Here is a 126,151-nt window from a genome sequence, read left to right as displayed (position 1 = left end):
TCCCTGTGTAATGAAAAGGTTATGCATTCCTAGAAATATTGAGGAGATTTGAGGATATGAGAGCAATCTTTTTAGATTGGTGAAATAATGTGGAATGTTGCAAAAGACCAGAGCTACAGGCTGACCCATGGTAACCTGGAGGTGTGTTTGCAGCTATGATAAGCTGCACAATCAACGGTCAATAGGTGAAGGCCAGTGATGCAAGTCTGGGGTTTGGTGGCTGCCATTTTGTGTGTTTCTGCATGTTCCAGAAATTAGGGAAAGGTTACAAAATTGTCCATGGGGTGCATTTTACGTCTGTTTATATATATATATATATATATATATATATATATATATATAAATGAAAATCATTAGATCGTCTTGAATTTGATGGCAGAAACAAGTTTCAAAATATTGTCCACTGTAAAGCATCCACTTTTCTTTTGACAGCAGTCCATAAACATTTGGGATCTGAGGAACGACCTGTTCTTTTCTGTTATAGAACTTTAGCTGATCAACAGTCCTGGTACCTTATTGCTGTATTTGATGTGATATGATATAGCTTTAACCTGCACTTGGATGACACGGTGAACTGTATTTCTGAGTTCATACAATGATTTCCATGACAGAATCATTTCTGTTTCAATGCAGTGCTGCGTGAGGACCTAAAGATTAGAGGGCTTCAACACTGATTTTCAGCAGTGTCTCTTATGCACTGAGATGTCTCCAGATTCTCTCTTGATAGTATTAGGTACTATAGATGATAGAATAGTTTGTCTGAGAGATTCTGCCTCTCTAAGGTGCTCTTTTTACATCCAATCATATGACTGACCAGTTGCTAAATAACCTAATTAGTTGCAACATGCTCCTCTGGCTGTTTCTTTGGAAAAATGCTGTTTTTTCTTTGGAAAAAAAACAGCATGGATCATATCTGTAGAAAACAAACATTACAGCCTGGATACCTTGGAAATGATGAGGAAACTTAGAGGTCTGATGACTTTCAATGCAACAATGTGATATCTCACGCTTCACAGGCCATAAAGCTGGATGCTACTGTTACTGTTACTATAACTTGCCTTTGAGCTGACCCCATAAAAAAAAAACCGTTTGTCAGTCCCATTGGTCTGTTTAAGACAGTTGACATTGTGATTTTCACGGTTTATCAGAACAGTGTTAGAAGACTCTGAAACTCTTGCTCAGTTAAATGACTCTGAAGGGCCTAGTTTACCAAAACGATCACAGACACAGAGTTAAGCACAGAAGTTGGGGGAGATTAGAATTATCACAATGAAATTGTTTTGACTTGATGAACTTGATGACTTACACCTCCATCTTGTGTAAACCTCCTCCTCACAGCAGCGCTTGGCACATGTAACTGCTGGACCCAGATACCTAAAATATTTATGGTGTCCTTGTCAGAATACATTTGTGCAGCTTCACAGAGCAAATCTCAGTAGAATGTGGGGGCAGCAAAGTCTGCAAGATGACTCAGCATAATAAACCTGTGTCCTCTCAGAAGAAATTCAGTGGAAGCAACGCACACTCGCGCAACACTGACTTCTGTGAAATTACAATAGAAAGAAAGACTAGATTCCATATGTCTTCATAATGTATGTCATTTCTACCCTCCAGGACATGTGGAAGATATGATAACATACAGCACGTTACGGTGGTTTTACTGTGGTGTTATTTAATAGATGTCAGTTAGTCACATAAATAAAAAATTTGTATGCACTTATTTTGTCTCAGCTCTTTGCAGCAGTTTTGCGGTGAGGAAAGCTGTCATTGAAATACATTGGGGGCTGATGCTTATGTCAGCTTATACTTATCATTCATCAGACAGGATGATATGTAAAAACAGACTTAGGAGTATGTTTGTATGTGCTTGAATCATGTGTTTATGATATAGAATCTTAAATAATAAGTGCCTTGAAGGTTATTTGAGCTGTGCTGGGAAAATTGTATTTTTGGACTTATAACTGCTTTAGAAAAACATTTTCTCATCAGTGTTATAGTTGTTAGGTTATATTTTCCAGTTGTTATTCCCTCTTTAAAAGGGAAAGGAAAAAAAAAGCTTAAAATAGCCTTCCTAATGCGTACGGCAATATCTAAATTGCTACCTTCTGTTGGATTATTTGCCAAGCCAAATCAGCAGAAAAGTGAAGAAATCAGCTAAACTGGTTGGCTGCACTCCATCGTTTGTAATTGCCAGGTCTGTGTCTAAGTCTCCAGACGCTGTGTTGAGGATATACGCTGAGCCAAGGGATATTCATTCACCTTTGCAGGTGGAGGGAATGTTGATAAGAGAAGGTCCAGAAGAGCTTTTACAAAGACAAAACTTTTATAAAGACAAAAGTATGAGGCAGCTGTAGCAGTAAGAAAGCTATGCTGATATTGGGGGTGACATCAGCTGTTATTCTAGCTTTGGGGTTTTTAAAACACACAAAAAAATATATATATTTGATAACCTTAGGGAAGATATATAGTAATGCCTCACTGCTGGAATGTACTGGATTAGTTCATGATTTTTTTGTAAGAACATCATTGATAATGTCACCTTTGTACAGGTTGGTTCAATGGGCTGTCTGTGCATGGAGGTCTTAAGACTCCTAGAGAGGTGAAATACGATGCAGGTCTTCAGCTTTGGCAACCAGTCATTTTTCTTCTTGACCACAAGCCAGTATTTGCTTCTTTCACCTTGTCAGGAATGCCATCCCCCATGGATGGAAAAAACAATGTGGTAATAATACCAGCACAAGAGCTGTTATGAAGAGATTACTTTCTGCTGATAAACTTAATCTGTGTCAACTGGACTGCTGGATATGGTTGCTGACAATTTCCAGCATAATGATCTGTGTACTCTTATATGTCTACATGGTTTTATATTTTGTGTCATTTCACAGAAGTACTCGCACACACTCACAATACACATATGAAGCCTGACTGACACATATGCATTAAAGCGATTTTTATAATCTAATCTAATTACTGACGTACCCAGGTAGTACTAATCTCTTTTCAGTCAGGGAATATGAATGGGTTTGCCTACCTACAGTGACGCAGAGAGGCTTTAGCCTGGATGTTCTTTCTTTATTGACATCAATGACTTATGCAGTGGTGCTCGCTCTAGTTTGCTGTCAAGGTTCCCAGAATACAAGAATCGGTCAGCCTTCCATCAGTTCCTTTTTTTTGTCTCATTTTAGGAATTTTGTATTAAATTTAAGCCATTCTTTGACTCTGTGAGGCAATTTGTGTTTTATTGTAATTATGTCCCACATTTTGTATGTAATAATTTTTGTTTTTATTTCAGTTTTTATTATGGCTTGTTATGAGCATCACTTTGGCCTTTGTCTGTGTCAGTTATGTCATTCTACATCTTTTCATTGTGACTCCAAATCTCTCTGTTGTTCTGTGCCTGTTTATGGTTTTTCATGTTCCTTTTTGGCCATTTCTGCAACATATTTGCTGTTTCACATTAGTTACGAGCAATTTGTGTTTTGTTTTATGTTCATGTTTATGCATTTGACAGATGCTTTTATCCAAAGCGACTTACAAATGAGAATATAACATTGAAGCTAACAATCAGCTACACAGAAGGAAAAACAAGTCAGGCTCTGTCAGAGGTGACAGTGTAGAAATAGAGTGCAGGCATAGTACAGGGCAAGTCTTTTTTTTAGGTCTTATAGCCAGTATTTCTCTTAACATTTTGAACCTTTGATTGAATTGTTTTTTTTTCTTTTTTTGGTAATTTAACATCTCAGAAAAAGTGCTTCCATAGTTCCATCTTTCTTTGCATCAACAACACATCAACAGAGCTGAACATTTACCCCAGCTTTAGATGATAGAACCCAACCATGAAATGAGAGATCTCTCATCAGCCACATCTATATTTGTTATTTGTTCAATTATGGGCATGTAATTTAAGTTACTACTATAACTTTCCTTATTGTCAACTAAACATCCTAATATGTAACCGGTATACCATTTATCCCTGATATAACCCAATTCTTTAGTGGTAGTCCTTATTATCTGAAATGCCTCTTGAAAACTGTAAGCCGTTTTTTTAATCAATCTAATTTAATCTGGAGTAATAAATGCCATTATCTGAGAGAAAATGTCTTAGAACCCCAAAGACTGAAGTATGGAAGTCCTAACTTGTTTTGACTCATGAAATTACCAGAGAAAGATACAGAAAATGAAGTATAAAACGTAAACACGTTCATATGTAATGTTGTCAACCCGTGTTTTTAACCCGCACACCATTTCTCTTTGACATATCACACTTTTTCTGTGGCTCAGTAATCAGTCCACGTGGATTAAATCTCCCTTATATAGACTTTCCTTCTGATACTCCACCCACAAGTTGCTCAACAGGAATCGAAGGACCGCCCTCCATCTATGACGTCTAGGCGGCGTGGCGCTCGCGCAGATTTTGGCGGGGGCGCGCTTCAGCTCCACCGAGACTTCGTCAGTGCTAGCCCAGACTAGACGGAGAGTGGACGTGCTTCCCCTAAAGAAACAGAACCGACGCCAACCGCACACACCACGAGCAGTGACTATAGTCGCGTTGCGTCTTTTCCTTAATCCGAACCGACCAACTCTGAATTCGCATTAAATATGTCTAATATCGTCTGTTGTCAAACGCCTCAGGTAAGACATTTTATCTTTCGAAGCGGAATTGATTGTGCTTGAGGGCTTTTTCGAGTTGTTGACCGTTAATGTGATATGAACATGTTAAATTACATACTTGCTCAAGTGGATCCCAGTGTGACTGTTGTTATGATATTTGTGTATTATTTACAGTCGATGGTTAATTTGAAGCTGCTGAAAATGTCGCGGAAAATGTGACTTAAACCGCCGCTTTCCGCATAATTGTCCAATGACACGAACGTTGAGCTAACGTTGGTGATTAAAATAGATCGTTATTATTGCCAATGATTAGGGATTCACACAAATCTTCAGATAGATCCATGATGTTTCAAGTTACTTAATTAAGTCGGTGTGTCTATCTCCTGGCTCCTCATCCTCATCTAAGCATCAGGTTGGCTAGCAAGAGAGCTAACACGCTTTAGCTTCCGACCCGCCTCTCCTCTGGTTGCACGTATAGCCCGTAAGAAAAATTATGTGTATTGCCTGCATTTGTAATCTGTGCCAAAGTCTAGTCAGCCTAATCGGATACTTTGAGGGGAGACTCCCAGTCCTGACCCAGTTTCTGGTGGCGGGCACAGACTATGACTTCTGGCTCGACGCCAGACATCACGGCTCTGTAATGCACTCAATCAGAGGAAGAGGCAGGGACATTTCTGTGCATCGCAACAAATGGAAGTACATGGGATATCATGCCCACTGGGGGATGGTAGGATTGTGTGGGTTGAATGAGTACATGCTGTTCTTTATTACCCCTTAATTTAGTGCTGTACTGTGTTAGTTACGGGTTGTGAGCAATCTTAGCACCTTGCTGAATGCTGTGCCAAATCGATCGTGGAGCAAAGGAAGTGGTTCAGACGATTCGTTGAAATTCAGATTTCCTGAGTGTAATATTTGCTATTTGAGAGTGTAAAGAATGTTTCTCAGCTGTGTTGCCTAATGCAGTAGCAGTATTTGACCTATTGTGCTGTTAATCCGACTCTGAAAATGGCAACCACGTGAAAAAATCCCGATTAATCATGAATTAAATATGAGGGGTGTTTCTTTAATCTTTTTTTTTTTATTACTATTATTGTCCGGAAGAGTCATCGATTTGAGTTCTCTATATAGATCGAAATCGTGCGTTGTTTTATTTAAAACGTGACATAACTGGAATAATATTTACAGTCGTCAATGAAACACCCATAATGTTTATGTGTGAGCGGTAAATTTCCACTCAGTTAGTGTGAAATGTTCAACAGAGCCTCTCTTCACCACTGGGGGGTGTTTAACAAGCATTGATTGTTCAGCATCAGGCCTGCACTTTTGTGCCTGTCTAATCAGATGGAATAATGGGGAAAGAAAATGCATTCATAGCTACCCTCTGTGACAAAGTTCTGAACAGTCTCACTTTTTCCATTTCAGGACATTGTTTTCTTTTTCTTTGTTCTGCGGCTGTCAGCCTCCATGCTGCCAGCTTGAGTTAGCCTGGCTGTTTCACTCTTGCTTGTCTGGTCAGCTGCATGACCGTAACTGATGTCCTCATGCTCGACCTTTTGGTCAGGGATCTTGGACTTGCATTATTAACCGTTCACCAGTTTAATCCACTGTCATTGTCTAATGTGAATAACACATGCTTCTTTTTTTTTTCCCTAAAATTTAGCCAGATGCCATTTTTAAATAGTCTTTTTTTTTTTTTGCCATTGATTGTGAAACATTGTTACCTTCAATAAAATAATTTAATTACAGCTGTGATTAAGTTGAAGCTGTTAAATAACATCTACAGAGTTGAGGGTGTGGTTTGCCTGCCAGGGCTTTAGATGTGGAATGAGGAGGGAAGGAGGCAGTGAGCTAGTGTGGTGGACCCAGCCATGTGGAGGAGTTGAGCATTTGAGCCTTCACAAGGAGTCTTTTACCAGATGTTGCGTAACAACTCAAAACTAGGTCAGTGTTCACTCCATCCACATGCAGACATGGTGAAGCCTCTCTGTGTGCCAAAGACATTTAGCTGTGCCGATGTGCTTGCAGTGTTGGCAAGGGTGACTTTTGTTGCACCATTCACGTTCGTATTGCTCATCGTCCTCTTTGTGTAAATTTTGTACTATTATTTCTTTTAAGCTTCGTGTTGTCATATATGCAAATGAAGAAAAAAATACTGCAGTCTGAAGCAAGGTAATCACATTACCTCCCCATTTTTTTCCTTCTCATGACTTACTAATATACTTTGGGCATAATGCCTTTTATGTTTAATTTTATTCATTTATTTATTCAGTTGGTTACTGGAAAATGGGAACAATTCACCTGTTTGCTCGGCGCTTTAGCACACATGGCTTGTGTTGGTTATATACTGAGAAGGCACATCACAGGGCCACAGAAAATGGCTATTACAGATATGTTTACCAGTATTACCATGGTACAGATCTTTCTGTATGCATGGCCTCGGCTTTTAAGGAATGTTTGTTTCAATTTCTTTCTGACACCAACTGTGAGTAGGATGCTATTATTAGGCCGTTTACTGGGAGCAGACCATTTGTCTGCTCTTAAGTCTGTCTAATCATGTTAGCAGATGATTTTAGTTCAAAGTCTATGTATGGACTGTACAGAGTGCAGCTCAACCTAGAAATCAAAGCTTCTGCACTATTAAAGGATAATTTTTCTCATATTTTTTGCTGTGTTTGAGAAAACGGTTCCTCTGGGGGGTAAATGCCTGCAGTGATCTGTTGAAGGGTTATTGTTGTGTTGAGGTTACTGCAAACAAATGAGAATTTTGCATGTTAAATCTTACACATTTAATCACTCGCTGATATGCGAGTGACAGCTGCTAACGTGACAACTACATCACACATTAAGCACTTTGGTAAATAAGAGCTTTTTTAATGACTTGAAATCACATGCAAGTTGCATGCTTGAATAAAGCTGGCTGCCCTGGAAAGCCTCATGACATGGTGGTGTGTGGATACTTTGGGGCAGCTGTTCTAGTCCATCTTATCCCAATGTTAGTTGGAAATAAATCTGTTGTGGGAGAATTTATGTACTCGCTGCATTCTGCAGATGGCATGGAGATAGTTAGCAAAAGGTTTGGTCCCTCGGCTTGGGGACATAATCAGACATTTATTTATTTCTTCTATATTGGAAGAAAACGGATGATGTGGAGAAGAATAAAACAAATGATGGCCAACCTTACGTCTTATGAAAAACCTTGTCATAAGCTTCTCCCTCGTGCTTTCCCCTACGTCAGACCCTGAATGAAATGGTTCCAATAGGAGGAGCCTTCTGTCGGAGGCTTGTCGCTTAAGGTTACATTTAAGAGGTCCACATCCGGAGAGAGTGTAGACGGAGCTGAAGACATGAAACGGATTAAACAACATTGTCTGGCCTTTTTGGATATAGCAGCATGTGTGGAGATTTAAAGAGCTAAATTGAGGGTGTCGTAAGGTAGGAGTGTCAAAGGAATGAGTTTAGCTTGTTGGGCTGGAATGGTGGCAGCATATTTGGTTGAAATTGCGTTTGGGAGCATTATGTTATGGCATGAAGGGACATATCTTTCCTTAATCAGATGCATTATATGAAGCAGTTTATTTTTTTTAAACTTTGTATTCAATGTGATAACATGGAAGCATTGCGAGCTGTGCTGTGTGGAAGAAACACTTGGTGGCACAGGAGGAGGGAGGGTAATTGTAACTGCCATCTTGTGTGTGAGGTTGCTTTATTTATACATGGCGCTGACTTGTGCTAACATTGCTCTGGTGCCAACCATGGACACCACCTTAAAAATTGTCAAGGGGAAAAAAAATAAAATTCTTGTCTTTTTCTCTCTCTTTCCCTCTCCACTCCACCCCCCCCACCCCCCAGGTTATAATGTATGACCAACAAAGAATAAGTACAGCTCTATAGCCAACGGGATCCCGAGGACTTGATTACAGTCGCTTTAAGCCTGATAGTTTGTCCGTGGGGCTGCTCTCCCTTCTGTTCACGTCTGCAGTCAGCTGGCATTTCTTCTCACAACTTCCCATCCCTCTCCTTGGGTGAAGAAGACTTGGTTCCACTGTGATCTCAGTCTCCTTTGCCTTTTTCCTACAATTTGCTCCTGTTCTACTCTCAGCCGTGTTGCTTCCCTGGATTTGAATTACTCTCTATTAGGTAAGGCTATGACTAATGCACAGGACTGATAATGCACATTACAAGCACTTAATCCTAATCCTCTTTCTGTAATAGCTGGTTTTATTCATTGATGACCAATGCTTCACAATCAAAAGCTTGCTCTACAGAGAGCAACAAACATGCATTTGTTATTACTTAACATTTCTTTCTTGTCTTCAATCAGGAATACCATTAAAACTAACCAAGATGATTCCAAATGGTTATTTGATCTTTGAGGATGAGAGTTTCCTGGATTCCACTGTGGCCAAAATGAATGCTCTGAGAAAGAGCGGTCAGTTCTGTGATGTTAGGCTGCAGGTATGGTTTATTCCACTTTCACTAGCAGATCATTGCACTTTTTCTATGAACCTGTTGAGCTGTCCTGTCAATCTTAACAGCTAAGTTGCAAGGTGTAAAGAAGTGAATAAGATGTGAAACATTTGGTGTAAACGTGAATCAGACTTTGATCACAAAGCACTGGTGTACAGCATGTCGGCTGTGTGTGTAAAACCTTCTTGGTAAAAAGAAAATTCACATCAATGTCACAATTTACTCTGTTGTTGGTTGTGATATAAGTGTAAGAATCTGTTACTACACTTTGTAAGATACAGGCCTAAAGGACTTTTAGAGCCAATCAGGAACTGAACTTTAAATGTATGTTGAGAACCTTAGTAGGTCAAGATTTAAATGTCTTCCCTACTTACCCTGGTGCACTGATTTGCTCTGACACATCTTGGCTTTCCTCTTCTACCTGTTTTTCCAGGTGTGTGGTCATGAGCTGATGGCTCACCGTGCTGTTCTGGCTTGTTGCAGTCCCTACCTGTTTGAGATCTTTAATAGTGATATTGAGACTCATGGAGTCTCACATGTCACTTTTGAGGACTTGGAGCCAGAAGCTGTGGAGATCTTGCTCAACTATGCCTATACAGCCCAGTCAGTAGCATCTTTTGGTCTTTTTCATCTTTGATCTTATCTCTGGTCAGCTGTTTTATAACGTGGTTGCCATCCTTTTTTTTAATTTTTGCATAACACAGGCTAAAAGCAGACAAGGAGCTGGTGAAGGATGTGTACTCTGCAGCCAAAAGGTTCAAGATGGAGCGAGTCAAACAGGTATGTATGAGTTTATCTCTCACATCTTACTCAGAAATCCTAGGTGCTCTTTAAATTCCTAAATCTAAAACTTTCTCACTCCTCAGATTTGTGGGGACTACCTGCTGTCTAAAATGGATTCCCAGAATGCCATCTCCTTTCGAAACTTTGCCAGCTCTATGGGAGATGCCAGACTTTTGGCCAAGGTGGACGCTTTCATCCAAGATCATCTACTTGAAGTATCTGAACAGGAAGACTTCCTCAAACTTCCCCGCCTCAAGGTAATAGCTGAAATTTGGACATGTGTTGTTATGCCTTTGAGGATCCATTTAGAATCCTAAAAAAATGACAGAAGGTTTGTGCCATTTTCCAATGGCCATGCTTGATATTCTAAATGTATGCACACATACAAATGGCATCATTTGCTAGAGATTGTCTGTTCTGGTTCCTCTTCACCTTGCATTAATACTTGTCTGTTGGCAGTCTTGGGTTGAATAACATACAGGATAATGGTTGTGGTTTTACCATTCATGATTAAAAATGCTTACAATATGAAGGTGTGCCTCTAAAAGATTTTCCTGACGGTTTAAGCCTATTGGGTGTGGGGACAGGGAACTTTAACTTAATCAGTAGTAAGGCCATGTGTAGGCTGGATATTGGACATTTTGCTTAAAAACTTGTTTGTGCAAATGAAGGAAACTGGGACATGTTTTAGAATATTTGCTGTATTGGTTTCTGTATTGTTTTTTTTTTTTCTATATCTCTGTCAATTTGATATCTTGAGGGTTTTTGACTCTAGGACAAACCAAGTAATTGCTTTGAAGGTTGGTCCAGTCCACTCCACAGATTTGAGCTACAATCTTGAGAATACCATGAGCTTTTACTGTTAATGATTTCTAATTGGATCAATGTGGAAAAAAAACAATGACTGGTATTTGGCCATCAGTTCAAAGAGCCAATGATATATAAAATGAGGTGGAAAAAGGAGGGGTGTGGTACTTATTCATGGAGGGCAGATGTAAAACATTACTCAGGTAGTTAGAGCAATTATTTTCCACTAAGCACTAAAGGTAATGGCATTCATTTGCTGTTACACATTCACTATAGTCCTGCTGTGCATTCATCTAACTCCCATTTTACCCTCTTCATGTGTGTACAGTTGGAAGTGATACTAGAAGAAAGTCTGACTCTGCCCAGCAATGGCAAGCTCTACTCCAAGGTTCTCAACTGGGTGCAGCGTAGCCTTTGGGAGAATGGAGACCAACTGGAACGGCTGATGGAGGAGGTCAGTATCAAAGCACACAGTAGTCTCAACTCAGACTGGTCTTCATTCTCACTTTGCCCTCCCCTTTCCTTTGACCCCTCCTGCTTTTGACATTAAGAAGTCATTAAGGGGGCTGAGGTAGAAATAGCATGCCAATGTCATGCTGCTATGTCAGGATTGCTCTTTGTTTTCCTCTGATTTGAGGTTTTGCAGTAAGAAACTGTATCCCTGATCCATACTTCAAATTAGAGGTGAGCCAAAAGGAGCTGCTGTCTGCTCTTGTTTGCTTGTTTTTGTTTTTTTTTTGTGGGGGGGTTGTTTCTATTGTTCTTTTTGAGTACGTGGTTGGTTTACATACAACCCCATCTGAATATTACAGGGCTCGTCTCATCTGAAAGTCAAACTCAAAAGGTCTGGCCCTTGATTCTGTTTTCTCACTGCCACTTTACTATCTGAACAGGTGGAAGTTTGTTGCTCCAGCACTAACAGGCACTCCTCCCCGTTGATTTATCTCTCCTGTAGGTTTATTAGCTGCAGCAGGAGACCAGACTGAGGAGCCAGGACTGAGCCACCAGGGTAAATGAGTCAGAGAAAAGAGGGAGGAGAGGAAAACTACTACCTCTCAGCAGCTTCTCTTTTTTCAGCCAAGCAGCACTGTGCCCCAATCTGTCCTCTCCACACAAACAGATGAATCTTTCTATTTACAAGAACAAATTACACACAAACCTTTAACAATCAATACATTAAACTGAAGGCCCCTCTTACTGTCCACTGACCCATTATTGAACCCTGAAAATTAGCCCTTGGACAGAAGAGCATTGCACACGAAGATGGGGATTTCCCCAGTACAAATATTTCTCAGGAGAGCAAATTGAGTTGAATAATTACTTTCAGCACCCTTTTTTTTTTCCTTTTTCCTTTTTTTTTTTTTTTTTTTAATCTAAAATCACACAGCTTTTTCTCCTCTGCTTTAAAAATCTGAAATGTGCCCCCAAGATGGGGCAGTTCAGTTACTTCAAGAAGTTTGCTCTTGGTATTATTTTGTCGGGCATCGAGAGTGGTTGTGGAACCATCTTAAAGCATTTGCTTGCAGATATAACATCACTACTGTTAGTCATCTGGATTTGCCAGTCTTCACAATGGCCAACCTCTTCAGCTAAAGGACCAGTTTCCAAGCAGCAAAGGTGGCAAGAAGGCCACTTGCGGCTCCTTCTCTTCATTGAAGAACTTTCCAGATGCAGCCTCTCAATTTTCACAAGTTCCCTCTTTTTATAGATGCAAATTAAGGAGACCCTGTGACAACACTCAGCAGCTTGAGCTCAGACACTTGATCCGCTCTGTGCAGTGGCAGCAACGTGTCTTTTTAAAGGAAGTATTCCATCCATCCGACTGAAGAGCCAGGTGTTCGTCCTTTCCCCCTATTCTTCTTCACAGTTCTGCCTCCGCCCTTCTTCTCCCTCCTCTTCCCCCCTTATGCTGGGGTTTTCAGTGTGTTGCCTTGGAGACAGCCACATGGGTGTGTTGTTCCTGTTTGTCTTGCAGGTGCAAACGCTCTACTACTCACCTGACCATAAGCTGGTGGATGGAGGGCTGGTGATTGAGGGGCACAGTGAGGTGTTTGGTGGCGAGGAAGACCACCTTCAGTTTGTGCAGGTACTCAACAGCTTGTGCCTGGCTTCACTATAAAGAAGTCTATCACAGTTTGCAAGTTTATTTTACAACCTTGTGCTCAGTCATTCATAGAAATGTAACAACCTGAGCCTGGCCTAAATATATATGGCTTATTTATTACTGAAGTTTAATCATTGTGAGTACTGACATGAGAGGATTAGCAAGTCATGAGCTATGATGCATGCCTCGGTTATGCTGTTGAGTGTATATTAAAACCACATTGATTATTAAGTCTGCCTCAACCAGTTGAGTGTGGATAGTAATGGGTGTTTCTGCCTTTATCCTCCATTTTGGGTTGTGACTTAAGTGCCAGTACGTGTGCTTGTACGGTCTGAGGGTGTAGTTTGCAGTGTAGAGTGTTGACTTTAAATTGGGTGAGTTTTCATCACTTACTCAGACAAGATGGATATAGTTAATCTGGCTGGATCAAAGTATAGATCTGAGACATAATTAGCTGGAGTTGGCTGCCAATAGGTCTGTGGTGCAAGCTTGGCTCCTGTAGCTGCGTTGTGCTCTTACAGAAGAAACCCGTACGTGAGAGCACCCAGAGACAGCTGAGCGGCAGCTCTTCAGGAAGCCTCTCACCCTCTAACCAAGCAGCAAATGCCCCAAAACCTACCGCCAGGAGAGAGTGGAAATACATCGCCTCTGAGAAGACCACAAGTGAGTGTGCATTTGTTTAGTTTCTGCACTTCTCAAAGAATTCCTTCTTTGGGGATGGAAATCGAATGGTTGCCATTGCACGGTAAAAATGGCAGGTAGATTATTTCAGGGCAACAATCTTTTAATCCCACCTCTAGACAACAACTATCTGTGCCTGGCTGTGCTGGATGGAGTGCTGTGTGTGATCTTCCTCCACGGTCGCAGCAGCCCCCAGACGTCCCCCTCTGCCACGCCATGCCTGATGAAGAGCCTCAGCTTTGAGGCCCAGCCTGAGGAGCTTGAAGAGCACCCACTGTCACCCATGCATTACGCTCGCTCCGGCCTGGGCACTGCAGCCCTGAATGGAAGACTCATCGCAGCAGGTTAGCATTAAAGAAGGTCAAAAAATGGTTAAAACATCCATCCAGAATTATCACTAAAAGGTATGCTAAAAATGGATCTATATGTGGTTATTTTGGAGAAATTTACTGTATTGTTGGTGCTTAGAATGTAGGCTTTAAATAAAAGATAACAAATGCAAGGTGTTTTCAAGATCTGAGCCTGTTCCACCTCTCTGATCCTGTAGGAGGCTACAACAGAGAAGAGTGTCTGAGGACTGTGGAGTGTTACGACCCTGAAGAGGACCGCTGGACCTTCATCGCACCCATGCGGACACCAAGGGCTCGATTCCAGATGGCAGTTCTTATGGTAGAGCCTACCATTCATCCTTATCTCAAATTTATTTACGCTATAGTAAAGGGACTTATCGGCTTGGAGTGTGCCTGCACATGTTAAAACGTGTCTCAATTGTCCAGAGCAAACAGTTAAACATGTATCTGCTCCCTGACCAAATAGTTGGCTTCCTTAAACCTCTTGACTTCTGTAGGCCTTTTTAGCGTGTGTAAGGCAGTGTGCCCGTTCAACTTGTAATTTTTATATATTTTTTATTGCTTGTCTGTTTCCACCTCTTACAGGGTCAGCTGTACGTGATTGGAGGTTCAAATGGACATTCTGATGAGCTTAGCTGCGGGGAGACATACGATCCACATTCTGATGAGTGGGCCCAAGTGCCAGAGCTCAGGACAAACCGCTGCAATGCAGGTCGGTACACTGTGCAAGGACTTATTGACTGATGCTTGAATTTAAATAGCAAAGTTAGGTAGTTTCTTTACTAAGTTATAGGTTTGTTGAACTCATTAATGTCGTCTCTGTCTAAAGGTGTCTGCTCCTTGAACAACAAACTTTATGTTGTGGGAGGGTCGGACCCCTGTGGGCAGAAGGGCCTGAAGAACTGTGACGCTTTTGACCCTGTGACCAAAACCTGGTCCAACTGTGCTTCTCTTAACATCAGTACGTGTCCACACTCTCTCTAACATGCAGTACATGTGTAAATCTGAGGTGTCACCCCTTTGAATAAGAGGAAAGTAACTAAAAAGGCGTGTTAATGAAGCAACTTTGTTTTCAGGGAGGCATCAAGCAGCAGTGTGTGAGTTGGATGGCTTCATGTACGTGATTGGAGGGGCTGAGTCGTGGAACTGCCTGAACACTGTGGAGCGCTACAACCCAGAGAACAACACCTGGACTCTGGTAGCCCCCATGAATGTGGCTCGCAGAGGAGCAGCTGTTGCTGTCCATGCAGGTAAGCCAGCCAACATCGCTCTGGTAAAAGACACTGGGGATGGTATGACTCATTAGCATGTTGCTTGTAGACAGAATTGTTATTGTGCGGGCTGCAGTGCGTCGCTGATGTCGGCGTCTCCCATTCTCCCCAGGCAAACTGTTTGTTGTTGGCGGCTTCGATGGCTCCCATGCTCTCCGCTGTGTGGAGGTGTACGACCCAGCCCGCAATGACTGGAGGATGCTGGGGAGCATGACATCGTCACGCAGCAACGCAGGCGTGGCTGTGCTAGGCGAAAACATCTACGCCGTGGGCGGCTTTGACGGAAACGAGTTTCTCAACACAATGGAGGTGTACAACCCTGAGAGGGACGAGTGGAACGACTACACCAAAGCCCCATCTCCCCTCTCTGACTGAAGAGGGGAGATGGGGAGATGGGAGGGACGGGGTTTTGGAGTTTCACAGTGCTTCACCTTTTTCCAAACTAACAGGCTTAGTGACGTAATCGTGTTTCGTGATCTTCTGTGTGTATGAATGGGTTTGTGTGGGTGGGGATGTTCAGGTGAGGGGTCTTCAGTGAAGACTGGCTTATTCTTGACAGGTGGGGAGGGGGGTGGGAGGGTTGTTGCCCAAAGCAACATGACGCCTTTGCATATTGCATACATTATTTTTCTTAATTTTTTTTTTTTTTTGTGCTGTATATATTTTGTTTCTTCCTCATTTCTTGTCATATGCCAACATTTACTACACATTTAGTGCTTTTCTTTTTCTCTTAGTAAAAAAAGTTAGTCACTCTGGGGGTTTTCAGCTGAACTTTCAACTATTAGCCACTTACAAGGTGGCCATATGGAGTGATGATGATTGAATTCTGTAACTTAAAGAAAATTTCTGTTGTGGATGTGTAATTTTGCTCACATTTAAAGGTCAATAGTTTGAAGCCTTACTCGAGAGTGCGAGTTGTATAACACTTGTCATGGCTTTTTTTTTTTTTTTTTTTTTTGTCATTCTAAACGAGCTGGATTGCTTTTTGACTCTTAAATGATGGCCTTTTTTATATTTTTTATACACTGCTGATTTACCAGTTTAAAGTAGTAGCAGCCGGCTTAAGTCAGTGAATCTAACCAGTGCCAGATTAAATTTTTTCATGCACACACACACCCACACACACAGCAGACACTCACAACCATGCTTCTGCTAGCAATTTTTGTTATTGTGATTCAACTAATTGATGTATGTAGAGATGCAGTTTACTGAAGATCCTTTTTCTCTTTTGTGTTTTAAAGTGTCAGGCATTGGCAGATTCTTCAGGAAGGAATGTTAGAGCAAGAAACTATCACATTTGTAACATTTCGTAATTAATAAATCATTTAAACCTGATTTTTGTCTTCGGCCTACTTTCTAAATACATGTCAAGGTTTGACACAGTAATGTTGGTGGGGGCAGGGCCTTGCTCATAGTGTTCCAATGGGTTGTATTGATGGGTTCTTCCAACTAAAAGTTACTGCAAGCCAAACCACATGGTGTAAATCTTGAATAAATTACCAGTAGCTGATTAAGTGAACCTAAATTTAGCATTCGCTGCCACCTCATCTGCCCCTGGCTCTGGTCCTGTAGTTAGGGGCAACCAAATTAAGCCTGTCTTTTTCTTCTGCTTAAGTGTCTTTTAGGGGAGATTATACTAAGCTGGTTAACAGACTTCAGCAGGAAGAGACAACGGCCACTCTGGGCTTTGGAAGTGTCGAAAGGTCCAGCTGGGTTGGCCACACTACATGACCTCAGACTCGTCTGGGCTGCTTGCCAGAGCTGGTTAAATCCCAACCCTGTGCTCATTCACAAGTTAGTCTGATAATCTGCTGACACACCTGACGGTTGCAAAAAATAAGTCTGCAAATGGGTTACGTGTAGCAGGAAGCAGAGTTTGAATACTTACAAGATGAGTGTGTATCCTGGTTATTCTGTGATCACACTTTATTCAGAATGACGGCCAACTGTACTATAATTTTACCCATTACAGTGAGGGGATTATATATTAGGACTTCCTCTGTATGCTTATACAACCAGAGAGCAAAGTTTGTCATTAGCCAGATACTTGATTATAAGATATGTGAAATAAGGAAAGATAGGAGCCAAAATAAGTCTTTATGATACAGATATGATTCAGTATCTTTACGATCGGTCAATAAAACTGAGTCTGTTGTGACGCTTAATAATTTATGACCCAAGAGCTGCATCTAGAACAAGTGGTCTTAATCCAAAAGTACAAATGAAATAAGAGCTTTCTCTGTACACGATCCAGCTCTGCAATATCAAGACAAAAGTTCAGATAATTCTCTGTCTGTCCTTTCCCCGTCTCCTCGGCACCTCTTCCTGTGTGATGTCTGGTGCTTCAGCCACTCTGTCATATTGGCAGCAGGTGTACTCTGAACCTGCCGGCCAGCATACCTGCACCTAATCCCCTTAATCATCACACTCACACATGCAGCCATACAAGGTCATGCAAAGGAAGTCAGGCACATAACACACTGTTTTACTCTCAATAATGCAAGCAAAAAGAAGAAAAAAAATCACTAAACCAAATTAAATCTAGTTGTGAAGGTTTTATTTCTTTTGATCACACACACAAAAGATATAACACGATAAAGGTTTCTGTTGCTGAATGCCTCAGTTTGCATAGAGAGCCTAGTGAGGGTCTGTTTTCAGGGAAGTTGAACAATCATTTCCACAACTTCACTGCCTGGCCAAAAAAAAAGGTCACCACCTGAAAGCAAATAATCTGGTGTTAAGAGAAGAAGCATGAGACATCACACACAGACTCTCCACTATGGAGTAAAACCCTAAACCCTGCTTGAGAAGACTTAATGCAGAGGTCCTATTCTTCCATTATCAATACAAGAGCTTGGCAAAAATGAATGCAACTGTGGATGGAAATTAAAGTTTTGACAATGCCTGATCTTTTCAAAATGATGCCATGGAGACTGTGTTCTGTAATCACAGCTAAATGTGGTCCAACAAAATATCAGAATGCGTGACTGCTGGCTTTCAGTTTGCCAACAGTGATTTCAGACATTAGATCATTACACATTCATTCGGTCCAGGAACAACACAAAATGTATATTTATAATTCTTTAAATTAAAACATAACATTTGACATATACAACAGGTGAAAAAAAAAACAGTTAATTTAACTTAATTTAAAGGAAATATAAAAACATGCAGTCTAGATTTGGCTAATTATTAAATGAATTCTTTTCTTCTTTTGAAGAATGAATGATAAAATATTGCTACTTAACTGTAATTACTGGCAGTAGATATGAGAACCAAGTGTAAAACAAATGAATGACTACTGAAACGGTACATGTTACATACTGAAAATGGACCAATGCTGAAAATACAGCTTAACAAACCTTCATGATGGAGAACATTTACAGACTTTACATTTACTTGGAGAACACAAAAAGTGGCAAACTGATCGAGAACAGACAAACTTAAAGTTTTAATTCGAGTAAAGGACTGCTTTGATCAGCTCTATGTGCTGAAAGTGATGTGTTGGTCTGTGGCCCGAACACAACGATCCAAGGCCTCTTTTAGCTCCATCAGCTGGCTCCCTCCAACTCTGAGCTTCTCCCTGGGAACAGAGTAAAAAGCATTTGGTAAACCTAAAACACAGAAATGGACAAAGACTGGAAAGGACAGATGAGGATGTGAAGATATGGAGAGGAGTGTTCGACAAGTGGACGGCTTATTTTTTTTAAAAGCCCCCTCTTTCTCTTTTTTGTTACATCCAATGATGTGAAACTACTCTAAAACCTTTGTGAAAATGTCTGTCAAGCAATAAAATGACTTATATATGAATGGACAAATGAACATGATCACAAATAAGGTTCATTCTCAATACTTTAGTAGTAATAATTAGTCATGGACATCACTAAAGAAGAGATCAGGTGACTGACGCAGTCACCACAGAATACTCTGTGGAGCACTCACCAATCAGCTTTGTGCACTTGTCTGATACTGCAACACTTCACCCAGTGCAATAAAAAATATTCAGATGTTTCTGTGTTCTGCCTCAGAAAGAACAAATCTGAAGACATCCATGTCCTTGCCATCACACTGACTCCACATGTCTTATTGGACTTCTTTCCTCTCGTCCCTGTGGTTCAGCCTGCTCTTAATTTCAGGCCTGGTCTGATGTTTTTGTTGTTGATGACTTTTGGCAGTCTAACCTGGCCTTTCTATGTCTGAGGCTCATGATTGACCAGCACTCACAAAGTATGCTCTTCATGAGCCATCTACCTCCTGAATAATAAGTTCATGAGCTTTAAACTCTTAATGTCCCCACTGTCTCAGATGTTTTGTCTGGCAGGTTTAGGTTGGCCTTTATGTTGAGGGTTCACAGCAACAGCAACAAAATCAAAATGTTGCCTTTGGAATTAACTGCAGACCTTTAACATGCTCTATGATAAGAGAAAAAAACCACAAATGCTCATTCTTCTGTGACAACTGTCCAAATACTTTTGGTCCTTTAAAAATAGATCAGCATAGCTGTAACTCTAAATCTTTCATCCAATTTGGATGTGAATACTCTCAAATAAAAGTTTAAAGCCTGCAAATTATAATAGACTATGTCTATTATATAACTGTGACTCAACTCAAATATGTTTAGGGTAAACGGTAAAAAAACAAACTATTTTGCTTAAAGTCATAGTCAACTATCACAATGAGCTTTGAGGTGAGCTACGCTTTACCACAATAATGTTGTGTTGAGTACAAAAGCTTGAAAATATTGTTCACACTGTGCTTTCACATTGTGTAAGTTTTTGTTTTCAGATTAAGTAACTTGCTGACCTATTTACTCTTTTAACAAGGTCCAGAACCTGCTGCTTGGTTCGGTTCCCTTTCTTTTTTTGGAGTCCTTTTGTGAACCCAACAACATTTAAACCTAAAATGTAACATACATCAGTAGAAATGTACAATTTGTCATTGTTCTATCTGGATGAATCACACTGTTCTGATAATGTCCAGCACAGAGTGTCCATGACAGACAAAAGAGCTTCTGTGTGCGCTGCTGCTTCCAGAAGCCCTGGACTTCAATGGCAACTGTTTATTCACATTTCTCCTGAGCGGAAACTACATTTTTCTGGCCACACCACCTCTCGCATCCTGGTAGTTACAAATGCTGAAGAAAAACACACAGTTACAGTCCTGGCAACAGCTACGTAGCAGCGTTGACACTGAAGGAGCTTGTTGCTTGTTTGTTTCCTCCTCTTCTTTGTTTCCATTGGAACATTGTGTAACAGCAGACATGCGGGAAGGAGAAGAATCTGCTGGCTGCTGGCCCTCCCTGTTTTCACCCTCCATCCATTCATCCACTTCCCCCTCTTCACACAGCATTGCATCTGTGTCTGTTTTTTAACCCATGGAAACGTCAGGTTGCGTTACCCGCTGTTAACTCTTGCCTCCTTTAGACAGCTCCCAGGATGTGTTAGTCTGTCGCAACTGGGCCGTTTTGCAATCGAGTACTTTCCATGGACAGCAGGACACTTAGGATCTGCCTGCTAGGGTCTATTGGGTTAAAGTGGTGAACTGTCCAGAGTCACTGACCCATACCGACCCTGTATAGATAAAGGAGGGTGCTGTGTTGCATCTGTGAGTTATGTAACAGCCGACATGTGTTTAACAGGTAATTAATTAATGTACCCAGGAGACAGTACTGACTGCACTGAACTGAAAGGGGATGTCATAAGAGATTATAATTCTAAAGCAGCCAATCGTATCTTATCATTGTCGGAACAAAGAGTCTCCAGCTGCATTCTTTATCTACACAGCGCTGCTATGGTCACACATTATAATCAAGGAATTCAATTTTTATGAAAAAGTTAAATGTCTCACTTTCAATATTATATTGTAAACAACTGATTGGTTTATAAGATTTGCAAATAATTGCATTCAGGTTTTACTGTTACAACTATTTTTGGTAATGGGTTGTACTGACTTATTGTAGTAGTATCTTTATCTGCGTACTTATTCTTTCACTGGTCTCTCCATTGATCTCATTTCTCCTCAAGCTCCATTCAATTAGCACAAGCAAATATTTTTCCTTTCTGTGTCTTAACACCCTGAATGCAAATCAAACAATAATGAGAGTTAACATGAAAACAGGGCTTTTTCAAAAGTGAGTTTTTCAATTTCAAAGAAATCTATGAAAACTTACAGCATTTACCTTTACAAATATGACTCAGTCATGCAGACAGGCTTATAAAATCAAGCTCCTAATAAAAAGGTGGCACTGACACACAAATACATGCACAAGCTTTGGGTGCAGTCTGATTACAGTATAGAATTAATAAAAAGCATAATACTTCTGTAATATTGTGGAATAGAGGATGAAAGTAAATATATGGTGTGTAACATAAGCCTGACTATGTGAGAAATAGCAGAAAGATGATGTGTTAGATCAAACAAATCAAGTTTCTCTACAGTGTCATGCTTGAATACACTGAACAGAAAGTTAAGCTGTGTAAGGCCTTTTAGCTTAAATGATTCCAAAAGGGGTCAGCACACAGTATGAGCTGGACAAATATAATGACATATATCTAAGGTCGAGTGTCTGAATCAGTTTATTATGTAAGAATTGACCTGTCAGGTTAAATAGAAATGCTGACATGTGAGCATGCATTCAAGTACATATGACAAAAGGGATCAATGCTGCCTGGAAAATGAGTTCCAGTCTATCACTTATCAGCTGTGCTCCATTAACCATCATCACTGCTGTCACATCTGCAAGCAAAACTATCCCAGGAACAAGTCAATTATTTATATCACAGAAATATATATATATATCTGTCTGTATTTCTTCCAAACAACAGCAAAAAAATAAAAATAAATTGTGAACAGGGAGAGCCATAAACATGAACATTGACAAAGAAAACACCAACAGTTGGACGGCTGCATATATTTAAATATATTTTTGGACCTGAATGTGCTCTCAGCAAACTGTGCTGAGAAAGAAGACATCAAAAGAACAACCCACTGAAATTAGTTCTCTTTTGTTCCTTATCCTCCCACTGCCTTAAAGAAAAACAACAGCTAAATCCAAACGGCTTCAGGGAAGAGCACATGCAATACTAGTCGCCATCTTTTTAAACACATCATAACCATTCCTCTGTACTCATAAACACTAACCCACTGAATAACCAGTGTGTCTATGCGTCTAGGCTCTCACCTTGATCATTTGTTTACACTATTATATAGCTCAGACGCATCTGTTATCAAAGAACGATAAGCAACAAAAAAACCCCATCTATTTTAATCTGACATTGTAAACTCTTATCAGTTTATACCCTCTTGAACCAACGACCAGACGTGCCTGCAAAGTGCCTCCCTGAAGCCTTACATAACTCGTGACATCATTCAACCGCACCGAGTGCACAGATCAAATATCCAACACCAGAGATAATGCACCTAAGTAAAGGCCCAGATCACTTCACAGCAAATGTAACAAATAAAAAATTTATCATCACAACACAGTCAGCTTAACAGTGCCTGTCAGCGGTGACCTGTTGTAACGAGAACTGGAATGACGCGAGCCTGCGTAGCTTTTCTGCAAAGTGACACAGCAGATGTCGTCTTTAATACTAAATAACCACTGGTTTAATCGTGGCTTCACATTACTTCAACTACAGGGAAGCTATGTATTCATGCTAATAGACCTATTCAATATCAACAGAGACTAATTCTATGTGATGTATAAAGGAATAATTGATTACCACACAAAATTCACTGTAAAATAACCAGAAAAAGCTGCAGAAAGTGAAACGGCAGCATGAAGTGAGGACACACGGTAGCCAGGAAACAAATAATCTGTCTAAGACATAGACCTGTGGCTCGTTTCCATGGCAGCAGCTGAGTTCAACCTGCAGGCGTAAACATAGCTTCAGAGCTTCATCATAATGGACTGACAGGCTCCTCACCCCTGAATGAGTGCAGTTGTGTGCGCCTTTATTGAGGCTGCGGAAATAAAATCTAATTGCTTTTCTGCCAAAAGGCCACATGAATAAAAGCACAATTTATATAAATCATCTCATGTTAGTGATGACATACGGTATGTGCGTTATCTCTTGATCCAGGAAAAGCACAACACTGATAACAACCAATTGAGTCCGCCACAATAAAAGACACCTGTCACTAATGTATGAAAATGCTGGAGTAGAAACTAATTAGTTCATGGATTAATCACCTTTTTCCTCTTTTCTCATCGTCACATAATTAAATAATCTCAAAGTTCTAAATGTAAACCTTGTCTTAGACAAAGGAAAAAAAAATTAAGCCCTTTTGGGAGTATTTCCATGCAATAAATAAATCCTGCCAATAAATCCTACTTTCTTCCATGAGACACTATCTGGGTTTCCATTGCTTTCTTTGTATTTGCAGAAAGATGTGAATAAGAAAAGGTGTGCTTTAATTTTTTTAACCGTAAAATACATTTTCAATGCTTTTATGTTCCATATCAAGCCCTTTAAGTCACATAGTTGTTCAATAGTGCTACAGAAATAAGTTTGCTTTGCCGTGTTATTCAATATTGATAACGTGAAGTAGACACATGTTGAAATAAGCTGCTTAAACAAGATCACAATGATAATAAGGAAAGTTACACATGACTCACTTTAGCTTAGTTGGTTAGGACTTTGTTGACTGAATGAGTTTTTATGGGAGTCCATGTCTGAGCTGTTTACTCTCCATTATTCAATAAAGGTCAGCAGATGTCTGAACATTTATCTCTTAGTCATTCTGACCCTTGGGGCAAAAAAACAGTCTTGTCAGATTTCACTCTACCTGAAACTACGTGACTATAACTTCCTTTGTGTTTGGTTGCTGCGTAAGCCAGCCAAATGATAATGAATTGAAAATATCTAAAGTATCTTTTCAAAGAAATGTGTTAATAATGAATGTTAAAGTTGTTTGGAAGTGTTGGCATGGGCACCTTCATTGTGAGAGCTCTCACAGGGATCTCAACAGGCAGAGTCATTATAACAGAAAGTGGCTACAGTGCTGGGAAAAACACACTTAGGCATGCTGCAACAAAGAGCAAACTAGTTCAGAGAACTGGTTTGTCTGCAATTTCATTTAAGTCATTCGTAAACCCACACAACCCCTCAGGGGTTATTTGTATAGTCCAGAAATCCCAGCGACTTATGTTAGAGAAACAAAGAGCAGCATCAGCCTCAGTTTTCTTAAAAACAAAAATGTAAAAACGACATTAACATAAATGTGCATGAGCCCTACCTGTAGTCTGGCTGTGTGAAACAATCAAGAAGGTCGTTCGCTGTTAATCTGGAATCTTCAGTAACAATCTGAAACACATCACATATGAACTGAGTGAAAATCAACTGGGGGAGCTCCGCATTTTGAATATCTATAACTGTGACACAGCACCAACCTCATTAGAACGAATGATGCTGAGCAGTGTCTGGACTTCCTCTAAACCAGGGGCCGAGAACAAGACACTGAGCAACCAAAACACAAAATGTAGACATGAACTTCCTTACAGGTAAAGCTTGAAACATATGGAGGCTCATTTAAATCTTAGTTTAAATCTCTTATAAGCTTTTGCTTATACAACTTTGACTTTTAAGTCTGAATTTGAATAATTAACAGCTATAATCCCTCAAATGATTTATTATCTTACGATTCCATTGTTTTTCTATTTATCCATAAATCATTTAACATAATTTTAGTTTGAACAGAGCTTAAACAAGTGAGCACACTTTATACCTATGCTTCCATGCTTCCATGCATCACCATAATCCTGATGAAAATGCATGCAAGTAAACCCTTAACACCCAAAACTGCATTACAGAGAGTTGCCCTGAAGGCAAAATTTGACACAACAAGACACAAGAGTAAAGGAGTGGACGTTGAGGAATGAAGAAATGTGATTTGCGCAATTTCCTCAATGATCTAATCTGCAGATGGAGGAAAAGAAGGAGACATGCTCAAACACGAGAAAATTCATATGGCTGTCTCCAAGGAAACAGTACTTGAGAAGTCCAATACATATATTCATGTTCCAGATACACACATTCATTTATGTTACACACGAAACATGGCCAAAGTTTGGGGCAATTCATTTTTGGTGTCTAGTCCTATTCAGCCTTTGAGAAGTAAGTCAATCAAAAGCGAGACGCATATCTGCATTAACATGAAACTTCCCCAGATAAATAATATCATCAAGCCAACTGTTAAATGTTTACATATACAGATCGGATATTGTCTTATGTAATATTTGATAATATTAATTATTCTACAATAGCCATAAACTAAACCCTTAAATGTGCATTTTGGACATTTTTGTTCCAGCAGTCATGAAAGATCAAATCCGTCCATGATGGTACAACTCATGTCACCACAAGTTGCCAGAATTTGTCTGTCATCGGACTACTTGTCACACTGGGCTGATCAGGATTTCATTCACAGCATGTTACTTGCACACACCCACTCACACAAGCTTGGGAATCTATCCTATTTAGAACACTGCATTGTCCTTCACTTACTGTGTGCAACCTAAACCAAACTTTAACAATTACCAGTTCGTGTCCATGCCTGCCCCAAACACAAAAGGTCCTGATAAGGTAACATAAACAAGAGTATATACACACATTTATACATTTATTCAGGAATTCAGCCATCTTGCTCTCTAAATAAATGGAATCAGCCACGGTCAACCTCTACTGAACATAAATGTTTAGGAGCTGAGTGATCGGACTGGCTTCCTCTGTGTGTTTTACAGCAACAGCTATAATCTCCCATCATTACAGAGGCAAATGATCTCAGATGACCTTCCATTTGTGTCCAAAAGTAGCTTGACATTCATATTTGGTTGTAGATAATCTACAATAAAGACATTTCCAGCGTGAGGCAGCACAGATATGTCGAGAAGCTGAACAAACAACAAAGGCAAGAAGGCTAAGCCCGCAAAATGCTGACAGAAGCATTATGATCAATTACAAACCACAATAGGAAGAAGCTGGAATAGTGGAGATGAGCAGCAATGAACTGTTTTGTTTTCCACACAAAATATGTTATCTTGTGCACTACGTAAAAAATGTAAGAACAAAAACTCTATATTCTGTTTTTGGAGATTTGGAGATAGGAGGCCAAAGACACTGTGCCCTTTTAATGGCAGTTCTTTATTATTACTTGCCCTCAAAGTGATCCCAATGTCATAGGAAATCGCATTCAGGTAATTAATAATGCACCAGCGATGCTTGAACTTATTTGTGTGACCTTTAATGTGTGTGTGAGACTGAGAGAGGCAGAGATAGAAGAGTGGGGTTTGCACTAAATCTAACAGAGATCATACTTCTAGAAAAAAAAAGTATATATATATATATATATATATATATTGTGAATAAGTAAAAATCAGACTTAACAGCCAAATCATTTTCTTAAATAAAACAGAAAGAACAGGATAAATGAACATTCTGGGAACACGAAGGTGACACTGACAACATTTATTTAAGTGGGAATAGAATTTAAGATGCACCACAACATGGTGTTAAAAGTTAGGGGTCAAATGAAGTTTTGGCAGGCATCACTTTCATTATTTTGTACACATACCTTTCCTACTGTGGAATATCAAAATATCTTCTGTGTATAGCCACAGCTACGTGTGCCGCTACTGAATAAATGGAAAGGATTGTGTAAGAGGGACATATTTGCAAACCAAATATAAGTACATCTATTTAAGACTGCTAACTTTTTTTTGGACATATCTGGACAAGCAAACATTTACTCCTTGTAATCAATTATTTGTCCCAGTGTGATCAGTGGTTCGAGCAGATACAGCAGAAAAAGTCTAAGTGAGGTTGTCCATGAGATAACAGTTGGCAGTTTTCTTCACTAAGGCACGGTGTGAAAATTAGCAGTACTGAAGTGCAGTGCTCACTGTTGTCACGGGAAAAGGTGATAAGACAAGCTACAAGGTTAAGCAGATTACAGCGTGACCAGCACTACATGCCAAACAGGTCCTGAGAGTCATGAGATCATAGAACACGTGCATGCACGCACACACACACACACACACACATATGTATAAGTAGGACACAGGAAGGAGACGGGGGGGGGGGGCTTAGATAAGGCAAGCGGCAGTTTAAAGGGAATGTTTTGAAGATGACAAAAGTAGAAAAAAGCCAGCAAAGAAATAATAAAACTGTGTGAAATATAGGTGTTTGATAAGGAAAAACAAGTGGGGATGATGGAAAGAGACAAACATAAGTGCTGAAGGAAAAGCATTCAGCTGTAGTAGCACATTCTTACACATTTGTTTCTGAATAAGCTCCTTAGACATAACTATGAGCCGTAGTAGGAGGTTCGTCTTGCAAGCTTAAGCTCAAATAATCAGCAGTGATATAAGTGGGTTGACATACCTGCTGAATGCTTGGAGCAGCTGTGAGACCATAAAGGACAGTCTGTGCAAACAGGCCAAAGCATCCTGTGGTGGAGAAGGACCCCCGACTGGCAGAGCAGCGTTCGTGGTGTGAGGGTCAAAGCCCAGCGCTTTGAACACTTCCAAGCTGAAACATGACAGAAAAAAGTGACCTTTGGGTTCATCCGAATGGAAATAAAAACAATGAAGACGTCAAAATAACCTCAAATATGGTGTTTCTGTTGCTGTAAATTTTACTGACATGCCCTTGATCATTTCAATAAATCCAATCAAATTTCAGAGGAAAGCCAATGAGAAATATATCAACGTAACCTGTTGTCTGTAGTTCAATCATAAGCTGAATCTATTCAAAATGATCACCTTGTTTGATAGACTTTAGACCAGATGTTTTCAAACATGGCCCACACTTCCTGGTGAGAGACCTGAGCAGGCGTGAGCCGCTTATCCTCCTCATCGTCATTCATGACGACATCACCGGCAAAAGACTCTTCTGCCACAGACAGGTGTTGCTGTAAACCAAATAAAGAAATAGTTACAGTGTGAATGCTGTCCCGTGTGAAACTGGCAATGCTGTGAAGCCAAAATTGTTTTAGACTTCGTCATCAGATTCTTAACGCTTAAAATAGATGAAAAAGAAACCCTTGAAGACTTTAGTGCTTCTAAACCATTAGAATATACCTGACATTTAGAAAGCGCAGTCGTAGATGACAGCTGACTTTTTCAAGCTATTAGAGGTGGAAATTTAAGCTTCCAGTACAGAAATACTTCAAAGGTGCTCCAGCTGACCTGTGGTTGTAGCTTAATAAAAATGTTTTCCATTGCAGAGATGGCACCGGGAACATGATTTGAACTTTTCCAAAATGCTTTTACAAGTTCCTTAGCTTCCTGAAGGGCTGCTGAGGTTTTACTGCAATCCACTCTTTCACCTATGACAACAGACAGAAGCATGCAGTGTCGGTTATCAGATGACTACACTGAAAAGAATACATGCAAACAGAATCACCAGTTAATAAGCTATATCCCAACTACCACCTGCAGCTTCCAAAGTAAGCTGAACCGTGCTCTATATGACCCAAAAAAACAAATCAACATTATAAAATTGTTTTGTGTTCGGTGGCATTTTCTTTTAGCTAGGTGTTGCTGCTGAATAATCGGTGTGCAAGCACATATGTGCTGTAAAGGGAAAACATATGAATGTGAGTCAGAGGGGAGTGGATGCTCATGACCAGATGTTTTGCATTGTAACCTTGAGAGAGGAGCTGTTATGAATATAAAGATGGAGGACCAATCCAGGCAATGAGATGCTCTGACCTTAAGCCTTGAAAACACCTGTGCACAGCATGCACACATTGTAATAAAACAAGCATTTACAGTACCTGTCAAAATTTTGGATGCAGCTACCCGTTCTTTTTGAATGACAGGTGCGTCAAAACTGTTGACTGGAAGTCTACACATACAGTACTGTATTTGAGAGTGTAGCTGACTTCAATTTGTTGCATGATAACATTCCAAATGATGAAAGTCTTAACAGCTACATGTACATCCATTTATGCCTGTAAAGAGTCTGTCCTCACAAGTATAGCTACAAGAAGCAACAAACTCTCTCACAGACCGCAGTACTTTTCCACCACCAGATTTGTTCTTCGCCTCACGCACAGTTTATCCCTCCTTCCTCTCTTCCACCTTCTCCTCCTCCTCCTACACTAAGAGTCCTGGCACAGAGCCAGGCTGCGTGGGACCAAAAAAATCCAGAATCATGCATGCGAGCCAGGGACAGGCCAAGAAAACTCAAAGCCACATCATTTGAGGTATTAACCTTCTTGGATATACTGAATTTACTGTGCTACTGGTGTTGCAGTTGCCCACCCGCATGGGTGGACAGAAGGCCTGAATGACAGACTGAGACACACAAAGAAACGTAAGCACAGAATAAGGGTATACAGCAGTGGCAATCAGAACAGAAGTGCTGCAGTGGGTTACTCAGCATCTTTCTGACACACATTTGAGTCTCCCACTTTAGAAGATGACCTAAATCTGTATGTAGTTCTGTAGGGTTGTAGCGCAGTGCAGGGCATCACCCCCCCTCCAAGGAGCAAAGCTTAATCTAAGGGATGACTCAACATCCCTGTCTGCTGAGGAATACAAAAAAAAAACTGTTTTCCATTTATTTATTGCTGAGTTTTTGGACATTAAGGCAGAGAGGAATGTGTTTTCTCAGGAAAACTATCAATAATATCATCAGTGTCTAAGCTTGTAGTTTTGAAACCATTACAACAGAACTTTAAATGCAAAGTCTGTGCTTTAACATGAGTAAAGGAGCTAAGTTTAGCATTTCAGGTTAAACGTTTTCTCAAGTCACATTGTTCACATTCAAAGGAAGATTCCTATCATCTCCTGGGAAACTGGAACCAAATGCTTTCATCTAGACAATGTGGTGCCTTTAAGCTTTCCACATTCCCAGCAACAGTGGTAATGCTATATTAAACAGTGTAGGAGGTTAACACACAGAAAACACTGAGCACTAGTACGGAACACAAAGATGGTGCACAAACAAGTCAGCAATGGGAAAATATAGCTAAATGAGCTTTAAGGAGTCCAAATTCAGTTTGTATCCGTAAGACTGTTCATCATTCCTGCATAATTCACATTAGATCTTCCTCTCTTCCACTTACATGCCTACACACCTGAGCTGAAGAATTTGATTAGGTTCAACACAGTTTCCAGCATCCTCCGTGGGACGATATGTCCGAAGACAGCAATCCAGTGCTTTTTTAAACATTGCAAGACATCTTGAAGTGTCCACGGTGGTTTTATATGAACTATCTATGAGGAAACATGGAAAAAAAAGTAATAACCATTATCTATATATCACAGTATGATAAACAGAATGTATAAGTCACCTATCATTATTCAAAGGAAATATCAGTAGCCTACATTAGCTGACTGTAGCTCTATGCTCTTGCTTTTATGGTGGATATCTACCTATTGTATCATTATCATACAAAGCAGGATCTACTTGGATTATTTGGATTCTTCATTACATTTTACAGATACATACTTGGCCAATAAAGCCAATTCAGATTTAGATACACATTCAAGGATGTGAGACTCCAAAATCTGAATTTTACCTCCAACCACAGGTCTTCATAAGCAACCTTCATCTCCACCTCTAACACGTCAGACAGCACCTCCCGCAGACATTCCTCTAGTGCTGAAAGACATCTGCTAAGTTTCTGTTTTGTCTCCTCATCGTCTCCTCCACTCATCCACTTGTCATCTAACAAGTAACATATATGCAAACTGTTTAAGTAAATTTAGAAACACAGCAAATGCATATTATTTACACACAAACACACACATATTTGTATCTATATCCATAGATATGTGTGTGTATCTATTTATCGAGGTCAGTCTGTATTGAGATTAGTGTTTCTGTATATATCAATACAAATTAAACACAAAACTAAGTAAAGGAGAGGAAAACAGGAAGATAGGAAGGGGTGGGTGGACATGCTGAGTGCCTTGATGGTATGTGTTATCAACCACAGCATGATGACTGAGCATGCCAAGTTACTTCCTGTTTTCCATGAAGAACACATTAATCCCTGGCTCACCTTTCTCTAGAACGCCTACAGAAAGGCATGTTTTCTCGTGATTGTGTGGCGGAGCTGGTGTGGAGGTCCTGCTCAGCACTGGTGATGAGATCCGGGGGCTAGCATGAGGAAGCACTGGAGCCTGATTGTTTTGCAGGACATGTAGGCCATGTCTGGACCTCTCAACCTCTGCCTGCAAATCACTGTTACAGAGGGCCCTCACCCCACTCAGAAGGGCTTTACTGCACAGATTTTTATCATTACTAGAAAGGAAAGATTTTGAAGCATGGTTTTAATCAGGTGGTAGTGCTAATACAAACAAAATTAATACAACTCAAACTACAGTTACTGAGCAGCGCTGTGTTTAATTTCTTCCTTTGCATTTAGCATAACAATCAATAGCAGCATCTTGAAAGGGTAGCAACTGCAGAAGTAGGTTAAAAGATAAAGTCAAATATGCTGACCATAAAAATGAGGGACAAAACAAGTCCTGAACTAAACTCAGAAACCCTTGCTCAGCATATCTATTCCTTACTTAAAAACAAAACAAAACAAAACAAAACAACTAAAGTCTGGCTCTCTCTTTCCCTCATCCCAACTGAAACTATCTGGTACAGTCACACGCATGTGCATTATTAGAAGAGGACACACTCTGCAGCAGCAGCAGTATACTGTAGGGGGGAGGGGGAACTCACGTGCATAAGATCAGTGCACACTCTGGGTACATATTCTGGTATTGCAGGCAGCACTGCAGCACTCTGTCATCATTATTCTCAGCAGTTAGACCATCTGAGGGACAAAGAAAAGAGGAAAGGACAGGAAGAGAAGAGTGACTCAGAGAAACCAAACAGTCTAAAAATGATTTACTTACTTCACCGACACTGAAAGTACATGTTGTACACAGTGCTCTGTCCAAAAGGCGATGGCATGTCTCATTTTCTTTTAGACAAAGGTATAAAAATGGAAAACATAAGATGAAAATTCTGTCTATTTGAACAGATACCCAAAAACTTATATGCCTCAAAATACATTTATCTCAAAAACAAATATAACAAATTTATTTATCACAAATGTATCAGCAAATAAAGATCTAAGAATATGCTGATGCAACCTGCCCTTGAGTTGCACACAGTTTGTTATGATGATGAGGAATTCTAAAAGAACAGCTGAGTGTTAGCGCCATCTAGTGTTCATCTAGTGAACAACCAAGAAACGCCAATGAAATGGCTCAGATTGCAAAAAAATAAATCATGCCTTTGGATCTTAATATAGTTCAAAAGTCAGTGACGACACTTAACAGAAGTCATTACTTTTCATGACTTTAATCTTGATATAAAATGTATATTACTCTGTTCCAATGCTTTCACTCATAGAAAAAGCTGAAAGGAGAAAACTTCCTCCTCAGCGCTAAATGTTTGGCCTGCAGTTCTTGCAATGTCTATGTGTGGTCTTTTGTAATCAGGGTCACTGATATATCAATCTTTTCAGATATCATGTTTAATAATAGTCTTGTTGTATGGACTAAAACCAGCCTTAAGTTTCCAGCCTTGTGTATAATGAATCAGCACTCACTGCTGCTCTCTGCGGCCTGCTGCATAGACTGCCCCCACAGGTGAGGCTCCCTGTTCTTCAAAGCGTTGTAAATGTATGAAATGGCAGGGGTTGCCAGGTGGGCCACAGAACCTGACAGACCTCGTCCCCGTTTAAGAGAATCCAGCTCCTGAAGCACCACCCAAGGGATCAGGACAACAGGAAAGCCCAAGGCTAAGAAAACAAGAAGAAAATACAGCACAGACAATATCAATTCCAAAAAATTGGAATTATTTCTTACATTACTGACCATCCAATAAAATCAAATCTTTCAGATCAGAAGCCTGTTAATTCAGTTCACAAACTAAAAATAACTTCCTCAGCATAAAACATGCTTTAATCGACGAATCCACATGTGAAGCTTTACTCGCTCATCCTGTTTGCTTCACAATCCAAACACCATCACCTGAGGTCTAGCAGACATAAAAATTATTTCTGAGTTTCGAGGACTGAAGTTCAATAACTTTCCTGCCACTGTTGAGAAATCATCTAAAATCATTTTTCATTTAACTTAGCAAACCGGATATGGATGTTTTGACTATATAAAACATGAAATGCCATGAAACATTTTCTTTAAAGCTGCTGTTATTAGGAGTGGTAAAGTAAGGTAGACAATACCTCCGAGGCCATGAGATATGATCTTTTTCACATAATCCAGGTGACTAAGGAGAATGTTGGTGTCCAGAACAAGGATTAGGTCTTGCTGATGGGGCTGTCTGCCTGCAAAGACAAGTGAACAATAAGTTCAGTTCCTGCTTATTTATTATGAAATGCACAATATGATGGATAAAATCATACAGATTATAATTTCAGTAACAAAGCAGCATCTGGAAAATATAGACAAAATTATTCTGATTCAGTCTTTAAAATAGTCTCAGTTTCAAAGCAATTTGAGGGAAGATGGGTGAGGGGTTGCCAAAAGAGAAAATCACCAACCTGTCCCTCTATTCCCAGTGGGGTTCTACTTCAGTGCAGAAAATGAAGCAATTTTTATGAGGCATGAGGAAACCGGTCTATATATAGCCTGCTTTAAAAATAACAGTGAAGAATCTAACTTATCCTTAATCTTTGTAGTCTTACATACATTAATAAGTAAAATGTTTTGTCAAAGTGCTCAGATAGTAAGAATAATAATAATAAGATCATTTTCTTTCGGGATAAATAAACTATTTTTTTATTCATTCAAATTGCAAACTAAACTGCTATAATATTACTCTTTAGGATTTCTATGAAGCCAAGTTAGACTGAATTATGTAAGTTGTAATTATGTAATTATATATTAAGTTACATGCGAATTACACTAAACATGAGGCTATTGCAGGGCACTTCATTTTGAGCTTAACTTCTGGTGCCTCCTTATGTTTTTTTCACACTGGATTTCAGTGTACACAGACGAGTACACAGACGTTTAATGGTCCTCAGGAAGACAGAAAAACTCACACAGGGAGTCTGCTGGTGCCTCTTCTGGAGAGTCGATGTCCATACAGGTGAGTTCACCATAGCTTTGCATGAGATTTACCTCCAATCTCTTCTCAGAGCGAGCGAGATGAAGCTCTGCTACCACTTGCACCTACATAGCAAAACATTTTAAAAACAAAATATAAACATCTGTTATTTTAAATAAACCGTAAAATCCTTCTATAATAGCAAAAACGTTATATTCAATAGTCATGAAAAAGTGAAAGGAATGACATTTATTTATATACTCAGCTTGAAGTGTAATGCTTTTGATTACCTGGTCATACTCTGGCTCAGGATTGGTATCAGCTGTGGGTGGGAGCTGACCAGACAAGGCTGATTTCTTATCTTGTTCTTCTACTGGAACACCAGGAGTAACATCCAAACAGGTGCGAGCTTGCTGAGCAATTTTCTGCTCAACTTTCCTCAATAAATCCCCTGAGACGGAAAGTTTGTTTTCCTGTTTGAGGTTTTTGTTTGCAGAAACAGCATCACTGTTTTCACCTGATTTGTGTAAGGGTCTTGGCTTAACCTTTTTTGGTATCTTAAATTTAAAAGGCACAAATTTGAGAGAAAGCATTTGTTTTGCAGTAGGTGATGACTGCTCTGTGTTATGTGACACTTGTGTGTCACTCAAACAGGTTGTAGAGACGTTCTTCAAGACTTTTGAACTACTCTCTGAGGTAGTGTGCTTGACTGAAGAGGAAGACGTCTGTGTGATAGAGGCAGAGATGTTTTTTGTGTCAGTAGACAAGCTTCTTTTAGATTTTAACTTCTTTACTTGATGACTTTTGCACATGTCTTTAAACAGCTCCCTCCTCCTCTGCTCTGCAGAATGATTGCTGAAAGAAGATGCAGTTTCCCGGGTCTGGATAGTGTTGCTGTCATTCTCAGTACTTGATGGTTCCTCGGCTATGCATTTCCTCCTCTGTTCACCCTGTTTCTGGTCTTCCTGTTCAGTAGAACCTAAACTGGGACTCATTCGATGCCTTTTCAATTTAGAAGACTTTTTATCTGACCTTTCTTCTGACGTCTTTTCTGTTTTATGAGGAAAAGAAGCTGCATTGCTTTTGTTCAGGGGTTTTGAGAGTACCCTTTCCACAGCTTTACTTTTACTAACAGTACTATTTTTTGCAGAAATATACTTTTTTGCTTTACTGGAGGAATCTTCCTCATGGAATCCCACAGAAACACGTTTGTTTTTTGTATGTTTTTCTTCCTTATGAACGGCTTTCTGCTCCGCTGGTTGTGTTTTTTGCAGTTCATAGACAGGCGTTTTGAAGTGGCATAGGTGGGTGGCCGGGGAATCATCTTTAAGAGATTTTGGCTGTTCTTTTGCACAGCTAGACCTTGAGCCACAAAAGAAACGACACAGTAACAGATTTTAGTAAATGGTGTCAATTTAAATAATACCAACATACGTGTACTGTCAGCAGTCACCTATAAGTCTGCCTTACCTTTTATGTCTCTTTACATCTTCCTTTCTTGTGACACTTTTGCAGCTGTGGGTGCCGTCTTGTCTCTTGGATATCTGAAAAATATATATATGATTGATATCTTTTCAGTTCCAGATTTCTGCATTAAGTTCAAGCAATAAAGTGATTTGATTTGTTTGGTATTTGCCTGCTAAACAAACCAAACGCTAGCATTTTTGTCTACTTGGTTTACATCAATCATAACATTGACGTATCATCAGGAATTGCCTTCTCCTCACCTTCTCATCTTCTTCACTAGAAGATGAAGACAACTTCTTGCGCTTTTTCTTTTTTGAGTGTTTAGACATATCCTTGTAAGTTTTGAAAAGCAGATGTAGTCCTCATTCAATACGCAAGCACTGCACACACAAAAAACAGCAGGTTGCTTTTTAAAATACATCTCACAATCAACGTAAATCATTTAAATGATTTAAACCTTCTCTACATATCTGTAAACATTGAACCAACTTAAAATAACTACTGTGACTGTTTAATGTGCAACAAACCACTGAATATCTTAGACTATCCGAACTGCTATAAAACAAACACAATCATATGAGTCATTTGTACAGAAATCTATAATTTGAAGTTTACTTACATACATATAACGTGTTGAGTTGGTTGTTAGCCACACAAAAGTCGACACACGAGTCTTAAGTCAAATGTTCCCATTAGCTTTTTTAAGCTAGGACATGAAATGAAAGAAAAAAACAGCAGCCATATTGGTGAAGTGTTTTCTATACCGTCTGAAAAATGAATTGTTCATAAACCAAGTAAAGTGAGACTAGTGGGAACAAACATGTAGTGTTCAGGTAATTAGAACAGGCTGCTTTAACACCAACTGACTACCAAAACATCCGTGTTTTCTTCTTCTAGGGTATTTTCAACGGCTTGTCAATTCTAAAGCTCAATGCTGCTCTCTACAGGCAAAATGATGCCTGTGTATTTCGAAGTACAGGCCATTTGAGTGTTAATACAACGAGTACGCGAAAATCAATTTCTCCCGTTGACTTCCAGTTCAAATTCTGCACTTTGGAACATCAGACTTAAAAGAACTGGAATGTATATCGAACCCCTTAGCGTTTTTTAAAGTCCCTTTGGCTAATGTCTTCAACCTCTCTAGACCTGAAAACATTACAAGAGATTGTTTACATTCTGCACATCTTTTGTTTGATATGTTGCCCTCAGATAGGAGTTACAGATCATTCAACATCATTGCGTAAGAAACTGATCCTGCGTGTTCATGTCAATGTTATTATTTTTATTGATTTTTAAAATTGTTTTAAAACTTTTGTCCTTATCTATTGTTCATGTACAGAACTTTAACATCAACAGCAGTTGTTTTTAATCATTTGATATAAGAGCTGAGAAAAAATGGGTGAAATTACATGAAAATCATATCCTTGTGGCAACAATAATAAAGATTAATGTTTTTACATAAACGTTTGAGATGTCACTTCATAAAATAATCTTTAAAAAATTGTAAAAGGTAATGGCATGACACATATTCACTTTGAGCCGTACATGCCTAAACAGAGAGAGATGTAACTCAGGCAAGCTCTACAAACAAATTTGACACTTTATATCTTTTTTAATGCAATCTTTATTTGACTTTTTATCTTTTTGTGTGCTCGTTTGCGTATATATGGCCGAGTAAATTGGTGTTGGGTGAAGTTGTTCATCATTCTACTTCCCTGACCAGAAGTTGTACTTTCAATGGGAAAGATGTAAGAAAATTTAATGATATACAAGAGTTTAATGTAAAGTAAAAATGCTTGACGATTAGACTCCGATCAACTTCATTGTACTGCAGTGAAATTAAAAGATTCTATTCTCTTCTTGTGAATTCTACTATATGTAAAATGGCAATTTTAATCTACTACTTGCTTTGTTTTGCCAATTCCTTTTTCATCACGTGAAAGGTTTGAATATCCTGGAGAAGTGGAAGGGAGGTTTTCAGTGGAGAGGGACACTATGATGTTTTCTGAGCAGGAATTTGCTGATGGTTCTGTACTGCAAGGAGTGAATCTGTAAGTTTTGCCTGTGGCATCTCCTGCAAGGCCAGGAGATGCCAAAGGTTGCCACTTGCAAAGGTTTCTGTAGATGTGGTGCATCTACAACAAGATTTCATTTCTGCGTTGTGTTGGCATTTTGTGGAAGTTGTGCTGGTTGAGGTTTGATCATTGGTTTGTTCTTCTTTGAAGGAGATCACTTTGTTTGTGGTACTTGTTATAGGGAGCTTCTTACAGATTCTGGCAGGTCTAGTTTTCTCTTTGCCAGTTACTGGTAAAGGTTTGTGTGTCACTAGCTTCAGCAACTTCATCACCTTTGTCTGGAATGTAACCTGCAGCATGTTTTTTCATCAGATGAAAGTATATGATCTAATCTGCTAATGGAGTCTTCCTTCCAAGTAAAAATGTCCCTTAGTGTTTCACAGTGGTGTAATTGGAATGGCTGGAGTGGGCTATCTGTTCTATTTGTGCGTACCGAGGTTACATATCGGCTGTTACTGCTCCCCAACGGGTATCTCAGTTATAAAATGGTGACTAAGAGCTTCAGCAGGGGTTATTCGCTTAGTTGGATCCAAAATGAACATCAGCCTGAGCAGACTTATGAATGCTTGTATGTCTCTACACTGTTTGGGGTCATTAGGTTTAGGGAATATCTCTGACAAGTCATTAAGAGTTTTTACATTGTCAAAAATACCTGCACATTTCATTATTTCTTCTTTCTTTGTCTCTTCATATTCATTAGGTGTTTTGAGCCTCCAGACATATTCAGGGGATTGCTGGACCAGACTGAAAAAATCCTCTGTATACAACCCTTCATTCAGTAAATCATTATCTGGGTGACCTAGCATCTGTACAATCACCCTCATGAGCTCATATTGACAATATCGTGGATACAATTCCATGGCAAGGAATAGAAAGGTCAAAGAGCAGGCGAGGCTCCACATATCCATAGCTTCATGTAATTGGAGGCCCAGCAAGACCTCAAAAGACTTGTAAGGAATGGGCTGTAATGCCATGCCTGTACTCAATTCAGCTCTCTCATCAGCAACACCAAAATCAATTAGCTTTATTTTGAAGGGTTTTGATTCCTGGTTGACTAGCATTACATTATCCGGCTTGATGTCAGTGTGAATGACACCAATGCTTTTCAGGGCATTTAGAGCCACCAACAACTGCTGAGCAATCACTCTGATTTCAGACACATGCAGTGGAATGAAACCCCTGCTTTCCATGAAGTCATAAAGGCTTTTATCCAGCATTTCAAAAACAAGACAATCCAATTCCCCATGTGTGAAATGTTCAGTGAATTTCACCAGGTTGTTCTTGTCAGGGTCTAGCTGTCTGAGCAGATTTAGAATCTTAACTTCTCTTTTTGATGCATCTTTAATGTCATTTCTAACTATCTTGAGTGCCACAGCTCCTTCTGTGTCTATTTGAGTGCACTTTATCACACATCCATAACAACCATAACCGAGTACATTGTCAATGCGGTATTCACATGAGTTTCCTGGCATGACACCACCTATTTTTAATTTCAGGACAAATCGCCCTTTACTCTTTATTGCCTCAACTGATGCGCCTTGTCCTTTAATGTCTGTGTCCTTAACTGATGTCCCTTGTTCTTTTCTGTCTGTTTCCCTGACTGGTGTCCAGCGTCTTTTACTGTTTGTTTTAACTGATTTCCTTTGTCCTTTACTGTTAGTTTCCCAAAGTGGTGTCCCCCGTCCTTTACTATTTGTTTTATTAACTGACTTCCTTTGTCCTTTACTGTCTGTTTCCTTAACTAATGCTGTCTGTCCTTTGCTATTTGTTTCCTTGACTGATGTATCACAATCTTTACTATTTGTGACCTTAACTAGTGTCCCTCGTCCTTTGCTGTCCTTAACTGGTGTTACTTGTATTTTATGTTCAGTTTCCAGGACTGGTCTGGCTACTCCTTTACAACATCCGTTCCCCATTTTGAAAATGGAATATATCTGAAATAATTGATAGTCTTTTTCCAGTTAGCTTGCACACAAACGCTGTTTGCCAGTTAGTCGTGAATATTATCAAAATCCACTCTACTTGTCTGAGTATACCTGTTCCATTCATCTAGAGATGATGTTACAGGGTACAGTATGTCAGTCTCTGATCGATTCGAATCTCTCTGATCTTGTTGACTCGTGGTCACGTGGTACGCGTCAGAACGACGCAGCTTCTTCGAATAGTTTGAAGCGGGACACACGATGGCAGCGACTATTCCCCATGAAACATTTTTGCTCTGGGCCCCAGGTGCAGTCCCAGGTGTAGTCCTGTGCTGCAGTCTGAGCAGTGACTGGTTACATGGTGACAGTAAATCATTGCAACAAGGCATGTGGTATGGTAGATGACCGACCTCAGACCTCTTCGAGAGCGTCTCAAACTCAGCTCACGTGACTTGGAGCATGCGGGTATCAACAAAAGAGATGGGAGGCCACCAAGTCAATTACAGTCCAGCACTGACGGGAAAACAATACAATAATATACAAGGAATTTCAGCGAAACAAGTGGGAAGTATAGACGGATAGGAAGATACTGAAGGAATTCCTCTTTCAAAACTGACAAGTGAGCAGGCTGAAATAAATGTGTAATTTTGATAGATATAACATATTGGGACTGGCGACCTGTCCAGGGTGTACCCTGCCTTTCGCCCGATGACTGCTGGGATAGGCTCCAGCCCACCCGCTACCCGATTAACGGATTGACGGTATAGAAAATGGATGGATGGATAACATATTGGCGATGACTATGTTTGATCTTATTTTTCCCATTTAATGTTCAAGTGAATACTCTTGTTGGGAGAAGATACATACGATATGAAACTGTGGAAGAGTCGACCAAATGCAGATGTGCTTGTGTGGTCAAAAAAACATACTGCAAATCAGCTCCCTACTGCACCAGCTGATTCTTTTAATTCAGTGGTCCTTTTTAAAAATGTTTTTATTTGATTTATGTTAACTGAAGACACATTCTTAGATTTTTAACATTTCTTTTTCATTGAATGAAGAGTATTGATACCATTTTTGCTGAATTAGTACCCCATTGCATTGTTCTACCAAATAAATACTCTGACCTTTAATACTTTTCAATTCAGGGCAAAATCCAGGGCACTGAACTCTAAACGTGCCCTCCTTTCTAGAATTTACGGCTTCATAGAAATTCGATTTTGAATTTTAACATGTTTGGACTTTCTTTTTCTCTTTCATAGTTAGTAATGCTCTTTGTAAAGGACTTTCAATTGTCTTTATGAATTAATTGCCCATAAATCATGACTAATACACTAAAGCTGCATTAGTAGTTTTGTGCCACATAGGGGCACTGTTGCTGCATCCCATGTTTCTTTAGTCTTGTCACAAAATGACTAGTTTTGAGTGGTGGAAAATAAATTTGCAATTTGCTTAGTATGCATTCCACTGAATTAATTTAGTTTAATAAATAAATTTAAAAAAGCCCAACTTTATAAGAATTAAGAGACATACAGTAAAAGAACAGCAAAGAACAGTGACAATAATTGCAGGCGTAACAGCATTAACTAACAGAGTCCTTTTCTGAAAAGGTTTTCAGAAGCATTTTTTAGTAGTAACTGTGGAGCTCTGCCACATAGGGTGGGAGGCTGCCATGCTGAAGGCCTTTCTACTTAAAGGCTCTCAGACTGTTGTAGGGGATGATGAGCAGACCCATGACGAGGACTACATATTCCCATAAGCAGTACCAGAATGGAGGAAGTCTGACAGGTACAAAGTGGCATAGAAGGGATTCATAGATAAAGAGGAGTAGGAGATTTGTATGTGATATGTGACTTGAGCAGGAAGAGGGTGAGAGTAATGTGCTGCCAAGGCTTGGTGAGAGTGAGATCCCTGAAAACTGAGTTCTGCACCAACAGTGTCAAAGCATCTCTGGGGCTTTTACCTTAGATAGAAGAGCTGCAGATGGGAGGTGACCAGGGTGTGGATAAGGGCCTCAGTCACACAGAGTGGAAGCCAGAGTCTGAAGATGTTTTTCAGGATGTAATCTTACAGAGGGGCTCTCAATACATTCAATATTTTACTTGTCCCCTTCCACTCAAAAATGTTCTTCTCCCATTGTTTTTTTCTTGGATTTTTGAGCTACACAGTGCAGTGTGATTTCACACTAAAAGCCCATTTTCAAATCTCTCTCCTGAAATGGGAAAGTTTCTCTGACTTCACATGAAATCAAAGTTGAAGTTCTGTATGTGCGATCGGGATTTGTGATATCTTGCTCAGTTCAGCAGCCAGTCAGACAACTTAGACCAATCCGATGTGGAAGCTTCAAGCCCACATTGCATGAGCCATGAGACATTGATAAAAATACAAAAAAATCTAAAAAACAATATATTAAACACTTTATAAGTGAAACCATAGCAGATGCAGTGTAGTATTTTTGAATATCTTCCAACGTGCCTGGAAGTAATATTTTGAATGAAATCATCTTTTCATAATGGAAGGGAGCATTCTTATTGTGTGTTAATTAAAGCAAGACTATGTATTCCCCTCAGTGCTGTTGCTTAACTCGACCCTGGCTTGAAAACTACTTGACTTGAGACTTGAGAGGTAACAGAAATCAGGCAAATAATAAATGAGCTGTGAGCAGCACCAGCTGCAGGAAATAATCTCTGACCACCTCAGTAATCTTAGGCAGGAATGATAACATGTTTAGATTGTGATAGAAACAGCTAAATGTACTGGAATTCAGTAGATGCAACAGTTTGGATTAGATGTATGAGATGTGAAATACACAAAGATCATTTTCAAAATTGGAAACAGCCTCTCTGTTTTGGGGACATTTTGCTGGGTTTAGTTGTAATGAAATGTTTTGATATGGTTTGATGAAGGTCTAGAATCAGCTCTCAAACACTCCTTTTAATACAGTTTCATCATCAGAGGGCTACTTGTAGCAGAATACAATCGCTTGTTAGCATTAACTATGAAACTCAATCTTTCATGTGTATGTTAAACAAAACAAATGGAAATGAGTATCGTTTTGTGGTGAACATAAATGAAATACAAATCTTGCTCCTTCAAATGATGTTATTTGCTGATAGTTGTACTAGATTGCCTTTTTGTGTTATAATTCAACTTCTGTGGGGAAAAAAGGTTTACATGGGTGTGTGATTTAGATGTTTGCAATCAAACAAGACTATGCTGCTAAAACTGGACTATAAAATTGCTGTGATAATCAGTCGAGTCAGTTGTATGAAGGAAGAGGTAACACAAATCAAATATCAACTCAGAGGAGTTACAGTATAATTTACCCTTGTTTAATGAATACCCTCCACAGCTCATATATTTAGCTTCCAGTACATTTATCTCTCAGGTTATAACCAGGTTCTTATGGGGGCTGGTACAGTTGGAGAAACTGTTACCACAATATGTTCACCATATAACCTGAGATATCAGAATAAGGCTTCTAGAATGTTAGAATTAGTTCTAGAATTACTCATCACTAATGAAAGAAGGCTGTTGCAGTAGCTCTGATCACACTGTGTCTGTCTTTGTATCTTTTAGAGATTTTCTACTGAGACTTGTAAACTGGTTTGGATGTTGTAATGATTGCTGCTGGTAATCCAGGCACTTTTTGATGTCTTTTATGATGAAAAACCATGCCAATGGGAAAGTTCTTTGCATGTTGGAGCAGCTGGTTGAGCCTGATTGAGCCCCGAATAAGACCACAATTCCAAGTTGAAGTGGAGATTTCTAGGATGTAGGGCAGGAGTAAAACAGAGAGAAAGGAGGAAAATGTTTAAACCATTTCTTCCCTTGATTGTCATGGGGAATGAGAGATCCCTGGCAAAATGAACTTAAGTATCTTGGAGTGCTGACAAGGACTCAGTGATGGAGTTGCACTGAAAATTGGCTGCAAGAGCATATTATGGATTCCAATTCTGCTCTAGCCAGCTTTCAGAGCACAAGGATAGATAGAGACCTCTGATAGAGCAGTAAGAGTAAAGGACAAAGGATTGTAGTGACTGTTAACAGCAAATAGTGTAACCCTGGACATGTTACTGAGAGGGAGTACCTCTGCACCCTGCCTATTGAACTGCTGGCTTTTAGCTTCTATCCATTTTGTCTGCTGAGAGAGTTAATCTGTATTACCTACCGATGCAGGTTGTGACATCATCAGCTCAGATGTTGACATGCTATAAACCCAACACCCCAACTCATTATTGTTGGGATTTCAACTGCGTCTCTCAGCTCCACTTTCAAACAGTATGTAATTGATATTTAATTCTTCCCTTTGGATATGAATAAAAGATGATTCACTTCAATTTTATTCAATTTAATCCTACTGACTGATGTAGATGAAGAGCGGAGATTGTGGCTCATTTAGTCAGATATCTGTTTGCTTCTTTGTTGGTCTGTTATTTTAATTGTTTATTTATGTCTCTGTCTCCTTTGAATGATTTCCTAGAAAATTCAAAGACATTTGGCTTCAATCAGTGAGCATATTTGGACGGACAGCATATGGTTCTGTTATGAGTATGTGAGACTGCACATGTGCATGTATGTGTGTTTGTGAATATGTGTTGGGGAGGAAATTACTTTGCTGATGGTTTAATCAGAAACCTGAGCAGGATGTCTTATGAAAATACAAAACTGCTTTCCTGGTGTTTTAGGTAATGGGCTGCTTCTGTGTTAGTGAGATGGACTACGTGTGTGAGTGTGTGTAAGAATAGATTTTTTTCCTTTCTGATTCTGCTATGTGCACACATGAACACAATGACTTATGGACTTTGATTTTCCTCTCTGCACATTAGGTGACTTATTCACTACATATTGATTGTATACCTTTCTTATCATGCCACTTTTAATATTTGTATTATCTTTTTAAAGCAGTTTTTAAACGCTTTGATACTATTTTTCTCCTCTTATGTACTATGCCTTTGCGTAAGACATATGCAATATAATCACACAGATGTTTACTCTCGTTGTTTTTAGTGCAGCCCTATTATGGATACTGGAGTGGCTTCAGGATCCTGTGGTTAAATGATCAGATCACAAGATGATTATAGTGATAAAATGAAGACAACATATCAGTTATCATTGATTCTGTGCATTTTCTCAGACTTTTCTTTTGTGCATTTTTCTCACCAGAAAAAAACCCCTCTCAAACTTCAAATGACAGACTGAGAAGAAATATCAGCCTTTGATTGAAGCATTTAAAACATACTGTAGGTCAATACCAATGATGAGGAAACATATTTACAGTATATGGCTGAACTTTAAATCAACAGGGTTATTTTTCAGGCAGTTATCAATTAGTTAATCAGATAAAAGTCGACTGGCTTGATAATTAATTATTTCAAAGCTATATTTTAAAACAAAAATGTCAACTGTATGCTGACTCATGTTTCTCAAATATCAGGATTGAATGCATTTCACCTACATAATAAGAAACTAAAGAGAATATATTTTGTTTTTTAACTGTTTGTTGAATAAATCAAGCTTGATAATACAGTACATCACTGTGAGCTGTGGGGAATTATGATATGATTAACTGAGATCTTGAGTTACAGACCTGGATGTCTTTGTGTTGAGGGTTAACAAGCCAAGACTGTCACACTAACCTACAGTATGCGTGCCTTTCTGTAGAGAACAGAATGAAAAGTCTGGTTTTCACTACAGGGCCAATAACAGTTCTGCCAGTACTTACTAAATATTTATACAACTCCATTTCCCCTAAATCAAAACCTAGGTGACTCTTTTTACATTTTGTTGCCAGTAGAGATGACCTCTCTGTAGGGCTACAGTTTCATGTAAACAAATACGGCTTTCAGCCCCATGTCCTAAACATCTTGACTTGGTGCTGGTTCTACAATACTCCCAACAGGCTCTCATGTCAAAAGTGGTGACTAACACTCTGACTGGCTCTGTGACAGACACCAACCTCAACACATTCTTCAAGTCTCTTTCCCATTAATAAATGTTCTTTTATTAGTCCAATAATTACCCTTGGAGAGAATTCCCAGACTATAAAGGGGAGTTTGTTTTTCATAACAGTAATGGCAAAGTGTTAATAAGCCTAGAACCAGAGCCTGCCGTGCAGACTGTTGGCTATATGCTTAGGCCCCAGCAGAACCTCTGCTGATATTTCATTCTGTTTTAGCTCTTATACATTTCTTTGGGATAGCAATGGTTAGCATCAAGAAGACACTTCTGATCACCATGTGAGTTAATGATAATAATTAAAAAAAAAGATATGGATGATAAAAGTTTAAAGGTGAAGTAAAAAAAAGTATATGTGCTGAGGATGCATTGTGGTTTTCTCCTCTTGTTATTTCTATTTCCATTATTAAACTATCTTGTTATTCCAGAGCTGCCACCTACCCTGCTTTTCCCTCCACTGGTGTCATCTCTCTGTTCATTTGCAACTACCTCCCTAATTAGTCCCACCAGTACTTATACCTCAGGTACACCATTCACTGTTTAACAGATTGTCTTTGTCCTCTCTGCCACAGCTCTACAATTCCTTTGTCTGCGGTTCATTGCTTTTGTTTCACTGTAACTGAATCCTTGATTCAGTTTTTGCCTCTTCTCTTGGTGGTACTCAGTAGGTAAACCTTTGTCTTGGATTTAACTTGTACCAACAGTTTGAGCTTCAAGACGATGATGATATCACAGCAGTGATGACCGTGACGGTATGCAACATGATGATCACAGTGATGTTGATGACATAAAGCTGAGCATGATGACTAACATGGCAGTGATAATGATGATAGTTGCCTAAAAGTGAAGATTAGTAATATGCTGGAATTAAGGATGAAGATGACCCTATAAAAGGGAAGATATAAAAACTTAATAGACTAATTATGTGGGAGAATAAATGCTTGAACATCAATGAGGTAAGAAAAGCAAAGATAATAATGATTATTCAAAGGTGACTTAAATGACTTGGTGCTGTATTTTATATTGCTGCTGATGCTGATGATACAGAGGTCAAAGGATTGGGGATGGTTCAAATATATCAAAATAACAATAAAACTTATAGTCATTTTTCAGTCATAAATTCGCAACTTGTTCAGGGTATGTTCAGTTATAGTTGGGGTAGGCTTCAGACTCCTTGCAACAGCAGCAGGATGAAGTGGATAAAAAAATGTTATGGATGGATCCTGTGATATTTAAGTTGATCAAAAACATGGACAAGAAGATAAAAAAAACAGGGCGAGAGGATTTAAAAAAGATACAAATCCCAGATTACTACCTTTAGCTGACCTCCAGTTGACCACTGTCTACTTCCAATCTAATCGCTAGCTCCTAAAATGATTACGGGGTCAACTGCAAGATCACCAACGATGGAAACGTAAATAAAGGAGGGAAACGGTGAGTGTCACGAAGAAGATTGTGATCTTGAAACGCAATATAAGGCAAAGTGAATATACTGATGGTTGCCTAAGTAGTGGGAATTGTGCTTTGAGAGATGAGAATTATTATAATTAGGATAATAAGGATGAAGAACATTACAATTCCGCGTGGCCGCACTTGCACTCGTGGTGGGAGTGTCCGCGAGGAGGGTAGAGCCGCTCCATTCTCTGCTCGCGCGCAGGCAGGAGCAGCGCTCAGATGGATTCATTCTGAACTTATAGGGTTGCGAAAGCAGGACGCCGACTAGTCGAATACGAGAAAGGAAAAAGTCCGCCGTTCCGCTTGGTCGGTATTTTTGTATTTGCTCCCGGTGTAATGTCAGTTCGTCGGAGCGGTTTGGTGCTACTCTGCGCGCTCTTGGCGGTGGCTTGTGCTCGCAGGAGTACACCGGAGCCTCAGGATGTTCAGGAGAAAATCAGCAGCGCCAGATGCACATCCAGGTGCCTCAGTCTTCACATGACCCAGCTTACAGCTGCCTTCAGACACCTCCAGGTACCTGCGGCCGTTGTCACGCAGCTTATTTAACGTGTTTACCAACCTGAGACCATAACCTCAAGTCAACACCGGTGTATTGAAATGATATTGTAGCCATGTAAAAAAGACACACAGTGCTTGCGTCTAAAAACACAGTGTAACTACATTATTATATATTTATATTAGGTTACAAAGGTAAGTAAAGGTACATAACCTTGTTCTTGTGTATTCTAGACTGTTTTAGCCTACAAATTTGCTTTTGTGGTACTTTGAATGTATTTTCTGGGTTTTACAGAACATTTGCAATAACATTTAGCCACCAGAGCACTATCAGTCAAGATCAATGTAGTTCAATGAGAACAGCAGGGCTTTTGTTTGTGGCACATCATAGTATCACAGCAATCCACTTTTGCTGAATAGCTTACGTTTTGAATATTTCGTTTTAGCACCTGACACCCAATTCTTGCTCAAACAGAATTATGGGAAGGTGAAACAAAGAGACATAAGGCTAAATGTGAGCATCTTTAATCAATCAGGTGCAGTCAATTGTGAGTTATGTTAACAAAACCGAGGGCTTGAACTTAATTGCTATTAAACAGTCATAATGATCTTACAGTGCTTTTGCAGCCTATCCACTAATGGCTGAATCTGTACTTGAATAATACCTCAAAAAACAATAAATTGCATCCGGAATAATTCTTTTTCTGTTTTCTGAGTGGTCACAAACTGCAGTCTGCACTCCTAAAAAGAGCAGAATTATCTGGTGGAAAAATATGAGATATACTCTCGAGTCTATTTAATCATTGCCATTGTATAGTATTTTTTTTAGATCAGCGAAAAGGTGTTGTTATGCACAGTGGAAGAGTTCAATGCAGCACTTGCTAATTTATTAATCAGCAGAGGCTTTGTGATCTACACTCACACAATGTATTCAACATAGTTCACATCAAGAAGTTTGGGACAGATGTTTCGATGTTGCTCAGATTGAAGTCCTTGTTAGTGCTCATTGGGGCAAAGATGCGCCTAAAATAGTGTGGTTGTTGGTTTTTAATAGTTCACGAAATTGCTCATCTCACAGAAATTCCTGACCCATGTACTGTGGCCTTTGTAGTGAGGAATGTTAGATTAACGGGGACATTAGGACGTTACCAAGTTTGAAAAGCCACTTATTGTTAACGGCTTCAACATGTGCATGCTGTGTAGTGGGTGGGAAAGTCATTAACCACAGAGTTCAGCCCCAATGGCTCTGAGGTGTGTAGCAGAAAGTGTGTATGTGTGTGTTGGTTTGCATATGTTCATGTGTAAAACGGAGGTTTGGCCTGGTCCATGTCCATCCAGAATGGGCTGCACCACCTGTGCACTGGGTAATGAGAGTGGCCCCTGGATGACTTTGTAGCATTGAGATCTCTGTGTGTGCATTTGTGAGCATGTGTGTGATGGGGTTTCTGTAACAGAGGTGTGAGAAAGGGAACATTTGGGTTGAAGTTTATGAAGTGGATTGCTGTAGTCAAATGTGCTGCATCAAACAACAGTGATGAAAACAAAATCAGCTGACTGGGTGGTGGCAAGCAGGCCAGATATAAATTCTGCTCATGGTTTTCACTTTTAAAAATGTTGCATTAAGTATGGCATGATAAGGTTAGAGCCATTAGTCAGCATTCATGATGTCTTTACACTTTGGGGGTTTCCTAAATCTGCAAACGGACAAACACATCTTTTGAGAAAATATCTCAACATCCCGAAAGGGAAAGAAAACACGTCATATTGCAAGTGTCACTTTACATGCTAAACATTTACTTTTAGTAAATATTTTTGTTTGGTCATTCCAATGGCTTGAAACATACTCAATGAACTTGAAAAAAATTCCAACCTCAAATGAGCCAACGCTCAGCTGTTTGAGAGCTGAAATGATCTGAGTTAACTGGTTTCCTAATTTGTAAACCGTGGAAGGCATTTTTCAAGCAAAACTTGCAGTTTCCTGCTTCTCCAACATGCTCATGCCTTACTGTTTATTCGTGTTATTAAGTGAATGTCTTTGGTGTACTGGATGAAATATGTTTGCAAATGTTGTTGATTGTGATTTTAGGAAGTAGAAAATTATAAATGTGGCCAGGGTTTTATTTGATAATTCCTGATTTGGTGCCAACACTAATTTGTACAAGAGATCATAATATACTGTCTAAACTGCATACATTAGCAGGAGCTCAAGCACTTTGTCCATATGCTTCAAGAGAGCGCATGGTTGCAGTGATAAACATCCCCATACCATTTTGTTATTGCTTTGGGAGAGTATAAACCCCAGCCTCAATATGCAGGGCTGCAGATTTAATATATTGAATGCAGCAGAGAGAAGAACTTGGTTGCTTGTGTCCGTGTTGTTTTGCTAATATATTATTGTGATGCCAATGTAAATGACTTAGTATGTTAAAAATACTTCAGGATTAGTTAAGGCAGGTTCCTCACACACTTTTACTCGTACTATGTTGTGGGTCAGCTATACCGAAGCTGTCCACACTTGTCCTCAAAACAAGTGACGACGTGGTATGCCTCATTACGTGGGTCATTTTCTTTGTCTGGTGTGTTTTGGCCACCAAACTTTTGAATAGGAGGTTGATCGAGGCGTATATATAGCCGAAGTGATTGTAATAGGCACAGTTTGTCTAATAGCAATTATTTGGAATGTACTTGAATGGCTGCAGAGGGTCAAGTGGACTGGTGCAGATGACAAACTTTATGTTACACATTCTCTGTTCAAGCAGAAACCATGAACTGACCTTTACATAAAGTTTGTCACTCCAACAGCAGTGGGTGTGTGACCTTAGCTCATGTGGCTAATGCTGTGGGTGACCCACTGCCAGAATGCTCCAGTAAAATGTATTTTCTGTCAGACAGATTTTACCAAAAGGCAATGTATGGTTTAGGACTGATACACGTACAATTTCATCCCACAATTTAAACGTATGTTTGCAACTAAAAGGAATATGATAGGGTCATTACCTACTGATTTTCCAGCAATCTATTTAACAAACTGAATTGTAACTTAATGTGAACACACACCTTGATTCTGCACCATAAACAGCTCAGCTGTGATGCATAGTGTGCACGTTTTGTAGAGAAATATGTTCATAATATGGTGTATTGGACAACATATACTCCAAGTCCACTCATTAGACACTGTGATAGGCCAATAAAAAGGGCAAACCAATACCACAATCTAATTACAACACACAGAAAATTAATGAGCAGGGCAGAAACAAACAAAGATACAAATAAAGTGTTTATGTGTGACCCAACAACTCATTTTAGGGTATAGAGAAGCAGACAAATCTCTGCATATTTTTACATCAGGGAAACATTTTGCATTGCCACATCCTGGAGAACATCATCACTCCCCAAATATTTTATAGACCAGTTTAGAGAACACACAGAGTGACTGAAGCGTGGGAGAGACTGTATGTTAGAGCATTTATTCCTTTAAAGAGAATAAAAAAAAACCCTTTTTGATAACAGCTCCAGCAATGGCAACAACTGTAAGGGCAAACAGCTGTATTCATCCTCCTCTGTCACCACACACTAAGACACAAACACACATAGCTTCCTTTGGCTTTGTGTGGGTGAACCCTGTGTTTTTGGCTCATTCTCTCTGTAAGTGTGTGTGGCTAGTGTGTAGCCACCAGTATGTGAATCACCAGTTTTCTATTTACACCTCTTTCTGCTGCGTCTCTGGGTTTTCCACTACTTTCCCCTTGTATGGTGTAATAGTGTAATTATAGCTCCTTTGTGTGTGAGAAAGTGCACATGTGTGTTTGTTGGTATGTTGTCATATCCTAAATTCCTCCTTGATGTAGACTGCTAAGAATAAGAGAAAAACTCCAGCCTCGCCTGCAGAGCTGGATCTTTTTGAGCATACGTAGTCGATCAGAGTAGACAGCTAGTCTTAGATTATCACAGGTTTTGTGGTGCTGATGAGCGGACGGTTTGAGGTTCCAGCCAGAGTAAAAAAGCAGTGCGAGACAGAATGAGCTTCATGCGTGTTCATTTTTATGTGTGTTTGCATACATATGGATATATCTGTATGTCCCTGTTGCTCTGCGGTAGGTAACTCTAATCTGTCCAGAGGTCAGTCACGCTCTGAGAAAGACTAGAAACAATATCCAGGTCGAGTTGCATGGGGACAGACGAGGAGATATTTATATATATGTAGATAAAGGCAGGTAGGCAAACTCGGTCAAGCACGAAGACAAGCAGAGGGATGGAAAGATGGGAGAACAGGCAGGTAGACACAGACATGTGTGATAGACATGCATGAGGACAGACAACCTCGCAAACTGATACACAGCCTATAGAAGCAGACTGATGTGCAGGTAGACAGGCAAGCAGAGAGACGGCATAGAGGTGAGTGATAGCTGGATACAAAAGCTTGTGTGATTCACCTTAGAGATAAAGCCCCTGCAGCTTTGTGGCTGCCCTGTCATTTGATCAGCAGAACCAGGGACAGATGGTGATAAAATTGGGGTGGTGTAGAAATTACTTTCACCTGAAACCAGGGCAAGAAATTCCAAGACAGTAAATCACAGCTGGAATGGGAAGGCACCGAGCAGCATGGCTTTGTTCTTTTAGCTTCAGAAAGAGAGAAGAATAGAGAGACGCTTTTACCACATCAAAACTAAATTAGCACATTATATGTGATACCTAAATCCATTCTTCTTCTCACAGATTTCTTCTGTGACAGCTCTCTACGGCAAAGTCATTCATCAAAGTCAATTGAACCTAAAGAGAAAGGCAGATACTGTGCACTTTAAATATGAAACTACAACCAGCCACATTGTCACCAGATGTATGATAATTAGCATATTTCTATAATGATTTTGCCCTCTCTACATCTTACAACAGTAATACCAAAAGTCCCATAATCTCATGTTGATCCTAACAGGGCCCATAATACACCATATAATTGTAAGGAGATTAGAAAAATGATATATGAAAACTTAATACCACAGACCCAATGCTTGCATTATCTTAAAGAGAAGCAATGATCGGTGCGTGCCGAGTTATGATGCTATAACAAATAGCACTACACCCCGGTAAACTTGGTTCATCCCCAGCATATGCCTCCTGTAGGAGAGAAGATAGCTACAGCCTGCAGATAGTAAACCTGTACTAGATTTTTTTTTGACCTCCTGCATGTGTGACTCACATCGGGCAATGACTCATATTTAGTGGAATTTTCTGGTTGTCCAAGATGTGGTTCTGCGTACTCGCACTAGATTTGGATGTGACATTGCAGATACTTCCAAAAATGGTGTATGCTCCTAAGGTGAAAACAATATACTAGATGTTGATAAGACATGAATTTTCTATCTTCATGTCACTGTGTCAAATCTAGAAGTGTGTCCCGTCCCGTGATGATTCTTGTATGATGATATTCCTCTGAATAACAACACTTTGTATAACACCTTTCCCTTCTGACAAAGCTAAGAAGCTAACCAACATATTATTAGCATAAGCAGCTGCTTAAAACCAACACAAAACACTGATAGATTAACAAATTGCATGCATTTTTTCAGAAAGTTTGTTAAAAACTAAATATTAGAAATGACATAGTTTTCTGTTATGTGATGTGTGTGATAACATTTTTGACTCTTTAGCAGGTAGCTAGTTTCTGTGTATTGTCAACGTGCTAAACTAAGTTAACTTGTAGCTTGCGGTAGTTTAATTTGTAGCATACTAATAAGAGTGACTTATTGGGCTATTCTTTCAAAGAAAACAAATAAGTTTCCAGAATGTTGAACAGCTTTCTGTTGTTATTTATTTATTTATTTCTATCTCTGATGTATTAGGATAGACATCCAGATGCAGGGAAAATAACAGGAGCAGGCTTGATAGCTCAGAAATATTTAACAACCAGTTTGTTTTGACGTTTGTTGTTCACAGGATGTGGGGCACCACATACACTGTTGTTCGCACATAGGCACACATAGGCTAATTAGAGAGCTTCTAACGGGAATGCTGAATAATTGACATTGGCTCTTTGGAGAAAAAAATTCTGTTGAGTGGAAGTTACTCATGACATTCGTCACACATGCACACAACTCACACTGTAGCTGTTTGCTTCTGGTCATCTGGGTGTGATTAGCAGAGTTAATGCCTCGTGTTAAATAGACTTTTTACCACAACTCACCACAAACACTGACCACAGCACAGACACATGAACACACATGGGTATGAACACACACTCTCTCCCACTTTGTCTCTCCTACACAAGCTTTTTATCACTGCATCTGGAAAAAGTGTGATTTATCCTTCACTCTCTTTCAAACACTGAAGGGTGCGTGCAGCTGTGCGCTTGCATGTAGATTGTGCACATGTTTTTGTCAATGGCTGATATCAGGTTGTTTTTCTTCAGCACTGATTACTGTGGACTCAGCAGCTATCAGACCCATGTGGAAGTCCTTTACTGCAAGTGTTTCTTACTCAATCGGTCAGCCCTGTTTCTGATGGCTCTCTTGTGACAGATTTCTCCTGTGGATCTCAGACCTAAGAAAGAAGTTTAAGACCCAGTGATTTTAGTTTGAAATCCAACCATGTGGAAATCTATCATTAAAATGAAATGGGTGTTTTGCAAGTTTTTGTTCTGTCATATATCATATCCTGGGTTGAGGTGAAATTCTCTTGATATTTTTCATATTGGGTGTCTTGTGAGAGAAAGTGTAGGAATTTTATTGATGCGTGAATCATGAAATGCACAAAACGCAGTTGGAAACCTTTATGTGAGTTTTAAACATACACTTTTAAATATTTCCATAACGGATGAAAATACACTTGTTAATGTTGGCCTCCCATTGATAAAAACCCTGAAGACTAAACGTCAGCCAGACAAACACCAGGATTTATTGCGTCCACTTTCACAACTACCACTTCCCATCCTTTTCAGTCTTCTCTCTGCCTCTATTAACTATTTATTTCCATATTTCATCTTCTTTTGACTATGTCCCTCTGCTCTTTTCAACATCCACCCTCCCTTCTGCTTCCTGTCAGACTCCCACATCCAACTTCTTTTCTCTTCCTCCATTCACCCTTTGCCAATCCTCCTTTTCTTTCTCGCTCAGACTTTTTCAACATGTGCAGCTGTTTTGCCACAGAGTCACACACACTTCAAGACCCCACAAAACCTCACTTTGACCACCGTTTAATAGCCATAGGGCACACAGACCCGTCTAAACTGCCTTAATTGTTTCTGACAGCAAATATGTCCCATGAAATTGACTTGGGATGTGTGTGTATGTGTGTACATCCATATGTGAGAGCATTAATGTACTGAGGTGGGGTGCCTGAGACTAGAGGGATGTTGTGGCAGGGAAAACAGAAAAGGCAAAAAGAGCATGGAAAACAATTCAGAAAGGGGATGAAGATGTGAGGCCGGTAGGGGGGAACAAGGCTTTGTATCTCCTCTGCCAATATCTGGAGATGTTTAACTGGCCTCGACACTGTCCTCAGTTTTTTGACAGCATCATCTACAGTTTATTATCACCATGATTTTCAAGTACGCTCCTGCCATTTTTTATAGGACTTGGCAGAGATGTTGAGTTAGAGGGTCCAAATGAAAGACAGAAGGAGTGACAGAGTGACCAACAGAGGATAATCTGGATGAGTAGCAGCTGAGAAAGGAGGAGGGGATGTGACCTGTATGGTTGTTTGTGTATAGTGCTCAGATCCTCTTCTTATTCTTCCTCCATCCCTCTGCTTGTTGATAAATGTTCAACTCAGCCGATCAGGGATCCAACAGCAGTGCAGAGCAGAGTGATATTGCCAAAATCCCAATACATTAAAAACTTTTCATTTAGTGCTACAATGTGGACATAATTATGTTTAATATGGATTTGATTAAGAATCAATATTTTGTGTCATATCACTTAGCTAAATAAAATGCAATGTTTGAAAATGATCTCACAAGGTTTATACCTACTTACCAGACCGGATTGTGGTGTAGCTGTAAGATCTTTCTACTCATACTCTTGTTAGCCTAATACACAAGTACAAGTTCAGGTATGTTCATCTTGAAACTATGGAAAATAATTCTGTTAAATGCAAGGAACTGAAATAAAAGTAGTAAAAAACATTAATGTATACAACACTATCACAAATGAATGCTAAAATGTTAATTACTCATCAACAAACTTATAGTGTGGAAGCTAATGTGTAGAAATGCTTGGCCTAGCCCTAGATGAAAAACACAGCCTCTCATACATTTAAAGGAAGGCCATCTGTTCATGCATTGTGTTTCATAGTTCTTTCACCACCAAACATAGATCCACATTCAAATAGTTTAGCATTCACCTGAATGATAGGCTTGTGTGACTTGTTGGCACTTTTGTGAACAACCAAGAAGCCTGAATTTGATGTGGGATCAGCTATCATATCAATACAGCATATTTACATGTCATACTTTAGTCCATTTACATTTTTACTTTACAAAGCACTATACTGCAGATTTTTCTGTTCTGATTGGTTCCCCTATCGGGACTAGTGAATGTGTGCCAGGACCAGTAGCATGTGCCTGTGATGTGCCTGGTCTTTTCAGCTGATTGAAGCTAGTGTGACTGTCTGAGGTTGAATGTTGTCTTTACGAACAGCTTTTCCCAGCACAACTACAGTGAACAGATTTTATGCTCTATTTCTGATGTTACACCTGAGATGATGGAGACAGTAGAAATAAATGCTGGGAAAAGTTTTGCATTGACAGCTCTAAAGGACCCCCTGTAAGCTCCAGGAATTTTTCTTAAGGTAGAAATGCAGGTTTTGATGCAATCATTATCACCTGTGCAAAATCCCTTGAGTGGGGGAGGGAGAAGTTTTTCTCTGTCTCTTTAGTGACACCATGACACACGTTCCTGTGTTTCTCTCCTTATTTACTTCTGTTCTCCTTGAGCCTTCCCCACAGACCTGTTACTAATTAATTCATCAGGGGTGAAAGCATTATTTGAATGCTCTACTGCTTTTTCCTCTTCTCTCTTGTATATCTCTGTAGGAGGCGGGTTAAGCTGTAGTCTGGGTATTATCCCTTTTAACTAGCACAGATTACTGTTAAGCCAAAGGTGCCTGGACCATCGTTACTGAGTCATACTGGCGTGGGCAAGATTCACCTTTGTATTTCTTCCAAGATTGTCTTGTAATCTTTACTTTCATTATTGAGATATGAAGAGGGCTTGATATCTTTTAAATACTTCTGCTCAGAAACTTTATTTTGGTCCCACTTTGAGCATTTTCATAGCAACCACAGCTGGACAGTCAAAGCAATAGTTAGCAGCTGTATCAGTGCACATGCACCGGGGTGAGAATATGAGAAGAATGAGGCAAACTAATTTAGCTGAGAACTTGGAGTTCTGACCATTTTCACACTGCAGAAACCTAGTGTGACTTTTTGGGAAAAAATGTGACATGGCAGAATTCTCCATTTTTATTATATTTGCAACTGTACTGGTTGACTTGCTTGAACACTTCTTTAATGATATGTCACAGACTTAATTCCTTCTTAAGGATCAGTAAATCCATGGCTGGTCAGGGGCAGTAAATTCTTAACTGCCAGGTTTTTAGAATTCACATGTCACCATTCATACCTTGAAATTCGGCTTAGCTACAGCTATTTCATAACAAAAATCAGCATTTTTGTTGAATGTTAAGAGTGATCATCTTCTTTATTGTGAAATCCCTTAACCCCTAATCTCTAACCTTTCACCTGAGTTCTATTACCCTCACTCCAACCCCATAACCCTCATCATACCGGAAGCACAAAGGCTATATAAAGAAGGAAAGCCCTGTAAAGAGTGAGTGTGTATCTGTATGTGTGTTTGGATGTAAAGAGATGCATTTGGTTCAGGCTAAATACAGCTCTCACTAGAGAGGGTTTAAGAGTCGTTAAGGCGGCTTATCCAACACTCACACAAGAACACACTTACTTCAGACTCACAAATCTTAAGGTGTACAGATGACAACAGGCTGGCACACAAATATACACACAAAAGTATTCTAATAGTTGTTTTGATGTTGGATGGTAGCATCATGATTGTGCTGATGAAGACAAGGTGTTTCAGAGGGAGTGGTATCTCTGTTGCGACACAGCTGACTGGCTGAGCAAAGGAAGCTAAAAATGGTCAGCAGGGTTTTCAGTCATCATTCATCATCAAAGCATTATGCTAAAATATCTATTTAAAACCTTTTGGTTCACACTCATCATCATTTTATAATCAAGTTTATAGTTTTTTACTTTTATGCACTAATATTACTCAGTTTGTTGTTTTCTGTTGTTTTCTGTTTCTGAGACAGATATTTTGAGGAACAAACTATTGTTTTACACGAGACGATTTGTGTTACAATGTAGATTGTCATTCATGTTTTGTGCATCTGTTAGGGCATAGACCTAATATTTGACTATGTTTTTACTAGTGTCAGAGGGGTATGTGTGTAAGGGCTATTAGTACTTTGCCATGTCATCTTCTCCCATACTCGCATTATGGTCATTATGCAATGCACCAATATCAGGTCACCATCTCTGTGCTTGAATTATAGATGAGCAGAGACGGACTTTCTGTCTTATACAGAAAGTTTTTAAAAATGTAGAGGCAAAGAAGCTAAAAGTGTCTGAAAAAAAGTCTCAGTAAGTCTAAGTAAGGAAACATAATTGGCAATTATAGCCAAGTTTCCATTGCTGTTTTTGACTCATGCTTCCACAGTCTGAATGAGAAAAGGTGAAAGGAAAGGGAATACATTTACAAAACAATGGAGAGAAAAAATGCATTTGTTCTCCGGAGGTGGTTTACTCACCAGCTGTTTCCAGTCTGAACTTACATGACTGACTTGCATCTTCCATGACTTGATTTCCCAGATATTCCTAGATAATAGAATCATTCTTGAAGAGGTGTTCTCTCCATTTTCCTCATTTGGATGTTCAGCGCAGGTGTTATTATTTCTTTTCTTCTTGAAGTAAGAGTTTTGATCTCCAGTTAGGAGAAGTATGAGCGATGCAGTCTATACCGATTACTTGTGGAGTCACTCCATGGGCAGGTTTATTAACTTAAAATGAATCTAAGATTTTGATGTTTTGATGTTTAATGTTTTATAAATTAGTTGAATGATGCAAATGTGTTTCAGTTAAACTACATTTTTGTGGCTTTTCAAAAGATTGTTTTACATTTGCTTCTTGAGTGAATGGTAGCTCTTCTAATGTAATCCAACAATTATGAACTATGTGTTATTCTTTATCAATTCGATATGTTAGTGGGGAAGGGGCCAAGGTTTTATGTGTGTGTGTGGGAGAGGGATGGATGGGGCTGAATCAAAGTGTTGCATGCAGGTAACAATTGGTTTGGGAAACCATGAATGCATCTATGATAAAAATGTAGCAAAAAAAAGAAGCAAATTCAGAGTTTTAGTCAGGAGCAGTCCTCGTGTCTATATTGTGTATTTTCTTTCATTTGTTATATTTTCTCTTGTATCCTTTAAAGACCAAATTAGAAATAGCATGTATATGTAGTATTATTTCTTTTCAAACTAAAGAGTCTTCAGGGAATTATTTTGGTTTGGTTAAATGTGTTGTCCCTGTGGTTTGGAGATGACGTCTTCCTCTGTCACAGTGGTTAGAGCAGCCATGTTTACTGGTGGTCTTGACTCACTTACCAGTTAACTGTTCACACATGCACACACATCCACTCACACATGCACACGTAAACATACATCTCACACAGTGACGTGGTTTCTGTCTGGATCTGCCGCCACAAACACAGTGTGTTAAATCATTTTTCACTCAGAGGATAATTATGTAAACAAGTGAAAGGTTGACTGTGTGTCTGACTTTTTGACTGGTTTTACTCCGGTTGTTTGATTTTGCCAGTGACCTTTTATGAACAATATTTTTCTTTCTGTCTCCTTATATCCTAAACAGTAGTTTCACATGAATGGATCAAATGTGGGGAAAAATATGTCAAACACAGGATTTGTCTGTGAGAAAATTATCTGTCTGTGTTTGTTTTAATCCTTCCTCATCCTCTCTGTCTCTTCCAGAGTGACCAAGTTCTGGTTTGGTGTGAAAACCACAGACGCTGTGCTCAGGTAAATGACTCACAAACTTGGATTGAAAAAAATACTGAACAGTTGGTAAGGCTTATGTGGTGTGGGTATTCAAACATACAATCCAGGAATGCATTTCACCAATTTATTTGTCACAAACAATAATAGATAGATGATTTTTATATAATTTATGAATCCACTGATCTGGCTTTCCCATTGTCTTCAGTGGAATAAATATACAATGGAGGAAAAAGGGCTATACAACTTATTGGGTGTATATGAGGATGGCAGGTGGATGTGGTGATTTCAGATTAGATGATGTCACACAACTTGTGATTAAACATTAACCATGATGACATCATAGCTTGAAATTTACCCCAAAGCTGCCAAAAACCCTGGCTTTAACCTCAGTCCAATCATGACTCTTACCATTTACCAAGTCTTTTGTGTAACAATAAAGACCTCTTCTGTTCTGACCTCTGTTCCTAAACTATTTCACCACCTAATTAAGGCATGTGCACAAAGTAATGTTTCAGTATGCCAAAGAACAGTTGCAGAGTTAGAAGTGACAAGGACTACAGTCGAACATTTCAAATTCAACTTAATCTATTTAAAGCAGTGCAGCAGGACTTTTGAGGAAGTTTATTATTTGAATCGAATCAGACAGGCTGAATGTGAAATCTTCAAACAAGCAGTGTACAGACAGCATATTTTTGTTTTTGTTTGATGTTTTTCCATTATGGATGAACACACATATAAAATGAAGCAGTCAAGGCAACTTAAACTAGTTACAACAGATGTTGTATCATCAGCTGTGTGATGCTCAGAAGTGAAGAAAGTCACTTTGGCCGCGTTCACCAGTAACAATAATTTATGTGAGTTGTCTCTGGGAAAAGTTTGTACTGTAAACTGTAAAACTGTAAAAATGGCCACTGGAGAGGGGGATGCATCTGGTAATCTTGGGCTCTTCATTAAAGAGGCTCCTCCCACAATCAGTCTTAGTCTTCATCTCCCTATGAAAAAAAACTTTCATGAATTTAATTAAGGATCTAGGATCCAGGGAAGATGCATCCGCAGGACAAATGGTGCATAGTTAAATTCCAAACTGTTGGCTATAGTTGTTGTAGTAACTCATGATCAACAAGGAGAACCACTGATGCCAACATGCTTTTATAGCATAATAGTCTAGTCTTAGGGCCGGGTCATTCTTAGTATGGCTCGTTGATTCCTGATTTCTGGACCACCCAAGCTCTTGGGAACAACTTAATGTCTATCTCACAATTCTGGACTGCATAGTTGAGTCTTTCAAAATTAATTCAGCTGGAACCTGAAAGTCCCAAAATTAATTGTTGTCCTTGTGGGTACTGGCTTCATCTCCTTGAGTAACCGAAATCAGACCAATAGTTCCTGAAAAAAGCTTTGTCACACCCTTAGTTCAACAGAAAACAAGCAGGATTTTGATTTAAAGTTATCAATGAAAAAAAAAAGATCAACAGATCTGAACACCTTAGGTGAAGTATTTGTTACTGTACTTATTTTGTGGTGTCTTATTAAGCATCATAAGACATTTTATTATAATGTTTTTCATTAGCTAGCAAATTAAATAAGATAAATAAGAATTAATTTAACCTGCAGTATTCAAGATTCCCAAGGTCTGTCAATGCAATGAACCATGTGGAAATACACAACGAATTATTCTTATTCATTCTGTGCCTTCTGATGTGTTGCTCCTTTCACTTCTCTATGGACTTTTTAAAGCCACATGGCTTCTGTCATGGAAAAAATATTCTTTTAAGTAAAAATAATGTTCATCCATCCTTCATGGAGCAAAACTTTGCCCTGTTTATTCTTTTAACACTGCTGCCAGAAGGCTTCAGTGTGTCTGTGTTTGTGAGTGTGTTTTAATTCATTGTTTGATTCAGGAAGAGTTTCCAGCCATGAGTATATTTAGCTGACAGTCTGTTCTCTCTGCAGCAGCTCCAGCTTTTTACAGCTTTCTGGGGGTTTTCAGACAGAATCTGGTTCTGTTTTAATGCAAATGATCATGTTTTGAATGAGAAGGACCACAACTATTTTTCTATTTTTTTTCCTATTATTATCATTTTTATTATTTGGTTTTAGAGAAGCATCTCTTATCAACTATGCAGAAATAATGATACTGCCTTATCCAGTGATCAAAAATGTCTGTTAGATATCTGTCCACAGTGACCTTTTACTTGCCGACCTGATCTCACCCAGTATCAATTACTTCTTTAAAGACTCTTTAAAGTCTAGGTTCTTATTGATGTATTTCATGAGCTCCCTGTTCAGGTTTGGCCTTTCTAAAAGCTTGAACCCAGCTGGAAACACACTTGAGTCATATTTTACTTCTTACAACATTTTCAGGCTTTGCTACAAATTCACATGACAGTTGAATAAAGGATAAAGTTAAGACAGGCACAGTAAGAGCTGTGCATTGTGTATTTCAGTAGTGTGAGTATGGATTTATAATGGGGTCAGCAGGGGTTAATGTCAACAGCAGCCAAGAGCACACTCCCCCCCAGAAACTTCCACCAACAGACCATTGCAGGGGATACCACACTGAGTGAAACATCAGACATCTACTTTCAACTATTTATCCCCCCCGCCACCTCAAAGAAAAACTACAAACACACACAGCTCCTTTGGCCTTAGACTAATCTCTATTTGTTATTTCCTAGCTTTTCTCTTTCCATTTGCTTTTCATGCTGATAATCTTACTATTTGGACTTCTACAGAACGATTTAGTTAAGTTAAGTACAGAAAATATTTACCAGTGTACTACTGTGTCTAAACTTTATCCTGGCTTCGTTATTCTGCGGCACTTTAACTGGTGTTCAACGACAGTCTTTTAAACTATCCACTGGAAGCTGAATCTTTAAAAGCAACCACTTTCCTCAGACAACCTGATACTTCCCAGGCATGCGCAGTGACTCTTGTTTGAATTGCAAAGTTATTAATTCTTGCTGTTTTACAGTCTGTTGAAAGTGGACACAGCCCAATTTGTAAAAGTCCTCATGGTAGGCCAATCAAAATAAATTGTAAGAGTAAAGCATATATCATAGTCCTGAGCCATAATAGCCTCAATTAATCAAAATAATGAATTGCACAGCAGAGGATGTCCAACAGTGTTTAATGCTCTCAAGGTGAGTGTATTTGTTATGTTGGAGATGTCTGGAGTGTGCGGGTTTTTTATTGATTGTACACCTTGGGAGCATTATATTATCTGCACAGTCCACTTTATTATTGTTTGATAGACTAATGTGGATTCTGTTTTCCTCTGTTCTGCACTTGTTCAGTCACACATCCCAGAGGCGGCTTATGATGAACTACATAGAGAAAAAGATGTTGTTGCTCTTACTGTCCGCTGGATTACCTTATTTAGGACCCCCGGACTTATGCCTGGTGTTGTGTTGAAGTGGAAGTCTGTGAATGGATTTCCCTTTTTTTTCCCGTTTTTACTTGCATGCTCTCTTATGATAAATTGTGGACCAGATACTTTCAACACCAGGGACATTTGTTAATATCAGGTCTGCTGAATGTATCTGTATTTCTTTAAAAGAGATTACTAGACAGTATGTTAGTATCTTACTGTTGAACCCCTAGATATCGATACTGGCGCAGCAATAAATCTGTCCTATACTCACACTAATGGGAATTTAAAGCTTTCTTCAGATTATTGATGGATGCTATACCAGTTTTTCAGTAGTCAGCCCTGGTCTGGACCATTTTTACCCAACAAGCAAAAAAAGATAAAGAGAAAGTCAGAAGTTATTAGGAACAACACTCCTATACTCTTGAGACAAAAAAAATCTTTTTTGTCCTCCATGTGGGAGATAACTCTGAGAGCTCTTAGTGAAGCACCATTTATGCAATTGTGTGGATGGCACTCCAGGGTACCTGGACTGTCTTTCCAAAGTAGCAGATATAGCATTGTCCACATTTTGGCATCTTATTGTTTCTTTGAAACAATCACAGTCTTAACTTTAATTTAGTAAGATTTTAGCAGTGAACAAAAAATTTTACTCTTCCAAAAGCAAATTGTGTTGAATGTCTTTTGTAGAGGGCAGCAGGACTTGCTACTTTCTGTTTTTAATCAATTTCCATATCTCATTAATCAAAGGGCTGGCTGAATTAGGAGCGATTTCACTCAAAACTGATGCTGGTGAATCAGACGTAAAGCTGTCAGGGGATGTCAGAGGAAGATAGTAGACAGAAGAACTTGAAGGAGAAAGTTAAAAACAGAATAGATAGAAATAGGATAAAAAAAAATAGACATAACAGATGAATAAAAAGATCTTGTCAATCTTTATTCCCCTGAAACTACTCCAGAAATGAAAATATGAAGAAGAAATATGATAAAAACTGAATAACATTACTGACAAAAAAAGTCCTGTTACATGTTTCGTACAATCACGTTTTCTAAAATAGTGTGCTAAATTATTTCACGTGGCTCTTCGTGTGGGTCTTTGTGTTTGAGGCATTTTCTCTATGAAGCTGCATTCATCTTGTGTTCATAAAACCCAGTTTTAGGGCTATTGGTGAGGCAAAAAGACTTGGTTAAACCTGTTTTCCACTGCAGGACCTCATAAACCCTTTTGGCAGTGTAGCATACTTCAAACCTTTTGACAGAGACATTTATAGAATAATTTAGGGACTTGTATTAGTTTTCCCTAAGCTCCTTTTGGGTCCTTATGCAGAGTTGGAGCAAAGTTGAAGCAAGTTGTTCTCTCTGGGTTTTTGCATGTGTAACACATCGTCAGTCTAATTGCTCACAGTCACACACCCATACACCCACACAAAATGGTGCACAGTAAAGTTAAAGGTTGAGTGTAATTTCCCAATGTTGTCTTTTTCTCTAGAGGAGCTTAAACTTGTAATATTTCATTGTCTGCAAGGTAAAGATAAAAATATATTTTGAATATTACTTAAGGGATTTCTTTTCCTTTATAAGGTTCTTTTTTATGTTTAATTGATATTGAGATTGTTTCTCTAAAGTAAGTTCCTTCACTTTTAGGACTTTAGGACTTTAAAGATATATTTCTCTCAGAATGCTCTCCTTGTGAGTGGAGCAAATTCATAGCACAAATAATACATGATAATATAAGGAGGGATGAAAGAAATGAGAAGTGTAAAAGTAGATACAACTATGGCACTTTATAGATATCTACTGTATATATTCCTTTGATTTATCAGAGGTTAGTGTCTCTTTATTAAAAGCACAAACCAAGCAGATGTTGCCCTCACACATATGGTTTGTGTCACATAATCAGTGCACTCTTTCTCATGGAAACACTCACGGGAGCTCACAAAAGCTGAACTGCTACCCTCCCTCAGTTCCTCCATCCGTCCATCTCCTCCTTCTTTTATCTCTTTCTCCTTCTCATACTCTTACAGATCTCTCTCTCACACACACACACACACACACCCACGCACACATACACACACATTCATACCCCCCGAGTAGATGTAGTAATGTGTACCAGGTGTTTAAGACAGCAGGATGTCCAACAACAAACTGAACAAAGGAGCAGAGGTATCAAGTCACTGTGGCCCTTCCTGTTATCATCCTTTCTTCATCATTCATCCCTAAAAATCCATTCTTAACAATTGTGCAATACTTGTAAAGTTGATTAAAATACTGTTTTATGCTTAACATGTACATCTTGCTGGTAAGAACTAGGAGGTGTTTACCATTCTTTCCCTTGACACGATCCATTCCATGATTCATGCTGTTTTGATTTCCCCACTTGTCCAAGGCTGAATTTACACTGACTGCGAGGTGCGTGTGTTTCATATGCGAAACGTCTTGATTTTTATGTTGGCCTTCTAGAGTTCTGGTGTGGTTCTGACTTCTGATGTGATGTAAGTGTCAGGGAAGCACACCTCAGGCATCAGATAGATAGATAGATGGATGGATGGATGGATGGATGGATGGATAGATAGATAGATAGATAGATAGATAGTATTTTACAATCTGTCACGAGATCACGTTGAACATTCAGCGTGAGGCCTCTGTGTGGGCACATGTGGTGTGAAAGGTGGAGTAGTTCATCACTCAGCTATCTTCAAGACTTCATCTTTCTTGGCCTCCTTCTTTTCCTCTCTTGTCTGTTTCTTCTCTCCCTTCATGCTGTTGACATTAGTTCTGGTTGTTTTACAAGTTCTTCCAAGGATATGGCAAAAATGTCCCATGCTTTTTAATGGGATTTTTAGTGCTGTTGCGGGATCTTCCAATGGGCTTTACAGTGTGTTTCTTATTCACACATTCACAGATTATGACAGCAGAGCTACTAATTTACTTATTTGAGTTTCTACATTTCATAGTACACATTTAATCTCGGGTCAGTACTGGATGCCGCTCGGTTTTCTTTTACCATGTTGTTACAGTGTGAACCCCCAAGGAAGATTTAGCTGGATATCTACTGTACTGCTTTGCATGAGTAAACACAAAGAGGATAAAATTCTTGAGTTCAAAAAAAGCTCTCAGGTTCTCAAAATAGCTGATGATAGAGGATGCTAAAAACAGATAAAACTTTGTAAGTTTGAATTTGAGAAATCTATCCCAGGAACAAATACACTCTAAACAGCTGATGACAAGCGGAGCATACATAAACCAAAGTTTTTCACATTGCATTCACTCAACTAGTGACTGTTTATGGAAAATGAGCACATCTGGTGGCTGTCTTTCTTTGTCTCTCATTCCCTTTCTTCATTTTCTCTGGACCTGTTTCACTGTTTGTCTTTCATCTCCTCTCTCTTTTTCAAATGACACTCACTTCTTTCCTTCCCCCATCCCACTCACATTTCCTTTTCCTCCCCATTGCTGAGTGTGGCTGTCATCCCTCTGCTGTGGCAGGTGAGGCTATAAAACAGCAGGAGAGACCAGAGGGGGGGGCTGAGAGACAAGGTGTATATGTGTGTGTGATTAATTATTACAGGGATATCTGAGGAGCTCCTCTGCAAATTGTGTACACACACAGACAGAGAGAAAGTCATTTATCAAGACTCTGTTGTTACATGTGTTGGTGTGGTGAACAGTAACATCGTCGACCTTTGACCAGAGCTGTTTCTACTGTGCTCTTTTCCACAGACATTACTCATTATGTCGCCTTCAAGTCCAACAGTATCTGTTTGTCTTTCAGCACTTCTTACACAAACGCAATGTATGTACTTTTCAATGATTTATAACAGCCAGGGGATAATTGAGTATGTAAGGTGCGCACCTTTTTCATGCCAGGAATATTTTCACCTTAAATCCATCTAACTTGCCCCTCTCATCTCCCTTTTCACACCTTTCTATAAGTACACTGCCACTAGTTGAACTGTGGGATGTTAAAATAGTTTGATAACAACATTTGCGTAATGTATCAAACTGTTCAGAATTACAGACTGTATTCAAAGATGGATGTAGCCACTGTGTATTGCAAGTGAGGCGGTGACTTTAAGTGCAGTACAGTAGCTAAGGGCTGGCTCCAAGTGATTTCTTTCAAGCTATGATTATACTGTTAGTGAGATTCACTCATTCAGGCTTTAGAAATACACAATTTTGTCCACTCAGGCTTCAAGTATCACTCTTAGGATCCAAACTCTCGTGCAAATAGTGTCTCTTCTGTCTGAACAAATATCAAGAAGGCTATGGCCTTCATGATATTTCTCAAGATAGCAGTTCACAAACCAGCAGATGATGTCACAGTGGCTACATCCAGTTCATGTATACAAACTATGTTATGAATGACCCCTGTTAGTGTCACAGTATATTTAGCCTTCTTCACAAACTATTCAAGTGCTGTAGTGTAGCTGCAGCATTAAATTGATGATTTTACCAAGTAGTTACCCTTTGCACAAAATGAAAAATTAATCAAGTTTTTCACTTTTCAAATTCAACATTTTATTAAACATTATTTAAACTATTTGTTTCCAAGCTTTTTGGCCTCTGAGATCATGAAAAACAATGAGCATTTTAGATGTCTTTAAACTGTGAATATCAGCACAAAATAATGATTTCTGGTTTATTGTATTTGAAATAATCTAATTATCTAATCAGAAGAGCCAAAAGGTCATTCTACTTAACTTAGGAGTGTTCATTCAGGACTTTTACTTGTTGCTGAATTTTGAAACCCCTCATTTTGAATTTGGTTGCAGTTACAAGTCTTAAAAAAACTGAAATTAAAGTGGAACTTAAAAGAAACAGCTGGTGAAAAAACATGTTGCAACTAAAGTAGATTGACTGGCAACTGGTCAGTAACATAGCATATAAAAGAGCACCTTAGAAAGGTACAGTCTCTTAGAAGTAACGATGGACAGAACTTTAGCAGTCTAGATGTGATCACAACTAGGAGCAATTTCAGAATGATGTTCCTCAACATAAAATTGGAGAGACCTTGAATATCCTATTATCTTCAGTACATAAGTGCTATACATGATATCATCAAAGGAATTTGAGACATCACTGTTCACAAGGCACACAGCCGTGATCTTCGGGCCCTCAAGCAGCATTGTATTAAAAACAGACATGATTCTGTTATGATATCACTGCGTGGACTCAGAAATGCTTCCAGAAATCACTGTCTGTGAACACAGTTCACCGTGTCATCCACAAATGCAGGTTAGAGCTCTAACGTGCAAAGAAAAATAACACGTGAACATGATCCAGAAACGCTGCCATCTTCTCTGGTGCATCACTCCGCATTTAAAACGGAGTGATGTAAAGTGGAAAACTATTGTGTGGTCAGATAAATTACAAATTTCAAATTCCAAAGAGGAGAAGGACCATCCAGCTTGTTATCGGCATTCAGTTCAGCCTACATCTTCTATCACAAGTAGGTAATGCGATCAGTGTAATTCCTGAAGAAGAGCTTGTTGTTGTTTTCCCCCTAAGTAAATGGAAGTCTGACATATTACATGTTTGGCATCCTAAAATCCTGGATGTTCCACATGCTTTCTAATAGAGTACTATTTGCCAAGCTTATGATTTTACTGGCTGCATTTACCAGCTGCAGTGCTTCTATATTGAGATGCACATACCAGGACACTGTTTTTTTACAGCTGTTAATGACCTCTAGACTTTGTGTAAACACTCAACATAGAACCTAAGGATGTATAGGTGTCGTGGCCTTGGAGAAGAGGACGATAACTTAGGGAGTACAAAGTGAGAAGGGCAGAAGAGTTACTGATGCATAACGAGTGAAATGCTCTAGAGAGATGAGCGCAATGGTCGGTGAAGAAGAAAAGAACCGATAATGTGAAGATTAAATAAAAAGAACAATAACAAATGATCAGAAATAACAGGAAGGGGAAGAGTATTAAAACTAAAATAAAATTAACTCTGCAAGCCACATTCACACACAACATATTTTAGTATAGTGTAACAATCACACACATACTGATGGCTGTATCAGACACAACTTGGGGTTCAGTGTCATGCCTGAGGATACCTTCACATGTGGTTCTGGGAAGTCAGGAATCAAACTGTTGACCCTCCGATTGGCAGACGACTGCTCTTACCCCTGAGCTACAGCCAACTGTTAAGACTGCAGACATAGTTTAGTAGAAATCTGAACATGTTGAAGCAGACATATGACTGGATAGAATTTTGGATCTTCAGATTTTACTCTTACCTTGTAATTTCATTGTAAACTCTCAGTCTTACCTGACTACAGCTATTATTCCTTGTGGATTGCTAATTTTACAGCCATGTCTCAAGCCTGAGATAAATGTGCTTCATTCTCAGTGGAAATATTTTGGGTGGAGCATCACTAAACTTTTTCTTCCATGACTTGAACTGAACCAAATGTACATCAGTGAACTCTATTAGCACGTCATACTGAGACTTAATTTTATGCCCCACAGGTTAAGAAACCAAGCACATGTGTCTTCACTGGTAATGGTTTGAAGATGGTGTATATGTTTCATGTTATCTTGCAATTTTAGTTGTTTTTTTTGTGTGTAAAAATCAAGTTTACAGTTTAATTTGGAATATTTACAACCATCACTGTCCAGATAAGCTTCTTTCAAACATTGCTGGCTAGCTGAAATTTGGCCAAATTCATCCAACGGTAGCCTATTTATTTTTTTAAGATGACGTTTTTATGCCATGTTTTAAATTATGTTTCTTCTTCTGGAATCAGTGGGATGGAATAGATTGGAGAAATGATTGAAGCCAGGCGCATGGGGAAACTGAGGGAGACAGACAGGCAGAGAAAAAGAGGAGGGAGAGGGTTGCGGGGGAAACCGCTGTTTTTATATGTTGTCTGGTTTTAATTTGGTAAGAGCCATCATTCACCAGTTCACTGAGGTGGCAAACCAGATGAGTATGTGCTTTGAGAGTGTGTGCTTCTTTTGAGACTTCCACTGGCTTAGAAACTGAGATCTGTCACTGCAAATCTTAGAACTGTGCGATACTTTATTTGTTCTTGTTAATGCACTTTTCCTTCCCTCTATTTCTTCTGCTGTTTTGAAGGAATCATTCTGCTAAATGTGCTTGTTTGTTTTTCAAGTAAAGAGATGGGTAAGAATATCAGTTAAGAAATTATTTAGGAAGGTGATTCTGCATGCATTTGTTATCACTTACTCAAAAGTGATGAAATTGTCAGCTGGGATAAAAATGGAAATTTGCTTTTTTTATGTTGATGTGCATTTGGTCTCTTTTTGTTTGTTTGTTTGTACACAGTGCCTTCAGCCATGCAAAGAACTGTGGGAGACCAGGAAGATGCTTTCTCCAAAGTCATGTGAGGTAAGACAGAAAATGCATCCTGTGTGTGTATTTCTGAAAGTCACTGCAGCCCTTGTGGCATTGTCATTCCTACACAAGAAACCTGCTTTTATTGGCTCCATGAAGATGTTTTCACAATGTTAACATGAAGGAGCATTTCTGTGTGTTTTCATGCAAGCTATTTGTGTGTGTGTCATAGATAACATTTGAGAGCTTTTCAATGTATACATGAAAGAACAACAGTTTCATGTGTACTTTGTGTGGGTGTGTGTGGCCCTAAATGATTATTTGTAGAGCCAGTTGCTGCGGTTTTCAGATAGATTAGTTTTTCATCACAATAGCTGAAGCATGTTACTGGATGGCTGACTGGCTGTCTGGTTAGGACCACAGGGTAATTCAGCGCTATTAGTGAAAGCTTGTGTTTACATCTTGCTAAACTGCAGCCCTGTGCGCAGACACAGAAACACACATACAAATATGCACACTCGAACACAACCTTTCTGACCAAGTCTTATGGACAGCTTTTAAGCACTCAGAGGGACTTTACCAAGGGAAACACTTTCACCCCTCTTGTGTGTTTTTATGGCCTTATGTGTGAATTGTTATACATAGCATATGATTTTGACAGTGTGTCATATCTGCCTGTGCTGTCTGTCTTTCTCAGAAGCAAACAGAGTGTGTGACAAGCAGGGAGTTCCTGACCTCACTGAGGTCATCTCGTCAGGGAGACTGCCCACCGCCTCAGCGAGCTACAGGATTCGCTGCTGCCTGCGTGGAGAGCTGCTCCTCAGACCAACATTGTCCCTCCTCCAGGAAGTGCTGCTTTAATGGCTGTGGACACACTTGTCAAGCTCCTGCCAATTTATATAAAGGTAAGGCAGTTCTTTGGCAGCTGTTTGGGACTTGAAGAAAATTGTTTAAATATATAATTCAATAGGACGCTTGGCTGTTTCACAGGGTTGATTAGACTTTTTCCTTATAGACAAAGCTTTGTTAGGTGATATACTCACACTAGCTGCTGATGCTTATTATAAAAAGCACTGAACATGGTTTTTGTTCATTTAGAAAGGGTGAGCTTCCAATATTTGTCATGACATCTGGCTCTTGTAACTGTGCTGTTTAAACATACTCATTTTGATTTGCTTTGATCAAAAGTGTCTGGTAAATTATTTAAATTGAATTTAATGCAATAAAGATTTCAAAATACTGCCTGCTTGACTGCATCTCAAGTCCCAGATGCTCCGTTTGAGGTTGAAGTGTCTCAGATGTGGTTAGGATTTGGCTGCAGACATAATACAAGACGAACAAGGCGCTGAGTGACAATTCTATTTTTGATATAGCAAGTTTGTGAATTTTTTTAATCGGTTTTTACGTTATTTAAACATCACTTTAAGGGGGATTTATCAGCTGAAGCTCAAATATTCACGCTTTTGAATTCATTAGTGTAGAATCGCATGAAAATAAGAACCTTTAGTCACACTCATGTCACACAATCATGTTTTAACTGCAGCTCAGAACGGACAAACCATATTTCTTTTCCTGAAATCTCAGAAGGACATTGAGATTCAAGATATATTCAGTTAGTTTCAGTCTGCTTCTTCGTCACCCCTTCCCATTACAGTAAATCAATAAAAGTGCTCTTTGAACCAGTTTAAAAAAAGAAAAAAAAAACTTTTTACCAAACAGTTACATATACTAGCTATAACTGTTACTGGGACTGATGTTAAAACCCACTGAAGAGAATTGGAAATAGTATAAAACCATAGCCTGATGTTTATGACGTATTTTACTTCAAATTTGATAACAATACCATGAAAAAAATGAACGTTTTATATCTTTTTCTAAAGATATGCTTAGGTCCAAAAAACAGCTTAATGCACAGAAATCTTGCTATCTATATCTGATGTTTCCTCCTCCAAGCTGGCCATTGCCACAACAAACATGTCTTCACTGCAGTTTGAGGTACAGATTTAGTTTTGTTGTGGGTAATGCCACTGTTTAAACTCAAACTATTAAAAAAGGGACACTTCTTAAACATGTGCAGACACGACGCACACTGGATATTAGTGTAACTGACAGACTCATGTTGGCTATTGAAGCCAGTGGACACGACATGGAAGCGGTTTTAGTCTCAAGTGAGGTGCCAATCAATGTTGGCTATGTTTTTGAAAAATTACTGCCAAGAATGTTTTCATGCAAACTGGATCTGCATGAGAGAATACATAAAAGATTTGGCACAGCTGTCGGCTCTTTGGAAATGATACAACAAAAATTTGCGGGAATATATTACTATATACACTTTTTTTAGGGCTAAAAGTTCCATATAACTAGATTGTACAGATTCTTGTCAATAAAAAAGGACCATTTTTATCTGCCACCAAGAAAGGTCACGGTGGTCACTGTAATGTGAGATATTATGCATCAGTGGAATCATTTGAACCTTAGCTTTTGCAATCATAACACTTGTGTACACACTGACAATGTGTAGAAAAATCACTTATGGCCCCTCTGCAGGCACTTAAAGGGTTAAGTAATTTTAGAAAATCTAAAAACACAACTTGAGTGTGCATGTTCTTCCCGTGTATGCGTGGGTTCTCTCCGGGTCTTCTGGCTCTCTCCCACCATCCAAAAATATGCATGTCAGATTAATTGGCGACTCTAAATTATCCCTAGGAGTGAGTGTGAGTGTGTGAGGTTGTGTGTCTCGTTTGTCTCTGTGTGACCCTGTGATAGACTGACGATCTGTCCAGGCTGTACCCCGCCTTTTGCCCAATGACAACTGGGATTAGACCCAGCCCACACAACCCTAAATTGGATTAAGCGGGTATAGAAAATTGAATGGATAAAAGCACAACTTAAGGAAGAGTATATGACATTTACTAATTTCTAACTGACATCTAGTGGTCAAGTCGGAGATAGCAACCATCTCAAAAACCATCAACACACTATTCAGCGTATCAAGATGTTGTAACAAAAACAAGCTATCAGAAAATAAGCAGCTACACTTTAGCAGAAGCCCCCTTCCATCAAATAAAAAGATGCAACTTTACTGTCAATATTTCTTAATAAAAAAAAAACAAACAAAAAAAAAACACTGCCACTGATTCCTGTACGTTTTTCCTCCTAATTGCCTCACAATTGTATTATTCTTCCTTATGCTGTCAACAGTGGTGGGTTCTGCCATCTATGCCCATTGTCATTATGTTAATTACGTTCCAGTACAATGAATTTTACTTGTGCTTATTTGGCATCATCACAAACCAAATAACATTCCTTTCCTGTCTTGTACTTGCAGGTGTTCCCCTGAAGCCTCGCAGAGAGATGAGCTTCTTGGAGGATTCCGAGGGTCACGTGAAGGTTGCATGGGTGTCGAAGTTTAATGTCAGCATGGAGCCAGTCATTTACATGCTTCAGTCCCGCTGGAACATTGGCATTCACCCCAGTGAAGACCACGCCTCTCCCTGGGCCACTGTTACCATGGTAAATAACTACAGTCTTGCTGTGTCTTTAGTGAAGTTTTGAGATGACAACATCATTATGATCAAGAAAGAAATAACTGACTGAGGAGTTGAGGTGAGGAGTGCACCGACTGTAACTGAATCATATTAGTCTATTAATATATTTTTCCTTAACGCTGATGATTCTTTGAAGGCATAATGATATAAGTAACTGATAGCCAGAAAAAACAAAATTTTAACAACATGGCATATTTAACAGCAAAACATATAATTGATTCTATCTAACTAACAACATTGATGGTCATACAGTCATGGAAGCTATAAAACTGGTTCCCTGTGCCTTTTACAGTGGAGCAACACCACAAACTTTGTAGCATATCTTTATTTCATAACTCTCAATTTGCCTTGAATGATGAAACTTCTCAGCTATGGAGATGGATGTTAGACTCTGTTTTCACCTCATCAGTCTGCTGCCTTTCTGTCTAAACCTCTCCACTCCAGCCAGTCTCCCACTCTGCCAGGGTAAACCCGACGTATGAGTGCGAGTATGTCGATGACTGAGTGTGTGCGTGCACTGTACTTCCATGTGTTGTGTGCTTGTGTGAGGTTAGGTAAATAAGCAGAGCTTAAAAGGGAACCACAGGCAGCCACAGTCGTTCCACCGACTGACTCTGAATGACTGAACACCCATTATGGACTTAAATAGATGGCAGCTCGTGTGTGTGTGTGTATGTGTGACTGAGTGTGGATGAGCAGTGTTTAAGCAGTGATTAAATTTGCACTGTCAAGGAAACAAAACATGTGACCCTTTGGTCATAAGTTAGGAAACTCATTTCATTTCACTATTATCAGATGGAATTCCACGATGACTTTGTTCATCTGACTTCATGACAAATTCTGCTGTGGATGTAAGTGTTAGTTGCTAGTCTGTAAGAAACAACAAGTTAAAATTGATACATTAGGAAAAAAAGCAACTCACTAAATCTTTCCTTCATGAGTATTACTTTGGTGTGCTTTGATACTGGTGAATGCAAACAAAATAAACAACTTTGCAAAATATCAACTGTCATATCCAATAACTACAATAAGATAATTATGTACTAATGATGACATGTGTGGTCCTACAGAGGCATTATACAGTCATACTACCCTCAATGGCAAAAATGCCTCAGCTATAGCTAAAGCTCTTGAATGAAAATCACACATCTTGTTAAACACATTTTCTCAACAAAAAAAAAAAGATTTTGCAAACCTGTGTGTAGATTAAAGGTGTTTTACTAAATTTCTGACATCCAAAACATGCGTGTTAGGTTAATTAGTGATTCTAAGTTGACCATGTGAGTGAGAGTGTTGCACATGTTTTTTTGTAACATTTTGTTTCCGTGTTGGCCCTGTGACAGACCGCTGACCTGTCCAGGGTGTGCCTTGCTTCTCGTCCAATAGCAGCTGGGATAGGCCGCCCTGAACAGATCACAGTCGGTGTGTAAAATTAAGGAATGAATTAAATAAAAATGTGGGGATACATTGAAAAATTATGCCATTCATATTCTTTATTAATCAGTTACTCGTGAAACTTATGAGCAACAAATATTGTAGGTGCCAATTTACGCTAAACAGTCATTGTTTTAGCCATGTAGTACGTCTTCATTAAACTTTGCATACAGATTTTTCCAAGCATCATTCACAACTTGTTACAGTTCTCCGTCTGACTTGATACTTCATGGTGGTGACATCAGGACTCTGTGTGGGCCATGCTATCTGTGGCAAGACTCGTTGCCCCCTTTGTAGCTTTGCATAGTTCTTTATGACTCTGTATATGACCAATTAAACCACTTCCTAATGTTTCTGTAACAAATGAAGCAAAATTATATAAAAATAGTGATGAAAAATTAAATTTGTGTTATATTCATCCAGCTGTTGGATTGCAGACAAAACAAACAAGTAAGCAAAATGATCGTGCTTAGCTCTAATAATTCTGAGATTTGTACTGCATTATGTTCAAATTTTGTGTGCAGCATTTTATCATTGTACTGTATATGCTAAGGAAAAGTGCTTTTCAGTTGAGCCTATTTGTGATGTGCTCATGTTTTTAGACCCTCTCTGAGGATGTGGTTCTGTCAGATCTAAGACCTCAGCGTTGGTACCAGTTCAGGGTAGCGGCCATCAACAGCCACGGCAGCAGAGGTTTCACCACGCCCAGCAAACACTACATCTCTAGTAAAGGTATTTTAGACACTCTTTTAAACATACTTTGGTTCTCTTTGGAGAACAATTGCAAATGTCACACACAGTGTGATGACTCTTCCTGCATATTTCATGACCTTCCAATGAATTTTGATATCCTGTCTTGGGACTCTGAGCAAAACACAGATACTTGTGCTCGTTTTGTGTCATTTTATTAGAGATATTACACCTCCCCTTGGAACTGTTAGAAACTCAGGAACGTTTCCACTCCTCTCCTTCTCTGTTCTTTCTCTCCCTATCACTCACAGTTAATGGATAAGGAACACTCAGTAGAATACCATCAGGCAGTCCATAAAACACAGACGGGAAACAGAAGATGGACACAACTGCACATGCACATATTTACACAAACTGCAAAGACACATACACATACACACTCACTTGGTTTAGAGCCAGAGTGAAATCCCTGGTTTAGGTCAGTGAGAGTGGGTGAAAGCGAGAGTAAGATAGACACACACACAGACAAACACACTGTAGCAGGACCTTGATCTAATGCTCAGCAGACTTAGGTCATACTGGTGTCCAGCCAGGATTGGCTTGTGATATGAATTTGCTGCCAGGATTGCTTAGACCGTGTTTGAATGTGATTAATAACTAAAAGTTGGACCAAGCTCTGGAAAAAAGTTCTTTATCAGTTGAAGGCTTATGGGAGGTTGTAAAATAGCATTTGAGATAGCATTAAAGAGAATTTTCTTCTACTCATCTTTTGCCCCCACTCACAAAAGGCCTGTGTGAGACTGTTAGCTTGTGGCAGTAGCTTCACGAATTCACTCCTGGTTGTTTACTTTTGCATGATTTGTTGGAATTTTTGTTGTTTTCACACTTTTTTTTATACAAAGATAAGTTCATTGGCTGCCAGTCATATACAACATACACAGCGTATTGATTTTCTCATCTTACATTTTATTTGTAAAATTGAGTGTTAAAATTGAAAATGTTCCTTTTTGTTCATCTGTGTGTGTCTGGTGAACTGAAAAACTTGACCAGCCAAACAAATTCCACTAACCTAATGAAATGTAATCAAACTATCATTTCTTTGTATAGTTCATTAGGAATTAACGTCTTGCAAAATATACTTTACTGATGAAAAAAAATACACCCACTGGTGTATTCCAATATTAATTAATAGTAAAATGTTTGCAGTTAAAATGCTATTCTTTGTATTTTAAAAACATCAAATTGTGTCAGCTACATTAATTTGATGTAGTAACATCACAGCAGGTATGATTAGTAGTCAGGGTCAAATAAGTCTGAGCTGGTTTATGTAAAAAAAAAAAAAAGGGTTATCATTTCAATTTATTTATCAGCCAACTGACCAGTGACTCCAATTTATTTATCCGCCAAACTCAAACTTTAACCCCATTTGGCCGTTGGCTGGTGTGAGCTTTGGAGCCTGAGTGTGTGTGTATTAGTTTTTTTAAAGAGGCTGGGTTAAAGGTTAAAGACACACTTAAACATTCCAAACACAATCTGACTGGGTCAGTCGTGTGTTTCTCATTCATTTGCTTGATTAGTCAGAAGCTGGAGGTCAAGGGTCATAAATCAGGAAGCTGGCAGATGTCAAGATAGCTGCAGCCCCTCCACTGTGAATCTGATGCTAACCAGAAAGAAGATCTGGATTTGAATAACTCTTTTCTGCTCATTGAGTTATCAACGTTACACAGGAAACTGCCAGCAGTAATTACAACTTGTATTGATGTCTTCATTTCACGAAACAATGGAGAAAAAGAAACAAGCTCGGCTGGAAACAGACACTCAGAGAAGAACATGTGTTTTGTTTCAGATCTAAAAATGACTCCAGGCACTGAGACACACAACTTACAACAGAAAACACCATCCACACAAACAGGCCAGGTCTAGCAGCTCAAGATATGTTGCCCTAACTTTGATCTCAGCATTTGGGTCAGTCGCTGAGCCTGGGGCCTGTGGGAGGCCTGCCATAGGGGATGTAGATCTAATCAGAAACATTTAGTAGTTTTAATCACATACAGCATTAGTATTGTAGGCTCTAATGAGATACAGACTGAAAAGACCTGTGACCTCAGGAATTCATTTAGGAGGCAAAGGAGTGTCTAGTGGTGGCGGCCTTTGGTCTTTGGTTTGGTAGCTACTGAAAGCAGTTTCAGGCCTCTCCATTATCACTCACCTTTGATGCTATAAATCTAATTGACTTTGTAGACTTGGATAAGACTAGAATGAAATTAGCCTTCTCCCCCCAGAATGGCTCCCCTGCTATTTTTCTCCGCTGCAACACATTAGATGAGTTATTGGACAACTCAGTCAAGCTGGTCAAAAGTCTGCACTTTAAGGAATAAAAGATGAAACTGTTTTAAACTGAAATCAATACTATAAATTGCAAAAGCCTTGATTTTAGTAGTAAGGCACAAATCACACAACTAACAAGTGTTAGCAAGACAAAATGATAGCAAGCATAAACTCTACAAGTTACTGACAAATTGAGAGCAGCAAAATTTACTTACTCAGTTTGTTGCTTTTGTCTGCTTGTTTTGTTTTGTAGGCATGTTTATGAAGAGGATACATATTGAATCTGAATATTTTGGCCATTTGAAAGAAAGAGGAATCATAAACACAGATACATCTGTTGTTCGCAGTAGTTTAACTTGAGCTATTTCGAGCTATTCACATACTTACATTTAGGAATTTTCAATAATAAAACATGCTAAAAATGTTGCCGTTAAAGGATTCAATTTTTCTGAAGGACTTATCAGATCTGTGTAGGTATGAGAAATCTAAAGGTAGCTTTAAGTATGATCTATAAATGTAAGCTTTGACAGTCAATTTCTGGGAAAACTCGCCAAACTGTGTAATATTTGACTTTTTTTGGTTCACTGGTTGAAAACACACTGTGAGTGTCTTGACATAAAGAAATTATTTTATTGGAGTTTGTTTATGTAGAGGCACAATTAATCAGTGGCATTGCTAAGTATGTTGGTAGTACCAAGAAAATCTTTAGCTTTAATAAATTGATCACTATTTTATAGCCCTAATAAAAAGATTTCTAAGTGACAAATCAACGTTCTATAAATGACCAGCACCATCATCTTCTGCATCCTGATGATATGACAGCATTTTTTCCATGTTTAAATGTTTCTTGCTGTTTCTCCGTGTAGACCCTTCAACTCCAGAACCTCCGATGAATATCAAAGTGAGCAACCAGACTGTAGACTGGACTGGTTCCCAAGCAGCCAGATTCCCAGAGAGGTATCTATAGATTCCACATATATTCAAGATGATTAAATGTATTAATACACTTGTTATTATCTTTACTGAGGTAGTTGCTATGCACCCTCTCAGCACTTCAGGATAGAAAATCAGTCATAAACTGTGTCTGTATGCAAATTATAGTTCATATTTATTCAATTACATACTGCAGCGTCTTTCTGTTTGTATGCAGCAAAACATGGTCACATAAAGTTCAGGCCATGTCTTGGATCAAAATAGATTTTCCAATACCATTTGATAACAGTGGTGAAGACTTAAATTGTAGCTTCTACTCAACATGCTGTGAAGTGATGTGTGTCTACTGTACATATATATAGTTGATGTAAGATTGTGAACCCAATGCTGAAAGCAGCTGACAAACATCTACTTCTATATGGTTTTAGGGAAGTCCTGTACTGCTCACCCTATAACCATGAATTTGTTTACACACATGTTGTGATGTTGTCTGACTTGTAGCTTTCCCTCCTCAGATCGAGGGGAAATGGGGCCACAGTGGCGGTCTTATTACATTGGGAGCCCCCCAGAGATGGAGACCTGCCTGTCCACAACTACCGGGTCACCTGGTTGTCCCGACATACACACACAGTGCGCAGACACATACACACGCCTCAAACAGGCTCACATACAGTGCACAAGCACGCACGACCAACACACATACATCCACAGGAAAGGCGTAAAAAGGAGAGCAACAGCATGCTGACTCAGGGGGTAAGGAAAATTTCTACCTACTTAATTACACTAAATACAACAGCATAGTTTAGTTATTGATGTTGCCCTCTGTCTGGTTATGATGGTGTTTTGATAACATAATGTTGCTCATTGACAAACTACACTGAAAGTGAGTATCCTGACATCATCATTGTTTCCCTGCATATTTCCCAACTGTGAATGTAATTTCTTAATTGATGTAATTAGTTTTAGATGATATGTATTTGTGTAATGAAAAAAGGTGGAGCTGAAAGGATTATATTGATATATTTAACTTCAATAAAAAGGGCCAGGAAAGACATTTAGCTGGGACTGAAGAGTTTGACCACTGGACATTCAAATGAACAATACACAGCAAAAAAGAGAGTATGGAGAAAATTATCTGCACAAAAACTAAATGTACAGTTACCAGACATCTATTATCCGCCATCATCCTAATGTATTTCAGAATGCCAACTTATAAGGTGTCAAATCTTCAGGGATATGGTTTAGAAAAGAAACGCTGAAAAACCACCAATAAAAAGATTCAGAACCTAAAGCATCAAATTAGATGCTCCACTTATGGGTTGCTGTCATAAAGGATGTACTAGATGGACAATTTCAGGCTCAAGATCAACCTACCAACCTTCTGCTATGCGTCATTTTCAAGCAGTTGTACAGCAAGACCTTAGCAGTGAAGGCCAGTGAAGGCCTTGAAGACACCAGACTAACAACCTGCTGTCACCTGACTTCTAAACTAGTGACAATATGTGAAAGAAGACGTGTGCAGCATTTAGTAGACTCTGGTTGCAGCTCAAAGTGTAGCCAGAGACAAGAAACTGACAGAATTCATGGATAGAAAGCTGATTGCAAATACTTAAACGAGTGCTATGCATATTGGTGTCAGTGTCAATTAACTATCATACCCACTTAAACTGAGAACATACAAGTGAACTGGAAAGAAAGCTGTGTTTTAGTTTAGTTTAGAGTAACCCACTGACCCTTTGAACACTTAAATTATACATTTGTGAAAAACTAAACTCACTTTTCTTTTGTCAAACACATATGTTTGATGTTTTAAAACATTTTGGATGTAGAAGCATTGTTTAAGAGGGAGCAAAATTTCTAGATTTTTCTCCAGTGAGTAACTCACTATTTTTCAGATAAAAAGACCCCCAACAAGAAGAGGGATACAATTTATATGGTTCTGTTTCGCCTCGATATAAATATTTATAACTTTTTGGGAGTGCTCCAAGGTAGGCCTCACTAAGTATGTTTTGAAGTTAGTCTGTTGCTGTGGTAGACACACAGTACACCTTTAAAAAATGAAGTCATCATGATCCACAACTACAGTCGTGGTAACAAAAAAATGTGCAATGTGCAAGGTGTTACATATCTAGACAAAATGAAAAACTATCTGGTCCGTACCAGGTTTTTAAATTAGGACAATTTGACCTTAGATAAACAAAAATTGCTAAACTCGTCATAAATAGTGACTGAAAATCAGTCTATTAAGACTATGTGTCAACTCGTTAAAGCTCAAATAAAATCATTTAACTGAAGCGTCATCTGACAAAATAACTGTTCAAATACCTTAAAGACAACGTCTGTGCAGTGAATTCAGTGATAATCTTCCTCTCAGAAAGTTCTAAGCTGCTGAAGTTCACTCATACAGACCAAAGTATTGTGACATTAGACATACTTTGGGGAAAAACTTAATGTCATGCCTGTGAATGGACACTGGAACAAGAACAGTGGTATAATTAAATGGTCCGATCGAGCTGTAACCGTTGCTTGAGGCAATTTTGCATGTAGCTGTGCTGATAATCACACATTGTTGTGAAGGAATTTTTGTTCAGTCTTCTTTGCAATGTTGCTTTAGTCTATTGGGGGTTGCATAATTTGTTTATCCCAGCCACATCATTCCAATCAAGTTGAGGTCTGGACTTAAACTGGGTCATTGCAACACCTTTCTTTTCTCTTGCTGGGGATCATTGTCCTGTTGCATGACCCCATTTCAGCCAAGCTTTGGCTGTCGGACAGATGGCCCAAAACTGATACTAGACAACTTTCGTATACAGAGGGGTTCATGGTCCACGCAGTGACTGCAATGTGCCCAGGTTCTGTAGATGCAAAACAAGCCCAAATCACCACCTCCACCACTGTGTTTGACAGTTAGTATTAGGCGTTTGTGCTGATATGCTGTGTTTGGTGTTCTCCAAACGTGCTGCTGTACATTATAACCAAAACGTCTCCATTTTGGTCTTGTGTGCCCAAAGGACATTGTTCCAAAAGTCTTTGGAAACCTAAGTCATGCTAAAATGTTTCTTTTTATAGAGAAGAGGCTTTCTCCAGACAACCCTTACAAACAAGGCAGTGTTGTTGAGTCTTTTTCTAATTGTACCGTCGTGAACTTTAATATCAAACATGCTGACAACTGTGACCTGTAAGAGTCTGAGGTGTAACTCTTGTTTTTTTGTGTTTTTTTGCTATTTCTTTGAGCATTGCATAGTCTGCCCTTGGGGTGAACTTGCTGAGGTTTAAATCATTGGGATATTGGCAACTGTGTTCACTGTTTTCCACTTGTAAATAATCTTTTTTACTGTATAATGACAGATTCCAAAATGGCCCCAGATTGTTGGGCAGAAACAGTTGCTTCTCTAAGATTCTCGATGACTTCTTTACTCTTTGGCATTGTGTTAACACACACCTGTGTCAGATCAACGAACCGACAAAACCTCTGCTTTTATAGAAAGGATTAAATGATTAGATGCATTTGATGTGCAACACATGACTAATACTTACCATTTTAACTGTTATTAAAGCAGTAAGGGTGTACTTAAGTTTTTCACGCACTGCTTTTGCTTTTTGGCTTTGTTTGTGTTGAATAAATAATGACATGTTATAATATGTCATGTGTTGCTGTTCATCTGTGGTTGTATTTATAAGGCTATGGCCCCAAACTTTTACATTTTAACTTCTATTTCAGAAAACTTGCAGCTCTGTCAGCTCCAGCTCTTTACCAAACCATATCCTCAGTTTCCTGGAATCACATCTTTACGTGAAAACAATCATTTGAAGTGTATGAACCTGGGGTTAACACCTGGTATCGAGACACTGAACAAAATATAGAAACAAAAATGTAGACTAAATTATAACTAGGCTTACATAGTCATTATTTAGTAAATTCATGAGTCACCATGCTATTAAAAAAAGGATGTTTGACCCATATCCATTCATATTGATAACTTTTTCTGAAGACCTCATGTGTTGGTAAATCAATGATCATCTCTCAGTTAGTCTAGTCGCTTGTGTTTTTCATAACTGCAGTGTGTTAAATTCAGAGGGAACTAAACACAGCTCTGAAGCGTATAAACACTTCAGTCCCACTGCTTCTTATACACTCTGAAGTATAACAGCACACATATTCCAAATACACAAAATCTATAGCTGCACCTGAGGAGTTTTACTAGGCCTATAAACCCATGCACCTCACACACAAACATACCCACACATACATTCCTTATTGTATTCTGTGCGTGATTAACATGGACATTTTACAAGCCGGTGCATTTCTCAAGAAAGAACAGGTTCTGTATACACTTAAAATGTGTGCAATTGGCAGGTAAAGTAGAATAATTAATTTAATATGCATGTCGAACCTTATATTTTTAAACTACAGCCCATCTCCAACAGAGTTGGAACTCTTAAATCTCAATAAAAACTCAAAACAATGATTAACAAATCATTTTAACCCAACATTTAACTGAAAATAGAATAAAGACAAAATGTCAATTAAAAAAAAAATATTATTGCTCATTTTGAATTTGATGACAACAAAATATGGTAGAACAGTTACATATGTTTGAAAAAGATGTTGGTAGTGACTGACTGCAGTAAAACGATTACAGAGTCTTTCTTTGTCTTTATGGGCAACATTCATCATTGTACATAAGATATGTTGAGAGGTATACAGTATGCAGAATTTGAGCAAAATATGCTGCCATACAGATTCATACTGCTTCAGGGACTACTTGGTTTTATTTTAACAGGACAATATTGAATAAAACTCTGCATGTATGAGCCAAATGTGCCAGAAAAAAGTTGGGACGCTGTATAAAATGCACATAAAAACAGAATGCAATGATAGGTAAATGTCATAAAACAATATTTTATTCACAATAAAGCATAGAAAACATACCAAATATTAAAAATTTGACATTTCACAAATTCATGAAAAATATTGGCTCATCTTGAATTTCATGGCAGTAAATTTCATGTCTTAAAAAGCTGGGACAGGGCAGTGTCAAGCATCCCCTCATCCTTTGACAACAGTCTGTAAACATCTGGGATCTGAGGAGATCTGAGAGAGGAACGTCGTCCCATTCAATTCTGATAAAGGATTGTAGCTGCTCAACAGTCCTGGGTCTTCTTTTCTGCATTTTGCATTTCTTGATTAACTAAATGGTCTGGACTGCAGGCAGGTCAGTCTAGCACCTGGACTCTTCTACTATGAAGCCAAGCTGTTGTAAAGATGCATTAGTTGTAGTTTAGTATTGACTTACTGAAATCCTCCTTGAAAAATTACATCATCTGAATTTGAGCATATGTTGCTCTAAAAACTATATCTACCTTTCAGCATTGATGGTGCCTTTCGAGATGTGAAAGTGTAGGCACTAATACCAACAGAGATGAACGTTTGAAACTGAGCTCTGATAACAAGCTGGATAGTCCCGCTCTACTTTTGGCTTGAGAATGTCCATGATTTCCAAAGGTGTTTCAGATTTCGATAAGTCTGACCACAGAATAGTTCACTGGTTTACTACCTTTAAAATGAGCTTTGGCCCAGAGAAGGTGGCGACATTTCTGGATCATATTTACATATGGCTTTAACATGGATCGTGGAGAACACAGTTAATTGTGCACACCGTGACAGAAACATGTCTGCTTTTAATGCAGTGCCACCTGAGGGCCCAAAAATTAATCTGAATCTTTCAACAATATGATGTACGATACCGTAGATGATGATGTTCACAATTTTATGTTGAGAAGCATTATTCTGAAATTGCTCAATAATTTCAAGTTTTCCACACATCGCTGAGCTATCTTTACTTCTAAGAGTCTCTTCCTCTCTAAAGGGCTCTCTTAATGCCCAATCATGTTCCTGGCGTCATGCCAATAATTGGATTAATTTATTATTTGCAACTTGTATTTCAAGCGGTTTCCTCTGAATACAACTCACTTTTTCTGTCTTTTTTTTGTGTCCCAACGTCTTTGAAACATGTTCAATATTTAATTGCTACACTTTTAACATTTGATAAGATTTCTGTTTCTATTTTGGATTAGATGTATGTTTATTAGATTTGCAAAGTGCTGCATTCATTTTAATTTACATTTGACTTCTTACCAACTTTTTTACAATAATGTAAAATGTATTACAACAACAAGGCTCTACAGAGTTCACATGCTGAACAGGCCTGCGTACGGTCTGACTTTTAACCTCGTGAAAACATTTGATGCATTATGAAACGAACAAAAAAAACACAACAAAGGAAGCAGCTGAAACCTTATATCAAACAAAAATGTATCTCTATTGCCTAAAAACCTACAGTCCTATCAGTGCAAGATGTGATAAATCATAGTTGTTAACATACCCCTGTTGTAACATTTCGAAGCAAGTTGCTAGTTGCTGGCATCAAATTCCCAATAGGAATGTATTTGTCTAAAAAGTATAAAAGCCCATCTCTGTGTCATTCTATGATGGATTGGCAACCCATCCGGGGTGTACCTCTTGCTCAATGGCAGCTGGAGTAGATGGATTGGATAGATGGATGAATGGAATATAAAATCTATTTTTGTAATTTCCTGTCAAATATTAGTTCTAAATGATTTGCAAATAAGTGCCCCCATTTCTATGTATATTCTACTCAGCATCCCAGCTATACTGCATAAGGGGGTTAAAGAACATCATAAAGGTTAACTGGAAGCACACACACACACGCCCACGTGCACGCACACACACACACACACACACAAACACACTTGTGGCAACAGATGTTTCTCACATTTACTACTCCTTTATATTATTTTTTTTTAAATTAGACATGGGATAATTCTTCAACTTAAACAATGTCCTGCTGAACCCCCTGTGGCCATTAAAAAATCCTACAAATGAGAATTAGGTGGAGGCACAGAGCAGCTCCTCTTACATCTTGAAACAGAATGTGGATTTCAATAATGTGCAAAAATGAGGCACTGCAAAGTAGGAAAACTAAAACATGGTAATGCTGTACATACCACAAAATTCAGTCGTATGTACAGATACTTCAGATTTTTTCAACTGTGGTTTTATAACATAACATGCTGAGACACATAGATTAGATAGCTCTTACCGGTATTCGCCCTGAAATTGTTGTTTGCCATGCGCTCCAATTAGTGAAGTCCTCTGCTGACTTTTAGCGTATGTTCCTTCAATCTGAAAACACAATATGGTCCAGAGGTAGATACACTATTATCTTCATGGGACATAACTTTGTTAGAGTGCTATGACAACGTGCAGGTCTGACATTACTGCAGAGGAATAACTTATGACAGCTTAACTATGTAGACTAGCTGACAACAGAGGGAAGAGGGAAGTGGCTTTCCTGCATTTGGATAATACGTTAAACTCAAAGCATCTGGGATTGTACTGACAATATGTCAGTCAGGGCTGCATGAGGAAATTAGTGACGGAGTGTATCAGTGATCATGGTTGTAAAGCATATGATCTGTGTAAGGGAAGTGTTGCTTGACTGATGTTAAGATTTTGGTGCAGTAATGTAGCTGCCAGCAAAACTTTTGTGTGTGGTGAAAAGAATGAGACCAAAAAACTGATGGAATGTGTAGATATCTCATCATAAAGCTCATTTCTGTCTCACTGTTGCTCAGTTCAGTGTCTAACCTCTCATTTCTGAAAGTTTTGAAGTATTTTTAAAATCATATTTAATTCAGCATTAACACTTGAAAGAGAGGATTTTGTTGTTCCAATTACAGGTGTGATGATGATGTAATAAGTTCGCAGCACAGCTAAGTCCAGCACCAAAATACCCATAATCATCATAAACTACTCGTATATTACAGCTTTAATGCAACTTGATGATTGCCTGCGCTGTGACTGAACCTTTAATTATTTAGATGAGTAAAGAAGTACAATAATGAATGATAGAAGCTTCATCTGCTTTAGTCCCTGTTTGTTGAAGTACTGTACTGTGTAAATGTCTTGTGCCACCTTCATTTCTTTATATACTGCCAGGTAAAGAAAGTGCAGTGCCAGGTGATTTTGCTTGATGATTTTTTTATCCTACATTCTGTTAATCTGCTGTCGGTAGTTTTTTAGGGCTGACACTTGTTCTTTTGTCTTCCTCTTTTCCAGTTTCCTTAAATTTTTTTAAGTACACACAGCACACCATGCCACAATATTCTAAGTTTTTAGCTAAAAGCGTCTTGGAAATCACTCTGTTGGTGTAAAAATACCATTTTTTACCTGTTAAACTTTGTTGTCTTTGCTATTTTTTTGTTCATGCAGCCATAGAAATCGGATTAAATCGTGCGTCTTTGTGACAAGTTTCTAGTAACAAAGGGTCTAACGATACAACTTAGAATAGTTTTATGTGAATAAATAAAAAACAAAAAACGAATTTCTCTGGAAATGTTTGCATGTAAGGACTGCACTGAAAATGAGAGAAAAAGCACCCAGTGTCCAAAGAACAACTTTCAAAGACCTTTCAAAGACTATTGCTCATCACCATTTTAAAAGTTTAGTAGAAAGTCTGGTTCCTTGGACTCAAAATATAAAGAAAAAAGGAGGGGCTCAATTTTTTTGCACAGTCTTGTATAATGTAAACAAACAGAAAAAATAAAAAATTTAGGTTAAATGCAGACTTACTTAAACAGACCCTTGCTATCCTAAGTAGTGATGGCGATCCCAGACTGTGCCTGGTGGAGACATTTATCTGTAGTCTGGTAGTCCTCTGTTCTGCATGGCTGGGAGGTCTGGAATTTAAATGAGCCCCCCCCACACACACCATAACTAGTGTTTTCTACTTGCAGCTGCATCTACACACACAAACAGCAGCATCACAACAGGTATGAAGGAACCCGAATAACCCGATCCCACTTTGTAAGGAATACTCCGTATCATGGAAAGCTGTGACAATTTATTGTTCTCCTTTAGTGCAAAATATTTTACTACTGAGGTGTGTATTAAACACATTTTGCGTCAATCAGGAATTTATGCAAAGAGAGGGAAATTTTGTATTGAATGTGATAGTAAAAGGAATATTCAGAGGAGGTATTCTGCTAAATTAGTGTTTGAACATACATCAGTTTCATACATATAATGGCCACTGACATTCACCAAAATAGAAATCCAGGCTTTTGTTGCTTTTTCAGTTTGACAACACGCACACATATACAGCTGTACAGGCCATGTGTTTTGTCTATCTTGAGGGTAATGGAAAAAAAATTTTTGTCTGTAGATAATCTAGAAACTGCTTTTAACTTAACTCACATACTGAACCACACACATACATATGGCTTTATCATCCAAGCATCTCTTTGTTGTGACTAGTTCAGATCCGAATGGACAGAAGGAGCTGGTTGACTAAGAGCCTGTTAACGAGCAGTCAATCAAAATAGGGGGCTAATGCAGAACAGGTTTGGCTGTCATTCCCAAACCAGGGCATGCGACACACAGGCTGATGATGATGATGATGATGATGATGATGATGCAGATGAGAATGGCAGTGAGGATGATGTGGATTGAGGCAATATATTTTATTTATTCAGTGGTGATCTTAATGGTGGAACAAAGACAGCAGTTATTCAGTTTGTGATATGGTTTTTAAGCCCAACAAACTTCAGTTATTTTGTTGTCATTTGGTACGATCTCAATGACACCCTAATCCATTTCTTGCAGTTTATGAATTATTAAAACAGAGTGACAAGTATAAGTTTTTTGCTTCTATAATCGGTGTTCCTCTTCCTTGATGTGTGAAGGCGCAGAGTGAAGTGTGGCTGAGGGGCCTGCTGCCTGCCACTTCCTATGTTCTGTCTGTCCAGACGGTGGCCTACTGGGGTCAGAAGAGACTGAGGAGTCACAGAGCCCAACTCGTTTTCACAACTATCACTGACACAGGTAGAGAACACAAACCATCTTCCTCATAGAACTGGGTGAGGGTCATATACTAACCGTCTGAGGGGTGCATTGCTGCATTCTCTGCCACTTTCTGTTAAAGGTGCAGTTTGTTTTAAGTAAAGATTTATTAGTGTGATGTTTGTCATTTAATATCGGCATAACCACTATACATCCACACCATCTGTTTCAATTATTTCTTTACAATTTCACACTTTTATTCTCATTAGGTTGTACTACAAAAACGTACACCCCTGACAGATCTGCTCAGTTAACTGGTTAAAAACTGTGCAGTGCCAGGTAGCCTCTCATTCTTTCCTTGGAGTGTGCTAAACTAACCATAAAGCAGGTATTAGGCAGATGTATTTTAAGGTGATGTATTTTGGTAAAGGATGAGCTGGACTACAAATAAGGCATTTCAGAAAGTTTTAAGGAGCATTGTGTTCTGCAGGAGAGAATAGCTCCCTTTGGGCTTTGTAACTTTGCAAATGATTAACATTCACAAAAATCTATTCAACAAATACATTATAAATTATTATAAAGACTGAATAGTAGGCTATTCGGTTTGTGCTGATGTGACTCAACCAAAAGGCCATATTAACTTTGGAAATTCTTTTACAGTCAAAGAGCTCTGACCCAAATAGTAATTATCAAGAAATTATTTTAAACGTGTCATTAACTTGTCATGGCATTAAAAGCTACTGTTCATGCAGCACAGTGTACAGCACCTATTTGTTAGCAGAGCCATGCGTTATTGAATTAACGATTTCCTTGTTGGTTCAGAGCTGCTACATTTGCTGACTGTCAGCATATTTTGTCTACATGCGGCTGCACAATAGAGACACGCAGAATCACGGAGTACAGTGGAAAGCAGCAATGTTAATGGTGATCCAGGCAACAGCGGTATTTATTGGTGACCTATTGGTCAGCCCAGTAGAGAATTATTGCCAGCTGCAGCTTAATTACCAAACCACATACCAACAACTTTATATGGAACATATTACCATTTATAATTTAGGGGTATTAATATTTGACACAGTGCATGCATCGGCCTCTTGCTCAGTGCTAATGGGGGGCAGTTAGGTCGTATGAAACCAGTCTGTGTTTCTAGGTTAATTAAAAAACAGGAAGGCTTGCTAACAGCTGCACTCCCATTAGCAGTTTATGATATTTCTGTAACTATATAATTATGAATTCCATGTGTTGTGTAACTGATTTTATTATACTCAAAACACATACTCATAACCAGTTAATGACCAGTTAATGAACGACTTTCCTGTATCTTTATGCTCTAATATGTACATTTATTCAAATACTTTCATGTCTATCCTCAACACACATACATACACATGTATGAGCCTTGAAATTTAAATGATTTTTTATATCATGCTTCTGGGTTTGTTATACTTCCTGTAGACAGGCTTCAGATCAACCAAGCTGTAAAACTCTAAAATGTATTGTTCTTATCTTTCCCCCTTGATCCTCTCAATCCGACTACTCCACCAAAGGTGAAGACTTCTCCAATGAGCTCCCTTCTTCCTCTTCATTATCCCTCCCTCACTCATCCTCCTCACCTTCCTCCTCTGACCTCACTGTCACTTCCTCTCTGCCTCATGCTGAATCGCCCCTGAACCCTGTCACTTCTGAAAACCTGCGGCTGGAGGTTGCTGCCCCTCATTACCATGACAACCAGCTGCAGGTGAAGGTGTTCTGGAAGTGGCCTTACCACGGTGAGTTGGTTTTTAAACACTAAACGACTGAATAAAACGTCAAATGGAAATCAATTTATTTATATATGAACTTTTTTAAATGGTGAAAACGTCACTTGGCTCTAAAATTCACCCATTCACACATGCTGATGGCAATGAGCAAGGTGTGGAACCACAAAGATCAATTTGATGGTCAGCTTAGATTATTTTCCTTACCATAATAAGCAAAGAGAGAAAGTGCCATTTGTACATTGAAACATGAAAACCAACCGAAATCTGTTTTTTGAGTGCATTGGAATGGTGTTAAATTGGCATTCATTCCCACATCAAATAAGTTTGCAGTAATCAAAGATATTTATTGACACTGGCTCTGGGAACACAACACCTAGGTGCAGATTTTCTCCAAGAGTGCTACAGTTGGGGCTAAAACAGTGGGCACAGCTCATATCTCAGACTGAGGCGCTGAAAATGACAGAAATAGCTCACAGACAATGATACAAGAAACTGATTTTTACGTGACTGCAAGACAGTTGGCGACTCACTCTTGCTGTGTGGGACAGCCATGGTCCTTTTAAAAATGATAGGCTAGCGTAGTTATCTCTGTGCTTACCAGAAATTGTTGTCCAATACAGCATGCAAGAATCTGTGACAATGGAAAAGGTTTTTATCAGTGTTTCGCACATGTAAAATGGCATATTGCTCACAATCCAATAGGAAGATAAAACTTAAAAAATAAAAATTTGAAGATGCAAAGCTATAAATTTAGCAACTTGACCTATTTTTCTCAGACTTCACACCACATAATTTATCCTCACACATAATCACAGGCTGTTTAGTGTCTAATCCTTCTTTTGTTTCTTTCTTTTACAGCCAAACAGAGACACCGAGGCCCGTACGTTTTGCGGTGGCGTCCACATACCTGCAATACTAATGTTACCTACACTGAGAGAATAACAACGGTACAGGTATATGTGCCCAGGCTGTATGAGCATTAAAAAGTGTATAGATGTTTTGTTACTTTGTAAGCATTACTATTATGTCTATTACTATTATGAGTGTGTATGTGTGGATCAGGGATCAGATTTTATTACCATATTTCTGAACTGTCGTGAGTGCTATGTGTAATTTCTGTCGACTATCACTTTTTCCATTACAGATTCAGATTCAGATTCCGGACTGAAATATATTTAATTTATGAAAGCAATTATTAAATTTTTGTATGAAGCAATTTCCCCCTCTCTACCATCTTTTAGTTTTTTATACAGCACTGTAGTACTGGAGTTTGAACAGGTGTTCCAAATAATTGGTAAATCAGTGTTTGTCAAAGTTTGACTATTAAAAAAAAGCAAGGGCAGAATCACTTAAGCAATAGCTGTCAAGCAATAAGTCTAACAAATTGGAGCCATAGCAGATAACCTTTTTGAGCTCAGCCAGCATTGTGCTAATGGTAACCTCTATCCAAAATGATCACAAAGGAAGTTGATGATTAATATCAAAGTGCTGTGTGTACATTTGCTGAGGTCACAGAACAAGATTTCAGGCTTCTTTAAACAGTTAGAACTTTTTGTTTTGTTTTCCATTTAAACTCTGCCAACTTACAATGCTGCCTAAGAGTCAAACTCTGGTGTTTATTTGGAGCTAGCAAACTGATTATACTGGATAGGTGCAGAAACAAAGATTAAGGGTAATGTACATATAAAAAACCTTAGAATAGATCAAGTTGAAGGTAGTTACTGTCCACCTTGTAATTATATATGGGTGAATAACAGTTACTTGACTTAATTTCTTCTTTCTGCAGGGCACTCATCACACCATTAAAGGCTTGCAGTTTGCCTGCAAGTACAGGGTTGCAGTGGCAATGAAGACCGATCCAGGGTCAGAGGCTGTTGCCTGGGTTACAACCCCAACTTGCTCCTCCATCAGGGTCAGAGGAGGAAAATCTTTGCCCTGCAATAATGAGGGTACGAATAACTAAACACAGATATACAGGGAATGCACAGTGATCCTCGAATTCCTTCTATGATGATAATTAAAATCATATAAAATAAAATTGAATTTTGAACTGGAACACTAAATAGTGTTACAAAAATTCAAATAATCATGCCAGACAGCTTAACTTAACAAATTTCCAATAAGTGTCATTTTCATTCAACTTTGACTACATTAAAAACAATTATTTTCAAACTAGTGAGGAATAACTCAGGTGAGTGTTTTGTGAATAATGAAGGAAATATTTGTCTTGTGCCTGTATTAGAGCGCCTCCCGGCAGGCGGAAAGGTGGTACTGCGCCCAGAGCGGCTGACTGCAGACTTCCAACAAGTCAACGGCACCCTGCTCACAACGTTTCGCTGGAGGATGTCCCAGCATGCACTGGACCCTGCAGCTGTTGAGGGCTTCCAGTTCACCTGGACATTGCAATCTGAGCTCACCGCAGCAACAGAGAGACGGGAGGATTCGCTTATCTCTCAGTCGCAGACAATCGCACCGGTGAGACAAAGAGAAAGGTTTACACTGAGAGCATTGTGTAGTGGTTCAGAAATCTGAGAGGGACTGTGTCTGGGTGTGTATGTTGGTGTGCCTTCCAGGTGGGGGCGATGAGTTGATAAGTGTTTTTATATTAAGTTTCTTTACCTTTCTTTTTACAGATATATTTCAGAGTCAATGCTCAAAGCATCGAGAAAGGAAAAACTAGTTAATACTAGTTTAAGACAAATTTTAAAACACGACGACACACTGTCAATTAATGGATTATAATCTATAAAACTTTATAGAGCACTTTTCAAAATCACATCACAAAGTGCTTTACAGATAATTGAGGTATTAAAATCAGGAGAAAACAAAACACTCAAAACAAAATAGCAGCAATTTCAAGCAGTTAGACCGTTTAAAGCTTGAACGGTAATAAAATTTCAAAACGTATTCATAGGCAGCCAGTTAAGGTAAACGGGGACTAGTGAAATATGCTCACTTCTTTTTGTACTTATTAAAAACTTTGCAGGAGCATTCTTTAATAAAGATTAAAATGCAGTGGAGTATTCCTTTACAGGACAAGATTAAAGCATTTTTGACCTCTTGATAAGCACAGGAGAAGAAAGGCATGGTCTTGGAAAGCTGCCTCACTTGTGCTGAACAGGACTTCAGTAATATAGTTGCTTGAGTGTCAATTGAGACAGTTCTGAATCAAATATGACACTGAGACAGCATGCTTCTTTATGTAGAATTTTGGTCAAGCTTTCTAGGCTTGAAGAAAGTTTGCAAATATTGATAATGCTCTGGCAAGTATGGGTAATTTCAATTACTTCAACTTCCAGGTTTTGATCTCAATCAGTTTGAATAAGATGCGGGAAATTATGGTGCTATTAGGACTCAGTGGAACATATATAATTGTGTGTCTTCTGCATAGCAGAAGAAGTCAACATTAGGTGTATGCAAGACACACATCAATGGTGAAAAGCATGGCGCTCTTTATGGATCCCAAGAAAGAGAAAGAGAAAAAACAAACCAGTCCAGGGGCCCCAGCACTTACACTAACACTTTTTACACAGTTCATTAAAAAACACTTATTAATGGATTTTCTTTTTTTTTTTAGATGTGATGTAAATATAAAAAATATGTTATATATCTATACTCAACTTTTAACATTTTATCATGCTATTAATGCTTTAACCTTGTGTTTCTGTGAACCGCCCCCCCCTCACAGTTTCAGCGGTCAGTGACAGTTGGTGGTCTTCACGCTGACAGCGTGTATCAGCTGCAGATCCAGGTGCTAACAGCAGGTGGCAAGAGTGGCGCTGCAGTCTCAAAGACCATACACACTCCAGCTTTCAACACCACACTTTGATAGGTAGAAACACTCATAAACTCTTGAAAATTTGATGGTTAGATTTGAATTCTTTTATGATGATATAAATTTATTTTCTTCATTCATATTTGAAAATGTGCCAATTTTCTGTTCACTTGATAATCTCTACCAATCAACTCTTCAGGGCTATAAACAGAAAACTTCAAGCTGCACCTCATTCATCTCCACCAACATCCACTTCTCTACTGTTTTCCACTGCAGCAAGATTTCATTGCAGGTCAAGTGCAGAAAAAATGCCCAAAAATGTAACTTAAAGAAAGTTACTTTGTGTAAAGTGAATTTCTCTCATATGGATTTTTTTCCAGCTTTGAGGATGTTGTTTCTGTTTGATTGCATTTCTAATATCATGCAAATTGTGAGCTTGTTCAAATCGGAAGATCTTAGTCATTGATTTATCATGGAAATGGCCTTATTTTTTTCCCTCTTTTTGGTTAAAAATGATTTTAACTGTCCCTGTATATGGTGCCAGTTTAAACAGCACTAAGTACCTACAGTTAGCAATGAAAAACATATGCTTTTTTTTTTCTCACAAAAATTAAAGCATTTTTCAAATGATTTCTTGCATCGTCATTCATGCCCAGACACTGTACTGGCAATACAGTATTGTAAGGAGGGTAAGTTAAAAGTTTGACTTCTTAAACGGCTGCATCTCTATGGCAGTTAGATGGGATTAATTTACTTTAAAAACTTTTAAACTATCAAATTAGCCAAAGACAATTGTAAAGAGACTTATTATTTTTGTCTGTCATACACGTAGAGAATAATATAGCACTGACCTTCTGTACAAACGGTAATGTAAAGCAACACAGTGTGTTTACTACAGTGAGTAATCTTCTGCGTTTCCCGTGGCGTGGAAAAGTCTTGATGTAAGCTCAAATATTTTGATATTTTGTTCATGTTTTTTTTTACTCTTATCTGTCTGAACTTGTTGCATTCTGCTCTTTGTGCTTATAAAAGTCATATCATTGCTTTGAAAAGGTTGGAAGTTACTGGTGTCGTCCAACCTGTAACTACCGTGTTGATATTCTATCTGAAACCTTTTTTTATGGTTCATAATTTTGTAGATGATTCCTCTACTTTTTGGCCATCCATTTTATTTATTGTTTTTTTTTTCATGTCTTAGTGTTTTGTAATTAAAGGTTGTCGAGACACTTTGTGCGTTGTGTCATTGTTGTGGCAATTAGAAACGTTGATGCTAAAAAGAATTATGTACCGTAATAACATTAGCCAGTTCCATTTTTTTTATTTTCTATGGTAACAAAGATTTCTTACATTTAGTGTCAAATGACTTGGTCACAGTCATGTTTGTCAAAGGTGAAGGTGGTCATAAGGGAAATTCTTAAGAGATTCCAGTAAAACGAATGAGACAAAAATATGGGCATGGCCATTTGCTCATTGGGGAAATGGTCTATTATTACTCAGTGCTTGTGTGTGACAAAATAATGTGAGCCTCTGGGATTACCAGCAAATTTTAAGGTGATGGGATGGTAATAAGGAGTCATTGGGGCCTTTCTCACAATGGCTAATAGTAGTATTTTAACAATCAGGAAAACTCTTGCCAACAATGGTGGGCATGGCAGGGCTGCCAGAAGAAAGTCACTTCTCTCCAAAACGAACATTGCTACGGACGTTGCCAACATGCAGACTGTAGATTGATGACTGACAAGAGCGTGGACCAGGAGAGTTTGCCCTCATATATGGAAACATGAATTCTAAATTATATTAGTGAATTCTAAAGAAAAATGTTTGGACATCTGAATCAAATCGTAACAGAATGTGTATCATCCAGCAAGACAGTGACCAAAAGCAAGAGTTGTTCAACCAGAGAACGGTTCAAGAGAAGTAAGGTTTATGTTAAGTAACAGCAAAGTCAAAATCCTGATTTTAGTCCCCTGGAAATGTTGTGGAAAGCAAGTAGTTTTATTCAGAGGAATGGGCTACAATTTCTATAAGCTGATGTGCAACACTGAACAAATGTTTTCATATGTTTAGGTAGTGAAAGCAAAGGTTTGTTATTCTCCAGTGAGTAAATTAATTTCTATCCAGCAAATCTGTGATTTGATTGACTGATTTAGTCTTTTAACGTTCTTCGGTATTTTTTACATGAAAAGCCTTTTTTAGCTTAAATAAAGAGTTAATAAGGAAAGGAGGAAGGAAGGAAAAAAGAAAGAAAGAGTAGTGGGCTACTTCGGGAGGTTCCGGATGCTGCCGAGCTGAGCCTGGAGCCATGACGTAATCAAGGAGCGACGACTGCTTGGATTGTTGTTTCTTCAAATCGTGGCCAGGCGAAACTCAGTTTGTTATTTGATAGACAAGGTAAGGTATAACCGTGTTTCTTTGGGGTTTTTAACTACATGCTTGGCTTATTCAAGTCGAGACTTATTTGAATATGGACTTGCAACTCCTCTGTCTTTAGACGCCTTCAACTTCCTTCTGCAAATGGAGGAAATCGCTGCTTTGTGTTTTGGCTGCAGCTAGCTAAGTCGGCTAGCTTCAGGGAAATTACTTTCTTATACTAACTTTGTGAAATGTCATGTTATACATAGGTATTTCATCTGATGGCACGTGGTATTTTGTAATTATGCATAAACACGCTCCATTTGTTCGATGTCAAATGTCAGAAAATCCCAGTTAACGAGGTAGTTTTAATTAACTTAGTTACTTTCTGAATGTGTGACTTTAGGTGTCATTGCAAAGATGCTAAAAACTGACTAAAGCCCAGAAATGAAAATTTGGCACCTCAGTAATGGTGACACATCTGCCATCTTGTTGACATTGCTCACGATAATTTTTCCTTAATTTAAGGAACATATTTTCAGGTTAGCTATGTAAGTCGAGCACTTGCCTTTGTGTGCCAGTGATTCATATGCCCCCACGTTAGAGCAACAAATGACTCCCATCTCAACACCACTTAGTTGAAAATAATAGCTCTGTAGTATTTCTGTTAGCGACTGATCACAAGCAAAAAAGAAATAGATGAAAGTGCAACAAGTAAACAGCAACAGTGTAGTGACACTAATGTTTAGCATTTAAAATAACCTACATGAATTTTGTGCACACCCTTTTATATGTGCTGAGTACAGACAGTTGTCCACTTACAGTGAACTGTAACCCAGGAAAATGGACGAATGGCATTTCGTGCTGTCACGATCTTGAAACTTACCTTGACAGCATTTTGTCATACAAACATTACAGTCGGTGATTAAATAGCTTTTACCTTTCATTTAGTCTATACATTAGTTTTAGTTAAAACAAACAAACAAACAAAAACTTTCCTTCTGCTCATTAATATGTACTTGGTCAAATATATAAAGTTAGCCATCTAAAAATAAACGCTTTATGTCAGTCAACAACAACAGAGAAACAGACTAATAATCTAAAATGACAATGATGAAGTATTAGTGGAAATAAGACATTTCTATTATTTCTGTTAGTGTCATACAGTTGTTTGCTGAATAATGCAAAATGCTGAAGTACTTTCATTCAGGCATGTAAGCAATAAGAAACATTCTTAAAAGGTTGTGTACAGTTACGATTCACATGTAGAGATTTACTTTGAGATAAAAGTTACAATGATATGATGCCAAGTTGAACTTTAAAAAGAAGAAGTAAAGTCAAAATTAATTGTTTTGCAATTCAAATTATCGAGAGGCAGAGTAGAATGAAACGTTGGTCCTTCTAGCTCAAAGACTGATATGTTTATTACATACCAGGAGGCGATAGATGCAGTGTCATAACTAATTCTGGGCAAATAGAAAGTTGTGATGGACGTTTCTCTAAACTTGTTTATTTATTTTTTCCTTTCTCTTCTCTCTTTCTCATCATTTTCCAACTTGCTCTGATTAGGAGACTATGGTGCTTTTGAAACACTGAAGAACACTCGCACCCTGACATGTCCTTGTCTGCTGTCATCCGTGATTTCTGTGGTGGGAAAGGCTTGAGAACAACTGCTTTTCTCCACAACAAAATAGTCTTTCAGAGGAACATTTGGAGAAAAATTTGAGCACTATAAAATAAAGAAAGAACAAACTACAGTATTTGTAAACCAGCCAACCAAAAGGGAGGAGAGGGCTGCAGTGTGGAAAGGGGGTCTTGGGGATGGGGTTGAAGAGCCAAAGGGGGACGTCATGGTTCACAGCGGCTCTGCTTCCCCAATGAAAACGACAACATCAGTGTCACCTCAGTTAACTGTTCCTGCGACAGCACCTCCTTTAGTGTCTACCTCTGGAGGTACCACAAATCAGGATCTGAAGCAGATCCCTACAAAGTTCATCACTGCAGACCTTACATCTAGCTTAGGTTTGACCCAGCCCTCTGCTTTGACACCTGCTGATACAAAACCCCATGTTGTTACTTCAGCAAACGCATTAAACACTAACTCGAGTCCGGCACCGGTCTTGACCTCTAAACAGACGCCAATCCCTGCTCAAGGCCCAGTCAATGGCCGTACATCAGGCCGAAGAAGGACTCCTAAGGCCTGCGACTGCTGTGGCCCCAACAGTGAGGGACACAATGTCAGAACCTTGGGTCGAGGGAGGGGGAGAGGAAGGGGGAGAGGTAGAGGGGATGGCAGGGACTTCGTGGACATGCCTAAAAGAAAAGTGGGGCAGTTGACACTTATCAAAAACTTTGACTTGACCAAGGAGAAAGTACAGGAAGTGAAGGATGAAAGTGACATGCAGGGGAACGACACTCAGTCAGACACCCCTGACGCCATGCCGGTCCCAGTCACCTCCCAAGATGGACCAATAAGGAACTGTGTTGCTTCAGAGAGAGGGGCTGTGCAGAAAAAGGAAGATTTGTCAGAAGTATGCTCAGTAGATGCAGGTGAAGCAGATAGAGGAGGTGGGGACAGAGGGGATGTGAACAAAAGATTGTTGGGAACAACATTCAGGGGAGCGCTCATGGTCCGAGGTCGAGGGGGAGGACACGCAAAAGCCATAACTCCATCAACAATGGAAGTTAATGCTCAGACAAAAGAGAGCGTTAAAGGTAGTGTTGTCATCAGTTCAAGGGCAGGTGCCTTAGCCCAGGCAATGTTGGTGCAGAAATCAGAGGAAAAACAAGATTCACAGATGCACCGCAGAGACCAAAATGATCCTCGCTCAGTTGATTGTCCGTTTGGAAATGGAGACACAGTAAACTTATCTGACACGGAAGGAGAGATAGAAGAGGACAGCATGATTGTGAGTGAGCCTACAGATGGGCAACTGTCTGTTTCATTGCAACCAGGTCATGCTTCAAGATTAGGAACTTTTCTGGACCTTGACTCTGACTTGCAGATGGACCAAATCCTTGATGGAATGGACCAAGTTCCTTTACCAGTATCTTTGTCCAATGGAAATGTCTCTACAGCAACAGACCGTGACCACACATCCACACCTATGGAGGTGGAAACTTCCCACCCATCCATGGCTCACCCTTCCAGCCACAGCCCTATTACGGTGAGCAGCGTGCAGAACTGCTGGGCTTTAAGCGACCACAGACTGTACTGTCAGCCTGGCACCTGGGCAAAAGATGAGATGGAAGAAATGTTGGTTAAAAATCAAGCAGAAGAAAAAAATAAGGATCCAGATACACAGAAAAAAGAGAGCCTGGAGCAGCTTACTGATGCTGTTCACGGTAAGATGTGATAAGAACACACACTTCCAAGGTCTTTCTGGCCGTCTGGTCTAATGAAGCATGCTAAATGATTGATGTTTTAACATGGAAACTTAAAGGTGCACCTCCTCAGGACATCGGCCCTTTTTCAGTCGCTTGATGTAAAACATTTACGAACCCGTTCATGAAACATAGATACACGCAGACTTGATCTTAACTTGAGTTTGTGCATCATTAAGAGCGCTTCTGGCTCTTGTCATTTTCCCCAAAACAGGCTTGTTTCCACAATAGAAAATAGTTTCATTGTTTGTTTCAATCACTTGCAACTGATTTTAAAGCCATTTTGTGGTAGGCCTACATGAACCGAGCACTGTTGATGTTAACTAACTTAAAATAGGTTTGATTTTTCTTTTCTTTGTAGCATCATATCTGTCTACACAGCATTAATGTGATATATTAATAGTACTAATACTCATCCTCAATTCCATAAGATATTTTGTCTCTCAGAACACAATTTTAATGAAAGATACATTTTTGTTTACCAAGAATTTGATCAAATCTGCACAAATTATACAGGATTATGTACTTTTGTTTTGGGGCAGCAACAAATGTTTGCAGATAAACTTTATAAACCAGAGAACAGGGGTTGAGGATGTGCAAGATCAATAGTTTGCATGTTCTTAGATTTAAAAATGCAAAACAATATAGTTTAGTACACATGCCTACATTTAATCAATTTTAAATGCTGTGATTGCTGGTAAAACAGATGAATCCATAACCATAACCTAATGATTCATATGATCGAGTTTCTATTGACTTATGTTGTAGAGTTTCTGGAGAGCTTCTATGTGAAATATGGCAGCTTCACTCCTCTCAGTGAATCTGATGTCCTGGAACACCTGAAGAAGAAAGGCAACTCTGACCTCAGAAACAGGTCAGCGCACACACACGCATGTATGCATACATACACAAACACACCAACATCTGATTTCAGCTCTGTGAGCACTGATGTAGAATGATTTTAAAAGTTGACAAGCTACATTTTCTTTGAGTTGAAACCATTTATTTTTCTCTTCTGAAGTGAAATCTGACTGCTTAAGGTTGTTTGATACGCAGACTGGCTCAGAATAACACCTATGTTTATATATCCCATCAACCTTGTCTGCGTGCACTTTCAGTCACAGTAAATCTTATCAGAGAACTGCATTAAGAACTGCAGATTTGACTAAATGAGAACTGTTAAAGTTGAGCCACACTTTACAGTTTAATAGACCATTTCTACTAGCGGAGTAAATCTATCCATTAATAAGAAGAAACACTCTTTCTTGTTTGATCCTAACTTTCACCAAGTCGGCAGTTTTTACATTATTGTAATGATGCTACTGTTTCGGGAAAGATCAGTTCGGAAACAGAAATGCCTTGATTAAAATCCCATTGTAACACTTTTATTTCTGGTAATGACCTTTGTGTTCACTTACTGTTTTTTTCTGAATTTCTTAAACAATCAACCCTTTGGCATCTGTCCTCTTATCTGAACCTGTCATGTTCTATTGACTGTCATTAAGAATGTATTAAACAGATGAAGTCATATTTGGAAATGTGGCTGCATTCTTCCTCACCGTGGGTCTGTTTCATATCTGTTGAAGTGGACTGGACATTAAAGGGGAGATGACTCGGTACAGGGCTGGGCTGGCTTCTGCTCCGATAGCTGGCTTCATGGTCATGTATAATAAACACACACTGAGCCTGGATGACCTCAGCACGCTGGAGGAACAGAACTGGCTCAATGACCAGGTAAAGAGAGGACAGAGAGGTTAACAGATATGCAGAATGCTTTCTCCATCCAGTAAATGCACTTTAATCTGTTATTTATAGATTCAAAAGTTGCTTTGTCTTTGCAGTCTTTGAATGACATTCATTTCTTGCTCTGTTCTTCTGACTTCAGATTATCAACATGTACGGAGAACTCATTATGGAGGCAACGGAGCACAAAGTAAGTCTGGGTGTGTCGTGTGCTTGTGCTTCAAATTTTATCATTACAAGATGAATATCTTAGTAAGTATCAGATCTAAGTGTATGAGAAAATGTTCACGTTTTAAAGACCTTTTGGGTGTAATGAGTTTTAACTTCTCTCTCTTAGGTTCATTTTTTCAACAGCTTTTTCCACAAGCAGCTCGTTGCCAAAGGTTACGACGGTGTGAAAAGATGGACTAAAAAAGTGAGGAGGAAGTCTTAACACTATCACTGACTGCAGCTGGATACGACTTTTATTTGCCACTTTGAGTGAGAGCTTTATTTTAGTTTACTGCAGGAAATCAGATTTAGCTTAACATGAGCATGTCTGTATGGTGTGATCGACTAAATTCAGCGTGTGAACTGCATACATTCAGCAAATCTTAAAACCACCATTTCCATCCAGCTGACTGCCAGACTTTGCAAGTAGAGGATGTCAGAAGTTTTTTTTTTATGCTCAACCTTTCTTTCTACAGTAGAAGGTATTTGAGTGTTCTTTCATACATTAGATCATTTGTACTTGAAAACCAGGCTTTTATATTGTTCTCTGTGTTTAATGACTATGTGGACTAATGCAATGCTTTGTTGTTCTTTGTATCTCATCAAGTTTATGGTAATTTGTGGGTTTCTTTCAGGTCGACTTATTCTCCAAGTGGCTGGTGTTAATTCCAATTCATTTAGAAATACACTGGTCTCTTGTCACGGTCACCATGGCAACCAAAACCATCAGCTACTATGACAGCCAAGGCATCGTCTTCAGACACACCACAGATGTGAGTGCCGCCATGCATGCTAATGTGTTTAGGTTTTTGTTCGTATGAGGCAAGATCACCAGACATAAGATTGCTGATGTCCTCGTTGGTGTTGTGTTAACACAAACCTGATTGCACCAGACCAGAAAACTGCCAAAACTTGAGCTTTTGTAGAGGTGGTCGCACTTTAATGATGATCAATTAATTAGGTGTATTTGCTTTGCAGCACCTCACTGCAACTTTATTCCAATGTCAGCAGTAAGGCTGTACTTAGTTTTTCACATTGTGCTTCTGCATTTTGACTTTGTCTTTGTGTTTGTTGTTAATCTGAGGTTGTGTTAACTCAATTTTAAGACCTAATAGTGATCAGATTATCAGATTATAAGCTTGGACACATACAATCATCGTATTAAAAGTTGATGTTCTTCCTTTTTCACAAGACTGTAGCTACTAGCAGCAAAGTTGTGATTTTGGGTGCCTGAAAGATTTCTACATAACTGCATTAATACCATGCAGTTTTGACTGCTGTGTAGATGTGGTCACATTTACAAAGGAGAAAGGTTTCGTGAAAAGTTGGATTGAACTATGCAGGCAGTATATGAAACAATGAGTTTAGCATGTCATAAACTCATTAAACCACATGTTTTGATAATGCAGTCGTTGTGTTTGGAGAGGTTGGGGTCCAGCTAAAGATTATGGAGATTAACACCAAGGCATGCAGTTTCCTGGTTAAATCTGTTTAACAAGACAAAAAAAGATTTGATTTATGTTCCTCTATGGCACTTCTTGTACAGTTGACATAATTTTTATGTCTCCTGAACTGAAATTTAAGCCACTGTTGAAGTTATGAACTTTTCTCTTTCTTTGGAATGTGAACGAATTACAGTGTTACACTCTTGTCTTCTGAGCATAACTCTGACCATGTGTGTGTGTCTTTGTTCTCTCCTATCAGAACATTATGAAGTATCTTTTGTCAGAGGCGAGAGAGAAGAAGCAGTTAGCTTTCCAGAAAGGCTGGAAGATAACCATTATCAAGGTAACCGTATCATACTGTGTTCATTTTGTGCCTTTAAAACCTTTACAGGCAGTTATTTGCAGAGCTCACTGTAGAATATGGAAAGCATATCAAATATTGAGATAAAGATAAAGAAACTATTTCATGGACATTATAATATCATCTTGATTTTGCTGGCATGTGCCTGTTATAAGGAATGTTTGTCTAACACTCATCCAGCATCTTTACTTTTTAAATGGTCTGTGTTGAATTAAAGCAGATAAAAATAGAACAAAAACAGCTCTTAAAATCAATAGAACATAAAGTAATGAGTAAAACAGAACACTGTACCACAGCTGGTCCAGCTTGTAGATTCAACGTATGCAATATTTCATGAAACATTTTGAATCTGTGCGTACCTAAATATGCCAGCAGGAGGGCATTAGGGTTATTTAAAAAGTCAAGCCAAATAAACTGAATATAAGCCGCACCCTCTAATATTAAAAAGAAAATCCATCCGTACATCCAAGCTGCGGGTGTCCACATTGTAATATGAGATATTTACACAGAAAGATGTAAGACATGAGGATTTTTAATTAAATGTGTATGCTAACGTAAACAAATACATACTGCAAATGCTTTTTTCTCCGGGCAGTGCCTGTAACACCGATGATTTTAACTTAAAGACCTATCGGTAATGCACAAAAACGAGGTGTAAATGCTTTTTTTTTCGAACAGTGCCTGTACCACGGCTGAAAAAAAAAATCTCATCTTAATTTTACTGGTCTAATGTTACAAGGCAAAATGTTTTTTAACATCATGAAAAAAAAAAAAAATTATTCGCACCGTATTTTATGCCGCGGTGCTCAAAGCCTGGGAAAAAAGTAGCAGCTTATAGTCCGGAATTTATGGTAGATACTATGTGGGTGAAGCTGTTATACATTATAAAGCCAAATCGTTTGTTTAAAGTATTAAATTCACTTCTGTTTATTAAATTACTAATTAAGTTTGGTGAAGGACAGCAGCTAAATTCTGAAAAAATGGTCTGCTTTATTGCTTCTTGAATGCTTGGCTGTTAAATGTGCATTAAACAGTCTGATAGTTGGACAGAAGTGACCATGAAAGGGACCCCGCTGCTCAAACCAGGAACCCTCTTGCTGTGAGGCGTCAGCTCTAACCACTACACCGCATGCACCCCTCAATTATTTGGAATAAGAGTTATACATTGTCTGGCACATTGACGTTAATGAGACATATTTTTCTAATTAAAAATGAGGAAAACAATTTCGGCCTATGCATCCTGAATATCTGTTATATTCAGGTTATTTTTCAGTCTCTTCACACTACAAAGTCAAATAAACAACACAGCAGCATGCATATAACTGGATATGTTTAGAGACGTACACCTTGTAGTCCAGGGGCTTTTAGCATTGTCTGCCTCCCTGTTTGATTGTGACTTGTTGACTTCTCAGGGTATTCCTCAGCAGAAAAATGACAGCGACTGTGGAGTTTTTGTCCTTGAGGTGAGAGTATTTCCTGTGTCCTGTTCCCTTTTTTTTTTTTTCACTCTCTTAGCTTTATTTATCTTGTTTCACAGCCAAATAAATCTGCTTCCTGCCTCTGGTTTCTATCAAGCTTTTATCAGTTTTTGCCCTTTAATGTGGAGATTGGGGATCTTTTTTACATTGCTGTCCGTCTTTCTTTGTCAGTACTGCCGTCGTCTCTCAGTAAAGCAGCCCCTGCTCTTCAGCCAGGATGACATGCCTCGCATTAGAAAGAGAATCTACAAGGAGCTGTGCGACTTTCGCCTCAACGACTGAACAGCTGCGTAACGGTTGCCTTCACTTACTGTCTGCTTCCCTGGTTACATAAGATGTTCTGTCCAAGTCTGTCATTTAGCATTTCTCACTGACAGTCTGTTATATAAGCTAACACAACTTGGCCATCTGTATTCCAGGGAGCCCTAAGTGCCACGTTCCTCTTTGACTGACAGCAGTGGCGATTACTTGAGATTTTCTGTAACTTTGGGAGTTCAATATCAGTCTGTAGCCGAGCGGAATCTTATTTGCAAACTTGCAGAGAACTACTGAAGTGGCCTCCTACTGACCCTCGAAAATGTTGGACACTGGACACTTCACGTTGCTTCTGCTTTCTACATTTGCTGTCCTGAGAGGATTTAATCTGTATGGCCTAACAACAACAACAACAACAAGAGAACACAGTGCTAACTTTGACTGTGGAAGCTGTTACACCAACATGTACCAGGTGTGCTGGTCAGATCAACCTTCATCCCAAATGGAGTGGCCTTACCTCCTAAAGGGCCATTTTAACATGAATGACATTTTTAACAGTTCATTTTATGCTGGACTTTACAGCTGTAGTGTACTTACAGTTATGTGCATGTTTTATAACATGTTTGAAAAGCTAGCATATGTGATACAGTGGACCAGCTGTTCACTTAAAACTTGAAGGTCTAAGTTAATTTCCCTCTCTTTGCACGGTTTGAGGCCTATCCGTTGAAGTCAGAAATATCCGTTGAATGTTCTGATCATGTTTTTTTTTTTTTTCTTCTTCTTCTTCCACAAACTACTGGCTTCAAACCGGGATCAAGATTTTGCAACATCATTTTTTGTCCAAAGTGTCTGGTTTATGACACCCTGCTTCAACCAGTTTCTTAATAAAATTATAGTTTTTGATGATATTTAGTTATTTTTCCTTTGCTGTGAGCACATACTTGTGTTGAATTTTAAGCCAGCATAGTCCAGCCCTTTATTGAAAACCATTTCAAAAATACTTCTCACAGTTGAGTCCATGCGTCTTTCAGGCTCATTTGTAAATTTTCTGTTATGCTGTAAAACTAGTTGCTGATACAAGGACCACCAACTTTATGCTGTGCTTCAGAGTATGGATGCATTAACACAGGTGCGTGATTAGAGTGGCTTCCCAACAGTGAGAGAAGTGGACCTCAGCCACTTTGATTAAATTCCTCTGTCCAACCTGGATTTGTTGTTATGTTCACTTATATGTATTTACAGATTGTGTTGTACCTTTACTGGCCTACTACTGTGTGTGCTTGCTTTTGCTAAAAACCACAATGGTTTCCAGACTGTTTTTATAGTTGTTATTAAAAGGCCAATACTGCTGGGACATTTGATGCACATTTATTTCAGCAGTTATTAAATGCTTATCTACAAAAGTCCTTGAGAGATAGTTAAGGTTAAAATAAGAATGGAAAGAAATGATAAGAATGGGTTGTTAAAGTAAGGAGAGTAAGTCACATGCAGGTTCCAATAAATCTTGAAGGAACTGGCATGTAGAACGTTTAACAACCCTTAAATATTTCTATTTTTTTTAATGTTTTAGAACTAAATGGCTTTAGTTCATGTTTTTTTCTCATCTGTCTACATGGGTTTGCCAACAATGACAAAACAACAGCATGTTTTTGAGTGGTTTCCTGCTGAAATAATTAGATATTTAAATAAGTATTCAGATCTGCTGTCCAGCTATTCCACGGGCTGACACAATTATGAAACTTTAGTAGGGGACTGCCCTATGAGTGAGTTGCGATTAATGGCTTACTCTATTAACTTGTATGTACTGTCATAGTATAAGCCTGCTAATAATTTAAAAATGTACTTAATCTGATAAAGAATTAGAGTTATTGATTTATTAACATATAACAGATGTCTTTATTGTCGTCTAAGGAAAAACTGCACAAGGCAGATATGTTGGTAGAGCAAAATAAGACCATAAACTATCAGTTAGTCATTCATCTCTATCAAATGGTAAAAATGTACCACAAAAAGTAAAAAAATATTTTTACTCAGCTGTCATTCAGAGGAATGAAGATTATCACATGTATGCTGGCATGACCTTTAACTACATTGTGGTCTATTGTGACAGGCTTGCCTTATTGACTAAGGTGCTCATATTCAAGAGGGTAAACTCCTGTCTTTATAAGGTCTTCCAGTTGATGATACATGTCAGAGTGAAGACCAAGCCTGCAGGTTGAGAGTCTTGCGTGTAGACATGTGAGGCGGGACTGTCTGAAGGTACAGGTCAGAAAAGGAAATTTCTTCATCACTGAGAGTTGCCATCATCATTCTGATGTTTGAAACCACCAACAGACTTCCTAAAACCATCTTCCGAGCCAAACTGGATTATTATATACAAGTGGCTCTGTTGGATGGGTATCACACAAACTAACAGATGTTATGAATGAGATCTGAATTCCTGGAGATGGGAAAATCTTACGGGCTGCACGGTGGTTTTGTCACAGCAAGAGGGTTCCAAGTTCAACTCCCGACTGGGGCCTTTCTGTGTGGAGTTTGCATGTTCTCCCCATGTATGTGTGGGTCCAAAAACGTGCCATAGTCCACAAACATGCATGTTAGGTTAATTGGTGTCTCTAAATTGTCCCTAGGAGTGAGCATGTGTGGTGGTTTCTCTGTGTGGCCCTGTGATGGACTGGCGACCTGTCCAGGGTGTACCCCGCCTCTCACCTGATGACCGCTGGGATAGGCTCCAGCCCCCACGCGACCCAACCAACGGATTAAGCGGGTATAGAAAATTGATGGATGGGAAAATCTTACAGAGGGAAAAAAAAAAACACCAATTAAGCACTACAACTCTCAGACCATATTGTTAGAGTGGCCAAAATGGCTGCCCTATGGGAGAATGCACCTGAATGATACCGTGACCACAAGAAATCAAATCCTCTCATCTAATGAAATTAAGATTTATTTATTTGCCCACAGTTGTCAGCAGTGTGTGTGGAAGAAGCAAGGTACTGAGCATCTCTATATGAATATCACGCCTACAGTAAAATAGAGTGACAGCTGCATCATGCTGGGTGGATGATTTACTGCAACAGGGACTAAGAGATCAGTCAGGGTAGAGGGAACAGATGGACATAGAAAAACAACCTGAAGCAAAATGCTAAAAGATCACAGGAGGTCTTCTGTACAAATCTGAATATCATTGTGCCCCAGCCAGAGTCTGGACCTGAATCTAGTAGAACGGGATCTCTGGAAAGACCAGAAAGTGGCTAACACTCCCCATGCAAGTTGAGCTTAAACCTTTCTGCCAAGAAGACTGAGTGAAGCTTTAAAAAAGCATTCCAAATTTGTTGTGCAGTTCCCAAAAATAACTGATGCTGCTTTTAAAGCCACAATATGTTAATCACGTACTGCATCAAGTTGATAAATACTCAAATTTATTTGTAAGGCACAATTCAAGAGCAGCTCAAAAGGTGGCATAAGACAAAATGTGAAAAGGTGAAATTTAAGAGAATAAAAACAAACCACAAAAAAATAGGAAAATAAAATATACTATGCAGTAAAATGTAATTATCAATATCTTTCTATCAATTCAATCAGTCAAATGGCAGACGGGAAAGTCTTATATATAGATAGATTCATGTTTGGTTTAAAAGAAGAGCTGGTGCAGACCTGCAGTCCTATGGGAGTGTTTTTCCCCACATTATTAGTGCACCAGAACTGAAAGCAGCTTCTTGATATTAACTTGGAAGACAAAAAGCAAACATGCTCTGTATGACTTGAGGTGCCTAAACAAATCCTTGATATACAAGATCTGGAATCTAATTTGGCCCAAAAACAAGTTAAAAACACTTAGACATTTTGTCATCAGGAGAGGTGTGTGTAGATTGATGAGAAGAAAACCTTCTAAAATCTTAGAATCTTAGAGTCTCCTCATAAAAGATAAAGTACTAATGCACTACTAAACAATCTCCAGAAGAGGGAGCTGCATATCAGCAACTGTGTTTCTTGCTTTCTATATTAATTTATCTATTTATCGGCTTTTGCTCGGAACACAAGGTTAAAACATGCCTGTAGTCTTGGAGCTCAATGAATGTTTAGTGTTTTGCTGTTGGGCACCTCACCAAGGACTCCTGCTAAAAAGCAAGAGCTCGACCCGTTCTCAGGATGCTCACTTGTTTGAGACTGACATCAGTGCTATGCACCATAATGTCATAAATAAAATCTAACAAATTCAGGGTTGCGTAAGGCTGGCGCCCATCCCAGCTGCCATTGGGCAAAAGGCAGTGCACACTCTGGATGGGTCCATCACAGGGCCACATATAGACAAACAAACTATGCACACGTGAGGATTTTAAACCACCACACAACCGTGCAGCCCGAGGCTGGATCTGGTTTGAGGTTATTGCAGATATTACAACATTTCTATATTTTTCAGATTTCCACAGCAGAAAAATAAATTGTTAGCTTTTTTCGGATCATTTTGCGATAGTTAAGAGTTACTGAAAGACTCAAAGATATTTTTTTCCCCCATTACCATTCCAATAACGTTGCTTTACTGCCAGCAGTGAAATGCCTGAAACATAGCCATCATGGAACAATGGAGCTTCTTGACTATGCCTCAGGATAAGATAAGTAGAAATATGTGTTGGAAAATGTTTTATGTCAAATCTTGAAGGACAGGTCATTGCAATTTTAATGTGGTATTAAAAGATTTTCAAAAAATGTCTTCTGCTCTCCAGTTGCAGCAGTTTGCAGTGAGTACAGAAGAAAACAAGAGTTGGCTCTAAAGACCTTTATATGATGCAGTATATGATGATGAGGCTGCATGAAAACTGTATTTCCAAATCAAAAAGAGAACATAGAAACACATCTTTTACTAAAGTTAATACTAAATTCTTCAGTTCAACTTTATTAAAAAAAAAATCAATTCCCAGAAAATGAATCTGTTGCAACTCTGATAGCAACTTGATATCAGTTTTTAGATCCTAAAATACTGGGATGTACTAATGTTTTTTTTTTACAATAGGGTTTTGCCCATGACGAATTTGCTATTGGTCCAAATAATGGAAGCGATCAAAAGAAAGAGAAAAAAGTGTGAAAGAAATAAGAGAAAACTATAGTGCCAGTTTTATTAGCAACTGAAGTCACCATAGTATAGATGCAGAAAGAAACAAATGATCATAAAAGAGTCTCTGTCAGGAGTCCATCTATTTTCTATACCACCTTAATCCAATTCAGGGTCGCAGGGGGACTGGAGCCTATCCTAGCTGCCTTTGGGCGAGAGGCGGGGTACACCCTGGACAGGTCGCCAATCCATCACAGAGCCACACAGAGACAAAACAAGAAAAATAGCAATGCACGCTCACGTTCACTCCGAGGATCAATTCAGAATCAACAATTAACCTGACATGCATGTTTTTGAACAGTGGGAGGAAGCCCGAGGACCTAAAGTGACATGCAGACTCCACACAGAAAGGCCCCATCAGGGATTCAAGCCAAGAAGCTTGGTTTAAGGCAACAGTGTTAACACCATGGGGCCCTTAGGTGGTGAAATGTGATGTAATCACATTTCAAAAATAAGCTTTTTCAATGCTTTTCTACAACAAAATCTAATATTTTAGAGAGGGGAAAGTATCTCCACACTTGGCCTCAGAAAATGGCCCTCTCCATCACCACTCGACCACGTTATTGCCACTTGAACAATATTCTTTACTGTGAAAAATCTTTAGATAATCTGTAAATCTTTTTAAATCCTGTGCCGTAGTCGTAATATTTCTCAAAGTGTTTGCTGAAGGCATCAGCATGAAGACAAACACCACACCTGAATGTCAGAGATCAGAATAGGACAGGTTAACTTATCCCTCAGAGGATGCCTGAAGCTATGGGTATCATCAAAGACTTCTTGGCTGATCTCCTTTTGAGTTTTTGGCTGTGGTAATGTAAGGCAGTCCAGACATCCATTAGTATGTGAGGTTGTCTTCATTTTCCTTTCCCATTAAATCTAATTCAGCTCTGCATAGGCAGGTTAAGTGCTGCAGAGGGCTGCTTTATCTCACTAATGTGGGGAAACTATAGCTCATAGGATGAGCTGATAAGTGGCAGGAAAAAACTGCTCTCCCTCTGTGGGAGGGTGGGGTGAAAGCTTGCTGGAATAGGTCAGACCTTCTTTGTTTTCTTTTACTCCACTTTCCTCTGCAGGGCATTGTGATGCCCAAATGTCTGGACCCCCTAAATTCAACTTTGACCTTACTGTCCAGAGACAAATTTAATTTGTAGCCAGGGCTTAGAATAATTACAGCTGAGAGCTCCATATCCAGAGCATCCAACGAAAAGGATGAGGAATCTAAAATACATATAAAAAACAGAAGCTCAGAGCTCAGAATAAAGGTGTCATTGCTGATGAACTAAGATAATTCAGTTTTAAAAGCGCAGCAGTAAAGGTGGTCAAAGTAAAATGTAACACTTTAAAGTAGTGCCAACCCAGTAGTTTTTCTGCCGTTTTCCTTTTGGAAAAGCTCTTCAGATTAGTAAAGCTGTACTGAAATACTTTAGTCTTTTTCCTGCTTTGGTTTGGGAAAAAATGTCACATAGGCTTAGAAAACAAAACCTGGGTAGGGTAAGAAAACAATCATGATTAGGGCTAAATAGCATTCATGGATGCTATTTTAATCCTTCATGTGCTCTTGCTCTCACAGCAACTAGAGGTTGTATATTCTTTGAATAATTTGGCCTTAAATGCCTACATGAACAAAAGCAGCGTGGGCACACTTTGAGGAGGAGGAGGATAGTTTCACCAAAAAGCACTCAAATGCAACAAACACCTCAACAAGCACATAAGTAAAGTCAAGAAATATTAATGGTAAGAATTTGGAGAAGTCGCAAATCATCTATTTATTTCAGACTATCAGATTTTTTGGTGTGAGATGAGGTGTGTAAGACCAGTCTGAAACCGTTTCAATGAAATGCATGAACATTCTAAATGTTCTTGTGAATAGTAAATTTCATGTAGTAAATAGTCAATGTCAAACTCTGCTCCTCACATTTCATAGAAACAGACTTTAAAGAATCATGCAGAACACACGTAAAACATAATCAGGTCTTACGGCTGACGTGATAGTTTGGGTAAAGACCCTCCAGTTAGCTTGTTTCATTTACCCCATCATAAAAACCTGTCACGCAGTCTCATATCATGCTGTATTATATTATTACAACTACATTTACACTGAATCTTCTCACTGTTCCTAAAGATTTGCCTTATCTTGTTTTCCATGACAGTGTTTCTGTTCCTATGGAAAAAAGAAAAAAAATGGCAAAAATCGCAGCAGTCTGCTTAATAGATAATTATTTTAGTATTTGCTTTTACCAAGGATGATTCACTCAGTTTCATTAGTTTGTATTGAATATTTCTGCAGTAATTAGGGAAAAATCTAGTAGAAGGATTGAATTGGGTAGCTGGATGAAGTGTGGGCATGAAATGAGGGATTTGTCTTAAAGGAGATAAAAAAATGAGGATAAAGCTCTGAATATGAGCAAAAAGAAAAGTGCGGATCTTAAAAGGACAAACATGGATATCGAATGAACTAAAGAAGCTGGGTCAAATGAGAAAAGACAAACCCAATGGTTTGGGAAGATCTTAGAAGGTCAGTGCTGCAGGAAGGATGCAGTAATCACAGATATTCTGTAGCTCCAAACACTCTATGTGGACAAGAGACTATAAAAAGTACTTATGTAAAGGCAGAAAGAAAATTAGGGCTATGGAACACATACACACACACATCAGCTCATTTCTATCCTCTTCTCTGTGATTACATACACTTGATCCTAATACAGTCCTAACCCTAACAAAGTCTTTCTCATTTACACATTACTCTTTTATTTTCAGGCAATTAAATAAGTGTGAAATACAAGCTAAACCTCAGCACCATTTTCTACGTTCATCTCTGCTCTGCTAGAACTAGATTTTACAACAGCAGCATTGTATGTAAAATTATCACACACATAAGGGTGACTTTGGTTATGTCTAGTCCACGTGTAGAAAGATGTCAGAATGGGATCCTCTCATTTCTCTGTTTTGTGTCACCTTGTTTCTTCTCTTCTCCTTCCTGGGTGATCTGGATATTAATCTTAGCACAATTTCTTGAAGGATATCTCAAATGTTTTAATACATCTGGAGGAGAGATGATACTTGTCATGTAGCCATGAGACAGGGTGTGCAGGTGTACCCTTAAAGAAGTCTTTTTTTTCACCAATGACTGTGCAGAATCGTAAAGTTAAATAAAAATAAAATCACAAATTTGCCATCACAAAGACTGAAAAGATGGTGTGCCACACATACTGTATTTCATAAATCTTTAAATCTTTAAACTGAGACTCTGATGCAAGAATATCTCATTCTATCCAAAACTGATGTCACAGCTCCTGTCTTCTTATATCCCTTTCTTGCCTCATCTGCGTCTCTGCTGCCTGATGCAGGGATAAAGATGTAAAAAGAGGAGGGAAATATTTAAACCAAGTCTGTGTTAGCAGCCATGCAACTACAGTTGAGTTTCTGTGCTTTGGTTGCTTCTCTGAAAAAAGGTTTGGTTAGCAGCCATGTTAGATTTAAATCTTCTGTGCTGACAGTTTTTTACTTGTATACCTGGCTGCAGTCTGTATAATATGTCAGCATTCCTGTGTGAAGTGATTTCTGTACCCCTTTGTTGCCAAGTGCTTCAGAAAAAAAGTGTTGGGTTTCTCTTTGTGTAAAATACCTTGAGATTAGTTTGGGAAGTGCCTCTCAAGTTGAAATGAATTCACTAAAATACTGTTGCTTCCCAATTACAGAGTGCAAACCAAGTTATAACCTCAGAATAACAATTAATGTGTTCATTTTTCAAATTATGTAGAATGTATCTCGTATCCTGAAAAAAACCTGCCCACACAGGTGTACAGTGTCATGGTGTCAGCTGGTGCCTCAACAGTCTTGCCTCCTTTCCCCTCTCTCCTCTCTGTGTGCTTAATTGCAGAGCCAGCTCCTGGTGCGTGAAGCAGGTGCAGCTGCAGCTCATTATCCACACTCCTCATGAGAACCTGTTTGCTTCATCCACTCCTCACCAGACTGTTGCACTGCATATACAGTAAATGAGGGCTCCTCATAGATTCTTTGCCTCCAAGCCTTGTTAAGTTTTTTTCTCTAATCCTGCTTTTGTTGTGTCAGCTGATATCCCATAATCCTGATTATTCACTGTCCTAAACTGCTTTGGAGACCAAACTTCCTTTCATTCATCCATTCCTTTGCACTTCTTGAGTCATTTGTGGTTGCCAATTCACATTGTATCACATTCATTATATTTCTTACATCAATAAAGAAAGACTGCATGAAAGACATTCATTTTGATACCCACGGTTATGTTATGTACCTCTTTGTCTTTACTTTTACTGGAAATCTGGTGATGCTACCTTATTTTTAATTTTTGAGGGCATAATGCTCTGCCTTCTTCATTTTTTCAAGAAGGCACAGCATTACAAAGTTCTGAAAATCATAAAGTTGAGATTTGTGATGGACTGTATGGTGAATACTTGGTTAATTTGTCAATATTTACCTTCTATCCATCCATTTTCTGTACCCGCTTAATCCATACTTTGGACAGATCATGAGTCCCTCACATGGTCAAAACGGAGACAAACAACCATTCACTCTCACTCCTGCTGTCAATTTAGATTCACGAATTAACTTAACTTGCATGTTTTGGAAGGGAGAAAGCTGGAGTATCTGGAGAGAACACATTCATGCTCAGGGAGAACATGCAAACTCCACACAGAGAGGCCAAAGTCGGGATTCAAACTGGAAACCATCTGGCTGGGTAGGGACAGTGCTGTCATTACTTACCTTTCCCTGGCTTTTCTGATCCCATTTTCCAGATTCTCTTCACCACGGCATCTTGCTTTCCTGTCTGATTCTTTGAGATCACCTGTCATGTATGATCTCTGCCTGTTTTCTGTTAGCCTGGCAATGTTGCTGGAGTTTCTGACCTTTTCATCTCCTACGAGATTGTGCCTTTTTGTTTGCTTTCCTATCTGCTAAGTTTGCCTTGCTGATTGGTTACCAGTGTTTCACCTATGCCATGTTAGATGATCTGGGCTTTCACTTTGGGTTGGTGCTCATCTCTGCTTCTGAGGCTTTTCCTGATTCCACACCATATCAATCATGATAAAAACAAAAGTGGGGTAAAAAAAAAGTGCCTATTAAAAATATCAGACCTAAGAAGCTGACCTGGGTATTAAATATGAGACAAACTAAGCCTACTGGGAAGGTTTTTCTTCAACGTTTTTTGATGGTAGTGCATAAAAACTTGAATATAGCTGATTTTTCTATTTTTAGAAGCAAAAACACACAAAGGTTTACACATTTACACACTGACTCATTTACTGGCACAAAATGAATTATCACAGATCTGGTTCCTTTTTAAGCCATTGTTTGAGCATTCATTGATTCAGTCAGTCATTTCAGTTATTCAGTCACTCAGTCAATCAGGGTTAGAGCATCTGTAAGCACCACACTGACCCAGCAGTATTTACTCATCATCTCCCCTCTGCAGCTTCCTGCATAACTCTGCCAGCTACTTTACGTCAGTCCTATAGCGTGCTGGTATATACAGTACATCTCTACATTTTAATCTGTCATCCTTTATTCATACAAGGCACAGTAGCTCCCATTTTGAATTGTATCAGCATATGTGTCATAACAATCAGTGGGTCCAAATGCTGATCTGAGCTGACTGTTGTGCAACAGATGGGCATCTTAATCTTCTCATGATCCCTGCCTCCATCAGCACTTCTGCCATATTACTATGGCATCTGTGCATCTTAGCAGAAACAGCAGATGATGCAGACATTCATTTCTGAGAACATTGATGACAAAATGAGCTGATTAAGTTGCAAACCTGCCTAAACAGGTTTGATATTTGGCTGAAATAGGCTGTTATTGTACTACTGGGCACTTTTTTCTACATTGATGACCCACAAACGTTTTTTGTAATGTTAGGAAAAGTTGTCTCTTTCAGAGATCACAGTGGGAGTTTTTGAAACAACCTTGGCTTGTATTACTTCTAATTAGTGATGCTATGATTGCTTATTCTCTATTGCATTTCATACAGATTAGCAAATTTGTATTGTTACTGTGGGAATGATAGTTTAGTCAATAAAATACAGAAATTTGGCTTGCATCCGATTAAAAAAAAAAGTCACACACTAGTAGCTCTTTGAATTTTAAAGCCTAGCACTGTTTTGCTATGTGTGATGTTTTCTATTGAAACTTCCTTGGTTAAATCTATTATTGTGCTATTCTGCAGATACTTTTTGGTTAAATCCATGATCATGTGTGCATGTGTTCTTGCTTCGTTATATGCAGTAAAACTTCAGATGTCTATTCATTACCTTCAGGACCACATTGTAATGGGGTGAAACCTTAAGCATGTTACTTTACAAAATAGGAATTATATGGAATATATAGCAACAGAAGATTTGGCTGATTATTTTTACTTTTTTTTTTTTAGAGTAAATGTAGCCAGCAGAGGAAGCGGTAGAGATGAATAGACACTGATCAGGTTAAATGGTCTGTTAATAACCTCAAGTACTCCTATTGTTGGTGAGATAGACAGAGAAAAGACCAACACAGTGACGCATGCAAAGGCTTTACTGTATAAGTTTCCTCTTCTTTATGGTCCTACAGCTTTGAATAGCCTTTAACTTCTCTCCTTATTGCCATGACAATGCCCATTAAGTAAATCAAAACAAAATGTCTCTGCCATCGTAACCATTTAAGGTTTCCTCTACAAGAGGTTCTTAAATAGAAGTGACGACTTAGGAAAATTAGCCATTTTAGCTATCAGGAAATGCAATTTGGCTTCATATGCTGAATAACACAGAGATGGATTTTCATTCTGTGAGTTGGTTTACACAGAGAAACACACCTCTCTACTCTAACTGTAAGGAATGTTGTTGATATTTTGCTTTCTCTGACTTGTACCCTATCATAATGTTTCAGTATTGTTGGAAATGAACTCTCTCGATATGAGTTTAGAACTTAAGTTCTAAAAAAGATTAAGAGAGGGGTTGCAGATCTGGATAGACAAAAAATAAGGGGAAAAAACTACATTGTTTAAATAATGCAAAATAAATGCAATGTATGGTTCTTTTTGCTGGGTACTAAACGAAAAGCTAAAATACAATCTAGTTTCTACACTTTGGCTTCTGTAATGTTTTAAAACATGTAGCTTTGATGTTGGGCTTTTTTTTGTCTTTATGTTTAGTGAAAGTAACCGTCTCCTGGCTGTTCCTTAAAAAACACACAAAAAAAAGCTCCCTATTAGCCCTGAACGCCCCTCCAAAACATTGCTCAAAGCTACTTTTCCACCTTTTTATAAAAATCATGTCCTTACTCTCAAGTTTAAACCAGATTGGTCATGCAAAAAAAAGAGCACAGACAATGCAAACCTCTTAGTGTGGACTAAGTGAACTCCTTTTTTTCCCCAAAGTTCTAGATGACTAAGTTAGCAAAGCTGTCGGTTACAGCCCTGTTACATCTTGAGAGGTTGCCCGTTCAAAGCTTGGCTGCTTTGCAGAGCGAACTTCCGGCCTGGGGATTTAAAAATGTGTTGATACAATGCTTTTAAAAAAGTGAAAAAACAAGCTTCCAAGCTTTGGAAAGCTAAGTTTCCGCAGACATTTCTGTTTGAAATGAGACAGAGGCAGCAATAAAATGGTCAGGCAGTGTTTCAAGGCATTAAACAGCTGTTGTGTTAGTGCTGCAAAGCAGAATCAGTTTTTTACAAGATTTTCTGCCAGTGTAGCAGAGGGGGGTTGGGCCTTTTGTTCTTAAGATTAAAGGGAAATCACGAGGCTCTATTTTATTGCTCAGTCGATGACAGAGATCTGATATGAAAGAACCAATTTTTCTGTGAGCCTTGATGCATTTGCAGGACGCCACTAATATTATTTTCTCCTGTTATTATTACCAAAATAAATCACATGTAGCAGATAAAACTATCAGTTAATCCATCCTTTACTTTTTAATATAGCTTTTTTTGTTTACATTTTAGAACTACCATGAAACTCCAACTGCTGATGTCTCAAAATTGAAGTGGAAATTGAAAAGTAAAGGTAGATGCAATAAAAGCACCTCTGGTGTTCATACTTTTGCATGTATTAGTTAAGCTTTTCACAGTAGATAAAACAAAACCACAATCAAAATCTGGCAGCGCAAATGACTTTTTCCAATGTTGTAATGGTGGCTGGCTTCAAACTTATATCCCAGAGGAGATACTCAGACATTTATTGGCATAAATATTGAGACATTCTGCCGCAGATATTTGCAAATACATCAGCTTTTAGCTATTGTCTTAGACAATGTCGTGTCTGATGTTTACCATTCTGTGCAAAGTTGCCTTGGGAAAATGATAAGAAGTCTGTTAATTGCCATCTGTGTAAGGGAGTTATGGTTCTGAATCAGGATATTTTGAGAATAACATACTCCCCAGTAAGTTTGTCCAAGAATAGGCTCAAAATTACGCTCACATCTTGCAACATCTTCAAGGTCACTAAGAACAGGCAGATTCTACTTAACGAGGACCACACCCTCAGTAAGTCAGAGATTTTGGGGAATCCGGGCTTGACACATCTCTCCAGACTTGCTGCATCATTCTGTTATTCTGATACGGACCTGGTTGACAATAAAGGTTTCTGTGTTTGACCAAGTCTGTATCAGCAGAGTTCTTCCTGCATCATCTACACACGGCTGTTTGAAGGCGACCATCCCCAATACACCACAATAATCAGTGGATTCTACACACAGTCTGAAATTTTGGTTCTGCATAATGCTCTATTTGTCTAGAGTGCTTATCTGAGTTTGTGTTGCTTGAGAGATTAATCAAGGCTAATGCAAGAGATTGCATAAATGTAGATATTTCTACAGAAAGTTAGTAGAGATATTTCTGTACGTGTGCGTGTTATTGGTTGCATTTTTGTGTGTGTCTGCCTGGTCCTGACAGATTGAGGTTTGTTTTGTGGTGTGATGGGAAGAGAATATTCTGAATTTATCATTTCATGTATGAAGTTTGATTGTTTTCCTTTTTCATCATTCTATTTTCATGTAGCACAGTGCAGCTGGACATGATTGAAATGATTATCCGGTATAGCTCCATGGTGCTGTCGCAGATCGAAGGTCTGTGGAACAAGAATAACACTGAAAAAGTGCAATTCAAGACTCAAGAACTTTCTCATTTTGTGCAAACACAATGAAATTGCAATGATATAAATCTCAAATAGTGCATATGTGTTTAAAACTTAACATATACGGTACCAGTCAAATTTTGAACGAACCTATTCTTTCTAATTGAAAGGGAAGTGTTACTTTGGGGTGGGTGTGTTGTGTGGTGGAAGTAGGACCCGGATGCAGATATTTAAACTGAAAAACCTGATTTATTTAAACAGTCCAACAAAAAGCGCGGCTGAGCCGGTATACAAAAACCTGACTAGATCTGTGAAAAACCTGACATGGATAACAAGGACAACCCCGATAACATGAGTGACAATGGCATGGATGATGGTGAGGATCTGGCAAAGGAACATGGAAAAACCTGAGAATAAATACTGAGGGGAGGTGATTGGTGAGTGAATGCATCTGAGACAAAACACAGCTGATGACCAGGGCAAAAGCGACTGAGGGAAAAAAACATGGCAAAACTAAACATTAACCAGACACTTAACCTAACAAAACTAACAAACATGACAGGAAGATGTGTACAAATTTGATCATTTTGATTTTCTCGGCGCAAGAAATGAGACAGGACTGAGTAACAGTACAAACATATAAGGTAAAGTATGTAATAGATGTAAGGGTGCAAAATGCATCAGCAACCACAAATAAAGTGCGGGGGAAGGTCTTGGTTGATAGCCATGGATGTAACTTCACCACCAAATCTAACTGCATTACAAACTGATTTTCCCATCTATTGAAATTGAAAAATCCCAAAATGCTGTGAGTTTATGCACCTATATTCAGTTATTTGCATGTACTGTCCAAAAGATGAAGAGATACATCACAAACTTCAATATACATTACGTTTTGTGACAGTTTCTGTAAAAATAAGCTGCAGAGTAGTGCTGCACCACCTTTTATGAACATACCTTCAGTGTATTTGTATGTGGGCAAATTGACCTGACCTGCTTAGCTGATAGGAGTGACTTAAATACATGTGGTTCAGGATATTCCAGGTCTTTACGATGTATTAAGCTCTCCTCATACAGCTACAATATTACAGTGAACATGTTTTTGAGCTTACAGCCTACATGCACTTCTATGACTGCAATAGTTTGTTTGTGTCTCAGTCTTTGACCTTATGCCAAAATAAATGTTAGCATGTTAGCATTTACATTTGTGTCTGCATATGCTGGATGTTGGCTCATGCAAAACTAGCATATTTACAAATATCAAAGATTGAAACAAAGCCATGAGAAAAGGCCAGACAGTTGATGTATGATAGAGAGATATTTAGAATATTTCATGCTACATATATGCTGTATATATAACAGCATATATGTATATGTGTATGTACATATATTCATATATGGACAACATAACTGTCAGTGACAGGTTGATCTATCAGTGCACAACCACTTTGTGAGTCATACACAGAGATCATACTGTGAGGACTGATAAGTTAAACTCACAAAGTGGAGATGAGATAGCACAATGTGTAGGCAATGCCTCTCAACAAGCCTTGCTCACTGAGGAAAATGTGTAGCACAAGTTTTCTAAACCAATTATCTTTGTGTGTGTGTGTGTAGGATCATATAATATATCACAGGTTTTCTATAATGTTTTTTGGGTTTACACGCATTACATGTTCATGTTTGTCAGGATGCAATATGTGAAATCACTGCACAGAGTGCACCTGATCTGGAAAAGGATATACAGTGTCTATTCCAAATCAGCTGTGTTCATCTGCACCACACTCTACAACCTCTTGATAAAAAGAGTCTGATTCATACTCAACACCATTTGTAACCATTCGTAACTGTTCAAGGCTTTGCAGAGTGTTCGGCACGACTGCGGAAGAAAGAGCCAAACTATGGTTTTAAAACGTCTTGTTGGACACACTTTTTACTTATATAATACACAACATAGTGTTCTATGTACAACAAACTACATGACAGTAAAAAGTGAAAACATACCTCATACAACTACTTAGAAGGCAACCTTGTCCCCAGAAAGTGCGCTCCAATTAACCTTTTTTACAAAAAGAAAAAATTAAGGGAATTCCGACATGCCTAGCTCAGTCCAACTTCCGGCACAATCTTTTGACACAGGGCACATTGGTTCAAGTTCAGACAAAAGATTTTAAATGAAAGAAGTTAAAGATTTGATTTATATTTTCTGTACTTTAGGTAAAATAAGATCCACATATTTTTAGCACATATAAACCTTTAAAACTCACAAGATGATAAATAACTATAAACAATGAGCACCTGGCACTTATACCTGCCTGAGTTAGGATCAGGATTTTTAACTTTTATCAGAAGAAAACACAAAACAAAGTGGGAATTAGAAGTGGATATGAATTTTCTCAGTGTTCTTGTAGGCAACACAATTCATAATGAAAGAGTTTTAACAGTTGCCTGTTAACGTTTATTATGAAACCTTAAGGATTTCATTGGTCCACCAAAAATGCATCTATAACATTTGATCTAACATTTAAACTCTACCTGCAGTTTGCTATACATCAAGAAAAAGAAAACAACTCATTGTTCTGCTAGAGGAGGACCACATGTGACCATATGAGATTAGGCAGCTTGCAATTAATCTAATTTGATGTTGTCAGGCTCAGAATGTGTTTGTTTGAGTCTGTTTTTAAAAAAAATTGAAACTATAACGGTTACAGAGGGATATAATGAGATTATTTGAGTTAGATTAAGGATTTAAGACAAGTCAGATTGATATACCCTTAGGAATATAAAGTCCAAAACAGCAACATGCACAGATCAAAATGTGTTAGGAATACATTTCATGGAGTGAAAAGACAGAGTTGCTGTCAGAGGGTGTATGGCCAGCAAAAGATAAAGGTCAGCTCTATGATATAACTCCTGTATCTTATAATAGATAGGTTTGCCATGTTATTAATCTGAGAGGAGATATACTGAATATGATTAGATAAATGCCACATATTTGCCAGATAAGGTCACAGTTGTAACCTCTGATTACTCCATACCAGCAGTTTTGACCTTCATCACAGTTAGATTGTAGTCTATTCAGACACCACACAGAAGGAATTAAGATAGTGTTCCTGAACAACACTCAGCTACCACAGCAGCATGCAAATGTGCTCGACTCAATGACTTTAAGGTCAGACCATCAAGCCAATAATCCAATATGATGTGAGTATAAATGACAAAGTAGTTGTTTTTTGTGTGAGAAAACAGTGAGAGAACAGAAAATGGTTTTATGTCTAAATCCCAAATTCAAACACATGAAATTACAGATGTTGATTTCTTTTTCAGCTCCAAGAAGAAATGACAGCATCATTAAGTGTGTGATGAACTTTGAAAGTAAATCCACGCTGTGTGCAACACTGTTTGCCTTAAAAAGGACATGAAAACAGTGAGGAACGTTGCTGTTTTTTTTTGTATTTACTTTTTTTCCCCACATGCTGATTAATCTCCTTGTTTGTGTATGTGTGTCTGTCTGTATTTGTTGTGTGCATGTACACATGCTCTTGTTTACATGTCTCAGCACCCCCTTTAACTAACAGATGGCAATCTTTCCCAATCATGGTTGTGTTACTTAAGCAGTAATCCCACAAGTGAAAAAAAACATACACAGTTTGGCAGTTGTCCCATTTGTTCACATTCATGCAAGTGTATCCACATGCAACTAGCAACACACACACACACATAAATAATGTTCTAACCTCGTGTTAATAGTCACAAATGTTATGCTCACCATTGGTTAAACACAAAACAAAGGAGACTTCATGAGACTTGTGGGTTGAAGGAACAAGTCAAGAGAGAATTTAAAAAAAAAAGTCTAATTAGTGGTACAAAATGCACCATGTCACTGCTTTAATAAACTCAATTGGTCTTGCATCATCTCATCAATATGGAGCAGTCCAATTCTCATCGGTCTTGCTGCCCCCTGCCAATATTTCACAGAGTGAGGGAATTATATCAGTGAAATGAGATCTTCTTGGAGGCATCATAAAAAAAATATGTGAGTTACAGTAGTGGTCGTACTTTGATCACTGTAGCAGAGTTGTCACAGCCTTGGGGCCTGTTTTCCATTTTATGATTTCAAGAGATGATATGGTTTAATTCTACGCAGGAGTATCTCAATGTCAAATTCAGTCATTTCAATGAGATGTACTGGTGGCAACTGAACTGATGTGCATTCATTTCACTTTTTTTGTTCCCATTTCATTTCAGCACAACTATTTCTTCTTTCTTTGGTTGCAAACAAAATGCCCCTGAGCTCCACAATATAAATACACCTTAACAGAAACATTTCATCCCAATCTGCTGTCACATAAAGGTGACGCTTACACCCAGCAAATAAATGCTTATCTCTTGTCAACATATCTGTTCAGTGTCTGACTTTATTCTTCACAGTATGACAGATGAGCATCTGCATGGTGCAGGTGGTAGTTTGTGCGGTGTGGCTCCACAAAGCAAAGGGCAATCACACGTTCTCCCCCTTCTTTGCGTCTCTCCTTTATTACCTTGAGCTGGATAGGACAAACTCAGATTGGCTATATAATGTCAGTAAAGCCTGAGCCAGCAGGAAGGAAGTGGTTTAAATAGCTTGTGTTGTAAAGCTGTGAGTGGATGTTGAAAAAAAAAGTGTGTGCTGTATTTTCAGAAAAGAGCTTCCAGAGGTTCAGATAAAAAGAGAAAATATTGCAATATCTCATTTCAGACAACCAAAATGATAGACCAAACACATCTTAGGGTACTTCACTTAAAGCATATATACAGATTGATATTGTTTTTCAATCAGATTTACATACAGATTGAGGAAGTGAAGGAAATACTTCAATGAATAGGTGAAGAAAAGCAATAAAATAAGAAGCTTCAACACAAAGGTACTGCACATAACCATCGTATTTGGGTCTATAATGAGAAAGGTGAGATGCTAGTGTTGTAGAAGTAAATAACCGCGACATCCGCTGTCTGCTTGTTAGCTTTAAAGTGTTCGTAGAAACATGTTCTCTAACTGATACATGTGTATAGATAATTTATTCATACCCTTAAATATAACCCATAATGGCATCCTCTAAAGTACCAGCCCTCAAGCAAATGAGAGAAATATTACTCATATTAGTGTCTCCATATCAGTGCAGACATATGTCTCAGTCATCATAAGAAGACTGAAGCTGTAGTTGAATGGCATGATAACGTGCTGCACCTTTAATGATTCATGCTTTCATGACATGAGTTCAAGACTAACATATGACAACATCTTCTTCAACTAAAACGCTTAGTTACTGGTTGGGTTTAAGAAAAACAATTGTTGGCTAGGGTAAGACAAATATCATGGTTAGGTCTGAAACACATTTTTACAAAATGGCTGTCATCCTCATGAAAGACGTTTTGCTGGTTGGCTTGGTTACATGTTACAACACGTTACAATGAATCCTTGTTTCTTGGCTGGCTTTAAAAATGGCTTCAAGTGGCTTTAAAATGATCACAGTTGGAATTAAAATACATTCTTTTTACAATGTGCCAGCGCTTTACATATTCAAGTATGCCATTTTTACAGTTCATATGCAGTTGCTGTCCAGACCACAAGACGTCACATTTTTTATTAAATGTAACTGTACTCTGTTTCAGTCTTATTTTTCTGGCATTGCTTAGATCTTCTTGTACCCAACGGAGAGGCTCACTGCAATTCACCATGAGGCTGTTCTGAGAGATCAACTTTATTCCTATGATGTCCTTTCTGTACTGATGGAGTGAGCCGGATTATTGTTTGTGTGACTGATGGCTGATCTCAAAATCTTTGAATCAATACTTCCCAATGATACATACTGTGAGAAAGAAGAGTGGAAATAATCCAGCAAGATTTAATGTCATTAAAAATACAGACAGATTTTTGCACATCACCTGAAATGAACTTTTATGACCTAAAGCGTTAAATAGTTTCTATAGGCTAATAAACAGAATGGAGAGAATGAGGTGGAGACGGAGCAGTTGCAGGTATTGAGGACATCCTGTAAAAAGTCTTGTTTACATGTTCTTGGCTTTCAGAAAGATTTCACAAAAATTGGGATTTTCAACCTCCTCTAGTTCTGTATTAAAACAGTTGATGATGCTTAGAAAAGCAGTGCAATAAT

The 126,151-nt window shown here is 38.7% G+C and overlaps 4 protein-coding genes across 7 annotated transcripts; 3 read left to right on the top strand and 1 right to left on the bottom strand.

The window, feature by feature from the left end:
* Positions 1-8,550: 8,550 nt before the first annotated feature.
* On the top strand, positions 8,551-16,409 carry ivns1abpa (influenza virus NS1A binding protein a). The gene is made up of 14 exons (XM_072389135.1): positions 8,551-8,748; positions 8,933-9,066; positions 9,512-9,681; positions 9,783-9,858; positions 9,945-10,118; positions 10,997-11,122; positions 12,644-12,754; positions 13,294-13,435; positions 13,573-13,797; positions 14,001-14,122; positions 14,389-14,515; positions 14,633-14,764; positions 14,880-15,053; positions 15,187-16,409. Exons 2-14 carry the CDS (start codon positions 8,956-8,958, stop codon positions 15,447-15,449), a joined length of 1,953 nt encoding a protein of 650 aa, XP_072245236.1. The 5' UTR covers positions 8,551-8,748; positions 8,933-8,955; the 3' UTR covers positions 15,450-16,409.
* A 1,276-nt stretch (positions 16,410-17,685) lies between these two features.
* Positions 17,686-36,461, bottom strand: swt1 (SWT1 RNA endoribonuclease homolog). 2 transcript variants are annotated; one of them, XM_072389119.1, is made up of 17 exons: positions 36,192-36,461; positions 35,833-35,952; positions 35,576-35,649; positions 34,396-35,467; positions 34,101-34,230; positions 33,279-33,380; positions 32,643-32,834; positions 31,766-31,859; positions 31,092-31,333; positions 30,606-30,754; positions 30,162-30,300; positions 28,264-28,403; positions 27,838-27,986; positions 27,458-27,604; positions 24,469-24,535; positions 24,315-24,382; positions 17,686-18,657 (listed from the first exon to the last, which is right to left on the bottom strand). In XM_072389119.1, exons 2-17 carry the CDS (start codon positions 35,899-35,901, stop codon positions 18,558-18,560), a joined length of 2,934 nt encoding a protein of 977 aa, XP_072245220.1. In that variant the 5' UTR covers positions 35,902-35,952; positions 36,192-36,461; the 3' UTR covers positions 17,686-18,557. The 2 variants fall into 2 exon arrangements, with proteins under 2 accessions (XP_072245220.1, XP_072245221.1); XM_072389120.1 differs by lacking the exons at positions 24,315-24,382; positions 24,469-24,535.
* A 10,704-nt stretch (positions 36,462-47,165) lies between these two features.
* Positions 47,166-95,798, top strand: anos1b (anosmin 1b). The gene is made up of 15 exons (XM_072389134.1): positions 47,166-47,495; positions 59,535-59,582; positions 70,231-70,293; positions 70,937-71,144; positions 73,568-73,752; positions 75,824-75,953; positions 79,106-79,196; positions 79,688-79,925; positions 88,941-89,079; positions 90,585-90,806; positions 91,656-91,750; positions 92,584-92,746; positions 93,040-93,272; positions 94,486-94,629; positions 94,772-95,798. Exons 1-14 carry the CDS (start codon positions 47,319-47,321, stop codon positions 94,624-94,626), a joined length of 2,133 nt encoding a protein of 710 aa, XP_072245235.1. The 5' UTR covers positions 47,166-47,318; the 3' UTR covers positions 94,627-94,629; positions 94,772-95,798.
* A 1,070-nt stretch (positions 95,799-96,868) lies between these two features.
* On the top strand, positions 96,869-107,154 carry LOC140311668 (uncharacterized). Of its 3 annotated transcripts, none has more exons than XM_072389118.1 (11): positions 96,869-96,963; positions 98,494-100,269; positions 101,077-101,182; positions 101,895-102,042; positions 102,194-102,241; positions 102,389-102,466; positions 102,897-103,034; positions 103,966-104,049; positions 105,480-105,530; positions 105,717-105,835; positions 105,965-107,154. In XM_072389118.1, the coding sequence occupies exons 2-10, from the start codon at positions 98,775-98,777 to the stop codon at positions 105,825-105,827; spliced, it is 2,259 nt and encodes a 752-aa protein (XP_072245219.1). In that variant the 5' UTR covers positions 96,869-96,963; positions 98,494-98,774; the 3' UTR covers positions 105,828-105,835; positions 105,965-107,154. The 3 variants fall into 3 exon arrangements, with proteins under 3 accessions (XP_072245219.1, XP_072245218.1, XP_072245217.1); XM_072389117.1 differs by having other exon boundaries at positions 105,717-105,841; XM_072389116.1 differs by having other exon boundaries at positions 105,717-107,154.
* The last annotated feature ends 18,997 nt before the right edge of the window (positions 107,155-126,151 follow it).

This window comes from Leuresthes tenuis, unplaced genomic scaffold (assembly GCF_036924035.1).
Source record: "Leuresthes tenuis unplaced genomic scaffold, fLeuTen1.0.hap1 SCAF_7, whole genome shotgun sequence".
In the NCBI taxonomy this organism is placed as follows: Eukaryota; Metazoa; Chordata; class Actinopteri; order Atheriniformes; family Atherinopsidae; genus Leuresthes; species Leuresthes tenuis.
The sequence above is the reverse complement of the archived record's forward strand: the minus strand, read 5'-3'. Positions and strand labels throughout refer to the sequence as shown.

Bases quoted from the DNA above. Each gene is read 5' to 3' on its own strand.
- ivns1abpa (XM_072389135.1), top strand. From the start codon at position 8,956: ATGATTCCAAATGGTTATTTGATCTTTGAGGATGAGAGTTTCCTGGAT. The intron at 12,755-13,293 runs GTACTCAACAGC...GTGCTCTTACAG, and splicing joins ACCACCTTCAGTTTGTGCAG to AAGAAACCCGTACGTGAGAG. The intron at 14,765-14,879 runs GTACGTGTCCAC...CTTTGTTTTCAG, and splicing joins CTGTGCTTCTCTTAACATCA to GGAGGCATCAAGCAGCAGTG.
- swt1 (XM_072389119.1), bottom strand. From the start codon at position 35,901: ATGTCTAAACACTCAAAAAAGAAAAAGCGCAAGAAGTTGTCTTCATCT. The intron at 32,835-33,278 runs GTATTGTCTACC...TTGTTTTCTTAG, and splicing joins CATATCTCATGGCCTCGGAG to CCTTGGGCTTTCCTGTTGTC. The intron at 30,301-30,605 runs GTAAAATTCAGA...GTTTCCTCATAG, and splicing joins ATGAAGACCTGTGGTTGGAG to ATAGTTCATATAAAACCACC.
- anos1b (XM_072389134.1), top strand. From the start codon at position 47,319: ATGTCAGTTCGTCGGAGCGGTTTGGTGCTACTCTGCGCGCTCTTGGCG. The intron at 70,294-70,936 runs GTAAGACAGAAA...TGTCTTTCTCAG, and splicing joins TTTCTCCAAAGTCATGTGAG to AAGCAAACAGAGTGTGTGAC. The intron at 75,954-79,105 runs GTATTTTAGACA...TTCTCCGTGTAG, and splicing joins ACACTACATCTCTAGTAAAG to ACCCTTCAACTCCAGAACCT.
- LOC140311668 (XM_072389118.1), top strand. From the start codon at position 98,775: ATGGTTCACAGCGGCTCTGCTTCCCCAATGAAAACGACAACATCAGTG. The intron at 102,242-102,388 runs GTAAGTCTGGGT...TCTCTCTCTTAG, and splicing joins TGGAGGCAACGGAGCACAAA to GTTCATTTTTTCAACAGCTT. The intron at 105,531-105,716 runs GTGAGAGTATTT...TTTCTTTGTCAG, and splicing joins GTGGAGTTTTTGTCCTTGAG to TACTGCCGTCGTCTCTCAGT.